This window comes from Acanthopagrus latus, chromosome 19 (genome assembly GCF_904848185.1).
Source record: "Acanthopagrus latus isolate v.2019 chromosome 19, fAcaLat1.1, whole genome shotgun sequence".
Classification (NCBI taxonomy): domain Eukaryota; kingdom Metazoa; phylum Chordata; class Actinopteri; order Spariformes; family Sparidae; genus Acanthopagrus; species Acanthopagrus latus.
The window spans coordinates 9,946,364-10,090,542 of NC_051057.1; the positions used below are offsets into that span (position 1 = coordinate 9,946,364).

The 144,179-nt window shown below is 42.8% G+C and overlaps 1 protein-coding gene and 2 long non-coding RNA genes across 3 annotated transcripts; 1 reads left to right on the forward strand and 2 right to left on the reverse strand.

Moving 5' to 3' along the window:
- Window positions 1–5,215: 5,215 nt before the first annotated feature.
- Window positions 5,216–101,601, reverse strand: ofcc1 (orofacial cleft 1 candidate 1). The gene is made up of 25 exons (XM_037080177.1): window positions 100,531–101,601; window positions 93,774–93,905; window positions 91,113–91,192; window positions 86,500–86,566; window positions 85,915–86,094; window positions 82,069–82,173; window positions 81,340–81,423; window positions 78,135–78,359; window positions 77,774–77,871; window positions 76,309–76,395; window positions 75,182–75,255; window positions 73,789–73,912; window positions 68,598–68,840; window positions 64,597–64,745; window positions 63,982–64,096; window positions 62,850–63,171; window positions 55,554–55,645; window positions 53,617–53,762; window positions 40,245–40,496; window positions 36,810–37,062; window positions 36,113–36,276; window positions 30,956–31,181; window positions 12,092–12,289; window positions 6,535–6,673; window positions 5,216–6,334 (listed from the first exon to the last, which is right to left on the reverse strand). The coding sequence occupies exons 3-25, from the start codon at window positions 91,131–91,133 to the stop codon at window positions 6,261–6,263; spliced, it is 3,438 nt and encodes a 1,145-aa protein (XP_036936072.1). The 5' UTR covers window positions 91,134–91,192; window positions 93,774–93,905; window positions 100,531–101,601; the 3' UTR covers window positions 5,216–6,260.
- On the forward strand, window positions 79,581–89,011 carry LOC119009140. Its single transcript, XR_005071643.1, has 4 exons — window positions 79,581–79,691; window positions 87,222–87,384; window positions 87,930–87,996; window positions 88,947–89,011. It is a non-coding gene; the product is annotated as an uncharacterized LOC119009140 (long non-coding RNA).
- Window positions 101,602–105,496: 3,895 nt separating the features above from the next.
- Window positions 105,497–107,142, reverse strand: LOC119008305. The gene is made up of 3 exons (XR_005071388.1): window positions 107,065–107,142; window positions 105,686–105,722; window positions 105,497–105,580 (listed from the first exon to the last, which is right to left on the reverse strand). It is a non-coding gene; the product is annotated as an uncharacterized LOC119008305 (long non-coding RNA).
- Window positions 107,143–144,179: the final 37,037 nt, after the last annotated feature.

The window sequence follows — 144,179 nt, forward strand, 5'->3', positions numbered from 1 at the left end:
CAGCAAGTCGCACTTGTAGGATTCATTTTTAGGAAGTTAACTGGGCAATAAATAAAACAAAGGAAAATGAAAAAGAAAACTCACCCTTAAAACGTCCATGAACATAGACAACGTTTAGGATCGTGATGTGAATTATAGGTACTATACTTTCCGGCTACGTGAAATAGTTACAAACTTAGTCTACAAGGTTTGTGTACAACATTTCCCTGCGTGACTTTTGAAGAGTGGATTTGTATCAGTATGCATTTCTTTTTAAAACGCTACAGTAAAAGCACGGCTGTAGCAGTTTGGCTCTCCAGCACCTTGTGCAACACACGAGCAACATAGCTGCACACAGTGTTTCCACTCCAAACCAAATAAAGAGCATTCATTCAGATTAGCACCAAATGTGTGTTCTCTGCCATCCATAAACCAGACTGACAGCCACACAGTCTGTGCGTGATGCACACCTTAGCTCGCAGATCCATAGACTACCTTGGCACCGCTGTCGGTGATGCCTGGGACCTGGCAGGCGCATTAACTCAAGCTGTCTGTGTGGAAGGCGACCAGGCACACAGGCTGATAGAGGGAGACAGTCGGGCCGGAGCAATGTGCCGCCGTGAGGAGGTTTAATTGCTCCGTGTGCCACCAAAACTAACCCTCATCATCAGGCACAGCCTAATCTAAATAAAGTCTCTCGACTATATTTTGTCATTTTATTCAATTATGCTCCACGAGGCGAAAAAAAAAGGGTTCCGTGTCAAAAAATGTTCCCGGGCTGAAGCTATTACGCGTGTTTGGTTGAAAATATGATATGAAAATGCCGTAGTGGAAATTTAAAGTAGTTGGTGATGATCCCAAAGGAAAAATATGCAAACGTATAAATTGGTCTTTTTATCCCACGGGCTCGACCGGCCAACAGAACATCCTGATATTACCTAGCCAGCCTATCACCAGCGCAGCCACTTTTTGAGTGATGAGTCTCCTACAGGAACCAACAGCTGTATGTGCAAATCATGCATATAAATCAATTACCGGGGCCCTATGTACTTTAAATGCACCCATTAATTAAGCAATGTCAGACACAATGAACCGTGAAGTTCATTACATTTTTAGCATTCAAACCCCGGATTATTTGAAGAGCGCGTGAGAGAGAGGGAGACGGGTTTACCTAATGATTAGCCCCATAGCTCAATGTCGGGCAGACGCCAGCGGAGAAATTTCAGGAGAAAGCTGTGGCGAGGGGGAGACAGAACAGCGAGCGAGCTGTCTCAGCGATCCGCGAAGGGGTTGATCAAAAGGGAAAGGCGAGGATCGACGACAACTAGAAATGCTATCGGTGCCCGCTGCGCCTACTTTTGAACTTTCAACTCAAACAAACTCTCACACAAGCCGTCCATTGCAAGTTCTACCCAGTGGACTGACGTGAGTGAGAATTTTTTGTTTTTTCCACGCTTTGCATTTTCTCAAAAGCAGCGCGTGGCGAGATTTCATGTATGGAAAGTTTTCCTGAAGAGCACACTCACAATCTGAAAACACGAGAGCACAGACAAACAGTGCATTTCTGAGGTATCCAGAAAGCGTCTCGAAATCTTTCAATCCTTGAAGCGAGCCGGCAATAATAAAAACTTGGTGTTTTCCTTGCACAACGGCAATAAGCAGGTGTTTTTGTGTGTGTGACCTCTGTTTTGCTTCGTGCCCGGCCGCAGTTTGGTTCAAGTTTCTGTGAGATGACAGGAGAGGTTTGTGGAGGGGCGGGGGAGCTCGGAGAGAAGAAGCTGGGCCCAGCTGCCTGGCATTAAGCAATGACCTCTGCATAATGAAAGATGGCGACAACATTTCCCACTCATTACAAGGTTCCACACTGTGACAAGATTTGCATATTCATATATTTTTCCCTCCACCTCCCCTCCCCGTTTTTTTTTTTTTTTTTTTTTTTCACTGCAAATGATTTTTTTTTTTTCTTCCTGTGAGCAGGACATCTGCCTCCCTGACACTGCTCTGGAGGAGGAGAAATAAATAAATATGTGTGCAGAGAGGCACATGATCCATCCAGATGCCACAGAAATATGGCACGATGTTGACATCTCCCGTACACCCTGACCGTGTGTGTTTTCCGCGGTTTAAGCACCAGGAAATCATGTTAGGGGTCAGCGGAGAAGAATACAGCTTGGGCAGAGAAAAAAAAACCTGACAGAGGTCCGGAATTTTTATCTGTTTTGCATATTATTTTTTCTGCAACAGTGACATGAGTGCTGTTGTTACACCGGTGTTGCGGGTTACACATAGTTGGGGACAACTTAAATTCATGGAGGAGAGGAGCTGATTTCTTTCTAGTCTATAGGCTGAGGTGAGTTTTCTTTGTATAAATTATTCAAATAAATTATGTAATGAGGAAGAGAGGCTTGGAACATACATTTATTTACAGTCTGAAGTTAGAAAAATATAACAAAGTTTACATTTTCAATCATTATATGCAAAGACAGAGACTGAAAGACAAATGTCATACTTTCATTCAATATTCAAGATGACATTTTTTTCATAAAAATAAATATTATTCATGCACTAAAAGGCTAGTTAACACACATTCCAGCTTAATGTACTATTAGACTTCCCTGGTGGATATTGTGCTGTTGGTTTCCTCACGATCACGACGCCGACCTCTCCTCCAAGACACTTTTGTTTCAACAACAAACAAGAAGCTGCCACAAGTGACACTGGGTTAAATAGAAAATACACACAAGTATGCAAAGGCAGTTAAATGTACAAAGTTGTTCATCAAAAGAAATGCTTTCAAAAAATGCCCTTGAAAAAAAATGAAAAATCAATAAAGGTTTGAAAAGAGAAGAAGAAAAATTACACAAAGCAGCAAAAGTGCGAATTTGAATCCCTTTTATTTTAGTTGGGTAACTTTAATTCAAATGAATCAGGCTGAGCAGCACCCGCCAACCGCGCCCGGAGAGCCGCCGATCTCTACGTGCAGCATAACGATCACCGCAGCACTTCTGAATACAAACTGTTTTATGTGAATACCTCCAGCTGAGGGCTACATAAATATAGAATTAGACAAAGTGTTATTTTTTTCTTTTTATGTTTTATTTTTTAGCCCCCTCCTCCCCTCTTCTCACACTCTCCAGCAACATCCCCAGGTTGGGTTGGCTCTGAGCAGACGCAGGCACTTACTTCAAAAAGTTGCGGCTCCCTTATGATAGCTCTGCAAAAAGGTTTTCTTTTAACTTAAATCAGCAAATGTGTGGCGCGCAGACCTAGCGGCGTGTTTCTCTCCCCCAGAAATAATTGCTCCCAGGGATCAATTTGAAATTTAAATCGCGGTGAAATGGTGTTTGTCATTAACAATCAAATATTTGAACCATTGAAATACCTTTGCCCCTCTCTGCCCCCAGTTGGAAAATATTGCACGGGGGTGTTGTTTTGATGATGATGAAGTGAGAGGGCTGGTGGTGCTCTCAGAATAAAAAAAAAAAAAAAACATCAGAAGAGGGAAAGCAGGAGGAGAAACAAAAGCCATTCATCAAGAATTATGGATTTATATCAAAGCATTAACATATCAAAACAGGTACATAGACCAGAGGAGTATTCGCGCTTTCTCAGCTGCGTTGGTTCTTGCCTTCTCGGGCAGGCGTCATGTCGTACAGAGACGCGTGGAGAAAGTGAAAAGAACGGTAGATTTGAGGGGAAAAAAAAAATAGATGGGGAGAGAGGTGGTAAGGTAGGACAAACGGCGAGAGAGGAGAGCTCCCTGTCATCTCTGAGAGGCAGCGTCTCTGCTTAATGTTCATTAGGAGGCTGATTGAATTGGGGGGTGTAGCTCTGTCACTGTTAATGGAGTGATCTCTAATTGGAGCGCATTAGCTCTATAGGTTCTGGCTAGTGTCAAAGGCAGAGAAGGACGGGATGCGTCGAGTGAGCCCAGCACATCCTGTTAACTCTGACAACACACCAAAAACAAACACCGTCATCTGTCGAGCACCGGGTGAAAACTGATCTGATGACGTCCCCGTAGAATTATTCAAAGACGGACTGTGAAAGCTGAAAATGCCATCAAATTTCTTTTAAATTTTTCGCTTCCTTTTCAAGGGAAGACTTTGAGACTTTTAGGCTGGAAAAGGGCCTGTGGCTCTATCAGGAACTGAGCTGTTAGGTGTGTGTATGCGTGGTGGGCAAATGCGTTGTGTGTCCGTGTGCGTCGTGCCCCCAGGCGGCGACAGCGATGGTTTAAACATGGAGGTGAGGAACAACTTCAAGGCCAAAGTAAGGTGTGCTCCTCATAATGACGAGCGCGAACGGCCGCCACCGCCTCTCCGACAAGACCCAGAACTTGATCCGTAATGGCCGCCCATAAAGGAGAATCATCATCAATGAAAATGACAGGTTATTAAGATCCGATTTTAGGAGGAGGGAGGGGTGGGCGGAGGGGGGGTTCAGGCTTTAGTGTGATAGGTTAGCTATCTATAAAACCTTTAAAGCCCGGCCCTCAACGACATCCGTCCCGATTCCCATCTCCCCGCGCCCTGTGCCAGAGACACATGCTAATAAGCTCACAACCTTTAATTAAGCAATATGTGTAAGTAGGCAGCCATTACGGCCTGATTTGTGAGCCACTTCATTACACTGAGCACCGGCTAGCAGACACATATTCAATACAAATCAAGCTGGCCTGAATATTATCCTGCTTAATGTGAGGCCAATATTGATATTTTATCACTCGTGTTCTGATTAGTGACTTTTAGAATCTTCATTTTTCACTGTGTTGAGGCAGCGCTGAACACCTAACGACCTGCATTCATTAGAAGTGTTGCCGAACATTGTTTATTGGGTTACAAATAGTCTCTCACTTCACACATACTATTTATGTTTACTTGCAGAGGGATGCGAGAGCGATATCATTTACTATCATTTACAACCTTCCATCTTTGCACCTTTAAGACCATCTTAAAGTCCCCCTCCACTCAAAAATGTGTTTCTCCTCGTCCCTACAGTTGAACATTTGGGCTTCACTGTGTAGAAGGTGGTTTTCACATTTTTTTCCCCCCTCTCATTGAAAATGTGATTTTAAAGGGGCACTGTGTAGTTTAGGAGTAATTGTAGATATTTACATGTCAATGATGTATTAATACAAACTGAGAAATATATATATTTTTTTTCCATAACAAGCTGTTCTCAGAGAGAAAAATAAAAAGGAAACATCTGTTTGAAGAACACTGTTTGAAGCGAGAAATGTGGCTGCCACATAAAAACAAAGTAAAACAGAACAAAACTGTGTCTCCCGTTAAGGTCAGTTTGCTTAATCAGTCATAAAGAAAAAATAGTTTGTTTAGTTTGTTTAGGTATGCTACATCAGTTAATAAAGTTTTGTCCCCAAAACTCCATAGTGCACCTTCAAGAGGTGAGCGTGATTTGCGACATCACAACTACTTTGGAAGCCAACCCTGGCTCAGTATTCAGCCAGTGGGCAAAACTTCAAAACCTCCAGTTCACATACATGAGAATGGACTTTACAGTGAACTAAATGTGATAATTCATGTTGTTAAACCTAAAATAATTAGCATTTTCCTACATTGTGGATTTTTTAATGAGTGAGAAGGAACAGGTGCCATTTTAAGGCTTTTAGTCTTTCATGATAGTAATTTTGTTCCATGACTACAATGTCAGGCACATATTTTTTCATGTTGACCTTCATACTGCGTATGTTTGGAGGGAAAGCATTTCTTCTGACATCCAAATGTTTAGAACCCAACAAAAAAAACTACACGGCACACACACATTTTGTACTCCTGAGACAAAGCTGTTAAAATGTGGTATTTACTTTTGAGAGCGTGTTATTCTGTTTTGAATCTTTGAATTATTGTCCCAGCTGACACAATGTGTAGGTATCTAAGTGGAAAACATTCAAAGATTACCTCAAATTATCTTCAGAATGTGGAAAAATAACAGTCTTGATATTAAGTCGTCTACCTTTTGTGTTGCAGTTATATCTACTGAAGTTAGCATGCTAACCAGCTAGCAGCAGCCATTGTGCTACCAGTGTAAACACCAACACAGTCTGGACAACTAGATGCATGGTTAAACAAGCTAACTAGCTAGCTACAGTTAGCAGCAGTTAGCTGTTACTCTGATTATATGCTGCCCCCTGTTTGTATTTGAGCATGGATTCGACAGTTGACTGGTTCTTGCGTTCTTGCAGCTTTAAGTAAACCAGAAGATTGATCAGATGACTAACATTAGTTTAAGGTCCAACGATCTCTTCCTTTGCTTTGATATCATTGGTTGAGGTCTTGCAGTGCAAAACTGGAGCCACACCCGCTTCCTCCTACTGGCTCAACACGGTGGGACCCTGAGGGGATGAAACATGGGATGAAACTGTGCAAGTTCTGCTAAACAAACAGCACGTTAGGAAGAGTGTGCACAGGCAATAGAGTCACGTGTGATGAGGTTTACTTTTCTTTGTTTGTTCTGTGAGTAAGCTGTTAGAAAAAACCCCGCATTTTTTAAGATAGTAATTTAGCTGAATTGTAACCTAGAATCATCACTCACGTCCGAATAGTTTCTTCCGTTTCCGTAGCAGATGTGCAGCACCTGCGCCTCCCTTGTCCTCTCTCTGATTGGCGGAGCCCTGACCCTTGAGGGTCACCGTCCTGGCTGCGTCGTCCAGCACATCCACGTCACCAATCACCTTCAGAAACACAGCCGCTGAGTACGAGGCTCAGAGAGGAAACTTAACAACAAATGAACAATGTTAAACTTAGCTGTTCCAGGAGGCCCCGCAGCCAAATGTATCAAGCATCTCAAAGTACAGGTTGAACTTGGATGACAGTGACTGAGATTGGCAGGAGAACTGCTATTTTCCTCGAGGCCTGCAAGTAGTGTTGTCATGCATAGTCTCTGCCTCTGTCCCGGTGCTTAGAGTGAACTTGGAGGAGAAGCAGAAATGGAGACTTTATATGACACACTACCTCTGGTCCCAGAGGGGGAAACAGCTCTCACAACTCCGCGTTGGCCTACTTATGTACAGTGATATGAAATACAACTTAAATCTCACTGGTATGAGCAATGATAGAATGACACGATGTCAGTCTCTCTGAAAATGAAATATATTTCTTTTTTTGAGTAAATAAATGAGGAAAACGCATTCAGTGAAATGCAGAAAAAAAAAAAAAAACAACTGGAAATGTAATAAAATGATAGGTTGAGTCAAAATTGCTCCTGCATTCTTTCCACACATCTATATTTCATAGCAGCAGCATCAAGTAGTCATGTCAGAAAGGTAGGCTGGCACTTTTCTATAGTCGCAAATTACACAGATAGAGCAGCAATTGAGCAAACTTGAAAAAAAATGTGCCACAGAGTGCTTCTTTATCTAAAACTAGTATAAACTTGCCAGATAATTACATGCGGTGTACTTTGGAGAAGTCCTCCTGCTAAGCAGATATGGCTGCCAGGGAGGCATTAATCTCCTCATGCAACATACAGTACGTAGCCAAGGACACCCCCCACCCCCCCCCACCCCCCCTCCCCGCTCTCCCTCTCTCTCGCCTTGTCTGTGTCTCTGGTAGCCACACACACACACACACACACACACACACACACACACTGCATACCGAAAAAGACGGCACACACACAGCATACAGAGCACACTCACTTCCTGTATAAATCATATTCATATTTCTGAGGGCTGCCGATGACCTCACGGCAAATGAAGCGTGGGTCCTCAGCTCCGCAGCGGCAATCAAACGTGCGGCAGAGTAATTACAAAAGAGGGGTAGGAGGGAGAATTGATGCGGTTTGTCAATTAATGTTGCTGCAAGGTGTTTTTTTTTTGTTTTTTTTTCTCCTTCCTTCGAAAGGTTAACTTCTTCATATTCTCTGCTTGCTAAATTAGGTCAATATTTGGTCCGGCGAAGAGTCGTCGTCGTCGTCGTCGTCGTCGTCGTCGTCGTAGTCGTCGTCATGCGCAGACAAGCGGCTGGCTGAGTCACGGAAAAGGCAAGACAAAGGGTCCTTGTTAATGAGAGATTTGATGGGATATCATGATGATGAGGCGTCCCTTATGAAAGTTCAATCCTTTGTTGCTCTGCCTTCCATTTCTCATTCTCGGCTCATCATCGCCCCCGCCATTATGACCACTCTTCATCATATTTATCAACTTTTTCATCCTTATTATAAAAATCTACAAGCTATAAGGAGATACCCTCGAACTCTTGAACAAGTGAATACAGTGAAACCCCTTACCATGTGAATAAACTGCATACTTTTTGTTTCTACAAATGGTTAAGCACATCCACCCTCGAAAAAAAAGGGGGGGCGGATTGGGGGGGAAAAAGCCGAGCCGAAATTGCAGAGAAAAGTGTTTTTATTTATACAAGTCGCTGGAGATGCTCATCATCAGCGTTTTTTCCGAGCCATAAATAATTTGCGCAGAGAGGTAATATTCAAGCTGGCAGAGCCTTAGTTGTGCATCTTTAATGGAAGTTTTACAGAAGCTGAGCCAGTTCTTGCATATGCTGCTGCCTCCCATATGGAGAGAAAGGAGACAAAAGGAGCACAGTTGGCTTGTCCTATCTTTTTATAAGTCCGCCGACACTTAAATGCTAGCCCCGGAGAAAAAAACGGCACAGGGGGACATAAACCCACTGTGGTTTTAGGAGGGAAGATAATGACTTTGCCTGCATTAATTTCTTCATCAGCCATCTTGTTTCTTCAGACAGAGTGGTTATGAGGCCTTCTCTGAAGGTCCTAGGTTATATAGACGCGTTTCCCTGCATAATTCCGGCCCTAACAGTTGTTGTCAGCAGTGTGTTTTGCGAGTCGGCAGCTGGGGAACATCTGTTTATAGGTAATGAGCGTTTGAAAAGCAACACCTCACTTTACCTTTAATGTCTTTTATTGGAGCACACTGATGGGAACGTAGCGTTAACTTTTTTTGTATTGTCGTGATTCAGCTGGAAGATTCTTTCAACATGGTCAATATTACAGACATCTGCCTTGGGCAAACAGGCAGAATGAGAGCATATGATGGATCATTAATATTAACTTTCTTTAAACAGAATTCAATATGCAACTCAATAAAAGACTTCATTATCGTTATATATTTTACTTCACACCCACAACTCAGAATTTACTCCCTCCAATTTCTACTTCTTGCTAACGATGCAGCACTGAAAAAGGTAAAAAAAAAAAAAAGAAAAAAAAAAAGAAAACCTCTCTGGTTCAATAATGGCTGAATAAACAGCAGAAATATTCAGTTTGTCATGACTCTCACTCTCAAGCAAATCAAACAGGACACACCTCTCTGTTCTATTCCTTCCAAACTGTGTCTATAGCTCAGGGCACCTCTTCCAGGACTTGCTTTTTAAGGTGTTTGTTTAGACAAATTTTGGGTGTAAATTTGAGGGTATTATGCAAAGCTGCCAGCCCCCGGAGCTGTGGTCATGTTAGTCTAAGGGAGGAGCAAGACCTCCGGGGCATCGGTGTCCAGGACACTGCCTGAGAAAACAGAGCTCTTTAAAGGAAATGAGCCATCCGTCAATATTTCCTCAGTAAATGGAAACAGACTTCTTAAGTAGCAGGATTAGTCTTTTAACTAAATGGGACAGAGGATGGAGTCACGATATCACACAGTCAAATAAAGTTTGTTTGTTTTTTTTGTTTTTTTTTGTCACTGTCCTCCTCCTATTTCAAGTGTCACCTGTGGTAATCTCAAAATAGAATATCAAAACAACTATGATTACAGCAACTAATGATATATGATAATGATAATAATGAGACCAATATATTTTATTGCCCTGTGCTGAAATGTTAAGACAAAAGTTACGATATGTATTTGTAATGCAAGGAAGCCTGTGTGAAAATGCCGAATACACTTGAGCATATTTGGCTTAAAGTAAAACAAATTAGATTAGCTTTTATTGCTCAAACAGGATTCATGCTACTACATAGTACCGCATCTGCGAACGTAGCAGTGTAACCACATCACCATAAAACATGCTATTATTCGGATAAGTGAATAAAGTAATAAGCCTATACGGGAAAACCCATAAAATTGCTTTAGAATGTCATAAATCTAAGAACTTCTCTGCGTCACTGTGGTCACTGCAACTCACAGCAGAGCCTCTCTATATTTTTCATCTATTTAATTCTTGTAGAAGTGCCGGCACGGCTGTTACTCCTCTCTGAGGAGCTGTCACCTTACATCTGAAGGCCAGTTTGTACACAGCACCCTGTCGCAGTGTGTGCATCGCTGCCAGAATTATATAAAGCACTAATAAAATCAGCTCAAGTGTTCTTGAGAGTGCCGGGGATTGCCCTTTGGTGATTCCTGGATCTTGCTCTATACATAAAAAAAAAAAAAAAACCCAGTCTGTATATTCAGGGGAGGATTAGTTTTGAATATGTAGAGCGGGGGTCCACGCTGTGAGGCGAAGGGGGAATGGCATCGCGCTCTCTCGGCGGTGCTGAGCGTCGGTGTTATCGCTCCCCACTACCAGCGGGTGAAAGAGGACGCCATCGGCATCGCTTGCTACTGGAGGTCCCTGCCTGTTAAGTTGCGAGCAGCAGACAGCAACACCCAAGGGACGCAGTGTGTGTGTGAGAAAAAAAGAGAGCAACAGAGAGATAGAGTGCGTGTGTGTGAATGTGTTTCCCAAGGACAGTAACACCTATCTTTCACTTAACGTGGCCTCCATGAAACTCCCCTCACAGTTTGAAGAATGAAGAATCAGCACAGCAGATACGATTTTTTTTTTTTTTTTTTGCACGTTGCAGGAATTTATTCTCCTGAGCGCGTCCGGGTTATCAGTGCTGTAAATTTTTTTGTCGTGAGCGTTTTTTTCACACCGAGAGGAGATCTGCGTGCGTTTGTCGGCGTCAACCAGTGTGTGTCGTTTGAGTCTGAACAATCCCCCCCCCGGATGTCTCATCTGCTATGCACAGGTCTAGAGGCTACACACACACAGACGCACACACACACACACACAGATGCACACACAAGACAGCGCGACACCAGTAATAAATATACCATGCTGTGTGTTTACTCACATAAGCTCACCATCACTCAAATTATGACGGAGAACCATTAGAACGCAAAAGAGCCTCAGAGCTAATTGTTAGCGCGTACCACCCCCCTCCTCACTCACTCCTCTGACATTCAAACTTCAAAATATTAATTTTGTCGGGACGATCCAGGTTGCTCTTGGGCGACTGACAGAATGATTGAGGAAAGGCATGACTTCTCGCTGCTGCAGCAGTTGTCACAAAGCACTACTTTTAATTAGGCAACAATCTGTGAGCCAGTCTGTTTCTGACCTGCCTGTCTTGCAGGGACTTGGAGGACGAGGAGCTAAATATAAGTTGCGATAATTACAATGCGCCGCGAAGTTAGGCAGCATTGTGTGCTTCTTCTTTTTTTTTTTTTTTTTTCTTTTTTCTCCCCCCTCGAAACCAAATTACATTTCATCATAAGTCATAACACAGTGTTAAGCAGGACGGGGGCGCTGGAATTTTTATTATACCGCACGGCTTTAAATGGTTGTTACAGGCGAGGCCAGGGAAAAGGTGAGTTCTGTTGACTTTTAGTCGACATCCACATGATGAACTAAGTCCCGATTCGTTTCTCTGGGCTAGTCCTGTCATTACCTGTTTGAAAAGAAGCAATCATTTGAATGTGGTTTACCCGAGGGAAAAATAAAAATCTGTCACAGTTATTCACCCTTTCAGACCACAGAGCTGTACTGTTGTCTTCTGATTGTTGTGGAAGCACAATAATGAACTAGCGGCTGCTTCTGTTTGTGTCCTCTGCTCGGAGAGGGAGGAGAGAGAGAGGGAGAGAGGGGAGAGGAGGGAGTGTTTTGTGAACCTCCAACCCATCTCTCCACCCTTTTTTCCTCTCCATCTATTTGTCCGCTCCTTCTTATTTCCCTGCCTTGTCCTAGGCATGTGCTCTCTCTGTATTTACGGTTAGGCATTTAACTCCATCGCCAATGTGATAAGGTGGAGTTTACCCAAATACGACCTTGAATTTATTGTAAATCCAACAATAAAATGAAAATACATTTTTGGAACCTCGTAATTTAATAATACAAAATTGGTATCCCACCTCACTGATAACCCCATCTGGCTGGCGGAGGAAGTGCCTGTATCTTTGTTTCATCCCGCTCAGGTACAGGGTGAAGATTGCCACATGGGTGCTGGTCTCTCCCTCTGACAGAGGTGCACCCTCCCTCTGGGGTTCACGAGGGGCCGCAGAGCCTGCTGAGGGGTCGTCTGCTGTCCAGATATAGTCATAGACAGCCACCTGATCAAGCACACACAAACGGAGATATGAGATGTATTTGTGACAGTGTGTCCAAAAAGCTTGTGGAAAAGCTCCGATATCCAAGGCCTCAAAGTGGGATAATAAATAGTATTGTATTAACATAATAAGACGTAAAAAAACACAACAACAATGCATTAAAAGATGAAGGGAATCATGTAAAAATACTCCTCAACCATCGCTATAGCAGTTACTCCTCAAATTACTCAAGAATAACTGGCCGTGTCTTCTAAATCCCATGTACAACATGTTAAAATCAGACAGAGCTGTACCCTGTAAAGAGCTTAGATGATTTTTTTTAATTAACTGCAGCCACCAGATAAGCACCACTGGCGTACAGTACACCAGCACACTAATTCCTTGCAGTGCCTGAGTCCTATGGGGCCTGATCTGTGGCAGGTAAAGAGACAGGTTGTGTTTGTGATCATGCATACATATGTATAATCCTGATGGCAGGCTTGTTTATGACTCTTTGTGTGTGTGTGTGTGTGTGTGCGTGTGTGCGTGTTAGGGGCTCACACACACCTGTAATGCGCTGCCCCTCTGCGTTAGGGCGAGACACGTGGAGCAAGCGGAGCGTGTAACACGTTATATAGGTCATGTAACTCGAAGTCATTCATGTGTGAAGATCATGGAAGCTCTGTGCCGTACTGGAGAAGGCTCGAATGTCTGATCTCGCGCGTTATGATAGATCTTACACATCACATCAACTGAAAGACAAAATTGTATATTCATATGCACGGGCAGTAAATGTAACCCAAACCCTAATCCCAAACTGTACCCAAAACCCAACCCCATACTGCCCCGTATAAGTAGCCCATTTGGGAGACTTTTGAAGGGTATTTGTGTGTCTTTGTATGTGTATGGGTGCCATATGCACCACAATGCAAACATTAACTCTCACACCACAAACTTATACCGGGGCAAACATCATGCACACACACACACACACACACACACACACACTCCAAGTTGCTCACACACAAACTTCACAAACGCCTGCTCAGAGTCACAAAGAGGAGGAAGTTTTTCAAGCAGTTTGCAAAACTCAAGGTGACCCCCTAATTGGCTGCGTAATTATGATTCGTCTAAAATTACGGGGAGAAAAAAAAAGGCAAAAAAGGCAAACTCATTCAGCTGGGCCATGAGTGGCAGGGTCAAGCTGAAGGAGAGGTTTAATTTGGTGGTGTATCGATGTCACCCCACACTTATAAACGGTTAGCCAAACACAACTCTCGGCACTTCACCGAGAAAACAGTGGGAGCCATTACCCCCGCTTGCAATTAGAGACACTGCATCAACTGCAAACCAGGCGGCCCCGTGAGTAGAAAGGACCTCATTGTCATAATGTCAAAGAGTCATGAGGGCAGGGAGAAAGAAGACTAGTTAGGAACATTTAAAGAAGAGTGTGTGTGTGTGTGTGTGTGTGTGTGTGTGTGTGTGAGTCTAAAGGGGAGGTGGGGACGCGGGGACGCATCTCTTAAATGCTAATTAAGACGCTCATTAGTGGAATCGTCTCAACTGCGCCTTGCCTCTAGCTTGGCCTCGGCCCACACTGGGGGAAACTGATTACCTGAATTCCTGAAGTAATCAGCACCTCTGCTAGGCAGCAATCAGTCTGTTTGGATAGTGTGTGTATGTTGATTTGCTGTTTTTGGAGTGTGTAGTAAAAACCCCTAGATTTCTTCCTGTGTCGTGGCTCATTATGACAGTAAGAGCACGCAAACATTTTGAAGTCATGAAGGGGAAAACTGAGTGAGAAAACATCCTTGCTGGTCACAGGAAGTGTGCCCATGACCCCGTCGAGGGGTTTCTTAAACCCAGCTGTACAGCGGTGATAGAAGCACCGTGGATTGAGCCTCTGTACTCTAAGTCACTTTGGTTAAACACACCTGCTTAAATTCCCCTGTGTGGTGTGCATGTGCATGTATTTTGGCTTGCATGAAAATAGATTTTTTTGATGTTAGCCATGCCACCATCCTACGCTAATTAGCACGTGAAATCCAGTTGACAAGACCAGACAAAAGCCTGAAAAGGTGTTTGTGTGTTCGGTTTGGGTGATGCCATTACATGCAATGCACCATGGCTCTCAGGATGTATCACTGCTGAGACACAAAAAGGAAAGAGCATTAGAGGGGCCTGTCTGCTCGACACTACTCTGTTCTGGTCTGTTGTGTTGCGTTATGGTGCTAGCCTGGCTTCTAGCCCTAGCTTGAGTGCTCTCTCCACTCCACCATTGTTCCATTTGATAGCACTAAGTGACTGATTTAGGTTCAATGCCTGCATGGAGCAGACAGGCCAGCTGTGGGTTAAGCAGATAGCATTCAAGTGAGCTAACCCAATTCAAACCCAATCAAGCCAGGATTTATTGTTGGGGTCTGTATTTAGAAATCTGATAGAGTCTGCATCAGTCCCTTGACTTGCATCAGGAGAGACGGGCCTTATTTCTTTTAGCGGAGGACTATAAACGGCAAACCATGTTTTCCAGCAGGGACATAAATTTCAGAATTTGTAGACATTACCGCAAATGCAGGCGGAGAATGGGAGGGAGGGACAGGGGCACAGGAAGTGGGGATGGCACAGCTGCAGACGAGGCTCCATGGTTCACAAATATAGTCTGTCTGTCTTTCTGGGAGAAGATGCGATTTCACACCTACCGAATCACACCATACCACATATGAATGCAGAATAAAAGCCACCGGTACTTAAATGCAGGCGCCTGTGGATGGCTTTTCTTTTTAAGAATCCACTGTGACTTGTAATAAAATTTGACTGACCTGTCAATCATTTTTATTCAAGCGCACACAAATATAAAGTCTGTCAGGAGATAGATTTGGAATCACTTCGCTTCTTTGGTTAGTTTGAGGCCCCCAAAAAATAGGCATCACTGCCTGGGAGATAAAAGGATACATACATCTAAAAGGGATATTCCTTTGTGTTATATTTAAAAAAGTGACCCATATTCATGCCTAAATTAGGATTTGAACTTGCAACTAACAGCTAAAAAAGAGGGCAGATGGTTTCTGGGAATTAAATGGTAATTTTCCACTGGGTGACAGGCTGGTCTAGTAACAGCTATACAGTGTATTTTATATATTTATCTCACATGTCCTTGACTGTCACAAATATCAGTGTCTGACATTTTCATCCATTTCGTGATGTCGGATATAAACACAGTGTCTAGAGCTGGCCATTATTAGAAAAGGACATTTCTGCTCTGACCCCATCCAGCATGTCCCCGCCGACAACCACAGCAGTTCCCAAAACTCGACCCGGTGACCTCGCAGAAAACTTTGCTATGATCAGATGATAACCAAAACACAGTGTCAAAATGGGCCCAGAGAGGCACTCACAGATAACTAATGTGGGCCTTAATCCACCATTTTGAACCGCTAGCATGAGGGCCAAGTTTGAAGAAGTGCTCAGATCGTTTACTTAAGTAGGCTGCCAAGCCAGTGCTTAGGCCGAATCTGTGTTTTAACATTTGTAAATGTGGAAGCACTGGACATTTTTCATGAGGGACCACAGCGTTCCACCACTGGAAAATGTGACACCGCAGGATATATTTAAGGAGACCTCGGAGTGATTTTCAACCATGTTTGTGGCAACAAAAAACAGATATTTTTGACAGGAAGTCAGGCCAACTCTGTGCTGGTGGCGACAAAACCGGGTGTTTTTTATGAGACCTGTTTGCGGCGACCAAGACAGGTCTTTTAAGCAAAAACAATATGTTCTCCTAACCCTAACCAAGTTATTGTTTGGCCTAACCAAAGCATAGGGGTACGAGAAAAGGATTAAAATGCTCACTTATCTGTGGTTTTGCAGAAACGCACTTTGCCAACATTAGTTCTTCTTGGGGTAACTTATCAAACATGCATAGTGGAGTAAAGAGTATAGTATTTCACTTTGAATTGTAGTGTAGTACAAAGGGGCAGAAACAGGAAATAATCATGTAAGGTACACTTCAATGTTAGAACTTGAATTGAAGTGTACCACTGGTGAGAAGAATGCATCACTGAAGAATGATATAAAAAGTAATAACAAGGTCCTTTCCATAGGTATCAAATATCAAGCTTTTATTGTGAAAAGTTTGACTACACAGGCGTCCACCTAAGTAAATAGTTTTGCATTTGTGTGTGATAGAAATACCTGTGTGTGCGACCGAACTGAAGCGACGAGAGAGGGAAACGTCTCAGTGGGCAGGCAGGCTGAGCCGGGCTGGCGACTGTCCAGCACAGGAGCCTAAGGCGTGGGCACGAACAGGCCTGTCAGTCCCCCTGATCCTTTAATGATTGATCCAAACTAGATAGCCATCATTACCATTCGTGCGCTCTCTCTTCCCCAGGTCTCCCTCCCTCTGTCTAATTTTACCTTCCATTTGCATGTTCCCATGAACTAATTAAATCTTTCCCCTGTCTCTCTCTCCTACCTCTCCCTCGCTCCGTCTTTCGTTCTCTCCCTGTATCCGTTGGTATGAAAAATAATGCGGCACGTTTTTGGCACATTATCGCGTATGAAATGTGAGGGAATAATGGATTCCAGTTGGTTGAAGTTCTCCAGACCCCGCTCGTAATGACCGCCACAGAGGCAGACACAGTGAATGCCATACCTCCTTTTTCTCCCCTCTCCCTCTCTTTTCGCCATCTTCCTTCTAAAAGACGAAAGTGACTGACCTTCCCACTGTCACTGCCACCCACGCGCTTTCTCCAGCCGCTTCCCTACCCTTTGCGCAGTCACACGTCGGAGGACTGGGCGTTTTCCCTCCTGCCACCACTGTGATCATTTTGGTTTGTAGTTCTGTCCCACTTGGCTTTAATTTACAGTGGGAAAATAATTAGAATCTCACTTTTGCGAAGAGTGGAGTGAAAATGTAAACAATGCTTCCCTGCGGGCGGGTGCTTCATCACTTTGACAGGTGCATTTGAATTTGCCTGGGTGGCGGACAGGCTTGGTTATTTATGTGTCAGTCGCACATGGAAGCCCCGGCTGTGGCTGGGACTACGGTTGGGACTGAGACAAGGGAAGAGATTGGAGCTGTGTGGAGTGGGGGATATACCTTTAGATTTGGGAGAAGACCGAGGATGGTTTTGGACCTGGTGCTTGGAATGGGGCTGTGGCTGGTTCTGCTTCTGCTAGACAGGGTGATAGTCAGGATCGGGAATGGAGCTGGATGTGGAGCTGGATGTGCCATGGCTGAAGACAGATTTGTAACTGTAACTAAGAGGAACGAGTACAGGTACTAATACCTGGAAGAAGCTGGAATTAGGAAGTGAAGTACAGCTCGGTCTGGCGACGGGAATTCGGATGTGGATGGTGCTCGAGTAGGTTTGGAAATAAACAGGAAAAGCCATATATGGGCTTGGCTGGTACCCGCATTTTGTAATAAGTCTGGAGTATTTTCAGCACTCGCATCCTTTGAAAATGTTTACAAGGTGCCAAGTCATCTAGTTAGTAGCCAGTTTTCTCTAAATAAATTTTGATGTTGTACCAAAGATGAACCAAATCTGAGTCACTGAAGTCTTGGCACCATAACTTACGTAGGAAGCACATAGAACTACACATTTGAGCAGTTCTGGTTGTTGTTGGTGGGATACTTCATTTAGACCACTGCTGCTGATTAGGATAGGTCGGCTTGGTAGCACTCACACAATAATATCAAATACGCCTGAACATTCAGAGAGAACTCGGACACGATCCACTCCATGTTCACATATTCATTCAATTTTTATTTATTTGTAATGTTTACAACTAGACTTCATATAGAGTTTTACTTATTCATATTGATGGTAGTTTTGCATATACACATATTTCCGTACAATGCAGTCTTGACTATCTTTGTTCTCAACCACTCTTTTACTATATTTGTTCAGTTTTTATTATCTTGGGGTCCATTCCTATTTGTACACACCGGCCAAGGTAGATGATTCTGATGGTTTCTATCACAGTGAATTGATCTAAAACAAACTGCTTGTCCTTGATATTATTTATATGAAACAGAACATTGGTCAACATTGTGTCCAAAGCTTTCATTTTCAGCTGTTATCCTAAAATGTCTGCAATAGAATCACTGTAGTGGTAACATCAATAGTTATTAAAACTGTCCATTTATTTGCATCGTGGAGATATGTAAACATATTCGTGTTGCCATTTTAACAGTAACATTTAAACATAAGTAAAAACAACTTACCCATCTTAAGTTTCTAGTTTTCTTTTTTGCTAGCATCTTTAATATCTACCCAATAGCACACCTCGGTCTTATTGCTAGTTTGGGGTAAACTTAAATTGTTACTTTCTTTAGCCTGTGGTTCAACAGATTAATTAGGTCTCCAACTCAATGTTTCGTGAACATTTTAAAAGAGCATCTTTAAAAAGACAGTTGGAATGTATGTAAGCTACTGTGTGACACAGGGGTTTTCTACCAGGAAGTTATCATAAACAAATATTGTGGTTCCGTCTATTGAACCTATGTCATACAACTCCAGGCTGCTTGACTTGCACAGACCTAGTCTTCGGAATGGACCAGGCCTACTGGTGCCAGTGATGCTTGTCATTAATAATGAATAAGAGATTTAAGGATCATTCTTTTGTATCAAGCAAATATAATATCAGGGCAATAGGAACAGGTTAGGAGAGGGGGTTTAATACCACTCGGCTGTCAAGTCAAATATGCTGTGATGATCATCTATCAGTTTTCTCAAATGTATGTCTAACAGAAATGGCTGATCTGCTAACCCCGACCCTAACTACTTAATGAAAGCTACTGTTTCTAAAACCGAAGCATTGTTTTTGATAAATATTGATTGTGATAGCCTCTTTCTTCCTGTCTCGTATTTATAGTGTGGCTGTAACGTTGTGAGGTGTCACCATTTGACACAGATTTGTCACTACATTTCAAAACAAAAGGCGGTGATAACATGGAAAGCACAGATAGAGCAGAAAGGAGCATCAATGATTATTGCCAAGTGAGAGAAGAGGTAGACATGGTTGCTTCTTTTGTCCACAGATCCTCATCCACACACACACATAGGAACACTCATCTACATGCTAACGCACACACACACACACACGCACACACACACACACTCACATCCATGCTCGCAAACAGACAAAGCCTCACACAGTGAGGCAACGCATGCGTGCATCTCCAGGGCCTGCGGGCGCTTGGGGCTAGGCAGCAGGGAGTGGGGGGCGGGAGGGTTGTGGGGAGATGGAGAGGAAGGGGGAGGAGAGGGGAGAGGAGTGTGCACTGTGCAGAGGCTGTCTAAGCTATAGAGGGTCAATCCCTCCACTCCACCACCACCTCCGCCCGCCGCTGTCTGTCAGAGCTGGCCCGGGCTCAAGGCCTGACTGCTGAGCACTGGGTTCATACCACAGACTGTATGTAGGCGCGCACACACACACACACACACACACACACACTCACACTCACACACAAACACGGCAAAACAGGCTCATGGACACTCGCACACATACGGTTCACGCGCTCACAATTTGAAATAATAGGCACGGATACTGTAGTACAGATGCACAAGGTTTATACATCGGGGGTCACAATGCACAAATGCTTATTCACAGAGATATTAATGCATGCACTTGCTTCACGCAACACACACACACACACACACACACAAGGCCAAGACATGCTACAGCACATTGCACATGGCTGGGAACAGACCAAACCACAAAGCATAAAAGACCACCGACATACATGCATGGATAAGCCAAGCAATGTCAGCCATTAGGATCGAAATAGATATGCTATTATTGTAAATTTGGCCAATATGTGGACGGTCAGCAGATATAATTGGAGCAGCTTGAAAATGGCATGGATGCACACTGTCTGCGTTGGGCCTGATTTGGCTGAAGCAAAGGTCTGTGTCTGGTTAAACGCACCACTGGACAAGACAGGCTACCCATTCATATTTGCATGCAGGGACGCACACAGAAGCACACACACGGAGTGACAAAATGGCTAGTACGCTACAGTGGCTTTCATCCACCCTCCCCTCATTATATAAAGCAAAGATCACTATATTTCAACCTGAGTAATCATAGTCTAAGTGCAAAAGTAGCACAGACCAAATTGGACTTCGAGAAAAGAGAAAAAAAAAAAGAAGATAAACAAGCAACGATGACTATATTTACAGTCAGAATAAACCGAACAACTTTAAAAGAGATTATCCAGTGAGATAGTATCTCTGAGTGCCTGAGATAATCCAGAAAATAAGATATGCATAATTCACTGTTACTAATCTTCTTAGCAGAAAATAAAGCCTACTCCCATGCAGCCTATAGTAAACAACTCGGATAGTAGCCCATCTTTTACTTCCACGCCACGTCTGACTCAGCCAGGGCCCCAGGGAGATCACTTTTCCAGGTTTGTTCTGGAGCACATTGGAGTTTACCTGCAACTTTATTTGACAAAGGGAAAATGTGTGTGCTTGGCTCTGTTCACCGTGACCGAGAGCTACGTTTAGATCACATTTCTTCAGGTCAAGGGTCACTAACAAAGGGAATTAAAACACTGAGCGCATTAAAGGTGCGGTGCGGAGGATTTGGAGGATCTATTAGCAGAAATGGAATATAATATTCACATGAATGTTTCTGAGTGGTATTCCAAGTCCACCATGTTGCACCACCGTGTCAAAGCACAACTGCACATACGTATCCCCGAACCTGCAGCTCCACGAGACATAAGCCAGATGTAAGTGTTGCTACTATGCATTTGTGTAAAGTGAAATATTAGCAAGAAGATGAAATCAAGGAATAATATGAACAATAACTGTGAATTCACATCTTCAACCAGAGGCCAATCATGTACTATGTAGATTTATGAAATCTTACACCAAATTAATTCATAGGTGTAGCCTCCTCCTGCTAATCCTTGCAAATGTATTTTACTCACTTAAGGTGTACGGAACACGTATTTTAAGACGTTGTGCTCCCTCCTCAAAATGTCAGGAGCCCGGGCTTCGTATTAAGATGCTGCAGACAGATGCCAAACTTGAGTGTTGCCTTTGATATCCAAAATTTGACTTTGGAGTAGCTTCAACCTAATCAGGCCTCGGAGGCTGGAGGTGATAAGTATCCAAGCCAATAACCGAAATGAGGGCTGGGAATCAGTAAGACGCGCAGACACATACACGGGCATGCATGCACATGCACGCACATGCACACTGTCTCTTTAAGGTTATGAGTGAAACCCTTATGAAAAAAAAAAAAAAAAAAAAAACCTATCTCTCCTCGGGATGTCATGTGGGGCTGTTAAGACGCGACACCTGTCACAATCACCAGACCTTCCTCATCCCCTCTGGGCCGCAGGAGGCGACCAAGGTCAAACTCTTTAAAGGAAAGGAAGGGAGAAAGGGGAAAAGAAGTGACTAACGACGGACAGTCACAAAGAATCAGATCTGTCAAGTGAAAGCTGTAAAAGCTCGGCGGTGTGTCTGAGCGAGCATTTCATACTGCATTGTCTTTGTGTGCTTGCAAATTACTGCATATGTGGTACATTGCGATCACATCCCACACAAGTGAGTTTAATCTTAATGAAGCGTTTTGCTTAAACTATAATCTATATCTGTAAGACTGATATGAGCCAGGTGCTTTGGTCACAAAACCCCCAGTGTACTATGAGTCCTCTTTATTTTGGCTCCGTGACTGCAGTGCTCGCTCTTCAATAGTCAATTTGTTGCCTTCTGTTTTTCATTATGGGATGGCAAGGGAACAGGCTCCGTAGGTCTTGCCCTGATGGAGGAGGAGGAAGGAGGGGAGGCAGAGGGCGAGGAGAAGAAGGGACGGACGGAGGAGCGTTTCAAAGTAGTGAAAACCTGGCGTCAGTAACTTCTTCCAGCTGGACATGTTTTGACAGCTGACGAGCGAAGCTTCATAAGAAATTAAAGGAGAAAATCTCGTTCTCACTGATGGAGTCACAACCATCCCCTCCACCTCGTGATGTGAAAGTCAGCTAATAAGCACCTAATGTGAACATGTCGAGTGTCCAAAACAATCTGAAGAACACAGCGTTTTGAAATAATCTCAGAGAATCTCAGCCTGATCATTTTTTGTGACACCGAGGTCGACTGTACTGCCGGCTGCTGACTTAAGGCACTTCTTTCTTTTGCCTCTCTTTCGCTCCCTCACTCCCTCCCTCTTCTCCCTCTGACAGAAAAGCCTGCCCAGGCCCGGGCTTTGGTAGATAATGACATCCTCTCCCTGGATTAATTGTGAGGGACACATTAAGCAATGGGGCTGACACTCCCTGTAATTAAACTATTCACACCGACGAGTTCATACTGGAACACTTTCTCCTTTCTCTCTCAATCTGCCGCGCTGCAACTGTGGGCCTGTTTAGAATTGGGATGAGGCATTAAAGTGGCTGTTTGTGAGGTTAGCGGGATCATCACCTTGGGGAATTTATACAAAAACAGGAGTAGCCCTTTTCCATACACATGTGCTGGCTTGGCATGACTTGGTGTGTCAAATGGTAGTGGTCTCTCCATTATAACAGTGTTACCTGCATGAGGGTGTGTCTGATACTGGTGGCATACCTGTCTTGAGCAACCTACAAAAGCAGCAGACTCTTAAGCACTATTTAATATTGCACTCTGCAGTGGTTGGTGTGGACCAACTACATCTCATTATGGATTGCATGAAGGTGCTGGTCCCATGTTGCATCTCATAGCTTGAAAAATGGCAGGAGACAATGTTAGCAGTTAACGTTTCTGCAGACCAGAGATATGTCCAAGGTTGACACTTGTTGCAAATGTGGCATATCATGTTCACATTAGGTGCTTACTAGCTGACTTTTTACAAGACAGCCGCGCCTTTCACAACAGTTATGTTCTGGATAGAATGATTATGTTAGCTGTAATGTATGTAGCATTGTAAAAAGCATACTGCATATGCTAAACATGAATTCCATCGGATTTATTTACTGCTAATCAAATACAGTTACCGTGACATTGCTACTCCTTATTGAAAAAGAGAGCTAGAAATTGCAACCATTCAAGAGACAGTAAAGGTGTCAGGAAGCACTCTCCATTTGTGAAAGAATATATTTCCTCAAGAACCTCCTGGATGCATAAATGTCAAACCCTCAAACAAGATTACTCCTACTTTTTCACATGTAATGTCTAGAGAAATACATTACATATCCTACATAATCCATAGAAACTGTGCACTTTGAGATCTTTGGCTGGGCTCTGTGGGCTTTGGAGATGCATCCCCCTTCTGTGATTCGATACACCAAAAGAACAGTAAAACCATAACAGACAGTGTTTCCACTAATGCAACAAAAATTAGCGTTCAGTCATACCGATCGCCTTTCTCACCATTTTCCCACCCGAAATTACCTGTGCATGCAGACCGACTGAGTAATAGCTCACCTTGTGTCCATGACCTCACATGCCCAGGTCTCATGAGGAAGCTATTGTGTGGTGCTAAACAGAGGTCAGAGAGGAGGCATGTGTGTCACAGAAAACAATGCTGCCTGAAAAAGGAGTGCAAGGGACAGAATAATGGAGAGCAGCTCAGCTCCCATTGCTCATTTAAGGTATAGAGGTAAGCTCAGGGTGCATGTGCACAGGAGGCCCTGTGACAGCGAGCACTTGTTCTATTTTAATCTCGCACCACTTCAGATCGGCCGGTCTGCGTGGTTGTGTTTCACGTCCATAAAATCTTCTACGTGTGAATTGAGCAGGAGGTGAGAGTGTACGCGAGTGTTTGATCTTTATCTGTTTTTACTCGTCTCCTTTTTTAACCACTGTGCCCCGCTTTCACACATTACTGCCCAGTGAAGTCCATGACCTTTTCAGGAACACAGGCACGTAGCTTCTGCAGTCATATCTCATATTGAGCTCCCTAATGCTCCGACTGTGGAAGCTGTGCTTGCTGCTACGTCGCCCCTGTCTCCTTGCCTGCCTGCCTGCCTGTCTGCCATGGCCTGGGGCCACTGGGGCCCACAGCGCTGTCCGCAAAAAAAAAAAAAGAAAAAGGGAAAAAAAAAAACGTTGGCTGTAATTGAAGAAGCCACTCTAATGTGACACGCAAGTGCATCGCGCGCGAGAGGTTTGCTTACATGTACTCACATGTACATATGTGCATGATGGTCACACAGAGCAAGCTTTGGAAGAGGTTACGGGGGGGTTGGGAGGACTTCGGTGACCTCACGCCTCACACACACACATACACACACACACACACACACACACACGGTGGACCAATAGATGCCCTCTGACTCTACGCGACCTCCTGCGCTGCTGAAGCACTCAGCTCCTCCCCTCCTCTCCTGGTGTTCCTGTGTTGCTGTTATGGGTTCCTGTTGAGGAGCTGAGGGTTCTATTGTTGTGTGACAGCGGTTCCTGTGTATCCTGTCTCGGCCCGCTGCTCCCTCTGTCCTCCTTCCTCTCCAAAGTTTTTTTTTCTTTCTCCTTCTCGGGTTTAGATTTGCATCTCAGGTGGCCTCGAACTCACTTTACTGTACCATTCGCACAGCAAGAGAGAGAGATAAACCAGATGAATTTCTGGCTGATGCGTACTGCGTTCATTTTTCTTTTGGGTGTTTCACAAGTTTATGATCTGCAATGAACTGCACCACTTGTCACGTTATTTTGTCTGAGAGGCAATTCAAAATATTTCTCGATTAACTCCTGCAACGAAATTAAATGTACAATTTGTCTTTTTTGTCATGTTAATTTGCAGGGAAAGGGAAGGCCTTGATGTCTCTTTGGTCAGGTGGTCTCATGTCACTGCTGTGGGTTAAGATGGAGAGCACATCTTATATGATTAACAGCCAGCCTTGCAGACTCAGGTTATCATTAGCATCCCAATCTGTGCTGTTTGACTCTCAACAGGTTTACTCCCCACCAACCACGCGGCTGTTGCAAAGCACCTTGGGTGTTCCCAAACTCGCCCGCTGGTAACCCATTACCTAGACATACGGAGACAAACGGCGCGAAGGTACGCAAATGTTGATGCAATCAGGTTGTGAAAACATCTCCGGGGCCACCTCACGAGCCGCTTTCCCTCCGCCGTCCCCTCCTCCCCTACTTCTTTTAATCTCTCCCTCCCTCCTTCAATTATCTCAATGTCACCACCACCATTGGGAAAGTTTCCTTTTGGTGAATTAACGGGAAAAGAGCTTTGCGGCGGGTAGGCTGGCTCTCTACTCTGTCATTGTCATAGCGGTGGCTCTGACAAAACAGTTTGCGTACCTGCTTAAGTATTACAGAAATTAACACCTCCCTTCCAGGTACAGTAATCAAGGGGGTGACGGGAGACAATTAATTAGGTCCATCTGCATCACTGCCTTTACATAATTAATGGGGCTCATTACCGAGGCACTAGTATGATGTGAAGCATGCTAGCACTCTCACTAGCTCAGAGCATGATAGTAGTAGAAGCACCCAGGAAAGTAAAGAGTTTTGTTTGTTTGTGCGCTTCATTTTGTACAACTTACCTCTGACTGAATAATCTGCAGTGTTGACTGCAGTTTCCTGTCAAACCCTGCAGTTTTGGTGGGCTTATTCTGCAGGTTTCTGTTAGCGTCCGTGCTGAGCCATCCTGAAGCATGCTAACCAGATAGCCCTGGCCTGCCTGGTGAAAAACTCAGGCTAGCAGTGAAAATACCAATAGCCAGTGGCCCAAGCTCCCACTTGGAACCGCTAGCTGCACGGCTAACTGAGCTAACTCGCTCAAGGCGACCACTGTTAGCAGCAGTTACTCTGGTGGTCTGGCTGCTCCTCCATGTTTGTTTTAAACTTAGTTTCACTTGCAGTTTTCGGATTGACTTCGGCTTTTGACTTCAGACAGCAAGCAGCAGTTTGCTCATCACTATATCCGTTTTTTTAGCAAACAGAAACACATATTAAACACTAAGTATTGTGAATGCAAAAACACATCTACGTTGCTGTGCTCAGTGAAAAGCAATCAACCACACGTCACTGGAGGGATATGAGAAGATTACGATAATTAAACAAATGCCACATCCATAATGTCTAAGCAATTTACTCTTGCACACTTCGTGTAAAAGGCGTGACGTAAAAAGCAGCGAGGTACAAAAAGTGAGGTAAGTCTGAAAGAATTTCAATTATGAAAAATGCCATAATTGGTGTGTGAGCTAATGCCCCCTCTCTCAGCTGTTATCCACAACACTTGGGGCTAATGATCTTTAACGGAAACTCATTCTTTCCCTTCCTTCCTGTGATCAAATTAAAGGGCACACAGGTAGATAGGTCCTTGACTCATTCACCCTCTTTGCTTAGCCAGTGAGCTCCACTGCTGACATCTTCACCCGAGAGTAATATTTAAACCTTGAAGCAACTCGTATGATCATATGGCATGGAGGAATCTATAATATAAAGTTAATTGGCGAGAAAGTAAAAATTAGATTATGTTTTATGACTGCCTTGTGAAAATTACAAGTTTGATAATAATAGGCCATTTGCAGGTTGGTTATTGAATGTGGATTCTTTTTTTATTGTTTCAGCGCTGGAGGGAGATACAGCGTCAGAGAGGTTTTGCTGAGTTACAGCACAGCACATCCCGAAAAGTAGTTCTAACCTAATTGATTATAATCAGCTCGCATTTTGTTTTGCTACCGCTAACTTTTACCTTTGTCTTGTGTCCCTGCCTAGAATAAACAGCAGTAAAGTCATGGTAATGCAGGTGATACTGGGAAACCTCTGAAGCTCTGCACAATGCAAATACATTTTTACAAATTTATACATACACACAGAACAAACTGTGTCTTTCCTCTGACCTATCCTTTCTCCTAATACCACTTTGTACAGGCAAGAGGCTATGGTCCGATACCCTCTGTTGCTTCAGCTGGAAGATATATAGTATGTCAGTTTTACATCCATAATCCAACCCTACACCCTCTGAATCCAAGTTTCTCACATTAACTCAGACGGCGCTACATTTAAACTCAACACGAATGAGAATTAAACTTACCAACATGGTATTGGTTTGTCTTTCCACAATCACCTGTAAGATAAGGGCTTGAAAATTGAAAATCTATTTTTTCTTTTCTTTTCTTTTCTTTTTCTTTCAATGGTGATATGCTGTGGTTTCTCTCTTGTGACAAATGTACCTATTGTGTAAGATGTGTAAATATATTGGTTCTAAGCGCTGTTGTTTAGGCCCACTGCCGATTTACAACTCTTTCATACACCATGCCGTGTCTTGTCGCTCCTGAAGTCATAGTCCTGGTAAATCACCTCTGTAATGTATCACCTGTTGTAAAACTGTCCTTAGTTGTTCTTGGATCTCTGATCTCTGATCCGAGATCCCGGTCCAGGCAAACTCTAGGGCCACCAGCTCAAATGCTAACTGAACCATGAGCTAATTAGCTAGCTACATCCGAGGATAGAGTAGCAGTTGTTTGTTATTCTGGTGATATGCTGCCCCTGTGTTTTTGGAACTTCCTGTGAATGTAGGCCTTATTTAACAAATTAGACCTTTAAGGTATAAGGGACCTGATAATTTCAGGTATAATGTGGCTTGACTGCTCAAGCAAACTCGCTGACAGATTTCCGACTTGTTTCTACTAAAGGTTTCCTGACTGATGCACAGTCAAGCAACAAATTGTTACCTGTGAGCCAATGCAGCTTAAAGACCTCTATAGGGTGCCACAGAGGAGGTCTTAAAATTGCTGCAGCATGTTAAAACCTAAATTAAGGAAGTAGATTAACCTCTAAAGACTCTCACTTGTGAGCCTTTAAATGATTTTCCATTTTCTTCCTCCCTGTCTGCCAGCTGACATACAGCTGGTATCAAATGAGGCTAAAACAAACAGGAGGTATTTGCAGTTCCTGTTTGCCCCAGATCTGATTTGGTGAAAATGTCATTCTTTATCCTTCTAAGAGTGTACTATTCAATAACTTTCTAAAATTGGCTCAATATCAGACGGCTGCTGTTCTTGTGAGTGCCTTGTTTTCCTTCTCCTCATCCCTCCTTTCTCTCACTCAGCTAATGAAGGCCTCGTGGCCCACTGTTATTAAAATTACACCCTTGCCTCTGATATTAATTGGGTCCGTAATAAGGAATGCGTCGGATTCATTATTTAATTGCAAGGGCACATTTGGAATACAGTTTCTGAAATGTATTTTTAATGAAAAACACTACATCCTGACCTAATCATATCAACCTTATTCTATCTAATTAAGGATGCAAAAAATCATTAGAGTTGCAAAATATTAGTTTCGGCTCTGTCGGGCTGCTCCTTTGCTCGCCTTCATGAATATATTTTTTTTCCTGCCTGTGATAAATAGTTAATGAGGGAAAAATGACAAAAATTTGCATGTAGGCAAATTAGTCTAACAGGGATATGTCTTTGCTGAGTTAGGAAAGTGACCCTTTTCACAGGAGAAATTGTTCCAATAATTATGAAATAATGGCAAGGCCCATCTTATTTTGATGAAAAATGGCCAGCTTGAATAATGTAAAAATCATAAAATGCAATAACCCTAAATTCTCATCATGCTGGAGAACGTGTTAACGTGTTAGCATTTTATCAGTTTAATAACGGCAAATTAGGGACAATATGAAGTATGCTGTAATTGTTGCTGTGGAGGGAGATATGCAGTAATGCAAGGATGATTTAGCAGTGCCACCACAGCAAGAGGCCATCAGCGGCTAAATGAAGCATTTTCTTAATCACAAACTTTGGGGGTGTAATTTCGTTCAAAGTCTCCAAACATTGGGAGGTTCAATTTTCTCCCAATAAGCAGGTCCATCACCATCCCATTAGCAGTAGTGTAGTCACCTCTTGGAGCCGGGGTTGCAGTTCATTAAGGCTTACAAGACAGGTGTAAAAAAGTAGACTTTAGGCTGTTTCAGGGTCTAGCGGTCGTACTCAGGAGGATCTACTGGCAGAAATGTGTTTCAGTATTCACAATTATGTTTTCCTTTGTGTGTAATCGGCTTAAACTGAGAAGTGTTGTGTTTCCACTACCTTAGATTGAACCTTTTATATCTACAGAGGGCACGTGTCCTCTTGCACTGCCATGTTTCCCAGAAAGACGAACCAAACACTGGCCCCAGAGAGGGACTTTCACCTTTTTCTCATTTTTAGGGTTACACATAACATAAATCATACCTCACGACTTCAATATAACATTGTTAGACAGTTTCAAGTGTGTAAAATATTCCCCTTTCGACTAAACATCATCTTCTGCACAGGAAGTGACTTCACCTTCACCTGCTTTGTCCAGTAAAAATTCTGGTTTCTATTCCAGCAAGATTTCTATGAAGGCACATGGTGCTCAATAAAGCTTGGCACAGCGGATTAACACTGTTCAACACGAACTTGTCAGACACCAACTGATGAACTGCAATCATTATTCCCACTTGTCTGACAAATTCCAAGGGATACAATCTTGTTTTTTTATTAATGGTAATCATGTAATCATCAGTTGAAACACTGTCAATCACTACTTGAGTTGTTTCTGTGTAACGTCTGCCTCTAATTGTGTTTGTAAAGATGCAGATTACATCCTTTCACACTGTGGGGAGTAGACCTTCAAATGTGTTATAGTTTTACTGAGGAGAAGTTGTTTTTCTGGTGATTAGATTTTCCCAATCCTACAAATGTTAACAGCCTTGTCCCTGGACAAAACATGTTTTGGATTTACTTGAGCTTGTTTTACTCCCCAGGAAGGCGAAATTGTGCATCATTTCTCAACAACCAGTCCGCCTTACACTGGAAACAGAGTCTACTGTAGTTTCTGGTTCCATTTTACCCCCATGAACTTGTGCAAGCAAAGAGCAAGGGAGTTAATGAACAGCGAGCGATGTGTGCCACTAACAAATCCTAGAGAATAAATTAAAGGGGGCTGCAGTTTGATCGCTGTTCCATTTCCCTTATCTGAACAAGTCACATTTTCAATCATTATGCAAAGATTTCTACATCGGGCGTAGGCTCGCTGCTAATACACTGCCCTTCCCTGTGTCATCACCATCGACCTACGCTGGGGCTGTCAGACACGCGACAGCCTCTCCCCAGCAATAGTAATTTCATGGGGACATGCATTTATGCCAACTAGAACCCTGCAGTCCCCACGACACCAGGTTGTCCATATGAAGAGAATGCACGGTGTGGTATGTGCATATGCATCCCAGTATGTGTGTTGATTGAGCAGTCTCTCTTTAATGAAATATCTTCGGAAATTGGTTTCCACAGACTAATCAGGCAGCCCGCTAGCCGAGTTTCTGTTTTGGTAATTATCTTGTACTAATTAGAATGAAGCTAAAGACCTCTGAGATGAATTCTCAGCTTTCTGAAATGTAACTAAAGAAAATGTAATGATATAAAATGAGCCTGCTCTATACATCCTCTCGGACCTAATATCTTCGTTGGAATGACCAGATTGAATGTGCTATTGATGAACAGCTCGACATCGACATGGCTGCCATTTAACGCTCCTTTCAGAATCAGACCCTTTCCTTCAGCACCGCAGCACAGCAGATACCTCCCGGGGTTACAAGCAACCACACAGGCCAATCTGGCAGATTAGTATCAGTGACCTTTTGGCTCGTGCTCTCGTTAAGAAAACATCCATTAGCCCAATTAATCTCCGAGGGTTTGAGGAGGGGAGCATTGTCCTCTACAGGGAGACAGGAGAGGCCGCAGTGTGCCGAGATGCTTACCTTGCGCCTCTCCCCATTGAAGCCTCTCCACTGCTCCGCCTTCTTGACGATGTAGCTCAGCTCCTGGTTGGACAGCTCCAGGTCCTGAGGCAGGAAGTAGGTCCCCTCCTTGGCCGTCAGCCGCTGAAAGACGTCCAGCATGCGGCCATCGTTGTGGAATCTTGGGAAACGTGGCGAGAGGAGAAGAAGAAGTGGGGGGGATTCATACTGAATCACTGTCTGTTCCCTGTAAAGGTCACACAGGGTCAAATGTCAAAGTCAGGGAAAAGCGACATCTTTGCCTCGTGTCAGAGATGATAATTATGGATAGCTCTGCAGTTTCCTCCATGCTGAACAGCACTGTGTCTTATTTATTTATTTTTTTTCTGTCATATTGGCTGGCTTTTATGGAACAGGTCAAATCACAGCGATCCCAACTTGCTGGAAGAACACATGAACCCTTCTATTGATTACACAAAGCGTGTTTGCCGTGTAAGTATAATACATCAATTCCAACACAATGAAAGAGCAAAAGGAATCAAACAAATTGGCCTGTGAGTGGGAAGCACTTTGTTAACACAAGCCGGCTGAAGCGGTGTCTGCGCTTGTGTGTCTGCGTGGTCGTACATCTGTTGGTGTGTGGGAGTCAGATCCTGGGATATTCTTCAGTGTTAATGCTGAGCTTCAAAGATGGCAGATGCAACGGACGTGCTGGTTGCAGCTGTGTCTGGAGAGACCGGCCTGAGTCACAGGAAAACGGTCGGTGCAGCAGAAGGCGTATTGATTCATACCTCCAGATGAGCGCGCATCACCAAAGTGTTATTTTTCTTTTGCCACACAAGGGTGCATGCAGCCAACCCCTAAAAAGAATCACCATGTCTGTAAACAAATGCCTTGGCTGACCATCAAAACCAGAAGACCTTGTGCCCTTCCATAGAGATTCTAGTCTGTCAGAGGGTAATCAACTCTCAAATAAAACCAACATCAAGGAGGCCGGGATTTATACAAGAAGCTGGTACGGCGCTTTGAACTCAGCATCATTCCCCAGCGCTCTTGGGAGCGGGATGTTTGTAGAATCTTGACCTCAGACACAGGAATAGCATGCATTCATTTTCATCCTACACTTGAATTGTGCTTCTCATTCATTTATGCGGTCTCTTCTCTTGGAGGAATTCACCATCTTTTTTATCTTTGTGCTTCAAAAACTGGCTCATTTCCTTCGTGTTTGGAAGTGCCCTGAATGTAAGTATGTGTTGCTTATATCTGGACTATGACCTGGATGATCAGGCTCCCGTCAGCTCTTCTTTGGCACAGGGGTCACCTTAAGGACACATTTCCACTGAGTATTCATGACAGCATGACCATGGTGGATAAAAGGGGAATGGTATTTTTGTATTGTAAACCCACGTACATTAAATATATGTTCAGGCTTATTTCAACAATTACACTCTGCTTTCTGTCTTTGACAGAACTAAATCACTGAACATGCTCAGTATTACTGGGTTGTTGCCAAACAATAGAGGAATGTCTTATCATGCATCATTGCACAAGTTTGCATGTGTGTACTGTACCCACATCCTACAGTTTAAACAGATACTTAGGAATAATCAGCCAAATCCGTCACTGATCACTGCTTTTTCAAGGAAAAATAAATTGATTGCTTCTTAAATCTTGTAAAATTCATGCACACTCACCAGCCACTTCATTCATAAATCATAACTACTAGATTTCAAATTTTATAATCACTGATGATTAATACCCAATATAGAGAGTCATGAATTTCAGTGTGTTCAGGTATCTTTTAAAAAGTCAATACAGGAGTGTAAACTAATATCCCTCTCACACACACACACACACACACACACACACACACCCATCAGCACTCTCCTCCTTCATGCTCCTCAAAGAAACTGTGCAGAGCAGCAGATTGGAGCTCACCTGCATCAGCCATGAATGTATCTGGCTGATCTTTCTCTGATAAAAGTGTTCATTTTCTGATAACAGACAATGATAGTTGCCATGACCAGCCAACCAAGATGCATCTCCCATCGTGCGTTAAAAGCAAAAATTTAACCGCGGCAAAATCTGTGTGGGACATATGAGAGCTTCTGGGTGAAACAGGGGAAAAAAATGATCACATTCTCTTCACCTTCTGTATTTTTTATATGAAAAAATAGGAAAGCTGGTAACAGCATCACTGTAATGTTTATAATATTCTGCCCCTCTCATGTATGTGAATGAAACTCAATATAATAGAGTCCAGTTTAACAACACTGCAAACTACAAGCTCCATAATACACAAGTAGTTAAAGGAATACCTCACACTGTCAATCAAAACTGAGTATAATTATCTTTTTTAGAGTCAGCGTTTATGGCTGAGTTGCACAATTAAATGAAATCTCAATTAACAAACTGCAGAAGCTTCAATGTTTTTTTGTTTCTTTTAACGAAGGTTTAATGTGTGACAAAACAGAATCATAATGAAGTCCTCCAGTGCTGCAGAGATGCCCTGGCCTGTGACTCTTTGATTGGTTTTTCAGTGCAAATTAATATTGTGATGCAAAAATGACCATCCTCACTCACCCCGAATCACATTGCAATTGTAATATTGGTCAAAATAATCTCCATAATCACTGGATCATATTAGATTGTACAAGTGTACCTAATGAAATGGCCGGAGAGTGTACATGAATTTTACAGTATTTTTTTGTTCAAGAAGCAGTAATACATTACTGATTAGGTGGATATTGGATATAAACATGCAAACTTGTGCACTGAGTGCCCTTCTACACAGACACCTACAAAAAACAGTAAGTTTGTAAGGCAACACAGGCGAAGTCATTTTTTTTTAGTCTTGAACCTTGTAATCGTTTGGATGTAACTGTGCCACTATCAACCTAACGTCACCCTCTTGAGTGTTTGTGAAGTTTCAAAGAGGATAGAGGTGTAAAACACATCACTGATGTGTATTTTTTGCAGCCAGTGAATAAAGGCTGCCTAAAATGTAATTAAAAAAGGATAACAGTCCATTCTATCTATACATATAGCCCGAGGCATTTTTTTAGAAATAGGTCACGCTCTGTGTCAGAGCCCCTTCCTTGCAGCCAATAGGAAACTGTAACCCATAAAATTATCAGCCTTGCTTCAGCCTCGTGGCCTACATTCAATACAAACCCGTGTGGCGGTTGAGTGGCAGAAGTCATTATTCCCGGCTGCTGTTTTAATATTGTCCATTTAGCTGGCGCCCGATAAGCGTCCCGCTTACTGAAATTAGATGGCACCCTCTCCTCGGCCGCCAATCTCAAACTGATTAATTCAATAAGGGTTTTCTTACATTTTGAGCCGTTAATGGAATTTGGTCTTATATGAGGGTGGAAGAACACACCTTGGATGAATACTGAGTTACATTATTCAGTAATTTATCACCCACCCTTCTACTTCTTCCTTTTTTTTCTTTTTTTTTTTTAACATCCATGCTGCAAAAAAATATGTCCCTCTATTATTCAGAAAGTGCAATAGTCATCTTTTAAGCTGGGATTTTGGAACCTTCTGTTACTACAATGTATGTTTAAATCTGCCCTCCCATTGCAATGCAGTGTTAATCACCACTGATTTTCTAAAACTGAGAAAAAGTGGAACGTGTGATTCAGCAGTTCAGGATCAGGCCCTCTTAATCTCGCCTGTGAGAGATTCACACTTCCCTGTTCATCCCCACCTATCAAGGAAGCCTCAGACAGCTTTATAGAGGGATGAGGGCTTAGCAGAAAAGAAAAAAAAATCAGAAAACAGTCTGAGGTGCTAAAACATAATACAAGCCTAGCAAGTAAATGCTTCAGCATGGCTGACCTCAATCTGCAAGACATGAGTGGAACACACAGTGCATTATAATGGAGTATGTGTGTTCACCACCATGTATATGCAGGCCATTTCAGTATGTATGAAACCTGCAGTGATACCAACCATGCAAAACATTCAGCCTAATCGGATAATGTAAGGGGGTTATGTGTTCACGCTATATCAAAACACATCTAACTTTTGAATTAGAAACGCTTTCAATTTTCCAACCAATTGCAGAGTATGGTATGTTCAAAAAAAAAAAAAAAAGGCAACTGTGCTGTGCGTGTGTGTATTTCTGCATTCGTGTCGGACAACTCAGTGTGTGTTTGTGTGCCGAAGTGTGAGGTTGATGCATAACTGCATAAGTAATTCCATGCGACTATAAAATCAAAATGGATTAAATCAACATTTGTTTTCATTTTCTGTTGTTTTTTTTTTTGTGCTTTTCTGCGGACAGAGGAGGGGATGGTGGATCTGGTGGATGGGGTGAAAGCATAGCGCGGGGCTGCGGGGGTGGAGGGTTTGTAGTTATTTCTGAACAGGTGCCTGAGAATAGTAGGCTGGTGAGGGCCGGGGTGTTTCAGAAAGGGTTTTCCTCTTCATTGGCAGAATGTCCCTACAGGCTGCATCGATTCAAAAATACCCAAACGATAATTCAGAGCTTGAGCCGTGTTGTGATGCTTTTTGAGCTGTTGGGAAGGTCAGACATGGAGATCAAAGTCAGTGGGGAATGAGCATTGTGGAACCAGAAAGGAACTGGATTCACTTCTTGATTGTAAACCCACCGTGACGTCACCCATCAGTCTGTTGATTACAATTCTGAAGCCTTGAGTTTGGCAACATGGTCGTCGCAATCTTGTTTTTCAAGACAAAAGTTACCATATTTGAACAAGAGAATGGAGGATAGGGAGAACCAGAGTGCAAGTCGTGATTGTGACCTGTCAATCACTGGCTAGCCACGGCCAAGAGCATACCCTGCTTTTATTGTCTATGTTACTCTAAATGGTATAATCATTTCTTAAATGAACACATGCTTTATTGATGATGGCTTAAAACCAGCCACTGAGACCATAAACTCATTACGAGGATGATTCCTGAGGTAATAAATCATGTGAGAAATAGGGTCATTTTCTCATAAGCTTACATGCAATTAGACATATTTTTGAAACCAGTGAGTCACATACTACTGGCCATTAGAGAGAATTCAGGTTCAAGCCACTTTTGCATTGGCTTTACTTTCATGCCCTGAAGCAACATCCATATTTTCATTGAGTCACTGGCTCATACAGTTAACTCTATAAATGCAATTGGATGAAGTCATTACCTTCCTGTGTGTCTCACCTGAGCAGGTAAATGAAGAGGATGGTGATGGAGAGCAGGAAAAGGACCATGTAGAGGAAGAGAGTGATGATCACTCCCGCTGTGCCTGATTGGTCAGCTCGATAGAAGTGCCAGTAAAGCTTGGCTGCGTCACCCACTGGTGTGTCTGGGCTGTAAGCGAGACGCTGTGGAGACAGAGATTGAAAGAAAAATAGGGGGAAAAAAGGACAAATCTCTAACTGTTGGATGTATAAGACTGGACATTTGCAATATGGCGAGGCTCTCGCCCAGGACAGAGATCGATCAAAGGAAGATCACATGATGGCTCAGGGACAAAGTTTCACATGCTGGTCAGCTGGTGTTGCTCTCACTCTCTTGTGTTACATTACTGACTTTTTAAAACCACAAATACAACAAAGACATGAAATTAGAAGAGAAAGCATATATGTATATCACCATTACAATGCCCTTTAACTAGGATTCAGACAGTTCTGTACTTCCTGTCAAATGATTCACAACTGTGAACAGTGAAGATCATTTCAGTCTCCTCGCTGACAAAATCCAACCCACTGCCAAAAAAGACACCCATCTAACCTTGCACATTTCCTTTCTCACCCCCACCCCCCCCCTTTTTTTGTAATCTAAAGTCACTTTGCCAAGATAAAGTGAACTCCTATTTAAAGTGCACAAGTGTCCAAGTTATTTTTAAGTGACTTACCCCGAGGACGGCGTCCACTGCAAAGACCGCCAGGGGGTCGAGGACTGTCCACACTCCCTGAGCCATGATAAACTTTGACGTGAAGGAAGGGAGTGAGCCAAATATCTGTTGACAGCCCCATCTGATCAGAACCAGCAGGAACGTTACTGCGTTCAAGGTCAGGGGACCCACCACCACCATCGCCAGCTCCTCCCGGGTGTGGAGCAAAGAGCTCTGGTATACGAGGTCCACCGTGTGTGCGTGGAACTGGAATCTGGCGGCAGAGGAAACGGAGGCGGGTGACGTGCGTGTGGGTAGACTAGAGTGTTAAGTGTGTGCGTGTGTCAATATGCATGTAGTAGTGGTTTATGATGCCTTGCAGCTCAAGGGCAACTGGTTCTAGCGAATCACACACCATGCTATATTATTTGTGGTTGATTCTATCATATTTAATTAGTTTGATGACAACCTACACTATTATTGGCTGTTTTGCTATATATATATATATATATATATATATATATATATATATATATATATATATATACATTTTATTTTAAAAAGTAAAATGCATCAAAAAGTTGTGACAGACGGTTTCAACACCTGTGTTCATACCAATCAGATGGAAACTTGCCAGATCCCCCCCACCATTGTAAGTTAGACTCCCCCATTTACAGCAAGCCTCATGAGTTCCTTAATCTTCCCATCAGTCATGTGGAGGTAGAGCCAGTGGTGGGAGAGGAGAGGTCCAGTTTTTGCTCATTAATTTCCATCTGATTTGCTCCAAGAGTCAAGCGTCTCTCAGATTCCGTCCATTAATCTGACAGTGGAGGTCCATCGGCGTTTTAACTGAGGCACATCTCCTAACACACAGATTCAATCCTCCAAAAGTCCTTTCAGAGCGCAGAGATTAGCTCGCCGGTATGACCAGTGCAGACGGAGGAGCTTGATGTTATTTCTAACAGTGTAGGCTTCTAGTTTACAGATAAATTGTGGTGTTAAATCTCATATCAGGAATGACAGGGGGATATTTCATTCATAGCGAATCTTGATATGATATGATGAAACTTTCCAGTTTAATGCATTTTGTCACTGGCAGCATTGTCCCATTTGAAATATTGAGGGTGGCAGCATCATTCCATATTAAATCAATTTTGGTGTCTCCTCAAATGTGAGATTGTGTTAAAATATCCAAACTGCAGGTGCTATTTCTGGGCAATGTGGATCTAGACCAGTGGTGGAAAGTAACTAAGTACATTTGCTCAAGGGACAATATAGAGGTACATGTTCTTTATGTGAGTATTTTCATTTTATGCTACATTATAGTCCTACTCCACCACATGTCTGAAAGAAATATTGTATTTTGTTCTGCATACTGTTCATTTGAGATTTACTAGTTCAATCTCTGAACCCATCGGCTGCTGCTGTTGTCAGCGGATATCTGCTCTAAGACTCCCCCTTCATGCGCTTGTCATTGTTTGCAGTCTGATTAGCGACTTGGGGCACAAGAATGGGGTTCAGAAACAACTCTTTGTTTGCATATGAACGCAGACAAATCAAGCAAAGGTAAAACAAATCTGAATCATCATCTTACGATGGCAGTGGCGGACTCAGAATGTTTGAGGGGCAGGGGCGAAAAAAAAAAAAATAGAAAACGGCACCAGCGTGCAGAAAGGGCACTTTCGCTGCATTTTTTTCAAACATGGGGGTGCACCGCTGAGTCCACCGGTGGCTCCAAGACTGTTTCTCAGCCAATGTACTCTGCCTTTTTTGCTCTCAATGTGGACTTGACATGCATGCAACCAAAGCCGGCTAGAACAGGCCTGGTTAATGCTACTTGGACTACAAACAGACTACATATGGAAAACCAGAGAGCTTTGGATACCAAAATGTCATCACAATCCTCATTCATATGCAGATGAACTTAGAGGTCACTAATCATTTAGCAGATTAGATTTGTTAAAACCTATAATAATTGTTTATTAAATAATTATTACCATTTAGTACTTACACATTGTAACAGAGTGCACCTAACAGAACAATAGTAAATGTTGACCCTAACTGACCCAGATATCAAAATGCATCTTACAAAGTGATGCATCAGCAGTAAAAGTTAAATAATACAACAGAATATGTACTATTTACTATTCAGTTTTCATCAAGTGTAAACTGTAAGACTACTTTTACTTGTGTCATTGTGTAAACAAAAGAGAAAAACACAAGGAAGACTAGAGAGCTCATAGGTGACTGAGTGACACTGGGGCCAGAGCCTCTGTCGCTCCCGGGCACACTTCGCTGTCCGCTAATGTCCAAGGGGTGCATTATGGGGTAGGAGGAGGCAAAAGAGAGAAAGAGTCAGAGAGGAGGGAAAAAAAAGAGAGTGATATAAAAACAAGAAGGGAGGGAGGCCTGTCATCACACTAGCCTCTCTGGCTGTCACTCGGCCTCTCTCCGTCTCTCCCTCTCTCTCTCTCACTGGGCACCACCAGCTCTGGCCATCGCATGGAGAGAGAAATGCTCGGAGGGAGAGCTGCAGATTCGGACATGTGGAAGTTGTCATCCGACGTTGACCCCCTCTGTTTTCGCATTTTTGTTTTTTCACCTCCCATCCACCCCCTCAGTCCATCCTTTTTCTTTTTTTTTTTTCTAATTCAGCCACATTTCTTTCCCTCCCCTCAGCCCTCTTCTATCACTTTTCCATGATTTAACGGGCATGATGTTTGCACCCCCATGTTATCGTAATAAAAACCTGCTTGTACGCATGTCTGCAGCCAGCTTGTTTTATTGTGATGAATTAAATCAGCACCATATGCCATTGAGATGTGATTTAACAGTTCTGTGCTATCTTATTGCTGTTTATTATCAATGCCGTGCACCAAAAAATAACAATAAATTCCTTCCAAATAATGTAGCCTTTTGGGACTTGAAGCCGTGTGGTGAAATCAACAAACTCCCCCAGCAATGGTTTGTTAATATTGAGAGAGTCTTGTTAAAATGTTAATGGGGGGATTCCAAACAGATGATTAGGGCGTATCCAGTGTGTGTTTGCGCGCATGTTTGCCAGCGCACACACTCAGAACTCGCTGCACATCCTCTGCTCCTTTGCCTCTCCACATCCCATTTCACACAAACCTTACTTTGCATGTGTGTGAGTGTGTGTGTGTGTGTGTGTGTGTGTGTGTGTGTGTGTGTGTGTTCGAGCTTGCTTGTTGTGTGCGTCTGCAGTATGCCTATGCGTTCAGCAGTAATCTATGTATGTATCTGCCCTCCATGTAAATGGATTTATGTCAGCAGCGATGTGTGTGTTCAGAAAAGTGTCTACGCGGTTCTGCTCTGTGTGTGTGAATGTGTATCCATACGCTTTCCCCCCACCCGTGTGTGTGTGTGTGTGTGTGTGTGCGTGCGTGCGTGTGTGTGTGTGTGCTTTCAGGGCGATATCAAAGGAAGCAAACTCACTTGTTGACAGGAACTGCTATGGCCTGGAGGTAGAGCCACTGGCTGCAGTAATGCAGGTAGAGCCTCACAAACCACATCAAAGCCAGCAGCGGCATAATGAGGCCGAGCTGCCTAACAGAGCCACGCCAGCTACTATGCGGCTGTTGTTGCCGTGGTAACGGTAGGCCCAGCTCGGACGGCAGCATACGGAGGGCCAGGCGGGCTCGGTCGGACAGACGCGAGCGGCGGGAGCCAGATCCGGTCGGTGCTGATCTGTTTTCAGACAAAGGACAATCAGACTCAATAATCATATTGCCTATCCTAAACACAATGGCGTACAGTACATGAGCGTCACACTTAAAATGTTAATCAACTCACATGAAGCGGACCTCACTAGAGAAATACAAAGGTTAGTGACCGTAGATTGACCTGCTTGTAATTTTGGATTCGGTGCAAGGAGTTTTCTTTGCATCGCACTGAGCATTTGTTTGCTCTCATCAGACGCATGCAGTAAATAATAGGTATTTGAATACTACATTTTCCTAATGCTGTATTCAAATCAGTGCACATTCGCACATGCACACAATTCTAATCACACACATACACACACAAACAGATAGGAATCCCTTCTAGCGGTGCTCAGCCTCCCTCAGCACCTCTGCCTCCTCTGTGCCGCCCTTTGTCAGGCCTGCTCAACTATTCCCTTTCATATAGAGGGCACAGATGGAACAGAGGAGAGGAGAGGAGAGGAGAGGAGAGGAGAGAGAAAATATGTTGACTGACAAACTAGCGTCAAAAATATCCTACACATCATATGTATATATGTACACTGTATAGCAAGTCTATGTGAATAGTAAAATAGTGTGCATCCATTTATTATAGTTTGAGTGTGTCAACACAAGCAGACTCTGATAACCTCCATCGCCTGGCTGACAGTAATTAGCACAAGGCTAAAGTAGTAGGTACACAGTAGAGTTATGGTTAGCATCACAGAGTGTGACTTAAGGCCTTTGCCTGTGGACATCCCTGTGTCTCACCACTGTGTCCCAGAGCACAGTTGGAATTCACTTTGTAGTGGGTATCTGGGGAAAACGGTGCATTGCCTAAAGAAGAAAAACAGAAAAAAAAACACAGAAAAAACAAAACAAACCAGAATCAATTGTATTGCCCCCCGCCCCACCACCTCACCAAATAATTAGGCTCCCCCTTGCATCAAAATGCAGCATTGTGTTTTCTCCTGCTTGTGTTGCCGCAGAAATACGAACCGACACGCAGTTGCGTTTAAAACAAAAAAAAACGGGAGATCATCTTCGCCTTTTCTGTGAGGTGGGCACGCTCTCTGAAGTGTTAAATTATTTGAAGTTATCAAGTTCCTCGGCGGATGCCCACAAGAGCAGTGGTGTAGCGTGTGGTACACGTGGGAGAACTCGACGTTCATTCAGAAAATGCTCAGTCAACAGTTTGAGCTGATAAATATTCATAGCCTGTCTGAAATAAACCAGAGCAGAGAGGATAAACATCTGTCACAGGAGTCAGTTACCGGTCAGTTCTGGGGTTGATATTTTAAAAGCTCACGCATCCCAAGTGATCCAGTGTGTGTGTACGATATACACTGTATATTTCCTGTGTGAGGTCAGTGAGATGCTGTACATAAAAGATAATATATGCATAAGAGAAGTAGGGAGAATTGCATTGTATCTCTTGCTCTTTCATTACATGCCATCATGTATGCACAAATGTGTGTCTCTGATCCTCTATTATGATTTTGACAAAGGCACGTCCATTCTGTTGCAAGCTTTATCACCACTTGCTCCTCTCTGTGGTGTAAAACTGCTTTTCCGCATGTCTGCAAGAGTGGAATTACAGAGTAGACAGAAAAGCAGTGTGTCACAGACACAGGCAAGATGCTACCCTGTCAAGTGACATTAAATGAAAACGGCAAATACAACCTGACGCCCATCTTTCATATAATGAAGATATTGATGATGCATGAAAGAGGAATATTTTTAGACGTCTTCGTGCGGTGGCCTCTTCCAAAGGAAACTGGTAACATGATGTGAAATCTGTTATCACCACTGAATTGATTTCATTATGGCACCTCCAATTACAAAAGTACAATGCAGAAAAAGAGGAGAAGGCAGGGGGTGGAGGTGTGGGCTTTTTATCTTGCAGGAACGAAGGATGTTTCATTCCAATATCACAGCTTGTCCCCTGAACGACTGATAGCATGTGGCGTAGCGGCCCACAGATGAAACTAACCATTTCAACAGGCATGCATTGGCACATAATACTATATTTTAATTGTAGTTTAAACGATTCTGTGAAATCTGGGCCAGGAGCTGTTCCCTCATTATCTTTTGATATGTTTGTTGTTCATTCCAATGTCATCAAAGCACGTTGCAAAAGGACTCATCATCCTCCTTAAACCTTGCCACAGAGTGCCAAGGCCTGTAAATCACATTTAACTAGCATATATCTGTCAAGCACTGGAGCAAGTACCATCTCTTGGACTGGTTTTCCCAGGCTGCGTCCCTCAACATTGTACGGCACGACAACAAACGAGGAGCTGTGTTCTTAAAAATAGTACAAAGTGAATAGCAAGTATGGACAAGTATTAAACCTTTAAGACGGCATGAGTAATGAGAGATAGAGGAGCGGAGGGAGGGTTGGGGTGGGGGTAGTACAGTGGGGTGTTACATTTTAAATAGCAGATTTATGGTGAGGAGGCTCCAGGGCCAAGGAGAGTGGAGGTAGCCCTCAGAATCCCTCCGCATTTGCCCTGATGGCTTAAACCCTCCAGTCTAAGGCCACTTAAAGTATTGGACTTATCCCTTTATTTTGAGGATTAAGTTATTTTCTGTCACTTTCTTATTTGGGCCACGGGCATTGTTTATAAATGCACTAAAACCACACATCCCTTTCCACGGAGTCGAACAATGGCTTGCTGTCGGGGATATGAAGAAAGCAAAGATACAGTGTGGAAATAGACTTAAAAGATTGACAGATAAGGTGATTGTTCTCTTAGTGGCCCAGATGCACGAGTGTTGTGGTGATTATGGAAGTGTGATTATCTTAGGTGTCGAGAGATAGGACCGAAGATACCGCGTCTTTGTTTACATTTCATTTTTGGAGAATGCTGATAATGCGTTTGTTTTGGATTGTGACAGTATCTGTCATCTGTCCTCTGTAGGTTACACAATCAGTTCCTTTCTTAGGGGTTATTCAGGCTTTGAATGTAGTTGGGGAAAACAAAAAATACCCTGTTGAACTCAGTTTGCAACTTGTAAACAGATGTACATACATGCCAATTAGTGGCGCGTGCATTCAGAGTTCCAGTCTGACTTGTTTAAAGAAAAAAAAGAAGCGAGCTAATTAAGAAGAGTACTAGAAAATGTTTACATGCTTTAGATTTAAACTGTCCATGGGTGCAGCACCTCTATTCACCCTCCGTCTGAATGCTCTGTTTTTGTGCCTGTCTCTTTAAGGCCCCCCGCTGAAAAGCCCAGTCCAGATTGGTCGGCTCTCACAGGCCTGAATGGGTACCTTCCAACAACCCCTCCCACCGTCTGTCCACGTGAGCTCTGCCAGCATTTTCGTAAGCACCAGTGACCATGCTGAGGGCGTGGCTGTGTAGATGTGACATCACAACATTACGTAAGTTGTGACAGCTGGTGTGAAGACACAGTCTCTGAATACTGGCTGCGTACATTTCTTTATGAACTGAGCGTTTGAACACTTTCACTTTATTTATATAGCACATAGACCGCCTTTATAACATTTTGTGTCAGGTCATTCTCAATGTGATTATTATTTGTTTGGATAAGAGTATCTATAATTCAAGCTCCATGCACTGACTGTTTATATATGCATTCACATGCATTTACAGATAATAGATGCAGTATACAAGTTCCTGTGTAAGAACAATGTGCATATTGCACGCGCCAGTCCAAGTTGATATCATATCCAGATGCTACAGTACACTCTCACAGCAGAAACATAAAGCTTTAACTGCCTATTTACTGCATTTATGCAGAAACACATCAGTTTACGTAGTGACTGGCACAGAAGCAGGGCTTTGCGCAGGTGGGGCGAATTTAATGCAGGAAACCTCACAAAGTGGAAATCACAAAGACAGCTGCTCCCGCAAGATGTATTAAATGATAATCATTGGTTACTAAGCTAGTATCATTTTTGCAAAGCACCTTGAATGTGTGTGTGTGTGTGTGTGTGTGTGTGTGTGTGTGTGTGTGTGTGTGTGTGTGTGTGTGTGCATGTGCTCCTGTGTGTGCGCGTAGGTATATGTGTGTGCATAAAAACAAGTTGAACAGAGCAGCATACGCCCGCAAGGCTTTGAGATAATTGAGTCATTTTTATATCATCTTGAGAGAAGTTTTATTTATACTGAAAAAAAAAGTACAAAAATTTGCTTTGGATTTAACTTTGTCCTCTCTCTTTCTCTCTCACTCACTCCCCTCTTTTTTTTATTTCTATTTTTTTATACATTTTATTTGTTCCAAGAACAATTGCCTTACCATTTGGGGGCTTTATAAGCGCTGTTTTTTTACAGAGACCCTGGCAAAGCGAGAATACACATAAATGAGTTTCATTGACAAAATGGGAGCACAGTGGCAGGTATTTGGGGTGTAGTTAAAAGAGAATTATGGAATAGTGACTCAGCTGCAGAACTGGAGTCCATCATCGTATAATTAAAATAGTGTAACGATGCACCAGCAAATTATCAGAATTATTTGCAGCTGACAGGGAGTGGAGGAGAGCATAATCAAAAGCAGTGAAAAAAAAATATGTTCCACTTAATTAGGAATCCATGTTTGACTAATAGATGGCTGCTCAATTTTACAATGCGAGGGAGGTTCTCGCATGCAGGCAAGCATATCAGGGCAATGGAATGGAGAAGGCCACGAGTGCTCCGTGTTGTTCAGCTTGCAGAGGATGAGATGCAACGCTGGTAGAAATGTTGCATCAGTGATTATGTCAGATTTCATTTGAAAGCAAGTGACTGGTAAAAAAAAAAATGCACGTCAGCACCATAATGAAGAGCAGGATGTGGGATATCAGATAAAAAACAAAAAACACAACTCTTCAATTATGATCATTAGCTGTGCATACAATTGTTTCACAATCTTGGAAGGAATTGCTGGTGGTTTGTTTTCTTCCATGCTGTGAGCTCAGCAACCTCAGGTGAAGACAAGACGCTGTCTTCCAACTAAAACTATACATTATCTTACAGCTGCTGGCTGGAGCTCAATGTATCTGTAAGGCAAGCAATATCTGTCTGACTGTTATTCGCATATCTCAAGAACCATTCATCCGATCGACATCATACTTGACTGGTGCGTAGCCATGGACCAAAGGATGTGCACCGTTGTATTTGGTGTACTTTGGACTAGTGACACGTTGGATGTTAACGATTTTGGCTGGACGACGAACCAAGCTCTGTGCAGACGCGGGTTTGGCTTCATAGCTCTGGCTTCATGGCTCTGCAGGCTGAAGCTGGCCTCACATGTGATGTCATGGGAAAGTAGATGTAAACAAAAATGGAGATTTGTCGTATGCTGTAAACACTTGGTCCAGTGACTCGTTGCAGTTAAAAACAAAAACAAAATGAACAGAAATGAGTCTGGATGAGTGGGGAGGGAGGGGTCAACACAGGTTTTTTATTCTTCAGACTGAACTAGAGGTGAGTTTTTCAAGTTTCTGTCAACAGTAGAATGCTAGTTAACGTTAGCCTCTCGGGTAAGAATGTTTACCGTTGTTTGTTGGCTGCTCTTGGATGCCTCTCACATTGGTATGTTGTGGTTCGACTCGGAAGTCACCGATCATCCAGATTTTTAATCATAAATATCAAATATGTTTGATATTAGCGGGTTGAGTCTGTGAGCGGTTCAGGAGGTTTGAGAATGGATCTGTAAACTCCTAACACTGCCAGATAACCTGTGTTGAATAGCATGTTCTTAACAGGAGCTGCATTAGCATTTACTGAACACATTTTCATCAAAGTCTCCGCCGAGAGAGTGAATGGGTATTTCCCAAAATGTCGACCTATAAACACCTGAACTGGAGGTCGGAGATGATGATGAAACCCAAAGCCGGAATGCTTACTCCATTTTAATTATTAGAGGCCACAATGGACATGGTTTTGAATGAAATGTCCTGAGTAAACAAATGTTCTTAGCTCAATGGCGATCCTCTAAAGCTACCAGCCATTCAAGAAATCTTATTTGATGAGTTATAATCCGACTCTCCGGTTGACTGGCCAACCAAATCCCTCATGCAAAAATGTGTTTTGGCCTCCGCGCACACCTTGGAATAGTTTGGAAGTGTACATGAGGTAGCCGTTTCACTGCCATGCAACATGTGGCGTTTTTATGGAGCGCCCGACTTAGCACGAGAGGGGATTAAAACATGGAAATGGCAGGTCCCTCGGTGCGCTATAAACTAGGGTGGAAACATTTCAAATGCAGATGCACCTGGGATCAACAAACAACACAGGGACTTCCCAGGCTCTCGTTACACACTCAGCTACTACAACTACCACCACAGTCCTCCACAATGAAGAACAGGTTGTTGTTTCTCTCTATAAACTTTTTTTTTAGGGGGAGGCAGTGAGAAAACAGTGAAAACACGCTGCCAGTAGATGTGTAATACACTGAGTGATTAATGCCGGACAAATACTCAGTGTTCTAAAGAGATCTATCCATTCATCAATTCGGGCGAGGCGTGCAGGGAGGAGTGCTGCGGAGGCTGAGTATGGGCCTCCGGAGAGTTGCATCAGTATTTAAATGGATTTCACTTCTCTGACCTTGCCTCATAACTGCAGGACATTGTCACCAGAGAGATAGAGACTGAGAGAGAGAACGAGGGAAAGGGTGCAGAGAGAAAGATGGAGAAAATGAGAGGCGGAGAGAGCGAGATGAAGACAGAATTAACGGGAGGACGTGAGAAGGAGAGAGGAAATAATTACGAGCCAGGGAGACTAACTATGTGTAACGTGTGTGTGCGTAGAGAGCAATTAAGTGGGTGATGGACAAAGAAAAAAGAAAGCAAGACAAAAATAAAGGTTTTCTGTGCCACGACATGACCTGAAGTGACACCCGGCTCTCAAAATCACTCTCTTTTTTCACTCTGTCAGGATGATGTGGGCCTCTCAAAGCTGCTGTTGATACGTGATGTGTATCTCTATAACTTCCTAAAATCAGATTTGTTTTTTTCTTTTGAATAATAGCATTTTTTGATTGTTATTATTATTTGTTACATCAATAAAATGCTACTTTAACGCTCCTGTTTCTTCAAATGTAGATAAAAACAACAGTTCATAGCAACTTCCATCACAAGATCAACCCTTGAAGCAAAAGGTATCAACAGCAGTATTTCTGATGGGGAAATAAAACACAGTTGGGCTACAGTTCTATGCATTTTTTTTTAAATGCCAGTCATCCCTTATATGTGTATGCCTCTGAACAAATACTGTGTAAGACAAAAGCAAACTGTTAACTGTGGTGTCGGTGGGATTATCAATCTAGCGTGCTCTGGTTCTAAACTGGTGATGGCTACAATAGGTGCTGATGTCATCATGCTCCAAAATACACAAATGTTTCACGGTGAATCAAATGTTGATTACATCAACATGTACAACCTGTCAGTTGTATTATTAGAGCTGCCCGTCAGTGGTGTTTTCCTAAAAGTTCATGTTTATTTGCGCAGGGTGCTGTGCATTAGTGGATGTTTGTGCTGCGGTGCATTAGCTTACATGTATCTGCATGTTAAAATGTGACTTTTGAAGTCTTGTGGAGTTGTTTGTTGACTTTTGCCATCTTTTTCAGATGTTTGTGTCAGAGTGGGGAACGAGTGATTACAGATTAAAAAAGAAGAGCGTGAGGGAAGTGTCACCTCTGGCCTAGCTCTCTTTCGCCCTCTCACCACACACACACACACACACACACACACACACACACACACACACACACACACACACACACACACACACACTCTCATGCACAAATCACACGCAATCACTCATAGCTTTCACATATAGTTCCTGTCATTTTTCCTGTATCCGAGCCCCCCCTCCCCTTCCTCTCTCTTACATGTCTGTGGGAAACACGTTCATTTGACCCAGACCACCAATGGGACTGCAGTCAGCTCTGACTGACACCCACATCACTGCAGATTAGCCAATCATATTGCAACACTAGCCTGTCAGGGAACTGACAGCTCCGATTTCCATAAAGGAAGCGGCACGTTGATTGTGTATGTGTGTGTCTGTGAGATCCGAAGTGACCCAGGGCGCGTCTGGCCACAGAAAACCCTAACATGTGCACTCGGGCCGAGGTAGCCAGGGGCCTCTCTTTCACACACGCATGCACGCACTTGCGCGTGCACGCACGCAAACACATTCCTGCCCCCTCAGCACAGGAAAGAGCCCTGGAAAGCACTAGAGACCCAGGGGTGAACAGCACTGCCATCTCCACCCACCTCTCCTACCAGCATTACATCAGAATTGATTGACCCTTGCACCGAGTTGTGATTCGGAGCTGCAGTATGCAGGGGATTGACAGCCTGGAACTAGCTGTTATTTCAGGTGGTTTTCTCTCTTTCTCTGTCTGTAACTGCAGGCCGATCTCTCTTTCCCTTCTCCTCTAGCGGAGGAATGACTCGGCAGGGTGCATGTTATGAATGTTTTACGCTGTGTAATTAGTCGCATAGGCTGATGCAGATGGGCAGCCCTGAACAATATAACTGTACTCTTTAGTGCTAATCTTACACTTGAGCATGTATACACAGTCAAACAGATGGAGGGCACAGGAAGATAGAGAGACAGAGGCACACAGTGAGTGAGTGCTCTGATAGGCTCGGTTGGGGGAAACGGGCGGAGAGGATTGTTGGTCCCCAACGAGGCGAGCTAACTGGGGGAAATTAGGTCAGTGTGTTCCCTCTGACTCCACAACAAGAACAGGCTGTGCAAGTGTGTGTGCGTGCGCGTGTGTGTGGGTGCGCGCACGTGTGTTTTGCCGGTGCACCTACAGTGCCATGCTGCAGCACCACAATAACACACTGTGCAGGTCTGCGCGCGTTTCGTGTGCGCTGCCTGCCACACGTTAGCATTTTAATACAGCCGATAATTATTTCCAGCACAGTTTCTTCTGCGGCTTTAATCCAGACACAACAACGCCCTAAATGCCGAAACTGTATTTATTTTGACTCATCGCTCATCTAATTGAAACAAAAAACTAGGATGTAACTAATCATAACATCATCAACCAGTGACAAAATAGTTCTGGATGTGAAAAAAAGGGGAAAAAAAAGGATAAAGGTTAAGTGACATTTATCCCCAAATGGCGACACAGTCTTTCAGAATAAAAGCTTCGGGGACAGATGGAGTCGGTTCCGCAGTCATTCGGCCTCCGGAGGATGTGGATGCTCTTCTGTTCTACCTCCCACCCAGCTTTGTCTTCACTCTCTCTCTCTCTCTCGTTTTCTTCGTGTCTCCTGATCAGGACAAGTCACACATACTATAATTGATATGAGATTTAGGGGGTATATTTCAGTGTAATTAGAATCTTGATAATTGGACTAATTAGATCTAATTGCTATGTGAGAATGACTTTGATTAAAACAGGTTTCTCTCCTCAAAACCAGAGTAAGAAGAAAAAAATAGTTGGGTGACATTGATGAGACACAATACTAAAGCTAATTGGCAATAATCACCTGTGCATGAAAATCAAAAAAAAATCTGAGTTTGCGTTTGCTGAAAAACAATGACTGGCATTTCTTTACTGCTGTTTGGAAGAGTTCTTTTCAATATAAAATGTGCTGAGGTCTGTGAGGCTTAGACGCAAGCTAGCAACAGTATCACAGCTTTGAACACACTTAGTGTAAAGTACTGCTAAAGTGCCCTCCGAGGTGTAAAATTAATTCAGTCTGAGCATGTTTACCTTTTTTCTCGAAGTTGTTGCCGCACCATCCGAAAGCATTAAATTGGCCCTATCGAATTACAACAGCCGTATTGAATCAGGTGCTTTGATTTTGCTCAGTGCTATTCTGTGAGAAAAAAAAAGGTGGTTGAGATTACACTTGTAGACATCAAATAAGCTGGAAGGTCGGCAAGAGTCTTTCATGCATGTTCAAACAGATAGCAGCAGCACAGGAACTCAGGGAAAAAAAAAGTAGAAGAAGAAGCAGAAGAAGAAGAAGAAGAAGGGGAAGAAGAATCATTCCCGGCTTGTTTTCATAGTCTTTTTCATTTGCCCAGAATTGACTTCCAGTTGTCAATACTTGCAGTAAGAGGTGCGCTGTGTTGTCTTTGAAATTGTAATTTATGGTTTACGGTTATTATGATTCCATATATGTAGGCCATTATCTTTTTTCAAGGGCTTTTGAGATTATCAAACACAACTATAAATATATATATATATATATATATATATATATATATATATATATATATGTATATTTTAAATCTAACTAACAACTAAGTGATTGAACTCTGAAAAAGCAGAGAGAAGATCCTGACACAGAAACTGTAAATATGAAAACAATTTACGCATAAAATCATATATTATGGAGACCTAAACAGCTCCCAGAAAATGTATTTTTTAATATTTTGTGCCAACTTTTATAGATGCATACATATAAATAGCGTGTTGCCATACTGTACATGTAACACTACAGTGTCTTTGGACAGGTGAGTCCATACAGTTAGACTTGGAAGTCACACCTGCGGCCATACCCTGCAGTATCCACACATGAGATTTACTCTTGTTATCACTATATGTGCTGTACATACACGGAGACCCTCTAAGACAACGACAGTGCTTCATTCCGATACATCGCTTTGCATTTATTCTCCTTGGTGTATAAAACACCCCTGCCTGCGACACCGTGGGAATGAATGCATGGTGTTCAAGATCTTTTCTGAAAGATTCTCAGACCACCCTAACCGAATCTCCCCGCGTCTAAGTGTTTTGCTCAATATTGCATGAGCATCTGATTTGCACATTTGTGCCGGGACGCCCTATAAAAATCTCAATGAGCTCAGTCTCTTGTGGCTCAATAGATGGCAGTAATATCCCTCAATCACTCCAGTGTGAATCCTCAGCCCCACATAAGACATCCGCGCGCACACACGCTGTACTGTACACAGAAGAAGAAGCGGCGTGCACACGACACGTGCACGAACGCATACAAAAACACACACGCGCGCGCACATGCATGGATGGAAACAGATGCCAGAAGAGATGGAGATGACATCATTACGGCAAATAAAATGTAGAAAAAAAAAATAATAATGAAAAGATCAGTAAACAATCCGTTTCGTCTGTGTCAGTCCTCAGGTGATGTGGAGGAGCCCAGAGTAAGTCAAACAGCACAGTGGGAGAGATGGGTGAGGGTACGACTCTGAGGCTGCGGCGTCTTTAACTTCATTGTGAAAGCCAACACTGGCACCGTATCTCTCTAATGCTCTGATTAGGCGAGGGCAGGAAAAAGCAGCCTTCAGCTCGGAGACACTGTAATGTGTGTGCTTGTAAAGATGAAATCAATAGCAGCAGCACCTTCACAGGGCATCAGGGAACCGCCGGGGCTCAGACTCAATACAATCCGTACCTACAACTGACAGAAAACGTCTCATCTCACCGAACCCGGCGACTGCTCAGAGGTAAAAAAGGAAAGAAAAAAAAAAGCGGCACTATGAATAATCGTGAAAACCATTTAATTGTGTCCCTTTGTGTGCATCCTGCCTGGGCTCTAGTGTTTCGTTTTGTGCTCGCTCTCCCTCAAGATAGTCCCTGTGTCGTCATTTGTTGGCAGGATACGCTGGTAATCATTTGAATTCCCCCAGTATGTTCAGAAGATGTCAGGGAGTAGTCTCTGATCTTGTTTAATATGTGACCAGCAGCTATAAATTACCAACTCCCAGAAATGAGGAAACATGGGTACTTTTAAATCTCCAGGGAGAGCTCTCTCTTTCTGCCTCGCTCTCACACGCGCGCACACACACACACACACACACACACACACACACACACGGGCTCCCTCTCCCCTTCTCTCTCTCTCTCCCCCCCAGTGTAGTAGTGTGTGTGGTAATCCCCTCCCCTTAATTTAGTTGACGTTCAAATAAAAACAAATACCTGTGACTTTTTTTGTTGAAACAAGCAATTTTGCTCTCAGCCTATTTTCGATGCTCCACGGGCGCACAGTGCTGCTGCACCTTGTTGCGTTCGCCACATTTGGCCGAGGTGTTTAAAAATTCTCTGCTTCCTGCTTTGTTTTTATTTCATACATCCCTGTTTTCTCATTAAAATCAAATGCTATGAGCCACGGTGAGGAGGAAAAAACATTTTTTCCAAACCTTTTTTTTTAATTTATTCATTTTTGTATTTTGTTGTGCAGAGGAGGAAAAAAAAACAATAAACCACATAGTGACATAATGGGTAGAGGCTGAGCAATGTGTGGTTTGGCTACTTAACATAATGTTGTTACAAATCAAATTAGTTTGAATACAACTTGTTATTTTATCTCAAAACTGTGGACCAAAAAGTGAAAATGTAATTTGTAATTCCCTTTTTTTTTTTGTTGCATAATTTTGGACATTTAAGAACAAATTAAAGCTGTGCCATGTGGTTTTGGACAAGAAAATTCAGAAACTCAGAAGAGTAATATTTACAATATTAATAAGGTAATAATATAAAGTCCGAAATATTTATGATTTGCATAACTGAATAAGAAAAACAAGGTCCCCCGAACACTGAGGCTAAATAGCTGGCAGTTTTGGGCAAATACAAACCAAGTCAAACAGTATGACACTGTGTTGTCCTGTAAGGTCGGTTTGCATTTTTATTTATTTAGTGTGTTTAAAGATAAAAATCAATCAATGAAAAAAAAAAAACATACTGCACCTTTAGGAAAAAAAAAAAAATATGTGGAAACAAGTTGTGTTTTAATGGAGGCACGTAGGGGACGCTGGTGTTTTTAAGTATGAAATGGGGAGAGGAATTTTCCCTGTCTCTCACAAAGTTCTCACGCAGTACAACGTTCTCTTTTTCCAGGATAGATGAGGCCACAAGCCTCTGAAAATTGCTTTCCCCGTGACTTGTTTATGTTGACAAATTATAATTGCGCCACACAAGATTAAAGCTACAGCCGATGCAGCTCCATTAAGTTTGGATTTCCCTGGAAATACATGTGACTACTGTATCTATATCTGTACAGGAGGTGTTCTAGGCACATTTTGTTGTCAGCGTCTGTCTGCTTGATGCCTTGCACATCACTGAAACCGGTTGTCACCCACGGTTTTCCTTTTTTTTTTTTTTTTTTTTTCCCCAGCCCGTTTGAATTTCGCAAGACTCAAGGCAGGATAATGAGTGGTGAGACTTACTGTAGGGAGAATGTATACTCCTCCATCTCCTCCGCGGAGAGGTTCTCCATTGAAGGCTGCATCTTCTGTTTGTCTGCCTGCCGAGGCGGTGCGCTGCTGCCGCTCATGCTGGGGCCGCAGCTATTTGTCTTCTTGATTGGCTTCTTCTGTGAGGAGCAGGAATCGGGGAGAACACATGCGGATGTCATTTGTAATCAAAGCAGGAAACAGGCCTCTGAATTTATCTTGGGGGATGCACACGGTGACAGTGACAGTGTGCGTGGCACTTTGGAGCCTCTCCTATATCTCAAACCGCGCCTCAATTGACACGAGACAAGAATGACGGCAAAATCGCATACGGCACGCCATCATTCAAGTTGAGTTCATTTGGGAAACATGCATACGGTGACGGTGGTGTTAAATATGTGATATTTGAGCAGCTGGCACTGTTTTTTTCCACACAAGTCGTTTACTGTCATCGTCATAAACACAGTCAAATGGAGTTAGGAAGTGGGGTTTTAAATATTTCACCAAGGTACTTGGGAGCAGATATTATTTGTTAAGCCGCCAACATGTTAACGGCTTGCTTTCCCTGGCCCTGTCAGCCCTGCCTGTGTTGCCCTTGGGTGGGCTTAGTGCCTTTCTGCTTGAAGTTGTGAAATACTCACTGATGTATGTTAATGAGATCCACAGTTTGGAATAAGCAACCTCTCTCTTTTCTTCCGCCCCTGTCTCTCATTTCATTTTTTTTTTTTTTCATCTTTTGCTCCCCTCCATCTCCCTCTCTCTGTCTCTCCCTCTGAGATAAACTAGGCCCAGGAAGTAGTAAATGGGCAGGGCCCCATAAAAGCTCCATCCGTTTTCATAGGGCAATCTTTGCCAATGCAAGCTTGGATTCCAGAGTGATGATCACAATAAAAAGGTGGAAAGGAACGGGAAAGAAAGCAGAGAGAGAAAAAAAAAAATGCAGGAGATATATAAACCGCAATGTTCTCCGGTGTCTCCCCACAATAAATTTAATGCAATACCTTAAGAGCGGATTCCGTATATAGCTGGATTCCTGCCCTGTGGGCAAAGTGGTCGCCTGGAGAAAATTCATTTTAATTAGGCCTGCACTGCAGGTTGAAGGGTTGAAATCTGATCCCTGGCGCTCCCAGGCTGGGGCAGGTTGGAGATCACTCCACTTAATCATTAGACAACTGGGTTCCACACTACGACATTTGACAGAGTTAGCAAGGTTTAAAGATAGGGCCAAGAGGAGGTGGGGGGGGGAAGAAACATGGTCTACAGAGGCTGCAGAGAAATAAAACTTCATATCAACAAACTAATTTATTTAACCGGTCATCGCTGATTAATGGTGGTCCAAAGAGCCTCTTGTACATCGGGAGAAGGAGGTTGGTAAGAATAAAAGGGGGTAGACAAGAGAGGCGTGGAGGGGAGGATGTGTATATGTGTGTGACAGACGGAGGCTCGCACATAGGCTTCTAACTACCTCAACAATAACATCACAACAACAAAAGGCCGCAGCGCAGGCACAATGGCAGGGGCGGACCGGGAGGCAGCAATGCCAGATCAGCACACAGAGTAATTTTGCAATTACCACTTCAAAGTATGGCAGGTAACATGCAGGCTTTGATTAATTTAGCTTAAGTCCTCTGTAGCACAGGAAGAGGCGTGTTTAGAGCGGCTTGAAGAAGAGAAAAAAAAGGGAGGCCTGGCTGGCTTTGCTGATTTCACAGAATTTGAGCTGCTTTGGCTTGTCAAGCAGATCAAAACTGGCTTTGAAGGCTGAAAAATACCTGTTAGTGTGAAATGTATTTTGACAAATCTCAGATAATAAGCCGAGGAGGTGTGTGTAGGGGCGCAGAGAGAGGGGCGGGAAAGGGAAAGGGGGGAAAAGAGGAGAGAGGGTGCTCATTTCAAGGGTGGGAACACTTTCCCTTAAATCACAGTGTTACCTTGTAGTGGATCCCACCCTCTGCTTTCTCCCTGCATGGATCACTCTTGTCTCCTGTGTTTCCAGAAATGGCTCCCGAGGAGGAATTCTTCCCTGCATCCCGAAAAAAAAAAAAAAAAGAGAGAAGTGATTTGCAGCAAGTGTGAAAAAGAAAGAAAAAGGCTCGTGTTTGTTTTCTTTTTGCAAACCACATCTGGCAATCATAGTGAGGATCAGGGGTGGCGGAGGAATATTTATACTAGAAATCCAAATGATTGCGAGTTCTTAAAAGTCCTGATGAACTATCCAAAAAAAGAAATATATTATAAACATTTTAACAGACCGCAATAAAAGTGAAAAGGTTAACATTTAGCAATGCGGATTTAATTTTAAATTTAGCGAAGATGCGAAAAAAACAAAAAAACAAAACTGGAGGCTTGTGATGACGAAGAGTAACTTTTTGGAAAATCCGCTGTTTGCCTTGTATCAATGAAATGCTCTTTGCATTCCAACACACACTACAAGTGTTGCTTTCGTCTTGTTTTTCTACTCCTAGGCAGGTAGCGGATGTGCTTTTGGTCTGCTGTCTGGAGACCTGCAAAAAAAGCAACAAAGGCTGATTCTCCCCTGCACAGAGAGAAGCAGGAGTGTTAACTTCTGGAGCTCCCACTGCACAGTCATCTCTGTCTCCCACAGTCTCAGAGCTGAACCTTCCCAGCCTCCACGCTCTAATGTATGCAATTAGAAGTGATGAAAAATCGAAAAAGAAATTAAGTTTGGTTGTAATACATTTCCCCATTCTTCTCTTCTTTGGAAAATTACTTTTGAAGTATTTTTTCATCCTAACCCTCTTTTTTTCCCCCCTTTCTCTCTCTATCTGTCTCACTCTTCTTTTTTTTTTTCCTTTTTTTTGCTGTAATTTAAATGGTAAGCCGCCAGATGTGTGTCTCATGCTTGAAGAGTCGGAGATCTGCATTATTTAGCATATTAACATTCACAGAATTTAAAAAAGGGTTCCTGCATTGCCTGGAGGTTGTAATTAAGTAAACCTTAGCTTGATACATGTAAAAATCTCACTATGTGAAACTTTTTTCCCCCCGTGGAACCAGTCACATCTATATAATACATATGGAAACCTCTGCGATGATATAATTTTTCTCTTGCTGCAGGATTAAATATATCAGTAATAATAACTTAAATGCAGGCAACGCATCAGAAATCCTTCTGACAGCTTAAATGTACTTAAATGGCAGGAGGAGTCTGCTCACTGCTATTTTTGAGGTGGTCTGAAATCAGATTTCATCCTAACGCAGATGTAGTTTTTAATTACCACAGCTTTGCTGGTAAGCATTTGGAGCGCCTACAGTTACAAGGTAATAAGGTTATATTTGTTCTGTTCTAGGGATAAAATAGGGATTCATTATTTTTCCACGTTTTCATGACATTACATAACTATATATACAATTTTTTGTCAGCTTTAAGAGTCAAATAATCTCACATCAGGCAAGTCTTTACGCCTGAACCTTTACACTCCTAAAATGTATTTAAATGACAAATGAAGAAATGACTGCCAAAACTAAAATGTCAAAGATGGAAAAGTGCTTATAAAGTGAATTTGTACCAAGAAGGGCACATTCAGAAATATTTTATTTGCCAAAATACACAAAATACAAGAACATTTTGCAGTTTTTCAGACTGTATATTTAGCCAGAAAGACAACACATTCTGCATGTCTAACTTTTTATTAAAAATCAACAATTTTTTATCGAGTCGCAGTGCATTGTTTTAATAGTTTATCGCTCAAATACAGAGTAAAAGTGCACTCGAGCAATAATTACATTTCAGTGAAGTGCGTACGTGTGTGTTGCTGTGCAGACAGAGCAAAGCAGCCCATGGCCAGCTGCTTTTATGCACACACACACACACACACACACACACACACACACACAGTTCAATCCAGACAGCGACCACAGACTTAGACCACCATGGATCAGGATGCTTTCTCAGACTACACACACACAAATGCACACACTCATTACGCCAGGCCCCGCTTGCTAATGCGCAGACGCCGTGGAACCAGAATGAGCGCGGAGGCAGCATCGACAGCTTCGACATCATCGACAGCTGAGGGCTACGTCTGTGAACTTGGAGCGCTGGAGCTGCCACAACTCCAGCCTCTCCGGGCACTCAAGGCCAACAACAAACTCCTTGTTATCCCGCTGCGCTCTGAGCTGTGTTAAGACCAGCGCATACACACACACGCACACACACTCATCCGGTGCATACGCTGCATTGACGCACCCACACACAGAAAGGCGTATAAACAAAGATATTAATATGTAGACACTTGCATACATGCTCAAACATTTTCAAGCGGAGAAATAGCAATGAGTGTACCTCACCAACACATAACTCATCACACTCCTTTTCTGTCTTGCTCACACACAAAAACCAAGGAAAAAAGAGAAAAGCCTGAAGGCCATAACACTGTCGAGACCCCATCAGTGTGTTACCGTCGAGATGCAACCAGGCTGAGATGGCGGCTCTGGCTCACCTAGGCCCCTAATTGCCTGATGACTGGTCCAAAGTTACAGAGGGATCGAAGGTCAGTGACTCACGGATTACCCCTGAGTCCATGTCGGGGTTTGTGTTAAGGTTGCTACGATACTGTGAGGAGCCGTTGTCGCTACACACAAGAGTTTATCTTGTTGTAATCCATCACATTTCAGTCACAGCAGCAGACACTTGTATGTGCATATCAGTGTGTTGTTCAAAGACTTTTTCACTCTGTCTTAATCGTGATCGCAAAGGCTGCAGTTGTGTTATCACACACAGACTGGGGGATTCTCGGTGCATTTCGGAGGCAAGGCGCTGTCACCTTTGGGTGTGTTTGTCCCATACGCTCTGTATCCGTCCCACATGTGCAGTCCTCTGGGCTTGTTTTTTTTTTTTTTTTTTTGCACACCCACTGTGAGCACTTACATGAGTATCTCCACAAACAGGCTTCAAAAGGTTGAACCCATTCATTTGGAATCCGGACATTGTTGAATTAATCGGCGAGATGCACAGTGCGACTGATTGAGAGGGTATGATGTAACATTGTGGTTTTTCAAACTCCGATGACTGGGACCGGCCTGGAGCGGAGCACATCCTGAAAGTGCGGGGCAGCGGTCCAAAGAAGGCATTAGATGAGAAATCCTCGAAATCACCATTGGTGCTCAAGGGGATGGATGTTACGATGCATTTGTAAAAGAAAAGGGAAAGAAAAAAAAAAAAAACGGCAGAGAAATGAAGCAGTGATACAGTTGTGGCAGAATCATCTGTGTGCATAGTGATCCACTAAAGGCGATCATGAAACAAGACACTAATCTAATTAGTCATTTGGGTTCAAACAAACCCAACGTAACTGGATCATTCAGCTAATGTGAAAGGTCACTTAACCCAGTCTGCCTCCAGCTAATCTCTACGTTAAAAAGCCAAATACACTTCGTTATGCTTGGACGAGTCAGCTGAGGTAAATTAGAATTATCATCATCCAATAGCAAGCGAATCTGAAACACAAAAACCATCCATGCCCCGCACAATGGCACTTACTGTAATCTTGTGATTTCTCGATCAAAACTTGTCAGAGTTATTATCTCGGATTGGGATGTCAGGTTTTGTTCTGTAATAGACACCTCACCGCACACTGTGATTTTTCTACGGGGATTAATTAACTTAAGGCCTCAGGAATACAAACTTCCAGTCTCACTGTCAAGCTCTGCTGTGTGTGTACGTTACCGCCGTGACAAGAGGTCTCTGTATACTTGTCCTGATTCCGAGACAAATGGGTAATGAGGAAAATCCAGGCGCCACATGCGCAGAAAAAGCGATCTGCACACATCAGAAACAGAGAGGCATGAAATGGGACGGAAACGTCTGAAACCCCCAGACTTGACAGAGGACTGCGGAACAGGGGGATAATTTGTTCTTCTTCTCTGCGCTGAATTGGATTTCCATTTTTTTGGCTAGGTTAAAGTTGTCCGTCCAATCGCTCCCCGCAACCTTGACATAATCTCCCCCATCTGAGCGCCATAATTCGCTCCAGAGGTAATGCAAAATGAACGGTTCTGTATGCAAATGCAGCGCAAACGTCAGGTTGGCTTAGGTAGCGCCGGATGAGGTGCTGTGCCGGACATTTTTTCGATCCGCAATTTCACTTACGGATCGGGTTCACTTCGCAAGCAACCTCCTCACCTGGCCGCAAGAGTGTGTGTGTGTGTGTGTGTGTGTGCCGGAGTACGCAGCCGTGTGTGTTGAAGGGACCTGGTACCTTTTGCCTTGCGTGGCAGAACATAAATCTCCCATAGTGAGTGCCCCCCTCCCTCCCTTCCTCCCTGCCTAGCTCTCTCTCCCCTCCCTGGAAAGGCAGTCAGTTCGTTGGGGACACTTCCCTTGTGGGCGTTAGGATCTCTGTGGGGGGTCACAGGTCAGTCGGCGGAGGAAGCGACAAGCTGTGAAATGTAAAAGACCAATTTCTTCCACATGTTTCAGTGCTGGGAGAACACTGCCAAGCTGTCAGCCGGCATCACGTTTAAAATGGGCCAGGGTGCTACCCAGCAGACCTGTCACAACTCATTTGTAATTAAAAAGCCTGTGTGATGTTTAAAGCAGAGCACCCCAGAAACTTTTGAGGACTGTTAAATAAAGATGAGCTGTGCGTGCAAAAAAAAAAAAAAAAAAAAGAGAAGGAAAAAAAAGGGGGATGTATTAATAACAAAGAAGCTAGCCAGTCGCCTTTGTAGTAGATCAATACCAAATGAGCCTGTATGTGATTCCTGGCAGTTGCTGGGATGCTGGATGACTTCGAACTAGGTGGGAAACAAGAATAGCATGTTTTTAAAATGAGGAAGTGTATCCTAATTGCTATTAACAGAAGTCATTAGCCAGCCCCAGATGTGGTCGAAGTCGCGGTAGGACTTGGCCTGGACCACCACATAAGCAGGGGCAACCGCGGCGGAACGGCTGACGGACACAATTCAGGATCGGAGCGTATACACTCCGGCAAACACTGAAAGAAAAGCAAAGGCGCTCCAATCCATCACAGGACTAAAACATGGAATCATAATCATATTCACACCTGGGAATGTGTAGTCTCAAATCAACCTGACCTGCATGTCTTCAGACTGTAGGAGGAAACCAGATCACCTGAAGGAAAATTGCACGAATGCGGGGGGGGAACATGTAACCTCCACACAGAAAGACCATTCTTTCTGTAAAGCAGCGTTCACCCCTGAGTCACTATGCAGTAGCTGCAATAGTTTGTTCGCTATCTCAAATCCTTTAATGCTGTATCCCAGTGCCTCTACAAAAAAGTAAAGGAACAATGAAGGAAATTCAGATTACATTTAAACCTTGAGTATTCAAGTATTGTTTGAAATAATAATCAGAAATCTATATTTTTCGGGGACTGTTGTGCTTGGGAGGAGGTTTCCTAATGTACATGTACAACACATGCTGTCTAATAGGCATCATTGAGTTTGCCATTATCTGTATCTGTTCACCCAGCTACATTTTCTGGACCCCATATAACTACTTTTAATGGTCGGTGCTTAAACCAGAAATGTTTAATTTAAGCCTGAAATTGATATGCGTTGATCAGAAGCTGCTATATTAATCATTCATTAGAAAACTCTTTTCACAACAGCATAAAAATGGAGCTTCAGCTCAATGTTTTGGATCACAAGAGAAAGAGAACTGTTTACAGAATATGTTTGTACAGCCCATTTTCACTACAGTGTATCGAATACAGCAGCCTGGTCAGTGGCCCTACTATTCTAGGTTTAATGCTATAGGTACCCTGTAGAGTCACTTTTTGAAGTGACCTTCTATTGCAGCAGTATAAATAGCCAGAAAGGTCCAAGTCATAGTGTGGCAGGGGCAGTTGGGTGGTGCTTTAACACGGCATTCCCCCTGGTTGCCAGGGTGCAAGTCCTGTTTGTAGCCAAGAGCCAAGTGTGATTTGCATTATGTGAGTGACATAACATACATATGATGTTTTCCTAAACCTAACAAAGTAGTCTTTGTGCTTAAACCTAACCAAAACACAACAGCACGTAAATAATCAATAAAAAATCATAATCAACCAACCAAAGATTTGTGCTTCAGATCAATGTTTTTAAAGAGTAAGAGAAGCATTTACAGAATAAATACATACACTACACTTGTGACACAATGGAACTATGATTTGTCCCTAACCCTTACCAAGTAATTCTGGAACCAAAGCCTGACCAAGTCGTTTTTGGGCCTTAACCTAACCAAATCACAATATAAGGTCATAATATGTGATACAATGTCAACTGTTTGTCAGCATGCTTTATTTTGAAAGTATAACTGGGCATTGTATATAGTGTATTGTCGCAACCTAGACCGCATATTTTAAGGGTACTAACGATTAGAGGGTTGAGAATGAGTTGGTTTTCAACTTCAGTCGGCTATCCAATGAGGATTTGTCATTCATCACAAGTAAGGATTAAACAAATCAACATTATCTATATCACAACCTTATGTTATAACACAACCTTCAAAGTCTACGAAAAGATTAAAAGTTTGTATAGTACTTTAAATCCAGAGCATGACCTGATGATATTATGATATGTAATGACAAAGTGATACTGAGTCAAAATGCTTTTTATAGTTTACGTTACTTTTGAAGGTCTCGATTAAACAGCAGTCACCACAAGAATGTAAATGTAGACACAGTGCCTGCTGATAATTCTCAATTACGCTGTCTGAACATTTAACGGGAGAAATTAAGTTAGGCCGAGTTTAAACGTGGCAGCAGGATACACACAAAAGCTTGATAGCAGTATTAAGTATTAAGTAGTAGTATATTTTCAGTTCAATATTGACGGAAAACTGAGTCTAAATCTAGGAACTAATCTTGAAACGGCATCAAGATGATCAAGCTTCCTGTGGTAACGCGCCAAAGAGGGTGTGTTTATTTATTTAAGTGGTGGTATTATCCAAAAGTTTTATCTGATTACGTTCAAGGTCTGTCGGTGTTGTGCTTGCTGCGCAAACATTTGCCTGAACTAACACTACCTGTTGCCATTTTGCATATAATCTAACTGAGAAAACATCCTTTGTTTGATCTGACTGTATCTGTCAAGCTCGGCCTTGCTGTCTCCACCCAAACCTCCCCTCGAGCACACCCACGTCAGCCGAGAGCTGCTGCTAGTGAGGCCTGCCACTCTTCCCATCCCAGCGCTTGTGACATTAGGGTGACATTTCCTCCCCACTGTGGCGTAGTCGGGGGCTTTTAACACTGAACCCCTACCTGGCAGAGATGAGGAAGAGCAAGCCGAGTCAGCTGACAGGTGGAGAGGGGACCCCCAGTGAGAGTGTACCACAGCGGGTTCTCCTGCTCCTCTGCTGGGGCCTGCGTGCGGCTGCTGGTGGGGATATGACTGGGACTGGGGATGAAGGGGGTGAGGACGGAGCTGGGGCTGCGACGGGGGCGGGGGCTGGGGTGGCGGTTGGCCCTGTGTTTGCTCATGATGGACCTCAGGTTGCGGCAGGGCTGCAGGGTTAGGAGGGGATACTGATCGGGCGATGCACGGCTCCGGCCCCCCAGATGTTCCAGAGGGGAGCCTCTTTACCTGAAGCACCAAAAACAAGACGGTGTGTTGGAGGTCTACATATGGGTTCAGTGAACATTAATATAACCTCTTCATGTTAATGTCATCAGCAGTTATGTTCATATCGTTCCATTGCATCATTACTGTTTTGGGAAAACAGCATGTGTGCGTAATTACACTACAGGTGTTAGTGATCAAACTACAGACATAGCAAACTATTAGTATTTGTCATAGTGTGCCATAATGGCATGAAATAATTCAATTAAGACCATAATTGTGACTAATATGAGTATCGTACATCCTATTGCGCTGTACATCCGCAAACATGCACAAAAATGAGGCTATTTACATCCCTCCGAAATCAAAGCGGCAGTAATGATAATGGAGTAATACAAACAACATGTCACAGTCCAAGGGACAAATAAAGAGACAAACCCAAGACAGAGAGCTTTGTTCTGGCGTTTAATTCAATTAAGATGTTTACTAATCTAATCAATGCATCAGCTCAAATGCATCCGGAATGGCTGGGTAGAGATGTGGTTCTTGTTTGCTCTCTGGGGCCAATTTCCAATTTCCAAGCTTTTTATCATAGAAACCCCCTCCAAAAATTCAACCCCCATCCACTCAGAACCACCATCCTGCCCTCCAAATAACAGTGTGTGTGTGTGTGTGTGTGTGTGTGTGTGGTGTGTTGAATACACGCACAAGCATATTAATCTTAAAAACCGTAACTCATACCTGCACATCATTATTAATGTAAAACAATAATAATACGTGTCTTCATTCGAGAACGTGCATTCACAAGTTTCCTAACTGCACACATGAACACACCTGAAAGTACAGGTTGCACAGCCAGTGGTCCAGATCAGAGGAGACGAGGGCTTCAATTTTTTTAAACTGGTCCACTTGTGCGCTGGGCTCCCCCCTGAGCAGAGGGGTTTTGAACCTGGGTCAATGACACATAACCGGTAATAGTCACTGTAAACTAAATGTACGATGAGCAAAGTAAACATGAGCACAACAAGTAAGACTGCTTTTTTTTCCACTAAGGTTATGTGTATTTTGTGCATATTAGTGTGTTTGAGCTTGCATGTGCGTCACAGCCTTTCGTGTATTACAGCTACAACAGTACACTAACAGTAGTATACAGCAGTGACAAATAACTTTATCCATATTTGATCAGCGCTGTATGGTTTGGCAGTTTGATCTGAGTTTTGTGAGCAGCATGCATGGTCTTTTTTCCAACCTTATTGATAAGATTAAGCATTGGAGGCATTTTTTTGTGTGATGTCAAGTGGTAGTGAATGTCAAACCGACACGTAAGGTGTTAGATCTGAACATCAAAACGGGATGATTTTGCTGGGACTCATGGTGTGGCCTGTTGACCTAAAATACTTTAATACTCCTAAAAGTCCAACAGCTATCTTCGATCCGCCTTTGACACACCTGCCCTGGACGTGACCGAGGCTCGCCCCACAAACAGGAAATGTCCCCCAAGCCATCGCGGAGCTGATGTGGCTGCCGTGTCCTGGTAGTGCGATCAGTTTGAACACCAGCACCATGGATGGGACGACCTCACAGGCTGCGGGTAGGATCTGCAGACACACACGAAGGCCAAAGGTCGGCCACAGCTCCACTCAGGTGAACACACATGCCTGCAGGCACACAGACTAACGTTTGCACACATATGCACACCTTCTGACGCAAGCTTATTGCTCTCAAACAGACACGCATAGGGTAGCAAACAGGACAGGAGCCCCCAGGGTGCCACTTGATCCACATCCTAGACTTGAGTCCTCCTTTAACTTATTTTCCTGTGTTCTTTTCGGAGCCTTTTTTAACCGCCGTTCTCACCCGCCCAGCTCTGCAAATTGCCTCAAAGAGATGCCGAAATGATAAAGACTGTCTGCATCACTCGCAGGGTGGAGGAGATGTTGGGATTTCCGTTGCAGTCTATGAGCTGACAGTTAGTGCATTTGCAAAGCAGTGAGGCCGCCATCAATCAAGCTGATGACATTAAGGGTATCTCGCATGAAGCAAAAAGTGTTAGTGGTTAGCAGTCGATGGCAAACACATACATTCTTATTTACCCAGAGAGCGGTGGGTTTGCTTAAAAAATGAACTGACAGTGAGGTGTGTGCCACTTCATCCATCACTGGGTGGAAATATTTTATCCCTTTATTAGTTGTAATGGAAAACGCAGGGGACTTGTTTTAACACATAAATCATGTGTATCCCCCCCCCGATGATCTGCTTTTGGTATGCACCTGCGAAATGATGGGTAGTAGTGTCTGACTCAGGACACAAATTTATGGCATAATATCACAGATTATGGATATTGAGGATATTTCACATTATTCATTTACTGTAAGAAATATGACCCGTATAAATAGTAATTTGTGTGCATGTGCGATTGCATACGTGTGACGTGCCTGCATGCTGACATGCGGGCTTGTTGCCGCACATGTGTATGTGGGAAGTGTTACTGCGAGACTGGATGATGTGTTGCAGAGGTTTTCTCACGTCCTGTGTTTGCAGGAGGAGCTGCCTAAGCCATTAGAAACGTCTTCTTTAATTCAAAACAGTCTGATGTTTTATGGTTGCTGTTTTTCTTTTTAAAAAACAGCGCATGTGTGCACAAAACAAGTGGGGAAAAATGGTGACCATCGTTGTGCAAGATGACTCAGTTCTTCCTCAATGACCGACAAAAGATTTTTTTTTTTTTTTTTTTTTTCAAGTAGAAGGGAAGCAAGAACAAATTCATGGATCTCCGTATGCATTTTCTTCAACCTTTCATCTTTTTTCTCTTGTCTTTCTCACTTATTCTTTATCCTCCTTTAATATTAAAATGTGAAATCTTATACTCCACAATCTCCCATTTGGTGTAAAAACTGCACAAAGACTGTGAGCCCGACTTCTCAGAAGTGCTCCCACTTGCCAGCATATCCAAGACATCTTCAACTGAACTGCACTGTTTCTGTCTAAATCCAAACCCAGACACACAAGACAAAGGGTGAATGAAAAAAAAAAGAGAGAAGGAGAGAGAGGGAGGAAAGGAAAGGAAAGGAAAATAAGCTCCTGGCTTCCCCTTACCATCACTAATTCCTCATTTCCTCTTAGAAGGCACTGCAAGCACTCCTGAAATCGCACGCTACAGTGTGGGCAAGAGGAGAGAGAGAAAAACATCCAAGCCAATCCTGATAGTCCCAGACAAATCTGATCAGCGTTTCCACCGCTATCAATGAGGACGACAACAACAGGTCTGTCTATAAAGCGCAGCCGAGGGTTTGGCGAGGAGGAGAGGAGGGAAGGAAGAGTGACATGAGGCATTTAGTATGCCATACTTAAACCTTTTTTTTACCTCTGAATCAGATCCCAGGTCCGCATTCAGTTTGTGCCAGCTTTTACCCCGTTCTTTATGTTTTGATGGGAGCTGGAGACAATATTATCAGGACGCGCGAGCTCAATGAATACGCCCACCAGCACATTGACAGTGTCCACATGTGCTAAATGCTCCAGCTAAGGCCTTTAGAGTTGCCATCAGAACACTGTAGAAGCCCTTTCTGAGCCTGTAACAAAACTCTATGGGATCAGGAGGGACACTGGATTTAGTGGCTTCTGTTTTTAAGGTTTCTCTTGTGAGTCTTTGGTACTGTGCGCACATCGCCAATGAATAAACCTAAACAGAGATTTTCTAATCCACTGGTCAATATCGGCCGTCTAAAACGACTATGTGGGTTTTTTTGAGATTAGCACAGCTTCTATAGACGATGTTTTCCCTCATATCAAGAGGTTTAGGGAAGTGGTTGTGAAATGTGTATAGATCTCATCTAATGTAATCTGCTGTGTTGTTTCATCCAAAGGACCAAATGTGAAAAACACGTTGAGTCTTTCACTATGCACTGGAGATGGAGGTTGAGATTCTTAATGCTCTCCCAAAATATTACATTTTAGTCAATTCTGCCCAAGTTTTCCATGCCCTCCTTTATCCCCCGCCGATCCAGCTCAACTCAAAGGCATGTAGAACAGACACTGAATTTTTCAATGCATTTGTACTTCATTTTCATTCCAATAAAACATTACTTCCTTATATAAATGAATAATTGATCTTGGGTTTGATTTACATGCATGGATTAAATGTCATGTTTGAAAAGTTGTTGTTTTATTCATATGGAGATCCCCGGAGCAAAACCTGGGGGCTGTGTGTGGCATATTTTCATATCCCGTCTTTTTACAGCAATATAACTTCTCATAACCCTTTCAATCTAGAAGCTACTCCATCTTCGCTGCAACTGATGAAACCAAGGACAACAGAAAGAGGAAGATGAATTTGGAAGTGTTGTGGCAAAAAAAAAAATATAAAAGACTAAACATGCTGCATGGTAGGTTCTGTCATATTAGTGCAGCATGTTTTTATTGCTTGCTTTTATCTGAGGGGACTGTTTGTTTTTAAGATCGTGGTTTGCTAAAATTTTCCATTGAATTTCGCAACAAAGGCTTCGCCCATTTCATTGGAAGCGAGCGTGCTTTAATAAAGGGTCCCCCAGTGTCAAAATTACTTTCAGATAAGAGATGTTTTATATTTATTCCCCCCCCACTCCCCAAAAAATGAAAGAAAATATTCAAACCAGCATCCCCAAGTGTCATATCAATAAAGGGGTTGTTATTAAATAGGATTGCACAGTATCAGATCACAACCTGATTCTGTCCTTTCCTTGTTGAATAAAAACATATTAGTGTCAACTGAGGAAAGCGACACGTTACCAGTATCTGATTCACATCTCTTTAGTGGCCACAGTCACTTATGTTCCCTTTGAAGTCTACAGTCTGTTTTGTGAGTGTCAGTGCTAACTGCAAACCAATTACTGGTTAGTTATATATTTATACATTCATGCACATATTTCTATATAGATATATTTATATCTATATATGTGGGTGTGATATAGAGAGATTTGCATATATTTTATATTATAAAGCAGGTGTAGGTGCAACACAAACACTGTCCAAGTATACAAATGCTAAATCCACACAGAAATGTACACAGCCCATATTCTGAAACTTTGTACAGTCGCATGGTAGGTAGTCCCTTCTCAGGCCTGTGAGAGCTGACCAATCGGAGCAGACTGGGCTTTTCAGGAGGGCGGGCCTTAAAAAGACAGGTTCTAAAGTCTTAAGACAGAGGGTGAGTAAAGAAAATAGATATATTTTTTTTTTCAACATTAAGCTTGTAAACATTTTCTAGTAGACCCCATAATTTAAATATGGGGCTGAAAATCAGCATAAGATGGGTCCTTTAAAATGAAAGAAATCAGTTTGAACTGAATTTAACTGCATGGTGTTTTTGATTCCTTCTGGGATGCTTTTGAAAATGCTTAAAATTAGGTGATTTATGAATTTTCCCAGTATCATAACTGTTCACGTTTTAGCTTGTACAATTTTCTGCTTACCATGAACAGACTCTGGTTAAAGTGCAGATCAGTGTCGTAGAAGCGGCCACGATGCTTGATTGGCTCGGTGGACACCGCCCATCGTTGCTGCTCTTTCTCGCTGGCCCATGCCAGAGCTGGACCCCCGAGACGACTGTGAAGGGACACGCTGACAGTGTAGAGGCCCTCGGGTAGTTTGTCTCTGGTGGCTCTTAGGCAACACACACAGACCTCCACAGGCTGGGGAGCGGTGCTGTAGTTCACCTGTAATACACAAAATAAGGGACATGAGATTTTATTGCAACGTTTGTAATGCTTTATAAGTGTATAATTCAAACATCTGAGGAAAAGGTTAACTGATGAATGGCTTTATGTGATTAGTTCACACTTCGGTTTGGAAATGTTAATCACAGTTTCTACCAACATTTATTGATATGAAACAAATTCTATTAAGCGTGAACAAATCTCTTATAATCATGGTGACCTAAAAGTATTCATGATACATGATACATTCTGCATTAATTCGTGCCTTAAATCATCAGGGGTCATGCATAAGTTAACCATAATTTAAGTGTATAATTCGCACCCTTTTTATAAAAAGTATTATTTTACATCTTGTGATATACTCTGGGTGTGCAAGAGAAAAAACATCCATATCTTACAGGACAAGTAGAGATTCTATTTTGTCTCACACCACATCTGATTTGAAATAGGACAACCTTCTATAAACATTAGTATTTGTTAGAGAGGCATATCCTGAAGATAATCACAGTAATAACATAGTGTCTCTGTTTGTGCTCGTCAGCTGTATCAAGCTAATGCTGTTAAGTCTGTTGGCCAGATGTTGCAAGTTGCCACTTAAACATCAAGTACAGCAATCGCACACCTACCTAAGTAAACAGCTAACCTGCCTCTTAGACAAACAGTATGTTGACACTGCCAGGCCACCATATTGGCCACAGTTGTAAATGCAGACACCAGTTATGTTATCTAATCTGCACAGCCCCTGCGCCACAACTTCTGTCAAGCACTTTGTAACTTCTGTTTTGAAAAGTGTAAAATACAGCTTGGTTACTTATCACTTCCCCCATTTTTCACAGTTCTTCTCATCAGCAATCCACTCTCTTTGCCTTGTAGGTTCAGAAAAGCAAAAAGTTAGTCTCTTTCCAACAGTACAACCACTTTGTGAGACAGGCACTGATTACCTCTAAATGTATATATATGTGTGTGTGTGTGTGTGTGTATGTGCATATTTTAAGCCCAAAAACTACATATTTTAAGGTGCAATTTCACACTTTTAGGGTGGAGTCAATTTTTGTTTTGTTTACTTCAGGTATTTACAGAACAAGGGAGGTGTCTTTGTCCTCATGCAGTCAAACAGTCACACGTGCAAAACATGTCCAGTACAGCTGCAGGCCTGCATCTACTGATCTCTGTTGAGTGCCTTGCTCAAGGGCACATCAGCATAGCTTGTTATCGAAGTTGAGAGTGATTTTTATTTCCCCCCATTCAGATGAAAGTTTCAAAAACGCCAACCTCCTGGTAGCGAGCTCATCTCACTAACCTTCAGGCTACATCAGCCCACTTGTTGTTTATATGCTTGTTTGTTTTGGTGACATGTGCCTCTTTTTTAGGGCTTAGGATGAGTAACAGGGTATGCTGGCTAGAACGTTCAGTGTTTTTCTGAAACATAATCAGAGAACAATATAAATGCATATTCAGTCTTTTGTCCCCTATGGCATCTGTTGAACAGCACTGAATGAAAAGTCAATCTGGCTTAAACAGAGTCACTTGGTCTTTATCACCATTTGTATGTGTTTTTGAATCTTCAATAGTGGTGTTTGTTGGTCCATTATTTGGCTGGTGGGACATTTTGTCCTGCCATTTGTTCATCTAGCAGAGGCCAAGATTTCTGGGCAGGCTGCCATTTTACATGGACATTAGGGGCCTCAGAATATGGATCTTGATTATGTTCGTGACCTCTTTACCTGAATTTAACTGTGATCATCACACCACTTTAGAACAACTAGTAACATAATCAAATTAGCAGATTGCTATCCTTGAGGCCAGCTGATAAATCAGTTGATATTGGCCTATCACAGATATAGTGGTGTTGGTGTAAATGTTGTCCAGTGTCCAATATTTGACATTAAGAAGATTTTGTCTTGTTTTATCCTGCCTGTTACATATCTTTGTTACAAGTGTCTGATAAAAAAAAAATAAATAAAAAAAAAAATGTGTAAAGCAGCTTAAATGTCAATATTGAATTTTGAAGTAATGGTCCTGCTCTAATCCTAATTGTTTGTTCCCAAAATTTCCTTTTGTTGTCCTCTTCTGTTCCATCTGAACATATACTGATCCATTCCATCAGTGCTATAAGTACATTCACTCAATCACTGTATTTATATCTAATTTGTATTTATTTATCCTTTTTTGCCATTTTGTGATCCTACACCACTACAATTCAGAGGTATATTCGAATGATAGTTTACTTTTTATTCCAAGATATTGCTTGGACACTTAAGTTACTAGTTACTTTACAATACTGTCAATCAGGATCATACTTTATGAATCCCTGAGGGGAAATTCACAGTTAAAACCACCACATTCCACTTGAAAGTGGTGAACATGCTATTACATCAATAATTCCAAAAATATAATATTCACTATTCTGAATTATGCATAAAGAGTACTTTTACTTTTAGTACCTTAAGGATATTGTGATGCTAATACTTTTGTACTTTTACTAAAATGAAAATAAAATTGAAATGCAGAGCTTTTACTGGTGACTGAGTACTTCTACACTGTAGTCTCTATCCCATCCCATCCTATCCCACTGTATCCTCTCGTATCTCCTTCTATCCTATCCTATCCTCTCCCTCCCTCTTTTAAATGCATGTATTTATTTTTAGCTGATTGTCTAAGTTGCATCTCTTAATGGCCAGTTATTTTATGTACTCAAATTTACCCTGTACTGACCGACTCCCTAAGGCAAATTTTGAGTGTCTGGCAATTAAAGCCCTCAATACCAATCGATGGCATAGCAGCATTCAGGGGCTGCATGTGCTCACACATACATAGTCATACACTGTATACAGAGTTGGTTCTACTGTACAGCATACTGAGACCGTCCCTATCCCTTTCACAGACACACACCACGCACACATTCACCTAGCAGCGGCTGGCGGTGCCCATTGCTCTGCCAGCCTGCAAGGGGGGAAGGTGTGTGCTGAGCCCCGCAGTAATGCCCCTCAATCTCCCCACTGTGAGCATCTTTGCATACCAAAACAACAAAAACAATTTAGGCAGAAGTGAAATTAGTATAATTGGTGGCAAAGCGGTTTAGCCCACACATCTCACATTTGGGAGGAGGTGATGGAGGCCTCCAAACCCCCACACTGGAATGAGATGCATGTGCGCGGACCGGAAAGGAAGAGGAGGAGGTGGAGAAAGGAGTAAAAAAAAAAAAAAAAAAAAAAAAAAGAGGCAAAGAAGCAACAAACAATAAAACCACGCTGGTGTCCAATTTGCACTATGTATGTCTTTAAGAGGTATTGTTATTATCTGGCCCACATGCTCGCACAGGCGTCGCGACAGACAGTCAAGGCGGCAAGGCAAAGGTAAAAGGTGAAGTGAGCCAATTTTCCATATCAGAGGTGGTTTGTTTGCCCCAAGCCTGAGTTGTGCCTAAAGTGCCATAACATTACAGCACTCCTACAGATGAGATCAAAGGCTCCAGCGAGGGATCCTCCATGGTTTTGCTGGCAAGCGGCCGTCCTTTCGCTGAAATATCTTTTCAGGGCTTTCCACACATTGACTGATCACAAAATGCACTCTTAATAGAGACAGGAAATGCCACATACAAAAACTTCCTTTCTTTCTAAGTATGGGCTAATATTCAGAGATTAAGCTTTCTCGTTAATTATTTTCATTTTAATTAGTAAATCTTAATTAACAATGAACATTTACCCTTAAAATTTTTTGGCTTCGGAATGAAGGAGGGGGGTGAAGAAAGGAGAGAATAAATATGACAATCTTTTTGGGACCTCCGGGCAGGATTACTGATGCAGGCTGCCTTAGTTATTAAACACGTTCTAAATTAAATGCCTCCATGAATTTTGCACAGAAATATATTTTCATAGTTTTGCATGCCAAATGTGACATTTTATATTTCAGATTCATCTCGCTGCAGTAATTTTAGGGAAATGTCATATAAACAAAGATTTTGTCATTTACCAAAGGAAATTACTATGCGTGGCAGGTTTGGCCATTGCTTTCTCTCTCTCTCTCTCTCTTTCTTTCTCTCTTTTCCCTCTCCCTCTTTTGCCCCCTATTCTGCCTGTGCCGGTTGTTTCAAGTCAGCAAGCCATAAAAAATCTTTATCTCAGTGAAACACAGCAATTTGGGAGATAATCGAATGGTGACTGGGGGGCACAAACGCCAGTCTGAGGAATTATACCACAATCTCCCCTGCATTTACAACCTTCCTCAAAGCCAGTTGTCACCCTGGAAGGAAAGCCCCCGACTGAAGATTCATTACATCTTTAAGCCAGCACGGTGGCATGGCAGCCTCATCCCCAGATGCAACACAACAGCACACTCCTCCCACAGCTGGTGATGCTACCGCTAAAGCTGCAGCTTCCTCCTTCTCTTTTTTCCCCACTTGGTTCTGTTTTCTCTCCTCTCCCTCTGTTCCCCCCCTTTTTTTTCATCTCCAAAGACTCCTTCTCCCTCCTACTTAGATTCCTAAAACCACAAACACCATTCACATGAGGCTGTATACACTGCATAAAAAATATTGTGGCTGGATGGTTAGCATTCCCTATATGAAAGCCTTTAGCTTAGCGCTGTATAGTGCCCGTGCATGCCTTTGTGTCGGCATGTGCGCATACAGTTCCCGTCGGTGCAATGAAAGGAGTGAAGGAATCTGAAAAACTCGAGAAAAAAAAAAATAAGGGATATGATTTTTCCAATTCTCTAACAGGTCCCATTCATCACAGGATTTCACATAATTACATCATTTCAGTGTTTTTGAACACCCCTGCCTCCTTTTTTGTTTTTCTTTTTTTCTTGGAAGCACTTCTGGATCAATATCTCCTCCCGTGAAACAACCTTCCTTCGGATTAAGGGGTATGTCACTTCCTGTTTGCGTGCTTTCCCACGGATTCGTTTTCTTTTTTTTCCGCGGTCGACAGTCGCAAGCGGATCTCACCTGCCACAGCCGTGACGCCGAAGAGGAGGATTCTGGGAGCTCTGTCATCTGGCCGTATTTGGCCGCCGCTTCCTCTTGGCCTTCCCCCAGCGCTCTGAGTGACGGGCTTTCAATGGTGTCGCTGCTACACACACACAAACACACACACACACACACACACACACACACACACACACACGAGGAGCTAACCCTGTTAACAGCCACCTGCATTTTGGACTCTCTGTTGTTCCACTCTGTAGCCAACAGCAGCGCAATCTAATAACACCGCAACAAAACACTTTCCACTGGGTCCCTCTTCCTCTCTCGTTCCCTCTCTTCCTCCCTCCCTCTCTCCCTCCCTGCCTTTCTCGGCCTTTCAATCTTATCAGTGGTAATGTAATAAGCGGTTGCTTCGCTCTGTCTCCTCGCCACCTCTCTTAATTCCTCAAAATAAAGCAATATCACAGGGGCCCTGGCCTGCCTGTGACTGGGGATAAGATGCTTGTAAAAGGAAGGATAATTCAGCAAATAAATGCTCGGCATCAAAGGCAGGCACTGGGTTCTTTCTTTCCTTTTCTCTCCCTCTCTCCCTCCTCTCTGTTCGCCTATCAAAAGTATTACATGTGCTTTCATCAGTTCACAACAAGGCACAATGCGCTTCCTAATGCAATTACTCGACCTCCATTAAATCAGAAACAGTGGAAACAAATGAATTACACATTTGTTACAAAAACCACAAGTCAGCTCCGTGTCTCTTCCCTTTATTTTTTTTATTTTTTTCTCTCCTCGTTCATAGGCGCGGGGAGAGAAAAAAGTGAAATCATTTCTCATTAAATTTCAGGCAGATGTAGCCCTAGGTGATGCGTAGAAAGTCTCCCATGTCTAATAGCCACCCACCATTGATATCAGAAGGAATTTACAGGGTTCAAGGCTGTCGAGAGGAGGTCATCCCGCTAAACTCCGAACCACATTCATCTGACAGAGCTGGTGTCCGACTACCACCCACCCATGAAACAACCAAACACGAGAGAAGATACTGATGTGTACAGTAGTTTTCTTGATTTTATCATGTCAGCCGGCATGGTAGTCCATAATTACTAAAAACTTAAACATGCTAAGCTGGCTGCCCGCGGGGCTCTCGCTGCGAGATTTGATGTGTGATCTCAGACTAAAGTGGATGGACCCAGAATTGATGCGCCTCCAAGCCCAATGACATGGACAGATTTCTGCGCCCCCGAGCTATACTACCCACAATGCAACGCCTGTCGACGGGAGAAGCCATGCAGAGGACATATGAATTACATGACTTCTCGGATGTCAGTGGGAATACAAATGCTTTTCACACAATTAATGATTACAGTCATGTGACATCAATTGTACATATGGAGAGGGATTTGAAATGGGCTGGACTCACCAGTGAAGCAGCGTGTTCAGTCGGGGCTGCCGCGGTGCCTCTCTGACTGTCTCGTCTCTTCGTGAATGAGGCTCCTTTGAAAAAAATTCCAGTGGATGTGTTAACAAACACTGTTAATGTGTTGGCCTTCATTTACATTATCAGCTAATTGACAGTTTAATTTAAGCCACATCACACTGAATTATTATGGAAGACATTATTCATCTCTTTGATTGGCTGTAATGAAACATTTAAAAAAAAAAAAAAAGAAAAGAAAAAGAAGTGCAGTTAAAGGAACAGTTCCCCCAAAAATTTTAAATGCATATTTTTACTCTTATGTGTAGTGCTATGTACAAGGCTGGGAGGGCTACTTTAAAAATGTAATCTGACAAAGTAACTAATTACCTCTTAAAAAAATGTAATCAGTAACGTAATTCAAATAGCACAATATTAAGTCATGTGTCTCGATTACTTTCTATGACTTTTGGATTACTTCAATACAAATTACATGAAAATTAAGAACATAACTATCAAGATTACCTTTTTTTAATCTCAGTGACAAGCATTTTATTCTGTCAGAATAGACACTTATGTGCATGGTAATCAGTCTTTATTTTAAAACTGTAATCCTGTTAATAACCTCCTTTGTCACTGAATGTATCAGTTATCTAATTACATTGTTTTTGAATACAGTTACCTTTTATTTGTATCCTGATTGCATGATCCCAGTACATGTACTCTGTTGCTACTCAAGGCTGCCTATTTATACTTTTAGATTATTTTGGTGCATGTTGCCCAGTTTTGGAGATAATGGCAGCAGAGATGTCTGTCCTTTCTCAGATATAATGGAACTAGATGGCACTCGGCTTGTGTTGAAGAATACATTTGAAAAAATCTACGCTGATGTCTCTCTTCTGAAATCATATTCCGGGCACTCAAGACAATCCACAGACTTTGTTGTGAGAAGTTTCACATCAGAACTATTGTCTTTCTACCGAACTGCATGAGCCAACCAAATCACTGCACTGATGGAAGTGTGTATCTACTGTATCAACAAGGATGTAAAATTGCCTACTAAGATTTTGGGCTGTAACTACAAAAAGCTACACATCCTTCCTACAGTATATATACAGTGCATGTGCCTTTACCTTAACATCCCCAGTGAAGAAGGCCATTAGTCTCTCCTTTCTCTTTGCCCACTCACTCCTCTTCAGTGGTCCCTTCTGAGCCGCTTGCTGAAAGATACGTGTAAATACACATGCACACTTTCTTTGGATGCAGCTTTATGAAACAGTGCAGTGCACCATAATGGCAGAATTAAGCACAAGGAGCAACTGTAATGCAATCTGCAGGCAATCGATACTGAGCCAGGCCCTAAAGACATGTAGCGTTTGATGAGCATTTCTGCCGGTTTTACATTCAGTCAGCACATTCACACTCCCCATTCAGACGCATTGACACTGCTAAGTGACAGCGTCTCGCCCTGTAGAGGCTTTGTGCAGCAGAATAGAGAAGGAAGAAAAACACTATTATTTTTAAAATAGATGTGAAATCTCTGGTGGATAATGTGCTTTCAATGGGAGGTGGGTGTGGAAACAGTAGGAGAGCGCATACATATTATGGCAGAATAAGATAACACCGATCCCAATACTGATACAGTACACAGCAGACGCCACTGATTATCCAGTAGGGGAGGATGAGTCAACTGTTGCTGTGGCTTCCAAGCGATATTGAGACATTGTTGAACCATTTTTTCCCAATTACGTTGACTTTCTATTCATATAATTTGATACTCCTACTCCCTTTTCAAGCAAGATTATAACTAAAAATACAGTGGATAGAAGTTCTGTGTTCTGTTTACATATGCGTTAATTTCTGGGTTTCTAGATCTGCCGACACAATGGAAAGCCCGTGTTCTTGTATATCCTCTCCCATTTCCTTTCTGACTGATGGAATACAAATGCTTGTTTTTTTGAAAGAAGCTTCAAATCTTGACGCTAGCTGACAATATCCCTACTCTCGAGTTGGAAAATAAAAAAGAAAAGTAGTCACGCTCTATTTTTTTCCTGAAAAGACTATAAGACGGGTATAGAACCGGGGAGATTCAGCTTCTGTCAAACACAAATATGCATAATAATGCAAACAACAAAGTTCGAAGCCAGAACAAAAACAGTTTCCGCAAATAAAGTAATTATGTGAGGATGTCACATGTAGCATAGATTATATCGTCGGCATCCATCCGCACGTTCTGAGCCGAGTGATCTAACCTTGAATGCATGTTCTACAAAAGAAAAGCTATTTCACATGAATGCATTCAGCTGAGATTCAAACCATCTGTGCTCCAAATCAAATGCAGAACTTTTTATAAAGGTAGCGCTGGGAAGAGGGGCTGGGGACAAAAAAAAAAAAAAAGTGGAGCAAATATGGAAAGAAAGAGAAAGAAAATTAGAAACACTCACAAACATAGACAAAACAACGGATGAACGCATGCGCGCACATGCATGCGCCCCTACGTCCATTAGCCCGAGCCACTGATACACAGCATAATGGACATGGCTGATGTGCTGGTGAATATGGGATGATGACACAGATATTCCTCTTTGTAGCACTGACCTGCTGCAGTGAAAGGCTGCCAAGCGTGATCATGTCAGGCCGCACACGCTCCCTCAGCTGCTGGGCGTAGTGGGGGATCACCTCCTTAGCTGTCCTCGCTGCAAGAAATAGTACAGAAGTGTCAGATATCTTATTATATTTGTCCAAAATGAAATGTTACCGCGGCATTATGCGTAATTCTCCGTGTGAGTCCTCAGAATTTTTTGAGAGTTCTACAGGAATGTTTACAAGTTCCTGGAACGATTCCTTGCTAGCTTCCACAATGGATTTCAGATCATGGCTGTGCAAAGAAGATGCATTTTATACCATCATACTCACAATGAGAAATGAAATATGAGAACAAACAAAAGCATAGCATTACTTTTTACAGCACTCTCTCTGCCCATTACCGTCCTCCCTGCTTCGAGTCCAGCCTCTCCTCCCAGCCCAGCACCAGCCCCAGCCTGGGTTTTGGCAATGGTACGGGCCTGGGAGGGCCTGGAGCCCGAGGCATCACCACCACCGTGGAGCAGCAGTCGCCGCTGAAGCACCGGATCACCCGCCTTCACCTCCAACACCTCCTCATCCCTGGAGGCTAGCAGCGTACCTGGAGAGTTACGCATCAGTGGACATGCTCAGGCGCACACACACACACACACAAATACACACACAAACCAGACACACACACACACACACGCTGATGGATGCGCATACTTACCACATCCTGAAACAGACACACAGAGATGAGTTTGTGTGTACAGACATTTATGCAGGTGGACAATGACGTGCTCTGAAAACAGCGGTTCATCAAAGTATCATATTTACACCCAGGCTAACAGGATTTATTATTCCTTGAATCACGATCCTGGCAAAGTCATAGTGAATCAGACTCTTAGTTAAAAACGGGGCATGTTAGCTTTCTTTGCTATTTTTCCTTTTTTTTTTTTTTTTGCAAATATGCAAAAATATCTCATAACATTTATCCCAAATCAGGCAAAAACTAGACAAACTGCACGACAGGAATTAGATAATGAAATCAACCATGGCAGGTTTAACTTAAGAGCAGGTGTAGATGGGGTACATAAGGTTGAACCCAACTGTTTCTTTGCAGTGAAGCAAAGGAAGATGTAGGACGGGTTTTAACACGACTGTGACTTTAAGCCAATTTGCCAAAACAAATACAGGAGTTCGGATGCTTTTACTCACCAACCTCCACAACAAATTGACAGAAAAGTTTTCTGTGAACTAGTTTCTCTTTGGCAACCCAGAATTCAATACCGAAAAAAGCCGGGAAGAATCGTCTCCAGCAGCTAACCTGCTCGCTGTGTGCCTTTTCAGTCTCGCCGCGCCGCCTCATTGGTAGAAAGCGTGAGGTATTCTTTGAGCATCTGTGTATTCAACGTGTGCAGTCCAATACGTGTAACAGCCAAAGCCGTTATCACTGCCTAATGCTTTGCACATAGAAGCTGATATCAATGCCTCACGCCTTACAGAGAACTAGAATGAATAGAAAGCCAGTTCTCTTCTTTCATCTCCAAGCCAAAGCAATAGAATTTATCGAGATAAAAAGGAGGTACTGAAGATCTCAGACAGACAGAAGGGATTTCTCGAGGAATGTTTTTTTTTTTTTTTTGTAAAAAAAAAGTCTACAGCACTGGCCACTGTCCATTTCATTAATACTTTGTCTCTTTCTTGTGAAATATGTATGGTGCTTTGTAGCAGGCTGTGAAAGCCGAGACAAAAGCCTGAGAAGCAGTCACAAGATGTCAGGATCAGTACTGACATACACTGAGCTGGTTCTGCCGCTGCAAAGAAGACTCGCGGCCTACACCGGTGGGAGGCATCCATACAACAGCATAAGGTGATTGTCTCGAAGTCTATTGTAGCTCGGTGAAGTGCTTACTGGCAGTCGCCGCAGTTGGACTCCAACAGTACAGAAGTAAGAGCTCTCTCTCCCTCTCTCTCCCTCTCTCTCTTTCCTTCCCTGTCTCAGCCTATTGCATGGAGCGACTGTTAATCCAAGATCCTCTTTACTTTTTCTGTGGGATTTCATGAACATTCCGAGACAATGGACGGGGCTGCTAATCTCGGTGGTACAGCTAAATCCGAGACAATGGCAAATAATACGAGCCGGCTAAATTCTACCGTGTTGAAGCGGGCCTAAACCCATCACTTGTGCGCTGGAATTACAAGGGAGATGTGCGTCATGTCAACAGGATCTGGTGCGACTGTCTTCACCCAGAACAATGCTAAGCTTAAACCACCTCAATGTTGCCCGGTTGGCTACGTATTTGAATGAAACTGAGCTAATGAGAAAAGGCACGCCTACTGCGAGACAATGGCTGTGCTTGGAAAGCACTGACTAGTAGTTTGGGTCCGTTTTCTCGCCTCATTCTTTGTTCTGTGTCAGTGCTGCTTTCAATGTTGGTGGAGAATGTGGAGTCGTGTTTATGTCTGGGTTCTTTATGAGCCGTTCCTGAAGATACTGCACCTAAAGATGGTAGTGCTCCATTGCATCATTCACCATTTGAAACACTGGGGCCACTGTTTCAAATTGTAATCTAACGTTATGTTTTTATAAATATATCTCTCGGAAAATTAAAAGACACAATCGGTTCTGAAGTGTGAAATTCAACAGACAAGAACCGAGCAACCTCAACCCAGTTACACCTGCCACCAGAAAAAGTGTCCATTCAAATCAGATACATTTTTTTAGCACATTAACACACATGATATGTGCAGCAAAACATAATCAGGATATTTCAGCTGAATCCTGATCACAAGGGATTCAACTAGCATTATACTGTATGTCCCAAAACAGACTTTCTAATGAGTCTAAATTGAAGTAATTTAATTTGAATGTCAAGTAATTTACTTATTTACTTACTTAAAAAGTTTAAACTGTTATTTTTCATTATTGATTACGCTGCTGATTATTTCTACAATGAATCCATTCAGCGTTTTGTCTATAAAATGTCAAAACAATGTGAAAAATGCTGATCAGAATTTCCCAAAGTGATAAGCAGTCATAAACCCAAAAACTGCATTTGCTATTATAAATAACAGAATCCTCACATTCAGTGAGGTTCATTCAGCATTTGGAACCATCAAAATTTGACATTTTTGCTTGAAAAATGATTCAAAGGTGCACTATGACGTTTCGAGGATTAGATTTTAATCCGTTAATTAAAAAAAGATCTTCATTGACAGATCTATTATGTCTAAACAAACACTCTATGTTTTCATGACTGAACAAACTGAATAAACAAACAGACTTCAAAGAACAACAAAATTTCATACTGTATTACATTGTTTGCATTTGACAGACCCTGCCACCTTTCTTGCTTCAAACAGTGTTCTGGGCTTGTTTATTCAATTATGGAAAAAGGAGAGAGTGTTTGAGTTACATCTCCAAAAATAAAAAGTGCCCCTTTAAATGATCAATTATCAAAAGAAAATAAATTCTAAAAATTACGTATGACGACAGGATTAATCGGCTCATCATTGCAACTCTAATTTTGACTTTGGCCGAACAACTGCTTTCAAATTACTGTCGTACTGGCACACAGTAACATTGGGATGCATACCAGGTATATCTGTGAAGGCATCGTCCTCATCCAGCAACGCAGCCATTCTCTGGTACAGCCTGTTTTCATCAGCATTCAATATTGCTACAAGTCAAAACAATTATAAAATGAGTACGCCCTCAAAGGTGCTGGAAAATTACATGCATTTGTGTGCCTCAAAATTACTTTCTACTTATCAGACGAGTCAATCTAAACCACATCTTAACATGCAAACCGGAGATATTAGCCGCGGCTGGAGAGGGGTGAAAATCAAGTGTCTGCAGAGGGGTAATGAAATTGGAGCATTAACATGCCTGTTAGCCGGCCTGTCATCATCTGATGAGATTTGGTTTGGCGAAACCTTTGATATTACACGGCAGTGATATCCAAAAGATACAGGTGAAATGGCTTCTCCATTAATAGCCATGTTTCATTATAACATGCATATTACTTGGCTCCCAAGAGCTCGCTTTTAATAGGCCTACTTTAGGAGGGGGCTGCAAACTATTGATATGGCTCTGCGTGTGTCATCCAGCAGGGGAAAGGAAAAAGCCACGGCGAAATGGAAACTGACCAATGATTGGTGACCTTCGTCAATGACAGTGAGTGAAGAAGCCAATCTGGTGATGCCATCACTTGGTGTATTTACATAGACCGTCCTGCCGTCACAAATGGCGGCCTGCTACCAGTGATCTCTCTCACCTCACTTTAATGAACCGGGGAGAACTATTATGACAGAGAATGGCATACTTAATTCCAGCTCATCTTCAGTGCTGACCCCAGCCGCTCTGCGATGCCTTGGGTCTGTCTGCTCCGCCGACGAGGGGTCAAAGTAATTTTGGGCACGTTGATTTCCTGTGGAAAGCGTGAGAGGCAAGAGAATGAGAGAAGGGGTGTGCGGGGGGTAGTTGGTGGGGAAGAGAAGAGGGGAGTTGTACAGGTTCAGGTTAGTGGTTATTAGAAGCACATGAAGCGAAATGTTAATTTTGAAACCCACACTGTCGAAGGGCAGGGGCAGCGGCTGCCACCAGATAAGGCAGAGGCAAGATGAGACAGAGAGTACAGAGGCAGAGAGGGAGAGAAGTGGGAAGGAGACGGCTGGGTTTGTCAGCGCACCTCTCCACGGCCCGCGGTGCTCTGGGGCCTAATTAGCATGCCGCAAAAGGTCACGGCAGGCAATCTCTTAAATACGACTGCCATATGTTTGCCGTGTTCAAAAGGAACTAATGAGAAAGTCTACAAGCTCAAAAGTACCTGGAATTTCAAAGACAATACCTTCTAAATACTCTGAGGTCAGCGGCCCAGAGGACCGGGCAAGTTTGGAGGAGCAGATCCAAAGGAAAATAACTTGAGCCCATGTCTCATTGACTTCTTATTAGCAATCACTGACCTATGGGTATCAAGTCTGCTCCACAGAGTTTATGGGAATCCGATGGCTCCGGGGTCTTTCTATTAAGGGTACACCCCACCAAGCAGCTTTCTTAACCCCAAATCATTCTCATTACAGGCCCTGAATATTTCACTCCAATCTAAATTGCTTTACTTGTATTTCTCAGGTTGTGGGGCGAAAAAAAAAAATGCACGGCGCATTAAATCATGTTACATATTCCACACAGGATCGCCTTTATAGACGTCTGAGAGTATCGGCACTCGGACGCATAAAAATGTGAGTAAGTGTGTTTGCGTAGGAGCACCACTGGCTCACCCTAAAAAAAAAAAAAAAAAAAGAGAAGCTCACTGGGATTCTTCGGCGCTCATGTGAAATATGTGTCCTCACTGGAAGTTAAAGAGTCAGACTGAAATACTTATTAAACGAGGAGCAGCCGTATGACTCCTCAACGGAGCCATAAATTGACTGTGAAATTCACATGTTAAATCCCTCTACGTCGTTAACAGAGAGTTTGAACAATTTCTCTGCAAATAGCTCTGAGGTTATGAAACCCTTTTTTCAAACACAAATTTGCATAATGGGGGTAGCTTCGTGGATCGCCTTTTTGAATCATATCTGTGATTTACCTAAATAGTCTGGCTGTCCTCCAGTTCATCTCTCTAATGAAAATTTTCGATTCTCTGTTCTTGCCTGCACAATATCAATAGCTAGCACTATTCACCAGCCAGAGCAAAGTGTTACCAGAGAGCGGGAGATAACGGGAGATTGTTTTGGTAAAGGCAGAATACAAGTGTCACAAGCACAGAGCACAATCTGCTTTTGTGATCTTTCAATAAAGGCACACGAGTCACTGAACCATTCTGCATATTCGTACCCCTGCACGCTGCTTATTCTGTGCTGTGGATTTGTGGCTGTAAGCGCAATTACCACAAAGAAGCAAAGTTTTAAACCCCATAAAACACGTGGCATGTGACACACGTAATGCCCTTCAAGACTTTTTTTCCTTTTCCATACTTTTTCAAGACGTTTCCCCCCCGCGTTCTAAAAATCAAGACTCCACCATATAGGTTAACTTCATTTTGCATGCTTTAAGGGTTTGGCACGTGGCCTAATTTACGTTTCCAATTAACAGAACAAAAAAGGAGAGGGAGATAAAAAAAAAAAAAAAAACTGCAACTTAACTCATCGCTGATCATCAGGACACCAATATATGTTCAAGGAGTTGTCTACGTTGGTACAAAGAGAGATGGTGGATAGAAGAACTTTCTGAGAGCTGGGGGTAGTTTCGTCAAAGTCACATAATTTAAATAATACACTGAATTTTTTTTTACTAATGTGTTGATGGGATGGATATAATGATGGATGCAGGTTCAATGTTTGTCCATTATTTCGTATTTTTGAACACTTGGGGCAGCGTGTCATCTTCACCATGAGCATTGAACCCACCTGCATTCACGCGATCACGACTGGGTTACACTGGGTTGTCTTTGTACACCACTGTGTAACGTGAAGAAGACCTCCGAGGTCAAAACCAGTCAGTGTTTTATTGTTCTGCAAACAGCCATGTTTTGAATGAAGTCTTTTTAACCTTATTCGAGCATTTTCGTTCCTGCTGCAAGCATGAGTGCCAGAATTTCTTTTTTTCTTTTTTCTCATGTGCTGATCCACCTGCGTTTTATTTGGGTTTGATAAACAGTATACAGCATAAAGACAGTACTTTTTTTCACAAGACATCATTATTGATGACTGTATATTCTTAATAAGAATGCAGCAGTGAAAGTTTGCTAAACATCTCTGGGTTTTTTTTTAATAATCTACTCTCAACAAGCAATACAATCTAAGACAACACAGTAATGTGTTTGTACAACATTTTATGAACTTTTATTATTCATTTTTTTGGGCTTAGTCATTTTGTAGTGGTTGGTAACAATTCACTACAATAGTGTACACTGAAAGTACCATTGTGCGAAAAGTTGATTTTTCATACGAATAGCAGCTTCAAGCAAAGTATAGCAACTTTTTTTTTTGCCATATTCTGGCTTTTCTGTGCATGTCTTTCATGCAGAAATTGCAAGTACCCATCAACATATGGAAACATATGGATAGACATGTATGTTTTGTTATAAATCCTTTAGCGTCACTTTTCTAAAATTGAAAGAAAGATTAAAGTTCTAACAGTCAGAAAGTTTTTCACTCACTGACAGTCAATGTAAAGGAGTGAGCAACGAATGGTAAAGTCAACTCAAGATCTTACAATATACTTTATATACAGTAACTCTGTGAAATATGTCCCTTTAAACAGAGGAAACCTCATTAGACGTGATTAAAAGAGACGGACATTCACTGTCAGCTGAATCTGCACTTTGACCACCACCAACACCATAATAAAAGTGAAAATAGAAACAAAAAAATGGATTTCTAGAGCAAGTTTAGAATTTATCAATATCTTCCTCCAATAAAATGGTTTCATTTACTGCTAGTTTACATCCAGCGTTAGTCTCTCATATTATGCAAGTTCATGTCCTCTCTCAACATGACAGAAAATGCCTTTTGTCCTTATGCTGTCCATTCCCACACACCACAGTGGAGCTTAATCCTACCTCCTGTGCATAAAAAAACCATCATGACAATAATTGATAATAATTACTGGCCATGCACAGCAAAAGCAAAATAAACCACATTAAATCAAGAATCTAACATGTGACTCATCCCTGAGAAAACTGGCACGCTCGCAACCTTGAACGCATCCTAATTTACCATCCCATTCCTCAAGAGTTCTCCCTGACATACTGAATTATAAGGGGGCATATTCGTATGCCTGATTGGCCTTAAGCCGTGTTTCGGGGGCGTTGTGAGTACACCACACAGACAGCGGATCGGCTTGGTAGCGTAGTAGCGTATGTAAATGCACTCTCCTATGACTCCAGCCCACCACAAGGCATGTAGCCGAGAGTGGGAGTCAAGGCTGATTGTGTCGAGGGTACTTCTAGATAGAGATAGAACACCCACTACTGTAGCGTTCTCCAGCAGAGGAAGAAGTTATACGAGGGTTGCTTGTTAGGACACGCTCGCTTTGGAATGCAGGGACCGAGGGCCCCCCGAATAGGAGAGAGAGGGAGAGAAAGAAAGAGGGAGTGAGAGAAAGGTTAGATCAGGAACACATCCACTGTCAACAAATTTGAGGCTAATGAAGAATGAAGCTTCACCTCTTTCTTTGGCAGGGGCTTGCAGCTCCATTTTTTTTTGGTGAGCTGCAAGGGTGCTATCTGGCCTGTCACCTCGAATTTCTCTCCCCAGCCAAACCGGAGGAACGGAGAGCTCGGCGCTTCCTCCTCCATCGAACGCTGGGTTTTCTATTCCTACCAGAGCGCCTCTCTCCTCTCTCCCTGACAGAATAAGTAAAAACATAAATAAAAATACAAACACTGACATGAATGGGCATTGCAACCATTAGGTCAGAGCCACTCGTGTAAAAAGAAAAAAAAAAAAGAAGAAGAAAAAGAAAAGCATGTTTAATAACAACAATTCGTTTTTTTTTATTGGTGATTTGTCTGGACCGAAATGTTCAAGCGCATCCTCCTCGAATGACACTAAAACACAATTAGGTTAAAATTAAATCAGAATCTTGCAAAGGAGGAGGGGAAAAAAAGAGAAGAAGAAGAAATGATTAAAATAATTACAAATTGCGCCCTGACAAGCAAGAGCAAAATTTAGCCCAAAGCCATTTGTCTGTAATTAGTTAATTAATCCTTACACAAATTATGAGCAATAACTCATCAAGCAGGACTCACCCATCAGAAATTCAGCCGACTTGGATTTCTTCTGCTTAGGTTGCTGCAGAGCCTTCTGCTGTAACTTCTGGAGGGAAATTGTTAAATGAATAAATTAGCTGCAGAATGAAGATCATCATTTATGATCCGCAACTAACGCAGTATTTTAAATATGGGACGACACTAAAATGTCATTTAATTTACATCGCCGCTAAAGGGGTCAAGCACTAATTGAACAACAGGAGTGGAAAAGAATTTAATCATAAATAGATAAGAAAAGTTGACATGAATGTGTAATGAAGGTCACATTAAAATACTTCCTCCTTGTTTTAGAGAAAATGAATGGGCAACAACACTCTCCCCTGGAAAATTATGCATTTCTACACGGGCTGCAGGAGAAGCACACAGACCCGGTGTGCAAATGAGTATGGAGATCCAGGCACACTTCTCGTTACTTCCATTCACGTGAACTCAACCTGAAAAATCTCAAAAGGAGAGAGAGAGTAAAAATAGTCTTTAAATAACACAGTGCCAGGTCCCTTATGTTATGGAGGTTTAGCAGTGTGGTCATTTTAATGCAGGACTCATATGTAAAGAAATGATACACACAACTGTGATTATCTATCTATCTATCTATCTATCTATCTATCTATCTATCTATCTATCTATCTATCTATCTATCTGTCTATCTGTCTATCTATCTATCTATCTATCTATCTGTTTGTCTGTCTATGGATCTATAGTGTTGTAGGTGGTCTGCATGGCATGGCATGGAATGGAAAGAAAAGAGCAGGAATGTACGAAAGCAAGCATGGTCTCCTTTGAAATCGAGAGGACGTGGAACAAACTCCGCAGTCCCACATTTCTCTCATTTCTGCGGACAGGCAGAACAATAAGAGAGCCGAGGTAAACGGCAGAAGTAGTTGTTTTCGTTATGGATATGTTTACATAAGAATGCGCCATATAAAAAGGGCTCCGTCGCTCAAAGCGCATGGAGCTTTTTAAGCATCATTTTATGCAGATTTCAATGATGAACTGTGCTCATGCCCATGAACAGCATGTATTTGTATACAATATTTAATTTCAAAGGCAAAATCAAGGGGCAGAATGAGTGGGGGGGCTTATTTCAACTCTAAATGACAGAGCAATTAAAATAGAGAAGGACTACTTCCAGACCAATCTGGTAAGAGGAGTTTTTGTAAATCTGTTTTTACATTCAACAAGCCCTACAGCAAGACATTCATTTATACCACTGAGATTAATGCTTATCTAATTGTAACTTATTTAAAAACCATTTTCTTTTCGACTGGGTACCAATCAGTTTTTCTGAGTCTCGCATGCTGCCGAGCATGAGGCAGGCGAAAATTTGGCATCAGCTGTGATTGTCTCCTTGTGTTTTATTATTGTGTCTTCTTCTTTTTCGGGTTTTTACACACCTTTCTGCCAGACAGATAGCGTTTGGGCGCACGTGCAAATTGAGCAGGCAACCCTTGAAACGATTACGGGGAAATTAATCAGGTAATTTTGCTAATAAAAAAATTGCACCCCATCACCATTTGCAAGTTGGATTACAGCGGGGCCAGTTTAACATTATTGTGTTGTAAACTAAAGCAGCCGTTTAAATAAGCTGCACGACATTTGCATTCATTATATGGTATTAAAATTTTGATTGTTATTGGAAGCTCACAGCCAATTCTGGGAACCTTAATGAATAAATTGGAAATAATATAACTGTACAGTAAGTTCACTTTTTTTTTTTTTTCACTTGATGTTGTGACACTGCCGTTCGGTTATTTAACAACATATTCTGTGAAAGTTATCGTTGGAATTGATGTGTTTTCTTGCTGAAGTAATTAATCGTCATATTAGAATAATGATGGAGGATAAAGCGCTTTATTCTGCAAATTATTGTTTTTGCCCTCAGGGCTAAAGGCACTTTGGAGAGATGAGCAAAAATCAAAGGAGAAAATCACATTATGTTTTATCTCCCGTCTAAAACGCATTTTGTTTATCACCCTAATTACTGTGCAGAATAATCTAGAATATCATCGTAACATTTCAAGATTACTCAAGATTATCTTCTTCTCTAAAAGTTTTTTATGGCCATTTTTATTCTTTTCCTCGTGTGATTTTCATACCAGTGCTCCTCTGGGCACCCGTTGAGTTTCTAGCAGTGCCAGTGTTTCTCACTGTGCAAAGTAAATAAGCTCCATGTCCTGCAAATGTCAATAAGTCATCCGATTACTAGGAACGTATTCTTGCCTTAAGTTCAGTTACAGTGAAGAAAGAAAAAAAAAAAAAAGCCTTAGTAAACACACAAGGGAAAGTACACAGAAGGAGTACAGTACATACACCCCAGGCCTACAGCTTTGGGTCATTGTCACTAAAAATCTAATCCACACAGCGCCATGTGAGCCGCTCTGTCTAGAGAGCTAAGAAAAATGCCTGGTTCTCATCTCGCTCCCTAGACCCCACTGACATTGACAGCATGCTCCTTGTAATACAAGGACTGTTGTTTAATGTGCCATAACCGGATGGAACATGCAGATGTTGCATTTCTGAAACGATAAACAACTATTCAATCCCAAGGAGGAAAAAAAGAAAAAAAAAAATCTACCATCATAGAGGTTCGTGAAACAAAGTGGGTTCTTAGATGAAGCAATGGCTGTTCAATAAGAGCAGTGACAGCAGCTGTGTGAAACTGGCCTCGTAATCTGCCTCGTCACACTGCACACAGATATGTTCAAATTTGTGGTGCTGCATCAAAATCGTGTGCCAAGAGCTGTGGGTGTGTTACAACATACATGTACAGCGGCGCAAAGAAATAGCCCCCTGAGTTCATTCTCCTGTCATCTGAAGGCATCCATACATGCCCCCCCTGAAACCGTCACATCACTTCCTCATTTCGCTGTGTGGCACACAAAACGCTTACTTTGCAGTCTACACAAGAAAAAAAAATCATTTATAACTGGTGACAAAAAAAAACCATCCGTGACTTTTTTTCTCTCTCTCTTTCTCTTTCTTTCTTTCTTTCTTTTTTTTTTTTTTTTTAAAATGTGATTGTTGTCAAAAGGAATTGAGCACAACAATGCCTTGTTCAGTTCTTGTTGCATTCAAAGGCATAGCTAGAAGGGCTTGGGGAAGACCGCTCGCTGCTAGGGGCTGGTGGGCACAGACCAGCTAGAAAGTGAATTTTGCATACTGTACGGATCATCGCCCAGTTCAGCCCAGTCACATTGAATCTGCCATCAACCAATTGTGCTTCATGAAACCGTCAACCCTCATTTACGTCTGCCTGTTTTCTTCCCCACGCAGCTGTAAACAAGGCCCCAGCTTTGAGCTGTCTTCCTCTGTCCCTGCATGTGCGCGCTGCTTGCCAGGGGAGCGTAGACAGCACAACCTCGGCTTCACGGAGCTACTTAAAGCTACCATTTCCAGACAAGCACCCTGTGCGCTTGGCATTGGGAGTCAAGGACAAGAGTGTTTTCTGGAAATGACAAGAGATTGCACATGTTTGTGCTTAAAAATCCATAATATTAGGTTTGTTCCCAAGCCATTCTGCCAGTGCAGTCCACTGAGTGAGTAGAATCATCTTGTCTTGATATAAATGTGTGTGAATTTACGTCATAATGGGTTCTAACAAAACTCAAAAAGGCATATCAAAGATTAGAATGCCTTACTAAATCAGTAAAGACACCAAGTTTAATTAGTTTTCATGTTTATAGAGTCTCTTTTTATCTCACACCAGAATAAAAATGGCCAAATCAACCAAATATCATAAATACAATGATACACCATCTGTATCTAAATTGCCAGAGATAAGGTTAGCATTCTGTTTCAAAGCCACTTCGACCCTTAATTTAAAGAGCAGCCTCATATGTGCGCGGTAATTGTGACCCACCAAACACTTTCTTATTAAACAACAACCGCGTCAGTTGGTGTAGACAGAAAACATAATTAGTATTCAAGCTTAATTAATCTACGCAGGCCCCCTTTAAGTGAATTAGTCAATTATTTATGCATGTGTGCTCCTTTGATGCTAACAGATTATGTATGTTACTGGAAAAAAACCTTGAAAAATGACTTTGAAAACTTTGCAGCAAAAAAATGTCATTGCACGCCGCTGTGCTGGCTTAGAAATGTCAGCGAGGAGCATGAATAGCGACTGATTGTGAGGAAAAATAAACCTTCCTGTAATAAACTGCCTAACTTTTACAGATTGTCATTACTGCCAAATCACCATGCCAGATCTTCCAGCGCCAGTCAAGGAAAACATTGCGATTCATTGTCCGAAATCCAGAGCAAAAGGCAAAATAAATCACCCAAATATGTACTTTTTGTGCGCCCTAATCCGTGGAATGGAAATCTAACACAGGTCGGATCAAGGTCTTTCCTAGGATCATGGGAACTGCTTGGGATTTTCAAGAGCCTTTTTGTTATAACCCTTGAGAACCAGGCACTGGCCTCTGCACCCCTCAATCCCCCATTGAAAACCCAGAGGCAGCGCAGAGGAATGCTAAATGTCAATGGTCAGGCTGCACTAGCACCTTCAGAGAGAGAGAGAAAGATGGAGGTACGAGGCTTGACCTCCTTGTGCTCGGCTATGCCGAGGCCAGAAGTGAAACTGTACTCACACTGCTGCTAAAGGTATCCATCTCTGCAAACTGCAAAAGATCATCACTGGCTGACCCCGATCTCTGAACAATGGTGAGGCCTGCAAAGCAGAATGTGTGAAAATGCGGTGAGAAACGTGTCAAAACAAATAATATGGACCTAAAGTCGGGGCGCTCGCAGGAATCTGAAGCACACGTGAGATGAATAGGTTGACTCAAAACTTTAAACTTATAATTTGAAGTTTGTTGACGCTATTAGAGCTCTTTTAATAGCTTACTCTGCAGCCGAAACCCTTCATTCCACGCAGTGTAACACCATCCCCCTCCTGCTTGTGTGTTTAAAACTGTTATCTCTGCAATGCATCTCAGAGAATAAAGCACTATAAACACCATTCATTATCACAGATAACAAATTATTTTGCCCTGATTATTCAAATAGTTTATTCATTTACATCTGATACAATATCATTTGGTATTTTTATCGTCCTCTCCTATGGTAATTCACATGGCTTGCACAAGTTTCTGCTGAAATAGCAAAACAAACCCCAGGCAAAATGTGAAAGATTATCCCATACCATGCGAGCTAGGATGAAATGCTATACTTTTTCACACTGAACACTGCTCCACTGGGTGTGATTGAAAAACATGTAAAGCTATTGAATCTGTGGTTTGTATATGTGAGAGGAAAATGAGTGTTGTAACAAGTGGGCCAGTGTTTTTGTAATTGTTTCAAATTACACTCTGCGTAATAACTCAGTGAAAGCAGAGCCAGTGTGCGGTCCGTGCACATTAACTAGGCAAAGACCACAGGATATCCATGCACCTTATCACGGCCGGCAGAAAAAAAAAAAAAGAAAAAAGAAAAGGAAAGCCCGATTGTGTAAACAACTGTGGTGGCTCAAACTCATATTTCAAGCTGTGTCTATTTGTGTCGAATGGTGCTTATCAGCAGCTACACAAAAGAAGGATCACACTTTTAGATAAAGAGGTACTTTGCAGCATTTCCTTTACATGTGTCTTTTAATGAATTAAAGACATTCCTGTTTTTAATTTGCCCAACTGGTTTTCTGGGTTCCTAATAGAGCTGCATGTGTGTGTGTGTGTGTGTGTGTGTGTGTGTGTGTGTGTGAATGTTTTATACAGGCTGTAAAATTGTGATGCTGTGAGAAGAATAAGTGCATTAGTTGTTAAAACGGCTCGCCCCCCTGCCAAATACTGGCTCCCTAACCGTTGAGACTGCCAACACCATTGTTAACCACATAAATGACTGACTCACTTTTCTGCTTGAGGTTCAGGCTTCCTGTCAAAAGTCATATGTGAATATTTTCACTGCACATGCAACAAAGCCCTCGAATCCTTCAGAGTAAAATTCACTGGACTTGCTGGACTCGAGCTGGTATCAGTCCACTGAACTGCTCACTGAACAAATGCACCCATGAAAACAGCAGCCAGCGCGCAGCTGAATTATCTACACAGGGTTTTTCCTCGCAAATATATTTGTTTTTGACCCGCAAACCACAGCGCCGTTTCCTGGTTTAATCACAGCAACATGTCAGGCATGAGCAGCTCTGGTCAGAGTTGAACAGCAGAGAGGCAAAAACTGCCGTCGATTGGCTGCTGTTTCGAATTTTCGGAGCCGAAATATCTCAACTTTTAGAGACGCCTCGCCGTGACTTTTTCCAGACCTTCTCTGTGTTCTAAGGTTTTCAGAAATTATACGATTTTGTCGAACACCTCCTTTAATAAAAGCCCTCTTGGCCTTCTGTCAGACCCCAAAGATCCCCTGACCTTTGCAGTTAAACCTTGCACAGTTTGCACAAATTAAACAATGAGTGTAATGAATAAGGAAGTTGTTATTTATCAACCCTGAAGTCTTAAAATCATGAGTGCAAAACAAAAAAATACAAAAGAACTGACCTACAGCTGAAACCACATATTATTTATACAGAAAGCAAGAATCTGCGTTGTTCCTCTGAAATGACACGGTGCTATATTTGACCTTTTTCCTCCTGCCCCGAGAATGACCATCTCCTCTGTCATCTAGTCAGCTAAGCTCAATCAACCCTTAATGCAGAATGACAGTGGGGTCTGTGTTGTGCTAGACGAGCCACTTCCCCTTTTTCTATGGCACAGTGCGACCTGAAATCTTCCCTTGACATTCTTTTTTTCCTCTCCCCCAAACATGGAGAAGGGACGTAATTCAATAGTCACAGAGGGACAGGGCACCATGCACCAAAGAATATTTTATTTGCTCGCGGACGGAGGCCTTTTCTTAGTCTCTGACAACAGCCAGTCTCCCTCAAGACATGGAGTTGACACGACTGACAATAAGGGTAGAAAAGGGCAGGCTGGTTTCTTCCTCACTCGGCAATGGAGATGTTTTGCATGCATATTTACTCTAAATGTACTCTTTGCACTTTAAAGTGCACTTACAGAGCCATATATCAGCAGTGGAGTGGACACCGGTGGAGTATGTTTGAGTGAATTCATGCAAGTCTGCTGCAATTTATTTGTGGGAATTACATGAGTTTAGTCCAAAGTGCTCTTTGCTCTCTGCACCAAAGTATGTCATTTGATCTTACTGGACTATAAAGCAGATCTGATGCAAAACAACCGGCACATTATATAAGTAACTGTATACATGCATATTGTTTTTTTATTTAAAATGAAGAGGTATGTTACCTTGCGAGGCCCCGGAAAGCTTCCTCTCCACGGTCAGCTACACCCCGGTCGTCAAGGTGACGATGACGCGGCCCCCCCAACGGCGCACGCACGCGCGGTCTCAGGTAACCTCCTCGCGTTCACTTTCACTCACTGAGGCAATAAGAGGAAGTCTGAATCAAATGATACACCTCTCAAATGTGCAAAATGCATTAGGTCTAAGGTTTCGGCCTGTTAAGTTAAAGCACGTGTTGTTGATCAAGTTGAACAATAGTATTTGAATGATAAAAGTAGCAGGTTTAATACACAGATTAATACATGCCATTAAGAAAACTGTAACTGCCGAGTGGTGCCAAGATAAAGTTTCATCTGCATGACAGCCTCATCTACCAGATGGCCTCACTGTTTGTGTTTTAAACGATGCTTCATTATTAATGGGCAGCGTGGCGCTCCCTCAAAAGAGATGTTCGCTTATTGTTTCCACCAGAGCCGGAGATATCACAGGCTGCTGCTTTATCACCTCTCTGTGCTGATTACAATGAACTCCCCCAAACTGGAGGTAAAGCACTCACGCTGCTTTGTAAACATCCATTATGCATATGACGACAATACACACAAAGGTTTCCCCCCCATGTAATATTTAGAGGGAACTGCAGACAAACGTATTCCTCAGCCAAAGACAACCCGGCTGAGCTTTGCAGCTGCTGTGAAGAATAGGTATGAAAACGCCTGGCTCACGTTTGGCGTGAGGCATATTACACTAATGTCCCGCCTCAGAACAGATCATGAACTCCAGCTAATGCATCCCTTAGTCCAAAACAGTCACGCCGTGCTTTATTTATGACTGCAAAGCCATCGGGCCATCGGTGGCCTTTTCAACCGAGGAAGAGAGATTGCTCACATGTATTAGCAACATATAGCTCTGGTTTGTTTTGTAAAGATGGAGCCGATGTCTCCTTTCATATAAACTCGATGATTGGTACCGTGAACCATCTTCCAGCCTCTCCTCGATTATCCCGACACGCTGAAAACAATCAGAAGCTAACAAGGCAAAATAATACATCATTAGTGCGCATTTTGATCAATACAGTGTACAGCGGGGATCGTCATAGCACATATATTACAAACCGCCGGGACTGCTCATTAAGCTGGTTAAATGTGATCTAAATAAGATGCCCACCGATTTGGACCTCCTATTACCTGGCTAAGCTGTCGTTGATCGTTTATGCGATTAAATATAGACCTAAATCTCCATTTTATCCAATTAATTCTCTGTGCAGGCATGATGTGGCTAATGATGTTATCTTTCCTAATTAACCTGTATAGGGATTCAACTCCAGGACAGGGGATTGTACATCCTTCATCCAAGTGTTCATTATTATCATTACAATCATTATCATAAAGGGGCTAACTTATGATGTTGGCCATTCCATCACCATTAATCTAGATTGAGTTCTTTTTTTTTTTTTTTCCCTTTCTTTCTTTTTGGGGAGGGGGATCCTTTGGGGTCATTTTTAATTATCACTAAGGATGGGAATTCTCGCAAAGCCGAATAAGTTCAGTTGTGGTCACAGCAATCACTGGAATCCCATGAGGCCACATCACACGGATGTGATTTGACTACTGATATGACTGAGGGGACATTTTCATGTTTTTCCCGTGTTTAGGGCCCTCGCAGTTTCCTGTCAGCTTTCCCACTGAGTGTTGGCTTCAACCTATTAACACAGCAGACTCTGAGCAGATCAATGGCCCTCATTGGGCCATGTGTCATTAGTTAATCGGATATTGATGAGGGTATTGACACGCACCTAATTAATCTCGGGCCCAGTGCCGGCTTTCATATGTTTCCTTAATTATGCACTTCATCTTAGTCCTTATACAATCAGCAGGCCGCCGCTTCCTGTTTGACAGTGAGTAAAAGTAAGCTGTCAAGCCTCAATCTCACTAGTATTCTAAGTTATTTTTTGTTGTTGTTGTTTCTTTGCTCTTTTTTAAAGTGTTACATACTGCAGCAGTGCAGAAAAAAAAACATGATTAATTACTGTGGCGGTGTTATTTTGGTAATTAACAAAATGCAAACAATCGGAAACGGAACAGCGCAGTGCACAAAAAGACATAACACAAAGAACAAACGACCAGCACACGAGAGAAGAACACACTAAACAACAACACGTGCACAGGTGCAATGTTTGACACTATCAGAACAAAAGAAAATGAACATTATAAAGGAACAGTGACAACATTATTGAAAGCATGGGCCTTTTGTTTTAAAATGAGAGATGTAAAACATTAGAAATAAGCTAAATCATGACACAGAGCGGATATTTAAAGGTAACTTATTCTAATCAAATGGAAGTCTGAAACACAAAAGCTTGCATAAACCAACAGATGTAGATGATGTAATTAGAAAGCCCTTATTACAAGGGCAAGAATTCTTTCATTTTCTGGCACCAATACAAATAAATAAACATTTTAAATAAATAATTAAATATAAAGTGTTTTGCATTTAATTCAAATAATATCTCTGTACTAAGCCCTCGTAAGGTTTAAAATGCATGTGTGGAAGTGCTTACTAAGTATGCGTGCGTGTACCCTTGTGTCTATGTGTGTGTGTGTGTGTGTGTGTGTGTGTGTGTGTGTGCGCGTACGTGAGCTCATTTCTGTGTGCTTTGTGTGCACCTGTGCATGTGTGTGTGCGCGTGCTGACGCATACAGGCTGATCAATAGAGCTGCGCATTAGCGCGCTGGTATACAGATGAGAGAGCACCTGAAGGTGACCCTGACTACTGGCATCACCACAGGGCTCCAATAAGCTGCTCCTCAACCGCTGCTCTGCAAACCCACAAATCTCCAACTTTTAGCCTGCTGCTGTTGGTTTGATTATTGTTTATAGATACAGCCGAGAATTAAAGTATGGCCCGCAGGCAGCATAATTATTTACAGCTGAAAACTCATATCATTACCAGCATGCTCCTAATTGCCAGAAGTAATATCAATGTTAGTTGATTAAGTGTATTTTTTTCATCTTCACTCTCCGTAATGTGCAGAGATTGTTTTCCCTCAGCATATGGGGTGACGGTTTATCTCAATACAGCTGTTCATCTGGCTTGACTTCTATTTTTTTTTCTCTTTCTTCCCTTCACTGTTCATTCCAAAATACAATACTGCAGTATCTTCAGAGGGTAGCAATCGATTGCTCCACTTTTTGTAGTTTGCTCGCAAGGTCAAAGAAAACACAGGAGATTCATCCTTCATTGCTCAAAAATAATTTATCTCTGTAAAGATTTTCCCTAAATAGACATGCATGTGACTTACGGGGGCAACAGCAGACTTTCTGACTCAAGGTGATATCAGAGCAGAAGAAAGGAAAAAAAAGGGGGCCGGTGGGTTGTAAAGCTACCTTTAAGTCACCATCAAATGATTAATTAAAACAAATGTTTATTTGGCCTGCACCTTCCTCCCTCCGCTATGAGCATGTCAAAATATTTCATCCTGTATTTAAGGCGGCAAGAAAGATGAAGCTATTAATAACGCTGCTTGTGAAGGGGGAGAATACATAAACCTTGAAGGCTACTTTATTATTCACATGTAGATTACTCAAACATGAATGTGGCGCCGCAGCGTTAGAAACACGAGCGTGAAAAAAAAATCTCAAGACTTCTTTCCGTGAGTGTTTGTTCAGTTTTTTTCAAGGGGCAAAGGTCAAATAGTTCTTGGTCAGAAGACCCAAGTGTAAAACTGGTTTTTGTCCGAACCTGCGCAACAACTTTCCAACTCACACTTTTTAGGATTGCGTGACGTGTTTTGCTATCATCATCATTAAAAAACCATAAACTGACATCAAGTGTGCTGCTACTGTTTACACAAGCATCAAACTGAAATTGGACCCACCATACATGTATTTTGGGCCGGCGCAGAAACGTCAGTGCAGTTCTGTCAGAGGACGACTGTTATTTCTGGATTCTGGTTTCCAATCAGGAGTCGGCGTGTCGCTTAGTTAAGACTTTTCTGGTTCTTTCTTTCTAAAGTTATTTCCATCGTACTTTGCTTTGCTTTCTCCTCGACCACAGAGTTCATGCAGCCTCTCTAAGAGTGGGAGTGAGTGACATTCTTTTTTTTTTTTTTTTTTTTTTTTAAAAGAAGGCTCGTATGCAAAGCCTGAACTTCGCTTCAGTCAAACTTGGGAGCAGATGCTGCGGAAGTGAGCTCGCCTTGCATGATACAGCATAAGTAATACATAGAGGAGAACGCCGATTTTCCCCGTCGATTCCTTTGAATGCATCATAACTTGCGATGAACATAATGACGTGGGCCCCAAAAGATTGTGTCTATAAGGCAGTTACCAATCACAGGAATCCATCTCACGCTTCTACAGTTAAAATTGTGCAGAGGAGTGGAATAATTGTTAAAAGGGCAACGCAAATAGTGATTAAAAGCGGGCCTAGGGTCATCATTAGGGCATGATCTCAGAGAAATTGAGAGTGTGTTGGGGTGGGGGGGGGGGGGTGAGGGGGGGGGGTGTTTGAGAAACATCTTGCTGACCAACAAGGGGCATCTTGCATGCAACTGACTCCTCTATGACAGGGATTTATTATGCGCCTTGTGACAGGCACTGAGACTGCCCTTTGATGAGCACGCTGGCTGCGAGTTCGCGCATGAAACGCTTGAGGAAATTAGACAATTGTCGGAATGAAACTTTGTGCTATAAATACATTTTCTTTCTTTTCTCTGTCATTCATCGGGAGACGCAGTGATGTCACCATCGCACAGCGGAAGGTCTTGTGATCTCTTTTAAAGATCAAGAGGCCACGGGCGGTGGTGTGTCAGTGGTGCCGAGGGTCGGTATGTATAGTATGTGCGACAAAATACAGTCTAAGACGAGCGGCGACGGCGGAGGGATGAGCTTGAGTCTATCTACTGCAGGGAACCTCAATTTGATGCCTCACATGATACAATACTGGGTGATATTAATGGGTAGACTGGGGATTCTGGTAATGGTTTTTTTTATCTTGTTTGGACGTCTAGAACACGAAAAGCTGATAATCACCCCGCGATTCATTACATTATGCGAAGTCTCGCCTTGAAAATTTGCAGCTTGCAGTTACGTTAAATAAGGAAGTTTACAATTAAAGGTGTTTTGCCAGCCAGCGTAATCCAGGTAGTCTGCAGCTCTGTTCATCATCTTTGACTTGACAATGAACTCTATGTTTCGTGCCTGTCATTTGCTGAAAAGCAGGGTGATTATACGCGCCTCCTAACTACTTTAAAGTTTGAATTCCTTAGGGGCGGTGTAATGACTTGTATTTGGAGTGGTGTGTTATGGCGACCAGTTTTAAGTAACGAATTTACACTCTGAGCAAACAGATGCAAAGAAGAGGTGTGGCAAATTCAAAAAGTTCTTGCACTTTGGAATGAAAATGGTGCATTTTATTGAACAATCTGATATTTTTAATTTGTTGATTTCTTTTTATAATTGTGAGAGTCCAATGCTCATTCACAGGCCATAAAAGTACTCATGCTGTCATTCTCATGATATTTTCTACATTAAAAACTATATGGACTTTTACTTCTCCAACAAGGCAGGTGTATCATGGATGACACAGTCCAAGGCAGCTCATTTTCTAATGTTCTACGTTAAAATGTAGCTTTCGGTATATGTCGGTACATCTTGCCCTCACATTTCCTGTCACTCTCTCTCACTCCCACTGCAGAACATCTGACAGTGCCAAAGGCAAAAAATGTGCCTTGACATTTATTTATATAATTCATTGAGGAGTTTCTATATAACCTGATTCTTTTTTCATTTCCTTTTTCTGTTTTTTTTTTTTTTTACTTTTTGGTTAAACTGTTAATAATCTATTATGAGTTTGTCAAATAATGCTGTAGACTTTCATTTTTTTTTCCAAGGAAATGCCACACTTACTTTCAAAAATCTTTAAAACTTCTAAATCTAAAAAAAAGAAGTGCTACAGGGAAGCTTTATAAGCCTGTTTACAGCCCAGAAATGCTAATTTACGGATGACTCAAGAGGATGTTGCTAAGCTTGTTTGAATTAACAGACCAGGAAATAGTCTGTCCAGGTTGGACTCCTGCTGTAACAGCAGCTGATTGCCTTAAAATTAGATCAACCCTGATCTCCCAGGTCACTGGCTAACCCACACGTCTGTCTAAATATCTACAAGATTGTTTGAAATGTAAATGTCTTCAATGACCAACTCCACTCGGCTTGTCTTCATTGGACATGCAACGGTGACCCTCGGGGCGTGCTCATTGGACTATTCATAGACCGTGTGTCCTCTGCCTCCTGCCTTTTAAGTTTTTAAAGGGTATAATGTTCACTCTGTGAGTTTAACCCAGATCTCTTTTGAACTTTTAATGATCTATTTCCTACAGTTAATGATTCAACACTCAGTTTACTACTGTGTGTGCACTGACATATTAACACACAGGCAAAGCAAGGACACATAACTGGAGAAGTTAACTGAGGTAACGCTGTAATTGTTTGCCTCCTTCTTCACCTTGCTGCATAGTTGATATTTCAGCTTTTACATTTGTGCAATGTCGTTTCATTTTCAAATGAACATTTATGTCGGCAAAAGACCCAAAAAGCACCACTGTGTGCGTCAGTGTGAACATTGGCAACTAATGCTCTAACTGGCCAGATGCTAACTCCCACAAAATTCACTGGGTGCGTTTGTGAGCAGCTGCTCAAGAGTGTCAAAGCGCGCTCTCGTGCAAACCGGACAGACGGACAATTTGAAGCGCTGATGGAACGTACCGTTGGGTTGACAGCAGCCTCGGTGGAGCAGAGCGCACCCTCAGAGGAGACAGAGAGCAGTCAGCGTTCCATGCATTGTTAAAATGTCAGTCCTGGGTAAATGTAAATTGTGTGTGTAATGTTTGCTAACTGCTAGCTAGTAGCTTAAAACTCACCGTTACATAGAATGTCTCTACATCTCTTACATTGTCATTGTCCATTTTGTATTATGGTACATATTGACAGTGAAGTTTTCCTTTCAGCCATTTTCTAACAGTATCAATTGGCTGGCTTTCATGTAAGTGTCATTGTATAATCTCCTTGCACAGGCTGAGCCCATATGTTGAACAGCAGGTTTATTGTAGCTTTTTGTAGGCCTGCAGTCTTTACGGCTTAATAAACATGAGCGCAGAGTAAACTATTATTGCCTTTAGCATTAGCAGCTAGGCTAAGGTTATATATGTGTTTTAGCCAAAACAGTGGAAACAAAACACTTTCATGACCAAGGCTCGATGAGTTCAAGCTAGTTATGGGGTTTGTAGGGTAAATATCTACCTGATGTCACTTAAAAAAACTGTTGTTCATGTCGATGTCGTTGTTCAGCATGCCCTACCTTTAAACAGCTGTTGCAGTCCAAACACTTTATAATGCAGAAGGCAGTATAAACGTTTCTTTTCACATTATGAGAAACTTGGTACTAGCTTGCCAGCTACCCGAAGGCTACACTCAGTAAAGTGATTTTGCCATGTAACCTGCTGCAGTATGTTTGGCTAGTAATAGTGATTTTAGTCCCTGTGTTAGCCAGCAGTTGTCCCTTTAATATTCTTGTTTTATTGTATTTTTTTACCTAGACAAAAAATCAAGGCTCTGTGAACTCTTCTTGGTATGTTGGAGGCCATCGACCAGCGTGGTTGTTGAGAAGATCATGTAATTTTCTCCACTCTCATGGGTAATTTGAATGTTTACAAAATAATCTGTAATTCAGAAGGGAAGGTCCTCATAACATTAACTTGCTTTTTTCATATGCTAGCTAAGTAGCCTAGCTAAATCACTTAAGTAAAACAAAAAAAGAGAGTCTGAATGTGATCATGTTTTGTGATGGACTGCAACACAATGTTTAAAATATTAAACTAAGTTTGTCTGTTTGACATTCTTGTATATTGTTTAGTAGTGTTTGTTTTTTATGCTTTTTCATTGCATACATAAAACGCTCAGGCACAAAATCAGTTCTAGCTGGATTTTTAAGAATGCGCTTCTTAAACCCATATAATCCACGGACTGTGTTGGTATACAGTCTGTTTGCTGTGAGATGAACAGCATTAACTGTGTAAAGGTTGTCAAACCAGAGATGAAAAGTACATAAAAGGCTGAAGTCAATGTCAACACAGTTGATTCATGATGTTAGCATAGCTCAGGCCTGCTAATTCTTTAATTGCTTGCGTTTCATGCCACATTCGTGCTCAACAATCCTGACCAGACACCTGTTTGTGTAAGGAACTGACACACTGTTAGTTTGTTAGGTTATAGAAAACGGATTTGTTAACATACGTGTAAATCCTGATATTGCATCAGATTCTCTTCTTGTCAGATCAGGGATCATACGATTTTTCAAAGCATTTCAAAGGCAGATTACGGAACAGTCTCAGAGCACTCATACTTTGTCCGTTTCACTGATGCCTGAAAATACAGACAAGAACTAGTTTTGATAATGAATTACCCTTAATAACCTGACAGTCAAATGGGCACTCTTTCTTGTGCTGTACAGTATTGCCCAGATATTAAAGTCTACTGTTTAGATTTGTTTTTATAAAGTTCTTGTCTGAGTGTGCGTCCTCTGTCCTTTCTGCATGGCAAAAAAACCTGCTTAAAATGGAGAGCGTGGCGCTCCTTTCGCAGCTTTGTCTTTGTGGAGCAACTTAGAGCATCGACTGATGTTCAATTGAGCGCTTTCCCTTCGATGTTTTCTCCTTTTTTTGTCATCTCTGTCTTTCTCTTTCTCTTTTTCTGTGAGACAAAAATTGCATCCAAAGAGAACGCCGTCAAAGCTGAAGGCAATCACTGCACCATTCTCACATGAGCGAGTGTTAGATGTGCGCCTGTGTGGGGCAAGTCTGAGAGCTCAATATCTCCAGCACATGAAGTTATAAAGAAGACAGAAGCAAAGCATCCTCTGTTGTATAAAAGTCATACATCGCTCGCAGGCACCAAAACACAAAAGAAGTTGAGCCGTGAACGTATTATGAAACAAGATTGGAGAGTGGCAAATTGGTAATTAGCCTCTACGTTGCAAATGAGCATTACAGTCTTGCTTATGACTTTCCTCTCTGGTCCCCAAAGCCTCTTCTATTAATTTAGCTCTGAGGGGCCATCCATAAACAGGCTGAATAAGCTGTTAGCCTTAAAGACGAGTGCAAATGAAGGGCTGGCTAAATATGCTGAAGGTAACACAGATAGCGAAACATTCAACACTTCAAATTACAGTGAGTGGAGAGGGAAGAAGGTAGGAATAAATTAGTTTTCTCAGGTTTTGTTGCGGGAATCGTATAATTTCATAGAAAATGTGCCATATCAGTTTGGGCAGAATTGTTTTTGCTTGTGCCTTATTTGTGACTAGAAGTTCAAAAGTTAAGTCAAGGTAAAAAGGCATTAATGGGCAGGAAGAGTCCTTACATGTAATTTCCCAAATTCGTGATGAAAATACCTTTATTGGGCAACCGGAGCAGCTTGATATAAATTGTGGAATTAATTCATTTGCCGTTCATTACATAAAACCATTTTGTTCTGTTCAACCTACTCCCCCCCCCACCCCTCCCTGCGGTTAATTCCATTACAAATGCACTATGTAAAATTTCATGAACCAGAAGTAAGATTAAAAAATATAATCTATAAAATACAATATCCAGCAGTATAGAACGAAATTATTATGTTCATGACGTGTTGAATTATTTTGTACATGACGGTGAGACAATAAGCTCTAATCTGTTCGAGAGGGTTCCTCTGATGTACCGGTGTGGCACAATATGCTTTCCTAGCATCATTTGTCACAAATCATGTTCTGTCTCCCGGCTTTAATGGAAATTGCTGTGAACTCTTGAAATTCTGTCTCCCTCCCCTCCCCTCATGAGGTCAGTTTCCTGCCTCAGAATTCATTCAGCCCTCTGGTTGTCTTGCATAAGAACAAGTAGAGCCCATTACTACCAAATGAAAAGGAAGTAAGACAGAAACTTCCAAATTAATTTACAGTAGAACACACCTTACAGGTAACTGACTCGAGTTTGATGTAATTACTCCAGAAGCCATAAATGGCTGTAATTGAGAAAAAGCCTACAGCATACAAGGATAACGAATGGCAAGATAATGGAGGTGGTGAAAGTCTTAGCTATTCAGATTGATGTTCGGGAGAGAAATATGTGGCTTCTTTGAGATGGGCAATTCTCGCAAATACACCTCACCAACACTGGTAGCACTGCTGCCCTGCGCTTGCCCTCCCCTGAGCATGGCGCTTATATTCAGATGAGCCAGCCATTAGCTCTAAGTGGTCTTTACCCCCAAATTCCGCCATTCCACAAATTAGCCAATTTTCAACATTAGATGTTAGCCAGTGGCTAGGGTCAAAAGGTCAGCTGTGGTAAATATGAGGTGCAAAGCTGCAGTTAAGGGGATTAATAAGGGCTCGTTCAAAAGCACTTAAATGGAGCGTGCAGCACGTTTACGGGAGAGGAGAATGGATGCTGGCTATTCAGCATGAGTGACATTTCGGCTTTTAAAATATTTCACCGTGCCCGGGCTGTGCACTGCTCTGACCTCAGCTATGGATGGCACAGGTTTTAAACCCGCTCTCTCCCTCTCTCTCTCTCTGTCTCTCCCGCTCTCTCTGCTGTGGCCTACATAGTGTCCTAAATGGCCACTGCATGGTTTAATGCAATAGACAAAACAGCATTAAGCTTTTGCTCTGCACCCGGAGTGGGCAGAGAGGCTCGTCAGCCCCTGCAAAATAGACTGGAAATAGAGAGAGAAAGAGAAAGGGAGAGAGCACTCTCCCGTCCCTGCCCTTCCACTCCATCGAGTATGCACCAGGGCAGACGGACATATGGGTGACGCTACATTCTTTAAAGAGAGTGAAGCGAATTCCTGACCCTCCCCTCGCTCTCCCCCCGCCCCGTCGCTCACAAATTGCACGTTCGAATGTCAGACCTCCTCTTTATCAAACAAGTCCATTGTCTGCCAATTCGCGGGGCACTGACAGGAAGAGGCTAGCAAACTGCGGAACCTCTCGTCTGTGAATGAGTGTGTGCGTCTTTAGTCACGCTCGCTAGCTGTCGTGTTAGCGGTCAGCCCCTTTTAACATGGCGGCACACAGTCAGACACACAGCCAAAAGAATCAATACAGCTTTGCATGGCCTGACCCACATACAGTGAGGCCAGTGGCTGCTGAGTTGAGGATGTTTCATTATATTGAAAGCGAGTGTGTGTTTGTGTGTGTGTGTGTGTGTGTACAGAGAAATGTGTCCATGCATGCCTGTGTGCGCACATGTGAAGTGATGGGCATGCATGGGAGAAAAATCTGTGGGCATATACGTCGCACACGCGCACACGTGTGAGAGAGGTCACGCGCTTATTGACTCGGCTCGGGAAGAGTGCAAGTTTGTTTGTGAGGATGCAGACACACAAATGTTTGTGTGCGCGTGCGTGTGCGTGAGTCTAAACGTTGGGTCCAAGTGGGTGTTGACTTCACACAAGCCCTTCCTGCTGCCTGACTTCACTGTCACTGATTGCAAGCGACGCAGAGCTAATAAAAGAGCAAAGCTGACTGTCAGCAGCGATTAGGCTGGCTACACAGACAAGACAAAGAGAGGGCAGTGCACAGCGGCATTAGCTATGGTCATTAAACAACTTGAGTCAAGGAGATTTTCAGACTAACCTGGTTTATTAAAGGGGAGGGGGGCACAGAGCTGCTCGCTTAACTTAATGCTCTCAAGTTTGTGCGGTGGAGGTGAATTCAGCTCGGGACTTCACACAGACGCCGGGTCTGCGTGGCAGATATGCCTTCATCTAATGACAAACACGACGGCTATTGGAAAACCCAAAGGCAGAAACTTATATGAGTTTATATAAATAACAATGAATCATAAATAATACTGAGAATACATTAAAACTGCTTATTTGTTTTACCTACCTTCTAAATATCAGCTCACTCCTATCAATTTCCTTCCCTGGTAAATATTACATAAGAGCATAACATGACATTACATAGCATAAAATAACAACCAAACAACATTGTTTACCTTCCAGTGGATTATCGATGGTTCTTTCACAGATCAATTTTTGCTTGAACTTAACAGCTTTCCCATTGCTTGTAACTGCATCCCACAGTCACATCTTGGTTTCATTGAGTGTTTTGTTTTTTTTCTCGCGGTTGTTGGACTCAACCCGGCCAATACTATGTGCAAAAAATCTGTGAGCAGTGTCCTTCGACAAGTCTGATTGTGGGAGGTGCTGACAACACATAGTACATATTTAAAAGCAATATGTTCAAGTGGTAGATTTGTTTTCCTTGTAGTCTTCATTGGTATGCTCTCAGACACATTTACAGACCTCCAGCACAGGTCTTATTTTTGCAGACATTTACCAAAAGATATATTAACACAAGCCCGCATTGTCTTATTTATTTATTTTTTTTTTTCCCCATACCTCATGCAAATGCAAACGCACACACATGAAAAAAAGACATTGACTCAGTTCCAAGATTTCTTCCAGTGTCTGGTTGCCTGAGCAGGTACCTGTAGATCTCCTGACAAGCGGGTGGGGATTAGTAAGTCTCCTCTCTTTGCCTTTCAGCGATGTTAGCTCTCTGGCTGGCTGGTTCGCTGGCTGACTGGCTGGCAGGAAGGTTACCTCGACACCCACCCACCCCCATCTTACCATCGCGCATACCAATGATATTATCTCCAGACAAATCTAATATTAAAAGCAACCCATCTGCTTTTTTAAGGATTAAGGGGGTGCACGTTATGTGTGCAAATGTGCTAGCAATAACGGGAGAGGGTGCGTGTGTGTGTGTTAGTGTTGCGAAGACGGCTAAAGCGGTAGTCAACCAGTTAAGGTGGGCTCCTGGCACATCAGCACTTAGTGAGACATTTATGAGCAAAACCAGCAGCTACGTTTCATCTCCCGTGGCCTCTAGGATGAAATGGAGGCTTAAATCTGAATCTGTTGATGACAGCGAGGATTAGGGGCGAGAGACAAGACATGAAGATGGAGAGAGAGAGAGAGAGAGAGAGAGAGAGAGAGAGAGGGAGGGAGAGTGAATAAACAGAGGTGAGGGAGGAAGCAACCAAAATATTTTACAGAAACTGTAAATGATTCTGAAGAGGCAAACATGCTTTCTCCCGTGGATCAGAATCAGGATCCCTCTAATTGTGAGCCTGCCCAGGCCTGTGACTCCTGCCTTCATCTCCCAAAATTCATAGCATTCTTTCCCTACTTTAACTATATTATTTATGCCCGGCGGTGCCCATAAATGCTTCACATGCCCGGCTCTTTCTCTTCACGAACCTGAGAATTTATTCTTCATTTGAATTCCTGGGTGGTAAAGTTCAGGAAACGGCAATATGTAACTAACTCGTAATCAACATCCTGTCTATCACCGCCCCATTGTAATGAAGAAAAAAAACTCAATCTAGTGGTAAAATTAAACACCGGCCCTCTACGCTTCACGATTTACAGCCACTTTCAGAACTGGCTGAATTATTTCATTCGTCCACCACAGAAACGAGAGAAAAATCAGATTGTTCCGAAAGGCAAAATATAAAGAATGAATAGATGGATGGAGGGAGGCAGGGATGGACAGATGGAGGTAATTAAAGGTAAGAGGTGACCTGAAAGCCCAGACAGGAGGCAGTAAAAACAGCAGTAAGAGGTGCATGTGGGAGTTCTGAGGAAAACAGATGTAAACAGCCGTACTTCTTTTACACTTTGTCTCAGAAATGATATCATGACCCGCGATGACAAACTGAACTGTTCTTCTCTGTTGCACTGAAGTAAACAGTGCAGTGCACCCAAAAGCTGCTATTATTGAAAGACATAGTTAGAATAGCTTGGAGAGAAAACCTTAACCGGGAAAAAAAAAAAAAAGAAGTGAAGTGAAGGCAACGTCTGAGTAACGTAACATGAAATGTTAAAGATTTTTTTGCACCCGAGGCAGTTTAGCCCAAATAAAATGAAAGAATTGAACTCTTTTAAAATTTTGATTCTGCCGTTCTGTCATTTATACATTCCCATATAAATCTAAAATTTCTTTTTCACTTTGATTAAAAATGAAGAAACAGCAAAAGAAATCCTGCAAAAGAACATTTTTAAAGATCCTTTTGTTGCACATACAGAAAGTCAACGGGGGGTGGGATTCATCACTGCATGTGCAAGTGGCGGTTGCTTTTCTTCTTTCCTGATTGTCATTTCCTCATATATTCGTCATATTACCGGGTTATTTTCCAGTGCCTCTATCTATTTATAGATCTATTTTTGTCTTCAGCTATCTGTAAGCAAGCGCGCATGCACACGGAGGCATGCAGACACAAGTTATCGCACAAACAAAAGCCCATATAAAACGCACATGCCTGAGATGCAAGCACACTCACAAAAATACACTCACTCGTATAAAAACAAAGCACACTCTCGCATGCAGAATGAGTCAGAAGCACAGACACACGCACTCATACACACACACACGCACACAAAACCCAAAGCCTGTTTTTCCAGCTTGTGTTAGAAATGACTGCCAAGAAGCAGGGCTATCCCACAAGCCCTGTAGCCAAGAGACTAAGGCTGATAACCAGATTGATAGTTTCTCCGAGCATGAGTCTGTTTGCGTGTGCGCGTTTGTGTGTGTCTCTTTGCGCGTCTCTGTGTGTGCACTGTTGGTGTGAGGGGGTGGACGTCGGCCTCTTCAATCATAGGTCCTTCCCACATCCCTGATTACTTGACCATGTCACGGGTGTTTTTGACTCCCGTCATGTTATTTAATAAAATTCATATCATACTGTATGTAAGTCTTAACATGTGCATTTGCCAGTTGATGCACAGAGGAGATACACGGAATGCGCATATGTGGGATTCGTATTTGAAACTCTGGCACAGCCTTAGGACCGAGGGGTTGGCCACCTTAGTAGCCACTCATAAATTACTCTCAAAAACTAAATTATTAAGGTATCTTTTCACTCTGTTTCTCTGCTTGGCTCATGTCCAGTGTCTCTCTGCTCAGAAAATCAACTCCACAGCCTTCTCCGGCTCACCTATGAATCCTGCACCTTTCCTGGAAACCTCTACACCCTGGCTCTCGTCTCAACCTGCTCACCCGCCTGCCCTCGTTTTCATCAGCACCCTGCATTGTGATAAATAACCGTTTTACTCCACACCTTACCTCGTGCTTCTGCTTCTGGGTCCGCCAGCAACCAAACCTAACAGAACAATATGGCCAACGTGGACCCAGGGGGAGAACGAGCGACTGCGACAGGTTCTGTCCACCCAAGGTTGGTCAACAGGAAGAAGCTCTGCAGCTCTAATGTCTTTCAGACAGTATTTCCTTTCTTCACATGTTGATCCTCCTGCCATGCCGCTGCTCTGCCATCTGGCCTGTTTCCTCTACATACCAGTCTAGAGACACTGCGGCATAAGCCAAGGTGGTTGACCACCACCACACCGGCTCTGCAGCTGGCCATTTGTTTTACAAACCAACTGTGAGAGAAAAACACTTTTTGAAAAAGATGAAAATAGGACAGGCCTAACCTTTATCAGCCAATATGTAAGCAGGTACTATTCACTGGATGTTTTGCAGAAGGTTTTGTGTGGTTAAACATAAGGTTGTACCCTGACCAAGGGATGACAGGGTTGTATATCAACAGTGAGGGTTTTACAATGTGAACTATGTTCAGCCTTGTTTTTATTGTTACCTGGTTACAACACCATGAGCATACTGCAGCTTTACTTCCAGGAGCATCTAAGACCTTGTGTATGCAGATGAATGAGGAATAGAGGGAGATATTTTTGTGCAGAATGTGAATTTAAGAAAGAATCTCTGTCTTGTATGTGTTCAGGTACACACACTGGCACTTGTTGCACTGTGGCTTTTTAAAATATAAAATTTCATCACCTGCTTAACATGATGTTGAATGGATTTTAAAAGAATTTATTGCAAAGGGTGAGCATACAGCCCTGTCTTCCAATTTTTGTGATCTCATGGGGAAGAAGACATAAACAAAGCAGAGACTAGCTTGGTGCAGCATCTTGCTGTGGTAACACATTGCAGTGGGGGAAAAAAACAAAAGCAGACAACTCAGCATGAACTGGAGGTTAGATTTCAAGTTTTTTGTCTCTTGTATGCTACCGTACATTAGCCTCAAGGGCTAGAATGTTTACCGCTGTTTTGCTCTGGGATGCATTGCTCATTGGATGTTGTGGTCCAGCTCGGGAAGCGCTGATGTGATCATACACGGCCCTGATGAGTGTGTGAGCAGTTCAGGAGGCTTAAGAGTGGATCTGAAAATCTCTAACATTTTAACCTTTGTCGAATTGCATGTTTTAAATAGGTAATGTACTTAGTCTCAGAAATTCAGTGACAACTGTGCTCACTGGATACAGTTGCTGCATTTCGGGCTAAAGGCAAAGACAGTGAAGGGAAAGAGTTTCTCACTTTTTTTGCTCATTTCCTCTTTTTATGATTAACAAAAAGAAAAGCAATTCATTCTAGCCTGCAACAGATGGATCTACCTGGTGTCTTTACTTATTTATTTGGATTAAATATTCCGTTTAGCTTCCGAACAACTTCCCCTTCCTGGGGTCCATAGGAAAAAGGCAACAGCAGCAACTGTTCAGTGATAGGTTAATAAAAGCTTGTGAGGGTAACAATACATGCACATGCATATGCACATTCACAATCCATATACCTACATATAAAATATGAAACTTACATTTTGTCATTTAATTTGCTTTCTTCTGTGTACATACTCCAATTAAATGTCCATGAAAGAGACAGATGCACATGACAAGTATAACCACATGTATGACTTATTTGTGTGTTTGTGTGTGTGTGTGAGAGAGAGAGAGAGAGAGAGAGAGATGGTGAGTCAAAGAGAATAAACAATATATGGAGAAGAAAGCATAATAACTACTTTGCTCTTTGGTTCTTTTATGGATATTCAAGCTGTTCCAGTCCAGTAGCTGCCTTTATCAATGCACACATCTATCTGATTTAGCATAGCTTCGAGCAACAGAGAGAGTGAGAGTGAGAGAGTAATTGCCTATAGATGAGGAAACGTTTCTTTGAGCCATCAGCCATAACTGACATTACCGGTTCCTCTTAGTGACTCTGATTAACTGTTGTCAGTGACTTTACTCGGCTGCAGCCATGAAATGCGGCGGTGAAAGCAACGATGAAAGGCAATTCTATTTTGTATCAAAATACCAGATGCGACCACGGTATTTACTGACGTTAGTGTGCAGTCATAATTGGCAGCACCATTTTAGTCACCATTTTAAAATGTTGCCATTCAACGTTTCTGCAACCCAGGCGCACTTGTACTTTCCAGCACTGTTTGTGGCGACAACACCAGGTATTTTAAGCCAAAGCATTATCTTTTCCGATCCTTAAACCGAACCAGTCCATAGCGATAGTGTTGTCACAGCAAGAAATTGAAAATTGGACCTAAAGAAACATAAAGTTGCAACATAAAGAAATGTTGAGTTTCAACATATCCATGTTGCAGAAACAGACCCTGCAAACAATTATTCATGGTTATTCATTCAACGGTTGTGTTGTCATTGGAGCCCATGGAAAGGGCAGAATGTTAATGCCGCATCAACAAGATAAACTGACTTTAAATGTAACAAAAAACACCGTTTTTGTAGGCCATCCAATGAGCAGACGGACTTGTGGTTAGGGACACGCCCGCTGTCTGAGCTCAAAACTCACCAGATAGTGAAATGCACACGCGCGCATGCACAAATATAAAGTACACATTCACCGTCTCAGAGCTCAAAATATTACCAGCAGACCCATTTTGAACTGCTCCGCATGCTCAGCAAATCAATACAATTATCTTTTGTTCTTCAGACGTGTTTTCTTTCCCCCAATAAAAATCGAAATGTATTTTTGTATGCCTAACACACAGCAGCAAAATGTTCAATGACAACACAGCGTCTGGGGAGCGAGGGAAGTCTTCGTCCCGGCAAACAAATACGCGCATTGCTATTTTCTGCGCCTCCAAGATCAGATATTTGGGGCAAGGTGTTCGCAGTTTCCTCGTGGGTCTCTCGGGGGAGTCGTGTTTTGTGCTTCGTCTTCGGTCTGAGATAAATGAAAAACCTTTTGACTTTCCCTCCAAGGAGAGAGCGCGAGCAGGGAGGAACTGTGAGCTACGCTGAGGAGAATGCAGGATGCCTCCAATGAGGAGAGAAAAGGAGAGAAGAGGGGAAAACATTAATAAAACAATTTCTTCTCATTATAGTGCCGTTCGGCTTTCTATTTTTATTTTGCGCTTAGGAACCCGCATGTCACTTTAGCTGGGAATGATTTGACACAGCAGCCTTTGCCACAGTGGCGTATTGTTGCGTGTTTTTGTCATTACTCAATGTCACTTTTTTATGATATTCCATAATGTCATGTATTTGCCTGTTGAAATAGTCACAATGACAGCTGCGAATTTTCACCAGTCAGTCGGTTGCAGACTTGAAAGCACACATTCTTTTATTTTTTTTTATTTAGATTATTAACTGTGCTCCTGTTTTATAGCTCCTTGGGGATGGGGTAACAGCAAAGTGCCTCTTTTAGCATTGTCATCTGCTCCGTCGCTGAACTCTGCTGTATTTGTCTTGTCGCCCGTCCACCAGTCTGAACTGTTGCACAATTAACTTGACCGTGTTTTTGGCTCTCACCATCCATCCTTCGTGTTATCGCCCTTCTTTTTTTTTTTTTTTTCCTATCTGCCCGGCTGTCAGCGCCACATCACTCCGTCAGTCTGCATCCAACCGTTCTCCTTGATTAAATGAGTGAAGATGTAAGTGAGGTTTGAGGTGTGCTGACAAGGCTCTGGTGATCAAGGAGAGGTGCCAGCTTGCGCCAGGCAGCTGATGGATGATAATATAGTACCTTGGGGTTATCTTGACACCCGGTGATGCTCATCACAATAAGGGGACGAGATGATTGCACTGACTCTGCTCAGGTAGGAAGTTGTATAACTAGCAAGCACTGTTGCGTGTGGCAAATCATTCTAATTGCATAGAAGAGCTAGTAACTAAACATTAACTAAATTGAGTTGGCAGTGTCAACCTACTGCAATTTGGGCATTTTGCCAGTGAGCATATTTGCACTACTGAGTCGAGTGGGTGGAAATGACAGAAGTTCTTAACATACCTTTGAGTTATGTCATCATGCTATAGCTAACCAGCCCATGCAGAAACAGCATCTAATCTGGTAGATTAAATTTCTTTAAAATATGACTTGTGACATGCTTGGGTTGAACCACTTAAGCCACAAAAAAAACAACATGGTAGCCCAGTTAACATTTCAGGTGAGTCAGGTCTTATGCAAAAGTCAATGTTGACGGACTTGTTTCTCAGTTTTGTTCTTAGCTTCCAGCCTCTGGTGGTTATCTCATCAATCTGTGTAAAAAAACAACTATTTAGTTTCAAATTGTATGTAGTACATCTGAAAAGTCAGATCCATGACGTCATAACAAAAAGCGCAAGTGAACACATAGCGATCGCAGTATTGTTAGGTTTAGGCAACGAAGCTACTTGGTTGAGGTAGGAAGAAAATGACATAGACAGCATTGGTTAAATCTGTTAAATGGATTAACATGCAGATGTAAGCTAAGACAAGTCAACAGTGACTTCTCCTTTACACAATAACTGTCTCCTACATGAAAGTCCTGTGCTTGTTAAGGTGGGGCTTCGTCTGGGATCTGGCAGGCTACTGAGAAGTGAGCCAATGTGTTTACTGTTAGCTGGAATCCAAATAAAACCACAACTTTCTACAGCCCCATTGTATGTAAACTCAAGTTAAGTCAAACTAAACATGCAATATTCATAGAGATGTTAGAGTGCTCCGATGCACACATTCAAACAGTCATCAGTAGATTTAACATCAGCTGAGAGGATCCAATATGTTTGGTTTCCGTAGTGTCTTTCAAGGAAATCTACTCTGTGCAGTCTGTGTGTGTGTGTGTGTATGTGTGTGCGGGGTGCGGGGTGAAGTAAAAAAAAGAAAGAGGGTGTGGCGCCACTAACCGGCTTGTCGCCACCTGCCAGAATCACAGATGGGTAGCGTGGGGTCATACCTGAGTGCGTTTATATGTGTCCTGACACTGGGGGTTAAATCAATGAAAAGACTGACAGTTGACCTGAAATCATTGTGATTGCATCTTCCCACGGTGTTGGATGACGTACACATACATACACACACACACACACGAGGACACAAAAACTCATCTCAAACTTTATTCGCTATCTCTGTTTCTCTGCGTTTATGCGTCACCTTCACCTGTTAGTCATCGGCGTATCAGACATCTGCTCCCTCTGTGGCCTTGAGTCTGCCATGATTCACATATGTCTTTACTATTCAGATTAATAGTTTGCGTTTGGCTCACAGGGTGCATCAGTGTGGCCTGGATACCAGTGGTGTCGCAGTGTTCCTGCGCCGCACAGTCTGGGAATTCTATAAAAGCACTGAATCACCATTATTTCTCTGCATTTCTTACATATGCAAATGCAGACCACCATGAACAACAATGCCAGAAAAAGAGCACTTGTACGTCATGCTGCGAAGAGGAAGTATCGGGCGGCGCTGATCGCTCACGGTGGATGAAGACGCTTGGCCATTTGTTTTCTCCGTTGCATAAAGAACTGGGGTGAGAGAGAGAGAGAGTGCCGAGCGAACGCCACCTCCATCATCTTCATCACAGTGTCCCTAACCACATGTTGAGGGGAGAGAAATCCTTTAAACTTGCCCAAGTGGAGGTGTACGTTCAACTTAAGGCAGGGCAAAAACAGCATTAAAAAAGCTCAATGTTCCCCAGTAATCCAATCGCATCACACCAGTCCCTAAATCTTTGTCAAGGAAATGCAATTGTTATAATGTGTTTATTGAAACTTGGGCAAGGTTTTATTTAATCATGCTGCGCTCTAACAGCACTGGCGGTAGATGAGAAAAACACACAATCTTTCATCACACCATCATCCTTGGGAAATCCAATTTGTTGCTGTTCCTCTTGCCCCGGCGCGCACCACACGTGTGATTGCTACATGGTACAGCTTAGAACGTGGGGGTAAACTCTGTGTTAATGTGTGTTGCATGTGTTTTTTTTTTTCTTTTTTTTTTTCCTTTTTATGTTGTATTGCGTGTCATAGCAGTTTCATTTTTCTGCCGATTACCAGAGTAATTCAGTGTGTTGGGACGGTGGAGTGTCTGCTGTAGATGTGTACGTAGCATTGGTGTTATGTGTTGAGCGCAAGTTCACACCGTCACCAGATTCAGACTTGTACATTTTAAACAATAACATTTTTTTATTTTTTTAATTTTTTTATTTACACAGTTTTCCTTTATCAGATTTCACATGGGGATCTTTTCAGTTGCTCTACAACACAAAAGAAGGTTGCTTTACTGCACAGCACAAGCACGTGCTGATGTGCGTAGCTCAATACTAAATAAATGCTGAGGAGATATTTATTTTTACACAGAAAGCGGATATAAGACATAAGCTATTTTTAAAACAGCCTGTACAAGGCGGGATTAGTTCCTCTTTCCTCCACTTCACCTGTCCTGTACATAAAGTACAAAGATGGAATGGGGGTTCATTGTTGATCCGGAGTTGAATGCAAAATCCCTCACACTGTCAAACTTGCAGATAACATTTATTTGCCAGGTTTCCGTGCAATACGCGCATCAGGCGAGCGGCTGCGAAACAGGCAACTAATCACAGTCATCTTGTGAGATCTAGATAGATGACAAACGAACTAAACGTCCTAACTGAGTGTAAACGTGCCATGGTTACATGACAGTAGAAAAGCAAAACACTTTTAATCAAAATTCTGCCTCCGAACCGGCAGCGGTGGTAGTGACAGCACTAATAGAGCCTGTTTCAGTGAACTCAAAGGAGAAGAACCACATCCTAAAATGGCTGCAAAATAAAGAGGTTAGAGCTTCTTTTATCGCCACGCAGAGGACAAGATCAACCACTATATAACTAAGATGGTCAGTGTTACCATGGCTGCCATAGAAATAGTTTTATATCTATGGTGGCTGCCTGACATGATGAACATCAAGAAGACGGTACCGTTGTGTCAGGCGTGAACTCAGCGATCCGGCATCGAGCTATCTCACTGGTTGATCCAACTGCAGTCATGAGATGGGTTTGCAACAGAAATAAAAAAAAAAACAAAACATGTAAACACTGTATTCTTTGTGTAGTAGTGTGTCAGTCGCCTGCCTCCTGCCTCGGAGAGACTGTCCTGTTATTACAATAAATGATTTAGTGTCTGCTAATTTCACTTGTAATTACTGTGCACTCATCCATTGTCTTTGAGTTTTAAGCAAGTGAACCTGTGCTGTAGGCCTGCTTGAAGTAACACACACACACAAACACACACACACCTAAACTGTCTGCCTTATTTACTGGCTGAGTTGCTGACAGATCTCAGGTATGGGAGTCATGGTGCTTTGGGAGCGAAGGCTTGGGTGATGATTGAAATGTGTCCCGGGCCGTGATCGTGATCTTCTCTGCACTAATGTTTGTGTGTGAGTGCACGTGACATGCCGCAGAAGGACTGTGTTTGTTGCTGTGTTTACATGTGGTAACGGAGACAAGGGCTCGAATGTGTGTGTGGGTTAACTTTCTTGGCCATAAAATGGCTACTTCTACAGAGACAAGCTGCTTGGCATTAGCAGCCACCACACCCTGGCAGTGGAAAGTCTAGTCACTGCTTGTGTGTGTTTGTGCGGTTATATAAATCCATTGCGAGAGCTCCTCACTCCTCCACCTGCCAACCTGGCATCGTTTCCTCCCTCTCGTCTCTCTGTCTTATAAAATTTGCCAGATGTTTCAGATTAGTCAGCGTTTCACTTTGGCTCTAGTCTTAAGTCAAATGCCATCACCCCGAGCCACCCCTAGGTAACCATAAAGGCTTGAGGTTAACCAAATGGAGGAGGGCAACAAAATATAGTCGGGCTTTGTTTGCAGATGGGAAACCTTATGGTTGTAAACCTGAGAGGCTCTAATCCAGCTGTGTTTTTAGCCATTACCGCGATGTAGCCTCAGAGAAAAGGAATTTTACTCCGTTTCCGTGCACTAAGTGTTCCGCTCAGAGCCTCGTGATACGGTTGACAATATGTTGAAGGCAAACAGTGGCAGCTCTGTTCATCAGGGGACCGGCGGGCTCGGTGTGACTGACGACTCTGACCTGACACTGTTTGTAAGGTGTTCCCGTAACAACATAATTGACATCTGTGTTGACTCTGTAAAACACGCTTCAATTCTCTGTGCTGTAAACTTTCAGCCTCTGTATTCCGAATGCGTCGGGTCTAAAACGCCGTCTTACTTCGCTCTGACTTCCACCTAACTTGAAAAATACATTTGAAAAAGTGCACAAGAGCAGTTTTGGCAACGGTTAAAGGGAAAATCTTCCAACCCAAACTATTGTACATTTTAAACTCTTGCCAAATGATGTTCATGTTCGCCGGGAATTTATTTAAACTTGACTCGGTGACCCCGCCGTTTGATGCTGCAACTTTTGAGCGGCATAATCTTTTGACCTCTATGCCTCCGCCATAGCATTTACTTTGTTCACTTTGTTGATCATGATGGTGCAGCAGATAGATTACTAATAGAAACAGTAGTGACAGCAGTGCCAAGAGCTGCTCTTTCAGTGGTGCCGGTGGAGTTTATGGTTTATTATTATTAATGATAGGGTAATGTGCATCTCGCCACCTTTCTAGCCTCAAACAGTGTTCTGGAGACCTTATTTCCCTCTGAGCTTTTCTATTCAGGGATGTAAAAATGTAATATTACATCACTGATAATGTAAATATCAAAATCAGAATCTTTCTTCTCCAAAACTACATAGTGCCACTTTAAGGCAAAAGAAAAATCAGCCAGTGAGGGCCTCTCTCCTCCTCAGAACTGCACAGTGAACCTTTAATAATCCACAAATAGATGTGGCATGTTTTTCACAGGAATAGATATAGACCGTCCGTCTGTATGTAAATACAGATCACGTCGCATTTGAATGCCTCCTCAGTTTTTGTGTGTGGACATTTCAGACAAAACGTGGCGCCATCACAATGGCGGTTGCGCTCTGACAAAGCGAAGGGATTGTCTACGTCCCTCCTATGCTCTCGAAATCTGCGTGATGTGTAGGTTGCGTGGAAAGCCGTGTCACGTAAATGCAGATTCTGTATGTAAATAAGCCACCGACACCAGCATTTTTTCTGCTAATAACTCGCACGCACGCACACACACACACGCACATACACATACACAGACACACATCAACCAACTTCTCAACCTTATTAATCCCCAGCCCATTCATCACCACAGGCATACACACAGAGAGGGCACTCGCCACACCACTGTATTGATGTTTATAGTGTTTGTAGTGTGTGAGTGTGTGTGTTTGTGTGTGCATGTGTGTGTGTGTGTGTATGTGGCTGAGCTTAGACTGCAAAACAGGTTCAGGTCAAAGACAAGTGTGTGATGTTGAGTGGATAAAGTGTGTATGTTTGCACAACTGCAGTGATATCACATGCGTGTTCGTGCATGAGCTGTAGTATTTTGTGCATGTGTGTGTGTGTGTGTTGGTGTGTGTGTGTGTGCAGCGTTAAGGTGCTTCAGATGTTCTGGAAGCTCAGGCCCTCTGGCTTCAGCCAGCTGGAGTTCTCCAAATTAGCCCAGCGCTTCATTATGCAGCTCCTGTCTCCTCCTACCTCTCCCCCCACCCTTCCCTCACCCTCCCCAAATCTCCCCTCTTCCACACTCTCACCTCCCCTTTTTTTCCTCACCCCTTACCCGACAACTATCCTCATCCTCCTCGCTGAACCTTTCTCCTCTGCCCCTCATCATCTCCTCATTTTCAGCCCTTACTTTTAGCTAGCTCCCCTCATTGAATCTGCAGCCTCGACCCAGCTCACCCGCGCCTGTGATCTCTTAAAAATTCTTCCTCATGAGTTAAAATAAAATAAATAAAGAGAAATAAAGAGAAAGTGATCGAAAAAGACCACGATCACCAAAAATTCCCCGATCCCACCTCACAATGGTCGTGATGAACCACCTGCCCTACCCTCTCTTCACCTTTCCCCCCTTCTTGCCAATCACCCATCTCTCTCTCTCTCCTCTTCCCCCTTTCCCTCCCTCCTCTCCCACAGCTCCCTCTCCTCCCTGACTCCCCTCCGCTTTAGATATTTAGCTCCAGGTGAAACAGAGAGCCGACCCTTATGTTGCCTCTGTCTGTGAAGCTTTTGTCCTCTTCCTCGTAATTGCACTGAGGCTCAATGCGGAGAGAAAGTGTGTGTGTGTGTGTGTGTGTGTGTGTGTACTGTACGTGTGTGTCAGAGAGAAAGACAAAAAAGAGAGGAGGAGAGGGTTGGGTTTGGTGTGTGTGTGTGTGTGTGTGTGTGTGTGTGTATACGCATCGGTGTTTGTCCGAGTCCGTCTGCTTTGCTTTTCATCTGTTGCCTATGGTGCAATCCGCAACCCCACTCCCAGCCAGCTTCCTCGTACCCACACACTCACTCACACACACACACACACACACACACACGCGCGTAGCCCTGAAGTGAGGTTGTTAGCAGGTGTGTACAGTTTATGTTAGCATTAGCCACGTTAGCCTAGCCGCCATGCCCCCCAGTGAGTCTCTGTCTCAATGGAAGCCAGGGATTTCTTTTCATTTGAGGGCTGAAGGGAGGGCCTTGGTTGCGCACGCACACACACACATACACACACACACGCATATACACATTGGGGGGCCTGAGGGAGGGCCAGTAACTGAGCCACCAGCCAAGGGAGCTGGACCAATTACATTGTTAGGATAAATGTAGCGCCGGCTATGCATGGATTGTGGTACTTAACAGCCGGCGCGAAAAAGAAAAACCCTCCCTTCCTCCCTTCCCTTGCCTTCACTTCTCTCCAGTTCGCCTGGGCGTTTTTAAATGGAGGGGAATTTAAAAACAGATTTATGGGTCAGTTAAATATAGTAGGCAAAACTGATTCCCTAACCAACCACCCCTCCTCCGTAACTCCCTCCATCCATCCCTCCGTTGTATCAGTCCCCCCCCAGTTTTTGTCTCCTTTCCCTCCCTTTGGTCTTTTATAAAATGATATATCTCTTAAAAAGGATGGAACAGTTCCCCCAGTGGAACGCTCAAACACAAATTGACAATCCAGGCCTTGTGGTTTAATAGGCACCCTGTATCTCTCTGGCTTCCCCTCCCTTTCTTCCTTTCGTTTCTATCTCTGTCTCCCTCCCACCTTCCTCTCTCCTGTCTCTTATTCTCCTGACCAACAAGGACTTATTAAATGAAGCCTTAACTAAATCTGAGTTAATGAATTATTCTAACACCTACGATGTGATTATTGTAATTAATGGGCCACCGACGTACCTACCTTCACACCAGGTTTCCTAAATGAACATCGTGCACAGGCCTAATGTCTCTCTTTTTGACACAGATTTAAAGCTTCCCCCTGTCTGCCTTCCCTCCTCTTCAACTTACAACCCCAAATGCATTGTGGGATTGAAATCTGGGTCTGATATTCATTTTTCTCCTCTTAGGAGAGAGAGAGACAGAGAAAAAAATGCCCATGAGTATTTATATTATGGTTTTTAATAAAATCCGGAGCACTGAAATTAGTGTTTTAAGAATTAGGGGCATCTCAGTAGGCACATTTTTATGTTATATGCAAGTTCCTGTGGTGACGGTGACCTCGCATGATTCACTCTCCTTTTTTTTTTCTTTTTTTTTTTTGACAGGCTCGAGTCCATGCGATGGTATCAGGGAGTGTTTGCATTTGGATGACAAGCATCATTTGGCAATCCTAAATGTTTGCTTTAGGGGCAAAGACAATCCCTCCTCTATAGCGTTTCTATTTTGGACATGTTTTTGCTGCTTTTCCTTTAAAAAATCTTCTGGAGGAAGGGAGGGGGGGAGGGGGGGGGGGGGGGTGTTCACTAAAAATGTGTTTACCTCACCATACTGAGAGTTGTAAATGCAACGGTTAGCAGGTTTTCAGCAGCGTGCATGGAGGTGCGAATCTCCCTCCTCACCACACGCTAGCCTCCAGCGCCAACACACAGACATGTACACATACTTTATTCGCACACACACACACACACACACACACACACACGTACACATGCTGCCTGCTGCCTTCTGCCTTCTGCTAATCCACAGCACCAGCACAATCCACTTTAAGGGCTGTGCTGCTGCAACCGCGCCAAACAGGCCACAAGTTTGGTTCCCTCTCCAAGACACACAGTTCCAGGCCATGTTTCAGATTCTGTTTCAGCAGCAAACACACGGACCAGCACTGTGCAAAGTTCTAGTACTATAAAAGCAGATAATTTGACAAAAAAAAAAAAACCTTCCTGGTGTCGGCGCTAGTTCGCGAACCCCGGCCAAGCCTTTCATCCCGAAGCCAATGTGTATGGGGCAAACATTCAGTGCGCTTTGATTTTCTAACCACTTAAGAAGATTCGGTCATGCTTAATCCAGTTTCTCAGCCGAATTTCCCTCCAAGCTGGTAATTATGGCTGAATAAAGTGTGTACTGGAAGTACTGCTGTTGCTGCTGTTGTTATAGACCCTGCACCAGTTGTAGTAACCCCCTTGTTAACCCCCAGGTAAATTGACTCCCATCCGAAGTGAAGCCTTCCGCACTAGATGAGGATGGGGGGGGTTAATGTCAGGAACGTTTGTATTATTATCATTTTCTACGTTCTTTGAATGCATCTTTGCAATATTGATATCGCACTGCGCGCGGTGCTCCTCTGAGATTATTTTCCTCATACAGATTGTGAATTAGAGTGCCATTTTAGCTTCGTGGCCATTTATTAACATTTTTGCTCTATTCCTAACTGGGTCACAACTCATTTTCTAAGGGGAAAGCCATAAGCAGCTGTTCTTAGCCTGTGTCTGCAATATAGTTCATTTTGTACAGTTCTATTTCACTATTTCAGTAATAGAGAGCCACTATTATATACTATTAAGCAACATATCATCACATTCTTTTTTTTTATTATTAACTTTTTTTCTTATTACCTCATCAATGAGGTTAATTTTCATCAGCGTTCTTTTGTTGGTTGGTTTGTTAACAGGATTACAGACACACTATTGAGCAGATTTCAACACCTCTTGGATGGGTGCACAAAGATGGCCCTACAATAAACCCCATTAACTTTTAATGCAGATCTGGATAAAGGGACAGTTCCTGTAATCACATCTTACTTTCTTTTAAAATTACAAGAGTTTCTTGGGATATAATGCTTGGATGTTGATTACATAAAGTCTAGTTTATTTAGGTGGCTGGGATCTTTGAGTGAGCACAATCTGATTTGGATAAAGGGGATTGTTGAGCTTTGGTGGAGGTATGCACTCTATTGAGTACCATTCAAGTTTTTCTTGCTTCTGGCATTCCTCCTCACTAAGACCAAGTTTTGAAATGGGGTGTGCTTTCGGGCTTGAATGGGTACAGGCAGTCCACCAACAAGTAGTTCTGATATGACTCAGATCTTTGACCACTCTGGTCTGCAGATGTTTTGCCTCACTCATCAGGTGTCCATGTTTACTCTCACTTCTCAGCTAAAAGGAGGGCTTTATAAATCACAGACCTCAGTTCATGAAATCCTTCCACCAGATCCATTCCATATGTTCTCTAGAAGGCTTGTGCATCTTTAATTCTGTTTTCCGAAATACATTACTTGTATTATGTAGCACCGACAAACAATTGTCACACAAGTGCAATTACAATACTACAATTTTTTTGTTTCAGCAAGCGCTTGTTGAAGATGGTGTTGTATTTCCTGACTTTGTATTGGAAAAGATCCTTGCAGGCTTAATATTCACCTATTTTATTCAGGTGTTTCAGGCATTTGCTTGATACCCACAGGTTACTTTCAGCTAAAGAAATACCCCAATTTTCAGCTGCTTCAGTTTGTCTGCACAGCCTTTGTCACTGATCGCATTCTTATACAACATTTTGTCCAATGCTGCAGAGTAATAACATATTATTTTTACATCTCAGCCCAAAGAGCATAATTTCAGCTCTGTTTTGTCTTTTATAGCAGATCTGCCAAACCAGCAGTGCTGCATCTCCCAGGTATGCTCATTGCGTAGAGATGTGAGGGGTACAGGGTTGACCCATGTGGACCCTCGGCTGGTCTGTGTGCTCTGAGCCCGCAGCAAAAAGGCAGCCCAGCACTGATGAGAATCCCTATAATTGGCCCAAACCTGCACACATGGCCTGGAGCTCCTCCACTCTACATTGCCAATGAGAGTGGAGGATACAGATGGAGAAAGTAAAGCAGAGAAAGGCAGCTGACCTGACTGAAGATGCAGCTCCATATTGGTCTCTGTGAAAAGATGTGGTTTGGGTTGAGCAGATTCTGAGTAATGGCTGGAAATGAAGCAGCTCACCTCACTTGAATAAAGTTTTTTTTTTTTTTTCATACAGAGTCAATCAGCTCCCAAGCAGACCTTGAAAACTCTCCCTTCCACTTCTTCGTCTGGTACCTGCTGGTATTTTTATACCTACAGTGTATTACATAGCTTTTCAGCACAATGCCGTCTATCCATCTTGATCCATGCATTGCTCCATCTCCTCACTGTCACCATCGGTGCATGTGTGTGTGTATGTCTGTGTGCACGGTGCACCACTGCACGTGGGCCTGCTATCTCCCAGCCACACTTCTGGGGCTGGCAGTGGGACAGAACATCCTGAGGGCCCTAACTTTCCCCAGCTCCCAAACCCCTCCCTCCTCTCTCCCTTTCTCCGTCTGTTAGCCATCCAAGAATATGCCAGTCAGGTCCTGGGCAATCTGCATGCTGCCCTCCTGCCATCTTCCACCTACTCTCTCATCCTCTCTCTTGCTCCCTTCTCTTCTGGATACTCATTCCCACTTTTTTTTTTTCTCCTTCCTCTTTCTCTTTTCCACACCTTCTCTTTGCATCCCTCTGTCCCACATTTTCTCTCCACGTCACCCTCCCTCCACCTCTCTGCTCTGGCCTTTGGCAGCCACCGTTAAACCCCGCTGCATGAAGTGGTGTCTGTCCGTAGCTCAGCAGCGTATGTGTGGTGACGCCCTCTGGACACGCTGGCATGCTCGCTGACAGCTTGATTTGGGCCCAGTGTAGCGCAGAGTAGAAGAGTAGTATTAAAAATTTACATATCGGGGCAATATTAAGAGGATTTTATGGGTTTATTTTGGCGAGCTGAGTTTGAAGTGAAGGCGATTGTTTAACGAAATATGCTAATTCTGGGATGCAGTTATGTCAGATTCCTGTGTCTGTGGTTCCTCCACCTGCAGCTGAAATAAATCAACATTTTCAGTTGGAACGATTTTTACCGTCTTTTCTCAGTTTGCCACAAATGTAATGATTTTAAAAATGTGCCAGAGATACAAACACTCAAGGAACACACTTAGCCAATTCTTTCTCTGTTATATATCTAATCTCTGTTTTAAACTGTTTAACAGTGACCTCAGAAATAGTGTTTTAATCTTTAAAATTAAATGGACTCATTCAGTTACACGTTGTGCTGAAGGCAACACTGGCCATATTCCAATGTCACTGACTGCTATGGAACGAAAAACCATCTAAAATCCAAATCTGATCTGTAAACGTAATACTCAGCTGGCTTCATCTGTTTTCTACCTGTTGCCATGGCAAACGACACCAGCAGCAAATTAAGAACATGACCCACAATGTTTTTTTATTAACTTTCGGTGGTGACTGCCTCCGTTTTAAACCTCTAAGTTGGCTTTTTAAATATTTCAGTTCCTGCAGGAGCATCTCTTGAGAACAATCCATCGTGAGTCTTATTATCCTCGCAGGATGGAGCAAAAAAAATCAGACTTCTATCTATAATTGAATGTATTTTTGAATTGACCAAGACAGTGAATAGGCGATTTCTTTTAGTTTTCCTGTTGATTTTATCACTCTCTGTGTTTCTTGTGATATCAGTCCCATAAAATGGCCGACAGCTTTTTAATTTTGCAAAAAAAAAAAAAGAAAAAAAAAGTGCTTTGCTTTTTGTCTCGAATGCCTATTTTCCTTTGTAATCTAAAACATTACACACACAAACTAGAGGCCACTGTCAGTGGGTGGGATGAAAGAGTGGACAGGCCGATGGGCAAATGGCCTGTTGTTATTGAATGTTATTGATTGTCCGTGTAATTTCACTGTATAAGGATTGATGTGACTTCACTGGAGGCCACATCTGCATGGTAACAAATGGGTGAGGAAACACAACAGCTACTGTAGCAGGACCCCCTTCGAAAAAGGACTGATTAATGCAGACTCCTCCGGGGGTACGGATGGAGGGATGGATGGATGCTAAAGAGGAGAGCCTGGCAGCTAGCTCCTAATGCTACAGGGAGAGTGACGAGAGGGAGGAAGGGAGGGAGGGAGGGAGGAGAAGGAGAGAGAGAACGTCCGGGGGCAGGCATGCAGGAGTGAATACGCACACGCACACACACACACACACACACGCACGTGGAGAGGATTTTGACTCTTTAATCTTGCCCTGTGTTGCTTTGATAAGGGAAGAAATCCCCCCCTTGCAACGAAGATAGAGCTGTTCTCCTTTTGTCTTAAAGTTATGGGCATATTTATGCATGAGCTGTTTATTTGTGTCAGGCTTACAAATTAATTTCTCAGAGTCCTCGAAAAAATAAAGTGAGCGCCCAAGTTAAATGTGACTTTGCAGAGTTTTGAGACAAAGCAAGTCAGCGCCGATGTCTGTGTATCGATTGCATCCGTCTGTAAAGAATAGCTTCCTTGGCTGCAGCTATGGGTATTTACGTACACAAACCCACGCACACTCACAGATTCACATTCCTTTGAGTCTTTCAATCAAGTTTCCCAAGAGCAAGTGCATGCCAAACCTGCTGTAGGTCACTGGATGTCAAGTGCAGCGCAGCGCTCGCTCTTCCTCCATCTCAATTTTGTTCCAAAATTAAATGCAAAAATTGGGGCAGCAACTTTGCAGAGAGAGAGGGAAAAAAAAGACTGCTCACATGAAGGAAAAAGTCACTACTGAGCAGAGCCTTCTGCTTCCCTCTCCAGCCCTCTTGCAGTAACGCGTGATTATCAGAGTGTTTCACTGTTGACCCATCAACACAGAGTCACAGTTCCTGTTGGCAGGCTTTCATTAAAACCCACAATTCAAAGTTTCCCCTTCTCATAACTCACAAACGCACACACACACACACACACTCAGGTAGACACACATTGCACAAACATTATGTAGCTGTCAGAGGTGCGGAGCTCTGTTCTTAGGCGGCTTCCAGGCTTTGAAGTCTGTGACCTTTTGGTCTGGCTCGTCACACACCGACACGGAACCGGACTGTCAAGTTGCCACTGCCTTCTGCCACATTCCACAGTGACTGCAACCGGGAAGCCATTTTTTTGAATTATTTCTGTGTCACTGGCATAGACAGGCCTTCTGAGAACAAAGTCATGCGCTCGAGCATGCATGCACGCACTCGACCGCGTAAAGATCCACGGCCCACACGGCAGACTTTGCATGCCATGAACAGGTGAGCAGGGCCGTTGGTTCGCAAAACCAAAGAAAACTGAGATGCATGGGTGAGCGGTGCTTTTAACAAGATACTAGATCCCTTTATGCGTTGTGTCAGAGTAAATATGTGGCCTAAATATGTACATACATACATCCATAAACGATTATGCAATTCTGGGTGGTCTTAAAATAGCGCTGAATAAGTGTATTAACCACATTTTCTAACAACAGAGGCTGGGGACACAATTTCTTCGTATAAACCTGCACAACGCCATTACTCATTTTTACAGTACAATACAAACACACACACACATTAACGCATTAAAAAAACAACACCGCTGCACAGGTATGCAGGTGTGTATGTGTGAGCGAGACCTTCAGACATCTGTTTATGAGTGTGCGCTGGCATTTTATGTCTCTTCGGACCGCGTTTTTTTTCTCTCCTTCTTCTAGACAGTTACTCATGCACTTAATTTATGGCACACCTGCAGAGTGTGGTTTTGTGTGTGCGTGTGTGTGTGTGTGTGTGTGTGTGTGTGTGTGTGCGTGTGCGAGTGCGTGTATGTGGCTCTAACTGTGTGGTAACTCACAGTGGAACTGTTGATGAAGGAATGCTGCTCCCTCTGACTCACCTGATGATTTGTCTCTTACTTTGTGATCAGCGCAGCGGGAAGATCCCACACAATAGGGTGGCAATGAACAACACACAAAACAGCAGAGTTTGTTTCTTTTTTTTTTTTTTCTTTAGGTAAGAGGCAGTGATATTAAAGCTGGAAACTGTTCCCGAAAAAATTCCATCAGTTTTTAAGCTGTTAGCTAGTTTGTTCTTAGAACCGAAAACATCACAGTAGCTTCATGGAAGGTGGATAAAAGTCGAAGGATCCCGTCTCAAGACACTGATGAGTTACTGCAAACGGAAGCTGATCAAACACACAAACATGTGAGACAACACACCCACTCACACTCACCCCCACACAGTCCTGGGCTCCTCATGAGACTCGCTGCAGAGTGACGTAGTCACGCACTAAGCCAGCATAATCACATAATCAATGACTACGGCGTTCAGTCCGCTGCCCTTTCTGAAGACAGGCACTGGTAGACGGGCAGTGGGAAAGAGCTGGGTGGGTGGGTGGTATTTAAAGTTCACATGTGTAGAAGCTTTGAGCGCGGCCTCGGATGGACGGGCTCGCTCATTTGCATCTCTGCCTCTTTTACGCTCGCGTCTGTGTTGTGAAGCGTGGCGTTCAGAGGATCACTCCAAGTGCGCTGCCATCTTTCTCTTTCTCTTTGTCTCTCTCTCTCTCTCTCTCTCACACACACACACACACACACACACACACACACACTTGTATGCTGTCTTTCTCTCTCTCTGCATCTGTCTTGCGCTCTCTCCCTCTCAACTGTCAGATGTGTAAATACAAGCCATGCTTCCAGTAAAGCCTTTAGGCTAGCTGGAGTACACCCTAATTATGTGGAGTATTATTTAGAGGATGCAGTTCTTAGAACGGTTACTGTTTAATAGGCTGAGGTAAGGTTTAGAGATCTCCACGGGGACTATATGTTCTGGAAGTAAACTAAACAAATGGCATTTGAATACTTTTATTAAAGGGACAGTTCACCCCAAAATGAAATATACATATTTACTCTCTCACCTGTGGTGCCATTGATTCATCTACATTGCTTTGGTATGAGTTGCCGAGTTTGGGCGAAGTTGCATGAAGCACCGAATAAATACATTTGAAAAACCCTCTTTCTTGGGGTGAACTGTCCCTTTGATATTCAATTTTAACCCATGATAGTCTGAGAGAAATTAACCTCCTAAATTCTGATTGGACTTCTGGGATCAAAACCACATTTAAAGCTAAAATCTGCTATTGAAGACATGATAAATGACTCAATCATAATGTAACAATATTTTTCAAGCTGTTCGACCTTCTTCACAATTGTATCACCATCTCAATAGTCTTCATGTGTATAAAATCATCAGATTTGACCTCTGTGGCCCCAATTCTAAAAAAAAAAAAAAAATAGTTCATCTAATTCTGAATACAAAACAACAAGCTTACCAGTTTGAACATGAAATACTTTGCTTCAAATGCAATGCAAATCATTGTATTCTTTCTTTTGTGGGGGGGGGGTGATCTGGCTTGTACATCCCAAGTCAAATCTTTTTTATTATCCTAGCCCAGTATCAAAAGTCAACAAGTTGCCTAAATTGGCTCACAAATCTGTACAACATTCAACAAAAGCTAAACTAGACCACTTCCTGTCCAACAGCGCGCCAGGCTTAAATCTCAGTCTTAGCGCCAGTTTCATTACATGTCTTGGATTGATGAACATCTGCAGAGTAAAGTGGACTGAATATATGATAGGTGTTCACTGTAATTATTCCACCTCAGCTCAGGCGATGTGTAAAGTTAGCATGATGGAATCCCTATAAAAGTCCCTAGTGGAAAGTCAGAATGCCTGATATCCTGCGTCATGATTTGCCCGAGACAGACTGTTGTTATTTTTCAGTTCAGATGGTGTGGTAGGTATGAGCCGTAACTTTAGTAATATTTTTATTTGACAAAATAGCAGTTTCAGGTTTCATACTTTAAAAAAAAAATAATGTGTTCAAGATAAAGGTTTAGATAATAAAAATGGAAGTGTTTGCTGTTATGTCTGCTCACCGTCTGCAGAAATTAAACCATGTGTTTGTGATCAGCGGCAACACATGGCACGAGCGTGGGATCCTGGGAAAGAAAGGGGGAAAAGAGACGAGGCCCCTACATCCTGGGTCGGGAAGGAAAAGGAGAAAGGACTGAGATGACAAAACAGATCCCATCTTTATTAGCAGGGCTCGGACAGCGGGCTTATGTGTCCTTTTGAGCTCAGGTCCAGAGATTATTAAGGAAATGCACATTTCTCACTCTCAGATGTAACTTTGCAATGATTTCCATCCCCACTGTCTCACGAGGCGGCGACGACATTAAAATACCTGAAAGGGATCAGCGGTAAAAATGGCTATCGGGTGGTGACAGTCGGGAGTAGCGGCGGAGCTACTACTGCAGGCCCCTGCAGCCATGTGACAGTGATGTGATCTAGTTTAAACAACAGCTGTTTGTGATTCCAGGGGAAATTAGGAGCAAGATTCCCCTTGAGATGACAGCAGCTCACTACTCCAGTTATCTAAATGAGGTGTCTCCACGTCTCAGGCGCGCTCACCTTGTTAAAACACACTACCTTCTTCTGGTCTCTGATGTGTGGTGCTGATGTTACATCACTCCGTCTCTCGCACCCTCCTTTTGTCTCTGTCTCTCCGGTGGATCGGAAAACACAAACGTACTCCTCTTTCTCGCTCTTTGGCTTCTTTCCACCGAGCTCCTCTCTTTTATCTTGTATCATGTTCTCACAGAGTCCCTTCAGGTTGCATGAATAACACCTGTTGTCATGCGTGTGTGTGCTTGTGTGCATGAAGCCATCCTCCTGCCTGCCTGCCTGCCTGCCTTGGTGCTGTATTGAAATGATTAGTGAGCCATTTTTTATGATGCTTGCCTGCTTTCTGGGCATGTGAATACTTGCACAGGCCTTATACCACACTCCTCTCCATCCCCCAGCCTTACCCTCTGGCTATCCCTGCCCCTTCCCATAAAAAATGATGCAATAGAGCTGAATTAAAGAGGCTGAGATAATCTGTAAATGTAGCGGTATTGTGGCCCCTATAAATTCCTTTAGATTACTAAGTATGTTTAATACAAGTCTGCTGCTTTGTGTCACAGTTAACCCTTGTGGAACTGTTTGCACAGCAGGAACCTTGAGATGTTTCTGCACAGAAGGGTAATAATGAAAGTCTGAATACTTAAGGTACTATTGACAGAACGTAAAATATCGGCAATATGCCGTGTGTTCCCTTGCATTTCAGCAGGTGTTGGCTATCAGCTTTGGCGTGGAATGTTCATGATAACAAATGCTAGTTGTACGATAATTTTTCCTTCTCCTTTCTTTTCCTTTTAAGTGAAAGGAAAACTGACAAGCCTTTGGAGTGACATATGGATTCTAAATGTTATTGGCTGTTTTCGGGAAACCACCATAAAGAATCACTGGATTCCAAATTTGACTAGCGCTGACCTTTAAACACTCTCACTGCACCAGTGTTTTCGGGAAACTGGCTAACCCATGAAACTCTAGAGAGGTCCCAGCCTCCCCGCTTCTCTCTCACATGTCTTTTACCAGGTCATATTGTTGCTGTTCTGTGTTAAGTGCTCATAGCAGCCAACACATGGGTGCGTTTAATTAAAGTTATATAGCCGCCGTAAATGGAGTTGCCATTATGGATAAGGAACCTTTATGGGAACTTAAAAAATTAAGCAGCTTCTTTGAAGTAGGAACCACATCATGGCTTAGGAATAGTAAAAGTCGTGGAGTAAAATGCATTCAAATGATATTTACTTTTTTCCATAAAACACCTGGGTTTGATGTCAAACTTTATTGTCCTAGTAGAAGTATTAATTGGTTATTTTAAAAAGATTATATAGGCCAACTTAAGAGTTTTATAAACTAGAAAGCACATTGGCAGCATATGTACGTGTCTTGATGTATGGGAGCGGGACAAGGTGCAACACCGCTAAATGGAAACACAGCCTGGAATACTTTGGGCTCAGTCACTTGAGCTTATGGGAAGATGCTGTAAAACCCAAACCCTGTGTCTGGTTTGGTTATACTTTCACTTCCTTGTTTAAGGCCCATGTTAACTATTTGAGCCTCAGCATTAAAGAGCTGAGATTGCGTAATCCAGCAGTGAAACGTAAAAGATTTCTCTTTATGCAGATGATGTCTTACTGTTTAATCGACAGTCAGATTGAAAGATTTGCACACAAACACACAATACATGAAATATCTAATGCGCGCCAAACTGTAAGGGATGCCGCACTAAGACGCCCTTATCCTCGAGATAAAGACAGTGTGAGAAAAAATAACATCTGCAGCGAGCGTTTCACTGAGCTGTGATTCTTGCAGTGTGCGCTTAGAGCTAAAGGCTTTGTTGTCAAGTTCTAGCCACAAAAATAACTCCTCGCACCAGACTGCACATTGGCCACCAGTACTCCCACAAATATGCACTCATTCATCAAATCAATGCATTCCCCTCCCATTCACAGAGATCTCCTCCAGCAGAGAACAGCACAGCACAGCGCAGCAGCAAGCTAGACATGTCTGTTGGAGACTTCACAATGGTTCAGCAAGCAAACATACTTCCCTTAAGGCCCTTGGGACAAACACAGCATCAAGCGGAGGGACTCCAGGAGTGGTTGCTGCTGCCTTTTTTTTTTCTTTCTTTCTTCTTCTTTGTGTGTCCATATGCTTGTATTTCTCAATGTGCATTGTGTGTTTACGAGTGTGTCACTGCACCGTTGCACATGTATGTTTCCCAGCCGTGAGATCGTCGTCCAGATCAAATTTGTAATCACACACATTGCAGGATTACTCAGTACTATTATTAGCTCGGCTTCTTGTAAAATAATTTAAAAAATATATATATATATATTTTTTTTTTTTTCCATCTCTAGAAAACTTAATGCATGTCAGTTATGTAATAGACTGCAGCCAAGGCACAGTGAAGGAATGAAACACACGATACTTGTTTTGGAGGAAAGGCGTCACCACGGGGATGGCTGAATGAAGAGATTCTATCCTAAGGCGATCTTGGATGTATTAATGAGATTGTAGCTGTGAAAAATGAAATGGAACAGATGAGAAGATTTTACTTTTTTTTTTTTTTTGAAATATTTAACTTTTTTTATAGCCTTTGCTGATCTGTCTTCACTTAAACTACCAACTCCTGTGGGCATCAATTATCTTTTTCTTGTTGATAACTAATCATTAATTATGTAATGCAGTGTAGCCGTAGCTTACAGAAGGGAAGTGAAGCAGACTTCACTTTGGGCACAATGATAGTCAGACGTATTTTGCAATCAAATCCGAGTTAATTTAATGGGATACCGTTTTGGCAATGTTTTTGGTCCTGAATCTAAAATTGCTCTTTCAGCACAGAGGACATATACAGCTATGTATGGGTTGGCATGAATCACTGAGCAGTGGAGTGGAGGGCGAGAGGTGGGGGGTCGACCTAGGGTTGGTATACCACACTGGGCCTGTCAGAGAAAGTGGGAGGGGTGCACATTCTTCACCTTCCCCAGAAATGGCACCTTCCAAAGTGGATCCCCTGTCTACCCGTTCCCCAGGCCCCAGATAAGAAGCTCATCCGTCATCCACTGGGGCCGCATTAAATTTTAACTCTGGTTACCGAGTGTGGCCATTCAAACTTTTATCTCAAACCTTCTTTATCTTCTTTTCATTAAGTTCTCAAGCACTAATAGCCCTGCGAGTCTCCGCCGGGGTAAGGATGATGTTCTGAATAATGAAAGCTCATTATTTCTCCACAGAATGCTTGTTAATTCAAATGATGATATTAAAACTATAGTAGCCCTCAGCAGTCGGGTGATTTCTAGCATACTTTATCATGTATCAATATATACTCTGTTTGTCAAAACTGCCCCGAGCCTGGGCTGACATTCTCCTCCCGAGGAGTGGAGTGCTTCAGCCGGGCCTGCAATACTCTAAGGTGACAACTGGCAGAGTTTGTGCCTTTAGGAAAGTGGGGGGGGGGGGATGAAGGCAGTGATGGGGAGAAGGATGAAACTCAAAGAGCAGTCATTGTGCTCCCATGTCTACTCGACGTTTTTCCATCATGCACACGACTCCCTCCCCACTCCTCTTCCTCCTCCCTCCCCCCTCCCCCCCCCTCCTCCTCCCATGCACACCCATGCACGAATACACTCACATCTGTCATCCTCATCTGTCTTGCCTGATGTGTGCACGTCAGCAGACATTTGCGCATATTCACTTGAATTCATGCGCACGTACACAACAGCTCGTATGCACACGCACACAAACACCCATGGCCATTAACCTTTAAATGTAACACTCTTGTATTTTATTTTCAAGACACGACTTATGCACAGGGATGTTGGTGTAATGATTTTGAATGAATTTTGATATCATTTCTCTTTCTTTTTATTTTTTTTCCTCTGGATTCATCATAATTCCTATTTCGTGGACTGTTTCCACTATCATAAGTGCAGCTCGTACGGTGTTTGATGTCCGAATAGCTTGTTGATCTGTCAACACCCCCAGTCTGAAAATGCTTCTAATTTTAATCTCAGAACTCATGTGGGAGGAGTTTTTAAAATGTATAAAATTAGAGAAATACTCTGTTGTACCCATATTCTATAACCGATTTGGCTGTCACATAAGACATAAAATTATATTATTCTCTGAAAAGAATCTCACACAGTGAAGAGTGCCAATCTGACCTTTACTGGAAAAAAAAGTATTTGCCTCACTCCACATAAGCCTGTTGCTTTAAAACAAAAAAATACATGTCTTTGTAGATGGCCTCTGTTTTAAGGCAACCTCAAAACCAAATAGCAGATAACATACATTTAAATTAGATCAAGAAAGGAGCAAAAAAAAAAAAAATGAATGAGTCAAGTGTTAAAATTCCACAGAGGATCTCACCGCTCTAAATAAATCCCTCTTATTCCATTACCTGAAGCGCAGCATTTATGTTTTGGCAACTCCTAAAAAAATGCCTGTGGTTCTTTGCTTGAAATGCATATCTGGGGGGTGAATGTGATGACAATATGTTTGAAATAGTGTGGAGGGCATATTTATTCTGGATTCCTCGAGAGAACAAAACCAGAGGAGAGGAGGGAGGAGAGCGGCGCTTTCAAAAGGGCCCTGGGTGCCGTAGATGACACACTTTGATAGGTGTGCTCCTGGACATGTCTTGTTAGCACCGGGCCAGACGCAAGCCAAAGAATACATCATGTGTTTGTGTGTGTACACAGTATATTTTTTCACAGATATATCGTGTGCATATGCATGTGTGCACAAGCTCGCTTGTGTTCATATAGGAGTGAAGGAGCCAGGCAGTCACACAGTAGAACGCATCATGACAACATGCCGCACAGGCCCGACTGGTTGGTTCACACCACTGTTGCCTGCCATACGCCCCTTGGCTCACCCGGCCGACTATCTGTGAGCTTCTGCTCCTGGCGTCAGGTTTCAAAAGGCGAAGCCTCCGGCACAATGTCACTAAGCCCCAGGCCCCCGCAGGCCTCGAGTGGTTCACACATCTGTGCAGCATGCATATACACACTCATATAAATCTGTGCATACATGGAGCTAAAACCTACCTGCCGAGCGAGGGGAAAGGATTCCTGCAAGATTCCTCAGTAATTTGGTGTTTGTGTTGTTTAAGAGAGAAAGTGGGCGGAGGAGAGTGAATGAAGAGGTCAAAGGTTAGGCATCAGAGGTGGTTAAATTCAGGTTAGACTTCATGATTGAAAGTTTACTGGTTACATACACTGGGGGATGGGGGGTTGCATTTATGAGATGTTTTTACTCGACTTGCGTGCTGAGACTGCCCTGTCAGAGCTACACTGTGTATCAGCTGTTGGTGAGGAGAAAAATGCTTCTCTTACATGAAGATATACTATTTTGCTGAAAAAATACACCTGTCTCATATCATTATTGAAAATAAAATAACGGCTTTGTGTCATTTTCTTTCCATCAGTTTTTTTTTTTTTTGTTATCTCTCTTTATGCCCATGTCCTTTTCCTTGAAAGGCTTTTAAAGGAGCGTAGTGAGTACTGAGAGAGTGGCAGGCAGCCAAGGACAGTGGACCTGGGGGGGAGACGGCATTAGCCAGGAATTAGACACACTCGCGCTCAGACTAGCACACTGGCCATCACTACTGCTACATTGGCCCCATGGTTAGTCCATACTGTTGGCCTGTGTGTGTGTGTGCATGCGTGCGTGTGTGTGATCTAGTAAACACTGCCAGTTGCCAGTGGTGTTTCAGAGCTCCCAGTATCTGGCCAGTCTCGACAAGCATAACCCATCGCAACACCACAGCATCAGCATATGATGCAGTTTTCCACCTGGGTGAAGAGATGTTTCTTGAGATTAGCAGAGGTCTGACTTGTCTCCCTGACACACACACACACACACACACACATACACCTGGACAGAATACACTTGAGTAACTGAGCCAGGAAGTGTTTGTGCAATTGTCTGGGTTCATCCTGATACAGCAAGCTGTCGAAGGCTTTCAAAGTATGAGCTACGTTCTCGAAAGAAAAAAAGAAAAAAAAAGGTGACTCACTTAGCATACCTTATGCTTCATCTAATCTAATGTCTGTAGTCGTGTAGGTAATACCTGAAGTTTCTCAGGTGTCAAAATAAATCACCCTTCAAGTCATTTGACCTTATTCAACTTTTTGTGCAAGCATGTCTTTATAATATATGACTCTAACGCACACTAGTAATTAACTTAAGCCTGAAAAGGTGTTGAGAACATTGAGGTATAGATAGAGGATGTATGCAAATCCCTGTCGGCTATTTGTGATATGTTTCCTCGATGAAGGATCACACTATAGCACATAAAATGCGCACTTTTTTAACAGTTGTTTTCAGTGTTTAATTTATATTTCCACTGGCTCATAATCTGGTTAGAAAAGCCATTGCAGACCTCAGCCCCCACCTCTCTCCTCCCTGCCTTTTCTTCCCTCCCTCCATATAGTATACAGTGCGAGTGAAACAGTGTGGAAACTGTTGTCCTACCTGATAATGGATTTGGTGGCCCCCCTGCAGGCATGCACCATTGGCAGATACTGAATACCACTGTGAGATCAATGGGAGAAGGGGAGGACAGAAAGGGAGGGAGTTGCGGAGGGAGGGAGCGAAAGAAGATGAAGAAGGGATGGGGCGGATAAAAAAAAAAAACAGAAATCCCGTGGCTTCTCCTGTTTGCAAGCGGGGTAGGGTAAAGCCGCCGCCGTAATCTGTTGTCAAGACACAAGGCCGCTGTAATGTCTTCCATCAGCAAGTGGATTATGTGCAGGGGAATTGTAATTTACACCAGCTTCACTTTTATGTGTCGCTCGGCTTAAAACTTAATAGCATTTAGCTCAACAATAGCCCAGCCACATCGAACCCGGTCTGCGGCGCACCAATCTACAAGTGAGGTGCCATTGAAGTGCAGTTGTCCCGAACCTGAGACAATAGGGTGTTCCCACTGAGCTAATTAGCCGACGCCTGCCTATCTCCACGCCACACATGTCCATTGTTGCTGTCGCTGCACGAATCTCTACCCCACTGTATCTGCGCAGACTATTGTCTGCTCAGGTTCTCTTCAATAATCCTATGTAACGCCTGCATGTTTTGTCTTTAGCTCGCTAGGATCTGAGTCCTGAAGTGACATGACCAGACATGGTTTTATACCCGATGTTCGATTTTCCTCCAAATTCCTCCGTTTTGCCTTTTGTCTCGGGGGAATTAAAGGCCTTAAGAGGTAAAGCCTCGCGTTCAAAACTTCAAGTTATTGAGAGTAACCTTCAAGGAATATGCCGAATTATGTTTTTTAAAATAAGACTGAGGCATATCTCAGAGCCATGTCTGGAAGATTATCTTAAAAGACACAGAAGAAAAACCCTGTTTTGAATCGAAACAGCGAGCTATATATACAAAGTGTTTCTATGTGACCCAGACAAGATGTAGGTCACCCTCTTAAATATAGCAACAATTTGGAGGGCAAGTCTGTTATTTTGAACATCCAATACTCCGTGTCAGACTCTTGGCTGGGAAAATTAGTCGTGAGAGCGTTAAAACAGCAGTTTCCAGGATGCCGGGATTCCAAAAACACTTCTAGAGTAGCGGAGGGAGAGAGTCAAGCGAGAGAAAGTCAAGCCTACCTCAGATATTTTCCCAAGCTATGTTGCCCTTGGGGAAGGCAGGTGTGATGTTGCAAGGTGTCCTCTGTTCTGAGAGGTGAGCCCAGGGAATTATTAGGAATCAGTTGGGGGTGGGTGTTTAGAAACACAGATAATCTGCAATATGAGTTATGCATCGGGGAGGGAGCGTGAAAAACAGCTGCTTCTAGCCAGCTACAGACAAACCCCGTCAATCATAATGAAATCTAACTTCTTCCTGATCCTGTCTCACTGCCAAAAATACTTCATGCTTTCTTTATCTGCTAGAGGAGCCACTTACATGCAAAACCAGGGGCCACCCAATGGGAGACAGAAACATAAATATAATATTTCTCGCAGCAGTGACATCAGCCCCAGACAGCCACTTGGCCCCCACCCCCCCAACCCCACAAAACTATGATGTAATGAGAAAGAAATTACAGGGACACCTAAACATATCACATTCTACTACACACCATGCATATCACATCTGTGGTTTGGACTTTGCGCGGCTGGGGGAACAGAGGTTTGAGGCTGTCGCATAGAAATTATGTTTATTTCATACTCATTTTTTTTAACCAATTCTGATGTAGGGAGAAACATAATCGCTGTCTGGAATGTTTTCACAGGTAATGTTTTTTTTAGAGGGAGAATCGCTACCACACACTCACCAGCTGAATGGCGGCGGTCAAGGCTTCAACTCATGGGATCAGAACTCTGTATCTGTCTTCCGTGTGTGGTTGGCTTTGGCAAAGGTAGAGAACAGATCTTGGTTTCAGCTACATATTAATAAAGTAAACACGTCACATCTCATGCTTCCAGTCAGCGCCAACCTTTCCTGTGTAAAGCCGAGACCACAATATTTTCTTATTGCTTACCAAGTGCTACCAACGTGGCCACATACATCGTCACTGAACATGTAACTTTTTGCTGTTGACATTTTGTGTCTTGCTAGATCAAAGCTGCTGTAAGTGATATTGTTTTCATTAAGAAAGTATTAAATAGCTCTATTTTCTATCTCAGGTGTCATCACATGCCTCCCCCTCCCCTTGTTCATGGAGTGAAAGACAAAAAGACACTTTCTGGTATCCCTGAGCACTTCATCCAATGAGGAGAGAGGACGTGCAGGGTGCAGGATCATCCTGTTTGCTGCTATGTCTGGTGTTTAGTGCTGTGCATTAATGTGGTGTCGTAGAGAGGACAGGAATTACAGGAAGTTAGCTAAAAAAGAAGACGCTTACATCAACTTTAAAGGTGTTTTTTTGTAAGAGAAGTTGATTTTTGATTCTCATTCCCAAAAGTTGGGAGCCAGACTGAACAATAACTGAATTGTTTAATTAACATTTCCTCATTATGATAGTAGGAGAGACATTGCATACTCCCTTAACTATGTTTCCAAATGCAAATCAGTGACATATATGACATGACAGGAGACAGGGATGCCAAATTGTACCTTGAGATCTTCAGGTGGAACATGGGCTGACCTATGGAAGTTTAAAGGTGACCCTTACCACACTCGACCACTTCTGTTTAAAAACAGTCAGTGATATAGCAGCAACTAAAAGTTTTTCTTAAATTCTTACATATCCCCTCCAGTCATGTTTTAAGACAGATATACAAGTAGTCTGCTCGAAACAATAACGTACTGTTTGTCTGAGAAGTTTTTTCCACAACAAAGTATAACTTCCACATTAAAATCCTTTAAAGGGCATGCCCTCCTTCTCCCTCATTGGCAATTTATATCACGCCTGTTTACAGTGAATATCAGACCAGGATTGGCTTCCGAACCACTTGCGTGGTGTCACAAATCATGCTGGTGCGCCCGCCTCTTCAAGTCAGAAGCACAGAGGACATTTGCGCTTTCAGCAGGTGAATGTAAAGAACCAGCCTTCTCTTGACAAACTGTGTACTTTGACCATTCTACACGGTGAAGCTCAAACATTCGACTGTAGGGACGGGAGGGGGACTTCAAGCATATTTTAACGTGGTGACCCAGGATGAAGATTATAGATTTGATACAATCCGAGAATCAGAACAATACATGAATCAGCTTGTAGATTTAGTTTTTAATTGGCAAGTGCAGTGCAGTATGTTGTATGCACATGATGTAATACAACGCACAGTGTGTAGTTGGAAGGTTGTCTGTACATGTAACCAGGTAAAGGATCTATACCGTCCCTATTAGCCTCAGACCCCCCTCCTGCCACACCCAGATCTTAATATACTCTAAAGGTATATGAGGCGAATAAGTGCAGTCTTGAATAAGTAAAACTCCATTCCAGCACTCTGCTCTATTATTAATACCGAGCAGGCTGATCTTTGATTAAGCTACTCAAGTGTTCTTCCTGTGTGGGATTTTGATTAAGACTGAGCTGTGTCTTGGAGCAGGAGAAAATGGCGGCTCTTTCTTCTCTATCCAATCTGCGTTTCAGTACGCGTCCGTCCCTGGGCTCTCTCATTTTTCCTCCTAAAAATTTTTCGACTCATTCTCAAATGGCCATCTCTCTCTGTCTTCTTCACTCGCAGTGACAGAATCAAACAGATAACATACACGTTGCGTAAGGCACAGCCATTCATCACTTGTCACCTGTCACGTCATCAGCTGTGAGTTCCCTTGAATTTTTCTTTTCTTTCTTTTTTTTTTTTTTTGCAATCCTACCACTACAAGCCGCCTAAAGATAAAAGCATTTACTGCAATAATTCCACATCACACATCAGTCATCTCGGTACATTTCTCAGTGAATTCTGATCCTTTAGAAGTACGTACAGTGGAACTCATAAACAGGCCCTTTCATCAGCTGCCATTGGATTTGTCAGTTCATTCTGGTATGCATTCAAATTTTGAAGTGACAGGTTAATGAACACAGTTGCATAACCAAACTGGTGTGGCGTGTTTCCACGTCTGTCACATTCAGACAAAGAAAATGACCATTGCGTGCAAGGATCACTGAGTTAAATTCACCTGTCTGTCAGTGTGATGTTTCACAGGGACTGGGGTGAAGTCTGTGCTTCAGAAGAGGCAGCAGGGTGTTTTTTTTTTCTTAAAAAATCCTATGGTGATGCATCAGCAAACACTGTACTTCAGTCGTTTAACTGGAAAACGGAAACTCTAAGGCAAACAGTTCAGTTTGTGAGCAAGCAGGCTGAAAAAAGATTTTTCTGGAGATAGGGTCAAACCCAAACATCATGCAGCATATGTGCCTCAGGAGGAACTGTATACTGTAATTAACAATGCATGTCTTATCAGTACGTAGCAGGAAAGTGAAAACTCAAACAATATGCTTGCTAGTTAGCATCTGTATGTCCGCACAGACACGTTGGCTATCATGAAATAAGTGAATTATGCTCCCCCGTCCCTTGGTCCCGACACTAGGCATTGCTGGAAACACAGTGCACACGCTTGGTAAATCTTCCCTGTAAAATTAAAAATAAAGAGTTTTAGCGAAGCATTCAGCCTGAACAGTAGAAGCTCACTGATCTTTACATGATGGCACAGAGGAAGAGGAAAAGGCTTCTATGTGCATGAGTCTCATATTTGTGCTTAGAAAGCAAGCGTATCAATGTTTCCCTACGAGCGCCGGTTTTTCTTCAGCTGTGATGCCAAGGTCTCTCGACGTTCATCGCTGCATCTGTCGTTAATTTGAACGCCCTGTTTGTCACACTGAACCTCCAGATCAATCCCCTCCTTATGCATTACATGCAACACACATACACACACACACATACACACGATACGGAAGCACAACTGGGGAGGGATGTCACTTGTCTTCCAAAGTCTTTTTCTTTTTCCTTGAGGTGCTTTGAACAACATCTCAGTGTGCCTCTGCTCTCCTTCTATCCTCTCGCACCCCGTTTTTTTTTCCCATGATCCTTTTATGAACACCTCCTCATGCAAAGCTTCCCTCTCCACTTGGGGCTACTTCTGTTCCATTATGCATGGTGGCGGGATTAAAACTGTAGACGCGATGGCTTCCCCCTTTCGGTGTCACATGCAGGAACCAGGCGGCCAATGGCGTGCGAGCATGACACGCAACAGGGCGCCCCGCTTGGCCACCCACACATCTAGGGGAGTGGGGAGTATGTGTGAGGAGCACGGTATCAAACGGGGAACATCTGTGGCCACTGGGCTGTGGAGACCGGGGACAATGGTGGCCCCGGGGCAGCCACAGAGCCCTGGCCCGTGCCGCAAAGGCTAGACACAGGCTAGAGAGCCAACCGTACACACTCACGCTAAGGGGTGGGTACACACACACATCCAATTTTAACAAGCTGGTGCAAACTAAAGCCTGAAATACACACACAGGACTTGCTTATGGCAAAACCAAAAGGCCTGAAACATTCACGGATAATCTGCCGAAAAAAAGGGAAAGATAGAACAAAAATTAATCTGCCAGAAATGACTTTTAATTGGCAAAACGAATACAGAATATGCCACCCTACCCTTTTCAGCGCTGGTGTCGCAGTATCTGCCAGGATGTGAAGCAGGACCTGAGTGCGCAGCGTCCAGCAGGGACAAATCCAAGATCAGGCCTCAGCCATCCTCTCCACCACCACCACCACCACCTTCACATCACGCCCCCCCGTATTTACTATCTGAGGCATAGCCATCTTTATTATTTTAAACAGCTATGTGATTCCATTTAATGTTTCCTGTCCCGTCCTAATACTGTGTAGAAAGATGAACCGAGTCACTCATTGCCATGCTAGTAAGAGCAGAGAGGTAAGTGATTCTCTATGAGCTCCCCGCAGAGACACATCAGTGCCGTTTATTCCTACAAGCAGAGATGATAATGCGTGCACACGCACATATTAGTGCTATGATACGCACACACGCAAACAGTCACACACCATTTGAATAACATATTCCTCAGCTGCTGCAGCTCTCAATGGCCTCCCATGTGGCTTTTGTGTGTTGACATGTGTGAAAAGTGTGGGCACGGAAATAGACACAGACGGACACACACACACACACACACACACACACAACAGATTTCCTTACAGTACAGCAGTGTGGTGATGTCACCCTGCAGAAAAAAGCCCACTCCACCTTGTCATGTTGTGATATCACATTTCTGCAATCAAATGCCCACTGACATGAAATATGACGTGTGTGTGTGTGTGTGTGTGTGTGTGTGTGTGTGTGTGTGTGGACCCAGGTGCGTAGAGCTCCCATTGGGGATCTGTAGGCAGGTGGTGCTCCATCTCACTCTACCAGGTCCCCAGTGTGTATACAAACACGTAAACACACCTGCGTAGCACGAGCGGTAGCTGGAGTGGTGCCATGAGTGACAGTATATTGCTTTACAGTGTTTGCATCATGTGGACATCTTATCCTATGCTACTTTCGGTCGCTGAGGAAATATGGTATGGATATGGTAATATGGCAGATTCTGACCCAATCTTCTGTTGCCTCATGTTCCAAATGACGTGACGCGGTCAACATTGCGAAACAATTGCAATTTGGTTTAGGGTTTAGACAGCAAAACTACTTGGTTAGGTTTAAGCATGAATTTCAAATGGTTGGATTTCAGAAAGAGATCATGGTTTCCATTGAAATAAGTATGTGATATAAGCTGAATACATTAATTTAAGTCCAAAAAAGTCAATATTGAGCTTGGGTTTCACATGGGACAAGAGAAACAGGTTTTTGAGTGAAAGTCCCGTGTTGGGCCATCACGGGACCTTATTCCAGAAACAAAATACGTATGGTAGTTTTTATCCCCTTTGAATTGTGGCACGAATCACTAATGTTGCGCTTCACCCTAAAACTAAGGACATATAACTAAGACAAGACAACTGTGACTTTCTTGAATTGCAAAATTATCACTTTAATAGATACACAACATAGGTGTGTTTCACAGCACAATTCAAAAGGGATAAGAGTTTTTTGTTCCCATGGGGCACATCTGAAGGGGCGGGACTCTGCCTCGCCATGCTCTTTCACCTGAAATCTTATTCTCTATGACAATGCAATGACCCACGAATGCAGTGCACGAGGTGGAAGAAAATATGGGGCGACTATTTCGAGGTCTAACAGAGAAAAGCAGGCGGGCATGAATGCGGAGGTAAGTGTTATGTAGTGCCATGATATGGAAAGGCAGAAAAGAGTACCAGCAGCTTGCGAGAAGTTCTGCAAGTTATTGCACACTGAAGAGTGAAGTGCAAAAGCACCAGCAAACTTAAAGCACCGTGTGCAAAAAAAAAAAAAAATCACAACTCAAACAGCAATAAATGACATGCGAAAAAGGCAATACACATCGTGATAACGCGCAAGATTACTTGTCAATCGGCATGTTATCCATGTGACATGTGGTGATACCAGGCTGCGCGTTCAGCTTGTTTGATTCGCCAGAGTGAATTCAAGGTTTTACCAAGATTACTTCAAGTTATTTTAAAAATCAGACACAAGGTTGCAGGCTATCATTTCTTTGAGTCTATCATTCAACCGAAAATCTAGAATATGCAGCAAGTAAAATGATTATCTCAGAATGTGTCAACCGGGGACATTTGTGCTATCAATCACTTCGCAAGAGTAGATGTCACGCTTTTCAGGCGGCTGAGACCTTAACTGTGGAATACACTGCTCCCCGAGATATCCTGCGCCGCACTTTTGTCTGATTAACTTGTAATTCACCTCCTTATTTTTCCTCCCTTTTCTCACGCTTTGAACGACTGAACCCTCGCACCACTCAGAGCTATGTGTTATTATTAGCCGTATTCCACCACAGTTTGACAGGGTGATTTATTTCACTCGGAGACAACAACACTGGCTGCAAATCACGCATCCTGTTTGAGTTTTGAATTTCACACACCATCCTTAATTACACAGACACATACAAACACACATAATCAGAGATGCACAAATACATTTTCTACACACACACACACACACACACACACACACACACACACACCCTTTTCACACACAGCATAGTCATTCAGAGGCTTTTTGACAAGTGATTCCTTCCTGTATCGGCTAGCCTCCGGAAAGGAATAATCAGCGAGATAACTGTGGGAAGGTAACCACATTGACAGATATGGGGAGGCTTTGGTTGCTGGTCAGAGAAGAAAAAACCTCAAAGTCAATCAGAAGGGGATAACTG

What these genes read in the sequence shown, in the direction of transcription:
- ofcc1 (XM_037080177.1), bottom strand. Translation starts at nt 91,133, where the DNA reads ATGGATACCTTTAGCAGCAGT. An exon ending in TCTTCACTGGGGATGTTAAG is followed by an intron (nt 75,256 to 76,308) that starts GTAAAGGCACAT and finishes TTTTTTTCAAAG; the next exon opens with GAGCCTCATTCACGAAGAGA. An exon ending in ACGGAAGAAACTATTCGGAC is followed by an intron (nt 6,335 to 6,534) that starts GTGAGTGATGAT and finishes TCATCCCCTCAG; the next exon opens with GGTCCCACCGTGTTGAGCCA.